We start from the raw sequence: 129,029 nt of genomic DNA, 5'->3' as shown, positions 1-129,029 counted from the left end.
CCACAGTCACCGTCCCCCACACACCCTCCCCTACACTCCTCACCCCCACACTCACCGTCCCCACACACCCCTCCCCCTACACACCTCACCCCCACACTCACCGTCCCCACACACCCCTCCCTACACTCCTCACCCCCCCCACTCACCGTCCCCACACACCCCTCCCCTACACTCCTCACCCCACACTCACGTCCCCACACACCCCTCCCCTACACTCCTCACCCCCACACTCACCGTCCCCACACACCCCTCCCCTACACTCCTCACCCCCACACTCACCGTCCCCACACACCCCTCCCCTACACTCCTCACCCCCCACTCACCGTCCCCACACACCCCTCCCCTACACTCCTCACCCCCCACACTCACCGTCCCCACACACCCCTCCCCTACACTCCTCACCCCACACTCACCGTCCCCACACACCCTCCCCTACACTCCTCACCCCCACACTCACCGTCCCCCACACCCCTCCCCTACACTCCTCACCCCCACACTCACCGTCCCCACACACCCCTCCCCTACACCTCACCCCACACTCACCGTCCCCACACACCCCTCCCCTACACTCCTCACCCCCACACTCACCGTCCCCACACACCCCTCCCCTACACTCCTCACCCCCACACTCACCGTCCCCACACACCCCTCCCCTACACTCCTCACCCCCACACTCACCGTCCCCACACACCCCTCCCCTACACACCTCACCCCCACACTCACCGTCCCCACACACCCCTCCCCTACACTCCTCACCCCCACACTCACCGTCCCCACACACCCCTCCCCTACACTCCTCACCCCCACACTCACCGTCCCCACACACCCCTCCCCTACACTCCTCACCCCCACACTCACCGTCCCCACACACCCCTCCCCTACACTCCTCACCCCCACACTCACCGTCCCCACACACCCCTCCCCTACACTCCTCACCCCACACTCACCGTCCCCACACACCCCTCCCCTACAATCCTCACCCCACACTCACCGTCCCCCACACACCCCTCCCTACACTCCTCACCCCCACACTCACCGTCCCCACACACCCCTCCCCTACACTCCTCACCCCACACTCACCGTCCCCACACACCCCCTCCCTACACTCCTCACCCCCACACTCACCGTCCCCACACACCCCTCCCCTACACTCCTCACCCCCACACTCACCGTCCCCACACACCCCTCCCCTACACTCCTCACCCCCACACTCACCGTCCCCACACACCCCTCCCCTACACTCCTCACCCCCACCTCACCGTCCCCACACACCCCTCCCCTACACTCCTCACCCCCACACTCACCGTCCCCACACACCCCTCCCCTACACTCCTCACCCCCACACTCACCGTCCCCACACACCCCTCCCCTACACTCCTCACCCCCACACTCACCGTCCCCACACACCCCTCCCCTACACTCCTCACCCCACACTCACCGTCCCCACACACCCCTCCCCTACACTCCTCACCCCACACTCACCGTCCCCACACACCCCTCCCCTACACTCCTCACCCCCACACTCACCGTCCCCACACACCCCTCCCCTACACTCCTCACCCCCACACTCACCGTCCCCACACACCCCTCCCCTACACTCCTCACCCCACACTCACCGTCCCCACACACCCCTCCCCTACACTCCTCACCCCCACACTCACCGTCCCCACACACCCCTCCCCTACACTCCTCACCCCCACACTCACCGTCCCCACACACCCTCCCCTACACTCCTCACCCCACACTCACCGTCCCCACACACCCCTCCCCTACACTCCTCACCCCCACACTCACCGTCCCCACACACCCCTCCCCTCACACTCCCTCACCCCCCACACTCACCGTCCCCACACACCCCTCCCTACACTCCTCACCCCCACACTCACCGTCCCCACACACCCCTCCCCTACACTCCTCACCCCACACTCACCGTCCCCACACACCCTCCCCTACACTCCTCACCCCCACACTCACCGTCCCCACACACCCCTCCCCTACACTCCTCACCCCCACACTCACCGTCCCCACACACCCCTCCCCTACACTCCTCACCCCACACTCACCGTCCCCACACACCCCTCCCCTACACTCCTCACCCCCACACTCACCGTCCCCACACACCCCTCCCCTACACTCCTCACCCCACACTCACCGTCCCCACACACCCCTCCCCTACACTCCTCACCCCACACTCACCGTCCCCACACACCCCTCCCCTACACTCCTCACCCCCACACTCACCGTCCCCACACACCCCTCCCCTACACTCCTCACCCCCACACTCACCGTCCCCACACACCCCTCCCCTACACTCCTCACCCCCACACTCACCGTCCCCACACACCCCTCCCCTACACTCCTCACCCCACACTCACCGTCCCCACACACCCCTCCCCTACACTCCTCACCCCCACACTCACCGTCCCCACACACCCCTCCCCTACACTCCTCACCCCACACTCACCGTCCCCACACACCCCTCCCCTACACTCCTCACCCACACTCACCGTCCCCACACACCCCTCCCCTACACTCCTCACCCCCACACTCACCGTCCCCACACACCCCTCCCCTACACTCCTCACCCCCACACTCACCGTCCCCACACACCCCTCCCCTACACTCCTCACCCCACACTCACCGTCCCCCACACCCCTCCCCTACACTCCTCACCCCCACACTCACCGTCCCCCACACACCCCTCCCCTACACTCCTCACCCCACACTCACCGTCCCCACACACCCCTCCCCTACAATCCTCACCCCCACACTCACCGTCCACACACACCCCTCCCCTACACTCCTCACCCCCACACTCACCGTCCCCACACACTCCCTACCCTACACTCCTCACCCCCACACTCACCGTCCCCACACACCCTCCCCTACACTCCTCACCCCACACTCACCGTCCCCACACACCCCTCCCCTACACTCCTCACCCCCACACTCACCGTCCCCACACACCCCTCCCCTACACTCCTCACCCCACACTCACCGTCCCCACACACCCCTCCCTACACTCCTCACCCCCACACTCACCGTCCCCACACACCCCTCCCCTACACTCCTCACCCCCACACTCACCCGTCCCCACACACCCCTCCCCTACACTCCTCACCCCCACACTCACCGTCCCCACACACCCCTCCCCTACACTCCTCACCCCACACTCACCGTCCCCCACACCCCTCCCCTACACTCCTCACCCCCACACTCACCGTCCCCACACACCCCTCCCCTACACTCCTCACCCCCACACTCACCGTCCCCACACACCCCCTCCCCTACACTCCTCACCCCCACACTCACCGTCCCCACACACCCCTCCCCTACACTCCTCACCCCCACACTCACCGTCCCCACACACCCCTCCCCTACACTCCTCACCCCCACACTCACCGTCCCCACACACCCCTCCCCTACACTCCTCACCCCCACTCACCGTCCCCACACACCCCTCCCCTACACTCCTCACCCACACTCACCGTCCCCACACACCCCTCCCCTACACTCCTCACCCCCACACTCACCGTCCCCACACACCCCTCCCCTACACTCCTCACCCCCACACTCACCGTCCCACACACCCCTCCCCTACACTCCTCACCCCCACACTCACCGTCCCACACACCCCTCCCCTACACTCCTCACCCCCACACTCACCGTCCCACACACCCCTCCCCTACACTCCTCACCCCCCACTCACCGTCCCACACACCCCTCCCCTACACTCCTCCCCCACACTCACCGTCCCCACACACCCCTCCCCTACACTCCTCACCCCCACACTCACCGTCCCCACACACCCCTCCCCTACACTCCTCACCCCCACACTCACCGTCCCCACACACCCCTCCCCTACACTCCTCACCCCCACTCACCGTCCCACACACCCCTCCCCTACAATCCTCACCCCCACACTCACCGTCCCCACACACCCCTCCCCTACACTCCTCACCCCACACTCACCGTCCCCACACACCCCTCCCCTACACTCCTCACCCCCACACTCACCGTCCCCACACACCCCTCCCCTACACTCCTCACCCCCACTCACCGTCCCCACACACCCCTCCCCTACACTCCTCACCCCCACACTCACCGTCCCCACACACCCCTCCCCTACACTCCTCACCCCCACACTCACCGTCCCCACACACCCCTCCCCTACAATCCTCACCCCCACACTCACCGTCCCACACACCCCTCCCCTACACTCCTCACCCCCACACTCACCGTCCCCACACACCCCTCCCCTACACTCCTCACACCCACACTCACCGTCCCACACACTCCTCCCCTACACTCCTCACCCCACACTCACCGTCCCCACACACCCCTCCCTACACTCCTCACCCCCACACTCACCGTCCCCACACACCCCTCCCCTACACTCCTCACCCCCACACTCACCGTCCCCACACACCCCTCCCCTACACTCCTCACCCCACACTCACCGTCCCCACACACCCCTCCCCTACAATCCTCACCCCACACTCACCGTCCCACACACCCCTCCCCTACACTCCTCACCCCCACACTCACCGTCCCCACACACCCCTCCCCTACACTCCTCACCCCCACACTCACCGTCCCCACACACCCCTCCCCTACACTCCTCACCCCCACACTCACCGTCCCCACACACCCCTCCCCTACACTCCTCACCCCACACTCACCGTCCCCACACACCCCTCCCCTACACTCCTCACCCCACACTCACCGTCCCCACACACCCCTCCCCTACACTCCTCACCCCACACTCACCGTCCCACACACCCCTCCCCTACACTCCTCACCCCCACACTCACCGTCCCCACACACCCCTCCCCTACACTCCTCACCCCACACTCACCGTCCCCACACACCCCTCCCCTACACTCCTCACCCCCACACTCACCGTCCCCACACACCCCTCCCCTACACTCCTCACCCCACACTCACCGTCCCACACACCCCTCCCCTACACTCCTCCCCCACACTCACCGTCCCCACACACCCCTCCCCTACACTCCTCACCCCCCACACTCACCGTCCCCACACACCCCTCCCCTACACTCCTCACCCCACACTCACCGTCCCCACACACCCCTCCCCTACACTCCTCACCCCCCACACTCACCGTCCCCACACACCCCTCCCCTACACTCCTCACCCCCACACTCACCGTCCCCACACACCCCCTCCCCTACACTCCTCACCCCCCCACTCACCGTCCCCACACACCCCTCCCCTACACTCCTCACCCCACACTCACCGTCCCCCACACCCCTCCCCTACACTCCTCACCCCCACACTCACCGTCCCCACACACCCCTCCCCTACACTCCTCACCCCCACACTCACCGTCCCCACACACCCCTCCCCTACACTCCTCACCCCCACACTCACCGTCCCCACACACCCCTCCCCTACACTCCTCACCCCCACACTCACCGTCCCCACACACCCCCTCCCCTACACTCCTCACCCCACACTCACCGTCCCCACACACCCCTCCCCTACACTCCTCACCCCCACACTCACCGTCCCCACACACCCCTCCCCTACACTCCTCACCCCCACACTCACCGTCCCCACACACCCCTCCCCTACACTCCTCACCCCCCACACTCACCGTCCCCACACACCCCTCCCCTACACTCCTCACCCCCACACTCACCGTCCCCACACACCCCTCCCCTACACTCCTCACCCCCACACTCACCGTCCCCACACACCCCTCCCCTACACTCCTCACCCCCACACTCACCGTCCCCACACACCCCTCCCCTACACTCCTCACCCCCCACACTCACCGTCCCCACACACCCCTCCCCTACACTCCTCACCCCCACACTCACCGTCCCCACACACCCTCCCCTACACTCCTCACCCCCACACTCACCGTCCCCCACACCCCTCCCCTTACACTCCTCACCCCACACTCACCGTCCCCACACACCCCTCCCCTACACTCCTCACCCCCACACTCACCGTCCCCACACACCCCTCCCCTACACTCCTCACCCCCACACTCACCGTCCCCACACACCCCCTCCCCTACACTCCTCACCCCCACACTCACCGTCCCCACACACCCCTCCCCTACACTCCTCACCCCCACACTCACCGTCCCCCACACACCCCTCCCCTACACTCCTCACCCCACACTCACCGTCCCCACACACCCCTCCCCTACACCTCACCCCCACACTCACCGTCCCCACACACCCCTCCCCTACACTCCTCACCCCCACACTCACCGTCCCCACACACCCCTCCCTACACTCCTCACCCCCACACTCACCGTCCCCACACACCCCTCCCCTACACTCCTCACCCCCACACTCACCGTCCCCACACACCCCTCCCCTACACTCCTCACCCCACACTCACCGTCCCCACACACCCCTCCCCTACACTCCTCACCCCCACACTCACCGTCCCCACACACCCCTCCCCTACACTCTCACCCACACTCACCGTCCCCACACACCCCTCCCCTACACTCCTCACCCCCACACACCGTCCCACACACCCTCCCTACACTCCTCACCCCCACACTCACCGTCCCCACACACACCCCTCCCCTACACTCCTCACCCCACACTCACCGTCCCCACACACCCCTCCCCTACACTCCTCACCCCCACACTCACCGTCCCCACACACCCCTCCCCTACACTCCTCACCCCACACTCACCGTCCCACACACCCCTCCCCTACACTCCTCACCCCACACTCACCGTCCCCACACACCCCTCCCCTACACTCCTCACCCCCACACTCACCGTCCCCACACACCCCTCCCCTACACTCCTCACCCCCACACTCACCGTCCCCACACACCCCTCCCCTACACTCCTCACCCCCCACACTCACCGTCCCCACACACCCCTCCCCTACACTCCTCACCCCCACACTCACCGTCCCCACACACCCCTCCCCTACACTCCTCACCCCACACTCACCGTCCCCACACACCCCTCCCCTACACTCCTCACCCCCACACTCACCTTCCCCCACACACCCCTCCCCTACACTCCTCACCCCCACACTCACCGTCCCCACACACCCCTCCCCTACACTCCTCACCCCCACACTCACCGTCCCCACACACCCCTCCCCTACACTCCTCACCCACCCCACACTCACCGTCCCACACACCCCTCCCCTACACTCCTCACCCCCACACTCACCGTCCCCACACACCCCTCCCCTACACTCCTCACCCCCACACTCACCGTCCCCACACACCCCTCCCCTACACTCCTCACCCCACACTCACCGTCCCCACACACCCCTCCCCTACACTCCTCACCCCCACACTCACCGTCCCCACACACCCCTCCCCTACACTCCTCACCCCACACTCACCGTCCCCACACACCCCTCCCCTACACTCCTCACCCCCACACTCACCGTCCCCACACACCCCTCCCCTACACTCCTCACCCCCACACTCACCGTCCCCACACACCCCTCCCCTACACTCCTCACCCCCACACTCACCGTCCCCACACACCCCTCCCCTACACTCCTCACCCCCACACTCACCGTCCCCACACACCCCTCCCCTACACTCCTCACCCCCACACTCACCGTCCCCACACACCCCTCCCCTACACTCCTCACCCCCACACTCACCGTCCCCACACACCCCTCCCCTACACTCCTCACCCCCACACTCACCGTCCCCACACACCCCTCCCCTACACTCCTCACCCCCACACTCACCGTCCCCACACACCCCTCCCCTACACTCCTCACCCCCACACTCACCGTCCCCACACACCCCTCCCCTACACTCCTCACCCCCACACTCACCGTCCCCACACACCCCTCCCCTACACTCCTCACCCCCACACTCACCGTCCCCACACACCCCTCCCCTACACTCCTCACCCCCACACTCACCGTCCCCACACACCCCTCCCTACACTCCTCACCCCCACCTCACCTCACACTCGTCCCCCCACACACCCCTCCCCTACACTCCTCACCCCCACACTCACCGTCCCCACACACCCCTCCCCTACACTCCTCACCCCCACACTCACCGTCCCCACACACCCCTCCCCTACACTCCTCACCCCCACACTCACCGTCCCCACACACCCCTCCCCTACACTCCTCACCCCCCACACTCACCGTCCCCACACACCCCTCCCCTACACTCCTCACCCCCACACTCACCGTCCCCACACACCCCTCCCCTACACTCCTCACCCCCACACTCACCGTCCCCACACACCCCTCCCCTACACTCCTCACCCCCACACTCACCGTCCCCACACACCCCTCCCCTACACTCCTCACCACCCACACTCACCGTCCCCACACACCCCTCCCCTACACTCCTCACCCCCACACTCACCGTCCCACACACCCCTCCACTACACTCCTCACCCCCCACACTCACCGTCCCCACACACCCCTCCCCTACACTCCTCACCCCCACACTCACCGTCCCCACACACCCCTCCCCTACACTCCTCACCCCCACACTCACCGTCCCCACACACCACCCCTCCCCTCACACCTCACCCCCACACTCACCGTCCCCACACACCCACCCCCCTCCCCTACACTCCTCACCCCCACACTCACCGTCCCCACACACCCCTCCCCTACACTCCTCACCCCCACACTCACCGTCCCCACACACCCCTCCCCTACACTCCTCACCCCCACACTCACCGTCCCCACACACCCCTCCCCTACACTCCTCACCCCCACACTCACCGTCCCCACACACCCCTCCCCTACACTCCTCCCACCCTCACCCCCCACACTCACCGTCCCCACACACCCCTCCCCTACACTCCTCACCCCCACACTCACCGTCCCCACACACCCCTCCCCTACACTCCTCACCCCCACACTCACCGTCCCCACACACCCCTCCCCTACACTCCTCACCCCCCACACTCACCGTCCCACACACCCCTCCCCTACACTCCTCACCCCACACTCACCGTCCCCACACACCCCTCCCCTACACTCCTCACCCCCCACACTCACCGTCCCCACACACCCCTCCCCTACACTCCTCACCCCCACACTCACCGTCCCCACACACCCCCTCCCCTACACTCCTCACCCCCCACACTCACCGTCCCCACACACCCCTCCCTACACTCCTCACCCCCACACTCACCGTCCCCACACACCCCTCCCCTACACTCCTCACCCCCACACTCACCGTCCCCACACACCCCTCCCCTACACTCCTCACCCCCCACACTCACCGTCCCACACACCCCTCCCCTACACTCCTCACCCCCACACTCACCGTCCCCACACACCACCCCTCCCCTCACACTCCTCACCCCCACACTCACCGTCCCCACACACCCCCTCCCTACACTCCTCACCCCCACACTCACCGTCCCCACACACCCCTCCCCTACACTCCTCACCCCCACACTCACCGTCCCCACACACCCCTCCCCTACACTCCTCACCCCACACTCACCGTCCCCACACACCCCTCCCCTACACTCCTCACCCCCACACTCACCGTCCCCACACACCCCTCCCCTACACTCCTCACCCCACACTCACCGTCCCCACACACCCCTCCCCTACACTCCTCACCCCCACACTCACCGTCCCCACACACCCCTCCCCTACACTCCTCACCCCCACACTCACCGTCCCCACACACCCCTCCCCTACACTCCTCACCCCACACTCACCGTCCCCACACACCCCTCCCCTACACTCCTCACCCCCACACTCACCGTCCCCACACACCCCTCCCCTACACTCCTCACCCCACACTCACCGTCCCCCACACACCCCTCCCTACACTCCTCACCCCCACACTCACCGTCCCCACACACCCCTCCCCTACACTCCTCACCCCCACACTCACCGTCCCCACACACCCCTCCCCTACACTCCTCACCCCACACTCACCGTCCCCACACACCCCTCCCTACACTCCTCACCCCCACACTCACCGTCCCCACCACCCCTCCCTACACTCCTCACCCCCACACTCACCGTCCCCACACACCCCTCCCCTACACTCCTCACCCCCACACTCACCGTCCCCACACACCCCTCCCCTACACTCCTCACCCCCACACTCACCGTCCCACACACCCCTCCCCTACACTCCTCACCCCCACACTCACCGTCCCCACACACCCCTCCCCTACACTCCTCACCCCCACACTCACCGTCCCCACACACCCCTCCCCTACACTCCTCACCCCCACACTCACCGTCCCCACACACCCCTCCCTACACTCCTCACCCCCACACTCACCGTCCCCACACACCCCTCCCCTACACTCCTCACCCCCACACTCACCGTCCCCACACACCCCTCCCCTACACTCCTCACCCCCACACTCACCGTCCCCACACACCCCTCCCCTACACTCCTCACCCCCACACTCACCGTCCCCACACACCCCTCCCCTACACTCCTCACCCCCACACTCACCGTCCCCACACACCCCTCCCCTACACTCCTCCCCCCACACTCACCGTCCCCACACACCCCTCCCCTACACTCCTCACCCCCCACACTCACCGTCCCCCACACACCCCTCCCCTACACTCCTCACCCCCACACTCACCGTCCCACACACCCCTCCCCTACACTCCTCACCCCCACACTCACCGTCCCCACACACCCCTCCCTACACTCCTCACCCCCACACTCACCGTCCCCACACACCCCTCCCTACACTCCTCACCCCACACTCACCGTCCCCACACACCCCTCCCCTACACTCCTCACCCCCACACTCACCGTCCCCACACACCCCTCCCCTACACTCCTCACCCCCACACTCACCGTCCCCACACACCCCTCCCCTACACTCCCTCACCCCCACCACTCACCGTCCCCACACAACCCCTCCCCTACACTCCTCACCCCACACTCACCGTCCCCACACACCCCTCCCCTACACTCCTCACCCCCACACTCACCGTCCCCACACACCCCTCCCCTACACTCCTCACCCCCACACTCACCGTCCCCACACACCCCTCCCCTACACTCCTCACCCCCACACTCACCGTCCCACACACCCCTCCCCTACACTCCTCACCCCACACTCACCGTCCCCACACACCCCCTCCCCTACACTCCTCACCCCCCACACTCACCGTCCCCACACACCCCTCCCCTACACTCCTCACCCCCCACACTCACCGTCCCCACACACCCCTCCCCTACACTCCTCACCCCCACACTCACCGTCCCCACACACCCCTCCCCTACACTCCTCACCCCCACACTCACCGTCCCCACACACCCCTCCCCTACACTCCTCACCCCACACTCACCGTCCCCACACACCCCTCCCCTACACTCCTCACCCCCACACTCACCGTCCCCACACACCCCTCCCCTACACTCCTCACCCCACACTCACCGTCCCCACACACCCCTCCCCTACACTCCTCACCCCACACTCACCGTCCCCACACACACCCCCTCACCCCTCACTCCTCACCCCCACACTCACCGTCCCCACACACCCCTCCCCTACACTCCTCACCTCCCACACTCACCGTCCCCACACACCCCTCCCCTACACTCCTCACCCCCACACTCACCGTCCCCACACACCCCTCCCCTACACTCCTCACCCCCACACTCACCGTCCCCACACACCCCTCCCCTACACTCCTCACCCCCACACTCACCGTCCCCACACACCCCTCCCCTACACTCCTCACCCCCACACTCACCGTCCCCACACACCCCTCCCCTACACTCCTCACCCCACACTCACCGTCCCACACACCCCCTCCCCTACCACTCACCGTCCCCACACACCCCTCCCCACCCTACCACTCCTCACCCCCACACTCACCGTCCCCACACACCCCTCCCCTACACTCCTCACCCCACACTCACCGTCCCCACACACCCCTCCCCTACACTCCTCACCCCCACACTCACCGTCCCCACACACCCCTCCCCTACACTCCTCACCCCACACTCACCGTCCCCACACACCCCTCCCCTACACTCCTCACCCCCCACACTCACCGTCCCCACACACCCCTCCCCTACACTCCTCACCCCCACACTCACCGTCCCCACACACCCCTCCCCTACACTCCTCACCCCACACTCACCGTCCCCACACACCCCTCCCCTACACTCCTCACCCCACACTCACCGTCCCCACACACCCCTCCCCTACACTCCTCACCCCCACACTCACCGTCCCCACACACCCCTCCCTACACTCCTCACCCCCACACTCACCGTCCCCACACACCCCTCCCCTACACTCCTCACCCCCACACTCACCGTCCCCACACACCCCTCCCCTACACTCCTCACCCCACACTCACCGTCCCCACACACCCCTCCCTACACTCCTCACCCCACACTCACCGTCCCCACACACCCCTCCCCTACACTCCTCACCCCCCCACTCACCGTCCCCACACACCCCTCCCCTACACTCCTCACCCCACACTCACCGTCCCCCACACACCCCTCCCCTACACTCCTCACCCCCACACTCACCGTCCCCACACACCCCTCCCCTACACTCCTCACCCCCACACTCACCGTCCCCACACACCCTCCCCTACACTCCTCACCCCACACTCACCGTCCCCACACACCCCTCCCCTACACTCCTCACCCCACACTCACCGTCCCCACACACCCCTCCCCTACACTCCTCACCCCCACACTCACCGTCCCCACACACCCCTCCCCTACACTCCTCACCCCCACACTCACCGTCCCCACACACCCCTCCCCTACACTCCTCACCCCACACTCACCGTCCCCACACACCCCTCCCTACACTCCTCACCCCACACTCACCGTCCCCACACACCCTCCCCTACACTCCTCACCCCCACACTCACCGTCCCCACACACCCCTCCCCTACACTCCTCACCCCACACTCACCGTCCCCACACACCCCTCCCTACACTCCTCACCCCACACTCACCGTCCCCACACACCCCTCCCCTACAATCCTCACCCCCACACTCACCGTCCCCACACACCCCTCCCCTACACTCCTCACCCCACACTCACCGTCCCCACACACCCCTCCCCTACACTCCTCACCCCCACACTCACCCCCCACACACCCCTCCCCTTCACTCCTCACCCCCACACTCACCGTCCCCACACACCCCTCCCCTACACTCCTGACCCCCACACTCACCGTCCCCACACACCCCTCCCCTACACTCCTCACCCCCACACTCACCGTCCCCACACACCCCTCCCCTACACTCCTCACCCCCACACTCACCGTCCCCACACACCCCTCCCCTACACTCCTCACCCCACACTCACCTTCCCCACACACACCCCTCCCCTACACTCCTCACCCCCACACTCACCGTCCCCACACACCCCTCCCCTACACTCCTCACCCCCACACTCACCATCCCCACACACCCCTCCCCTACACTCCTCACCCCCACACTCACCGTCCCCACACACCCCTCCCCTACACTCCTCACCCCCACACTCACCGTCCCCACACACACCTCCCCTACACTCCTCACCCCCAAACTCACCGTCCCCACACACCCCTCCCCTACACTCCTCACCCCCACACTCACCGTCCCCACACACCCCTCCCCTACACTCCTCACCCCACACTCACCGTCCCCACACACCCCTCCCCTACACTCCTCACCCCACACTCACCATCCCCACACACCCCTCCCCTACACTCCTCACCCCCACACTCACCGTCCCCACACACCCCTCCCCTACACTCCTCACCCCCACACTCACCGTCCCCACACACCCCTCCCCTACACTCCTCACTCCACACTCACCGTCCCCACACACCCCTCCCCTACACTCCTCACCCCCACACTCACCGTCCCCACACACCCCTCCCCTACACTCCTCACCCCCACACTCACCGTCCCCACACACCCCTCCCCTACAATCCTCACCCCCCCACTCACCGTCCCCACACACCCCTCCCCTACACTCCTCACCCCCACACTCACCGTCCCCACACACCCCTCCCCTACAATCCTCACCCCCACACTCACCGTCCCCACACACCCCTCCCCTACACTCCTCACCCCCACACTCACCGTCCCCACACACCTCCCCTACACTCCTCACCCCCCACACTCACCGTTCCCACACACCCCTCCCCTACACTCCTCACCCCCACACTCACCGTCCACACACACCCCTCCCCTACACTCCTCCCCACACTCACCGTCCCCACACACCCCTCCCCTACACTCCTCACCCCCACACTCACCGTCCCCACACACCCCTCCCCTACACTCCTCACCCCCACACTCACCGTCCCCACACACCCCTCCCCTACACTCCTCACCCCCCACACTCACCGTCCCCACACACCCCTCCCCTACACTCCTCACCCCCCCACTCACCGTCCCCACACACCCCTCCCCTACACTCCTCACCCCCACACTCACCGTCCCCACACACCCCTCCCCTACACTCCTCACCCCACACTCACCGTCCCCACACACCCCTCCCCTACACTCCTCACCCCCACACTCACCGTCCCCACACACCCCTCCCCTACACTCCTCACCCCCACACTCACCGTCCCCACACACCCCTCCCCTACACTCCTCACCCCACTCTCACCGTCCCCACACACCCCTCCCCTACACTCCTCACCCCCACACTCACCGTCCCCACACACCCCTCCCCTACAATCCTCACCCCACTCTCACCGTCCCCACACACCCCTCCCCTACACTCCTCACCCCCACACTCACCGTCCCCACACACCCCTCCCCTACACTCCTCACCCCCCCACTCACCGTCCCCACACACCCCTCCCCTACACTCCTCACCCCCCCACTCACCGTCCCCACACACCCCTCCCCTACACTCCTCACCCCCACACTCACCGTCCCCACACACCCCTCCCCTACACTCCTCACCCCCACACTCACCGTCCCCACACACCCCTCCCCTACACTCCTCACCCCCACACTCACCGTCCCCACACACCCCACCCCTACACTCCTCACCCCACACTCACCGTCCCCACACACCCCTCCGCTACACTCCTCACCCCCACAATCACCGTCCCCACACACTCCTCCCCTACACTCCTCACCCCCACACTCACCGTCCCCACACACCCCTCCCCTACACTCCTCACCCCACTCTCACCGTCCCCACACACCCCTCCCCTACACTCCTCACCCCACTCTCACCGTCCCCACACACCCCTCCCCTACACTCCTCACCCCACACTCACCGTCCCCACACACCCCTCCCCTACACTCCTCACCCCCACACTCACCGTCCCCACACACCCCTCCCCTACACTCCTCACCCCACTCTCACCGTCCCCACACACCCCTCCCCTACACTCCTCACCCCACTCTCACCGTCCCCACACACCCCTCCCCTACACTCCTCACCCCACACTCACCGTCCCCACACACCCCTCCCCTACACTCCTCACCCCCACACTCACCGTCCCCACACACCCCTCCCCTACAATCCTCACCCCCACACACTCCTCACCCCCCACTCACCTTCCCACACACCCCTCCCCTACACTCCTCCCCCAACACTCACCCTGCCCCTACTCTTCACCCCCACACTCACCTTCCCACATACCCCTCCTCTACAATCCTCACCCCCCACATTCACCGTCCCCACACACCCCTCCCCTACACTCCTCACCCCCACACACACCGTCCCCACACACCCCTCCCCTACACTCCTCACCCCCACACTCACCGTCCCCACACACCCCTCCCCTACACTCCTCACCCCCACACTCACCGTCCCCACACACCCCTCCCCTACACTCCTCACCCCCACACTCACCGTCCCCACACACCCCTCCCCTACACTCCTCACCCCACACTCACCGTCCCCACACACCCCTCCCCTACACTCCTCACCCCACACTCACCGTCCCCACACACCCCTCCCCTACACTCCTCACCCCCACACTCACCGTCCCCATACACCCCTCCCCTACACTCCTCCCCCAACACTCACCCTGCCCCACACTCCCCACACTCAATTTCCCTGCAATTCCCACCCCTAAACATCCCCTCTCCCTCACACACTCTCCCCCACTTCACCTCACCCCACACTCTCCTCACCTCAGCACTCCTACTCCCCCTCACACCCCTCCCCACACATTCCTGAACCCTTTCCCCTCTGTCTCCGATTCCTCAACTCACCCCTTACCACCCTCCCTGCTTCCCCTCTCTCCCCCTTATCTCACACTCTATGTCCCTTCCCTTCCCTCTCTCCCTCTTGCCCTCTCTTGACCATAAATCACCTCTTTCACCTCCCACTCTCACCCACTCTAGCCCCTTCTCTCCTCTCTCTATCCCCTCCCTCAACCCCTCTATCCCTCTCTCCCCCTCTCAGCTTTCTCTCACCCATCCTCTCCCCTCTCTCCTCCTCCCCCTCTCTCCACTGTCTCCTTTCTCTCTGTCCCTCCCCCTCCCTCTCCCCCTCTCTCACCTCTTTCCCCCTCCCTCTCTCTCCCCCTTCCTCCCTTTCCCTATCCCTCTCCCCTCTCTCTTCCAGTCTCCCTCCCTCCCTCCCTCCCTCCCTTTCTCTGTCCTGCTCTCTCCCCTCCCTCCGTCTCTGCCTATCAGAAGTGGCCAGTTCACTTGCCTGTTCTGGACTCTGTTCAAGGTCCAGATGTTTTAAGGGAGTCTCCGTGTCAGTGGAGCTTGGCTGCTTCTCCCTCCCTCCCTCTCTCTCTCTGACGCTCTGCCGTGCCCTTACACAGACGCTGGCTCTGGCCATGCACGCCCTGTCCAGCCCTGCCCACCGGTTTCCCTTCACCCTCCTCCTCCTCCGCTGCAGGTCGGTAGGCGCGGGGTGCCAGCAAGTGAGCAGCATGTCGGTGGACGGGACGAACGGCCTTGGCCACGGCCGGCAGAAGGTGCTGACGCTGGACTCGATGAACCAGCAGGTGAAGAAGGTGGAGTACGCTGTGCGCGGCCCCATCGTGCTACGAGCTGCCGTCATCGAGAAGGAGCTGCAACAGGTAAGTCCTCTGCCCACCTCCCTCCGCCAACTGCAGCCAGAACGCGGAATAACACAGACAGTGTCAATCCTTCAGCCTCAAAGTCTGCCAGCCCTTTAACCACGGGCACCATGGTACCACAGCAGGTAGCATGATGCTGTCACAGCTCAGGGCTCAGTCCTGGCGTTTGTGTACCCTCTCCCCCACCCTCCTGGTGCTCTGCTTCCAGACACTAACTGCTTAGTAGATTGTAAATTGCCCTGTGGAGTATATCAGGGGATCAGAGTTCAGGGTTCAGTCCTGGCGTACTCTGTAAGGAGTTTGTGTACCCTCTCCCTCTCCCCCACCCTCCTGGTGCTCTGCTTCCAGACACTAACTGCTTAGTAGATTGTAAATTGCCCTGTGGAGTATATCAGGGGATCAGAGTTCAAAGTAAATATTTCTATCAGCACAGGGGAGTCTGGGACTACGTGGCTCAGCCTCAGGATCGAGGAACATCCCTTCATAAAAAAATTGAGTAGAAATTTCTTTAGCCAGAGGGTCTGTGGAATTCGTTGCCTCCTATGGCGGTGGAGCCCAAGTCATTGGGTATATTTAAAGCAGAGGTTGATAAGTTCTGGATTAGTCAGGGTGTCAAAGCTTATGGGGAAAAGGCACGAGAAAGGGGTTGAGAGGGATAATAAGTCAGCCATGATGGAATGGTGAAGTAGACTTAATGGGCTGAATGGCCTAATTCTGCTTCTGTACCTTAGGGTCCTATATACAACCCTGAGATTCGTTTCTCTTGTGGGCATACACAATAAGGCCATTAGATACAGGAGCTGAATTAGGCCATTTGGCCCATCAAGTCTGCTCTGCCATTTCATCATGGCTGATCTATTTTTCCTCAGCCCCAATCTCCTGCCTTCTCCCCATATCCCTTCATGCCCCGATCAGTCAAGGATCTGTCAGCCTCTGCCTAAAATATACGTTAAGACTCAGACTCCACAGCTGCCTGTGGAAAAGAATTCCACAGATTCACCACGCTCTGGCTAAAGATATTCCTCTTCATCTCTGTTCTAAAAGGAAACCCCTCTATTCTGAGGCTGTGTCCACTGGTCTTAGACTCTCCCACCATGGGAAACATCCTCCCCACATCCACTCTATCAAAGCCTTTCACCATTCAACAGGCTTCAATGAGGTCACCCCTCATTCTTCTGAATTCTAGTGAATACAGGCCCAGAGCCATCAAGTACTCTTCATTTGGCAAGCTGTACATTCCAGGGATTGTTTTCGTGAACCTCCATGGAGTTCTCTTCAGTCTTAACACATGCCTTCTAAGAAAAGGCATCACAATACTCCAACCGAGGGCTCACCAGAGCTTTCTAAATCCAATATCCACAGCAGAATCAATGAAAGACAGCACCAACAGGGCGGACAACCACTGTGCAAAGGTAAACAAACTGCAGATACAAACAGAAAGAAAAATAAAATGATGATAAATAAACAAGCAGGTGACATTATCCCCTCTGGTTCAGGAGCCTGATGGTTGAAGGTAATAACTGTTCCTGAACCTGGTGGTTTGGGTCCTGAGGCTCCTGGGTGGTGGAGGCCCATGAAGATGGACGCTGCTTTCTACAGCGGAGTTTCATGTAGATGTGCTCAGTGGTGGGCAGGGATTTACCCATGATGGACTGGACCCTATCCACTACTTTTTGTAGGATTCTCTGTTCAAGGGCATTGGTGTTTCCATACTAGGCTGTGATCCAGCCAGTCAATATGCTCTCCAGCGCACATCCCACAAGTTCTCTACATCCAAAGTTATTTACTTCCACACCAATCCTGCAGGCTGTGAACAGGTTTACGGGATGAGTATAGGTATTTGGGATATGTACAGGTGTATGGGATGTGTACAGGTAAATGGGCTGTATACAGATAAACAGGCTGTATACAGGATGTATACAGGTATTCAGGATGTGTACAGGTATACGGGCTGTGTACAGGTGTTCAGGATATGTACAGATATACCGGATGTGTACAGGTATATGGGCTGTGTACAGGCATACGGGATGTGTACAGGCATACGGGATGTGTACAGGTATTTGGGATGTGTACAAGTATACGGGCTGTGTACAGGTATGCGGGATGTGTACAGGTATATGGGCTGCATACAGGCATATGGGATGTGTACAGGTATTCAGGATGTGTACAGGTATACAGGATGTATGCAGGTATATGGGCTGCGTACAGGCATATGGGATGTGTACAGGTATTCAGGATGTGTACAGGTATACAAGATGTATGCAGGTATATGGGCTATGTACAGGTATATGGGATGTGTACAGGATACATGTACAGGATACATGTATTCAGGATATTTACAGATAAACGGGCTGTATACAGGTATTCAGGATGTGTACAGGTATACCGGATGTGTACAGGTATATGGGCTGTGTACAGGCATACGGGATGTGTACAGGCATACGGGATGTGTACAGGTATTTGGGATGTGTACAAGTATACGGGCTGTGTACAGGTATGCGGGATGTGTACAGGTATATGGGCTGCATACAGGCATATGGGATGTGTACAGGTATTCAGGATGTGTACAGGTATACAGGATGTATGCAGGTATATGGGCTGCGTACAGGCATATGGGATGTGTACAGGTATTCAGGGTGTGTACAGGTATACAAGATGTATGCAGGTATATGGGCTATGTACAGGTATATGGGATGTGTACAGGATACATGTACAGGATACATGTATTCAGGATATTTACAGATAAACGGGCTGTATACAGGTATTCAGGATGTGTACAGGTATACGGGATGTATACAGGTATTTGGGCTGTGTACAGGTGCACGGGATGTGTACAGGATGTATACAGGTATTCAGGATATTTACAGATAAATGGGCTGTATACAGGTATTCAGGATGTGTACAGGTATACGGGATGTATACAGGTATTTGGGCTGTGTACAGATATTCGTGCTGTGTACAGGTATACTGGACGTGTACAGGTATTTGGGCTGTGTACAGGTATGCGGGATGTGTACAGGCATACGGGATGTGTACAGGCATTCAGGATGTGTACAGATATTCGTGCTGTGTACAGGTATACAGGATGTGTACAGATATTCGTGCTGGGTACAGGTATACGGGACATGTACATGTATAGAGGATTTGTACAGGTATTCGGGCTGTGTACAGATATTCGTGCTGTGTACAGGTATACCGGATGTGTACAGGTATACCGGATGTGTACAGGCATACGGGATGTGTACAGGTATACAGGATGTATACAAGTATATGGGTTGTGTACAGATATTCGTGCTGTGTACAGGTATACAGGACGTGTACATGTATAGAGGATTTGTACAGGTATTCGGGCTGTGTACAGATATTCGTGCTGTGTACAGGTATACAGCCTGGCATTTATACAGGGTCCTCTGGATGCATTTCACAGCCCGGCAAATGCAGAGATGATAAAGTCTCGGGAAGAAAAGGGTTAACATAGAGTATGAGGACCTTTGGTAGCTCTGAACCTGCACAATGGAGTCAGGATGTGGCTTGTGGGGATCGCAAACCTATTGAATATTGAAAGACCAAGACAGAGTGGGTGTTGGGAGGATGTTTCCTATCGTGGGGAGTCTAGGACAAAAGAGGGCAGAGCCTCGGAATAACTAGAACAATGAGGAGAAATTTCTGAGTGAGTCTGCTGCCACAGAGGCTTACGGAAGTCGTCCCTAGGCGGAGGCCGATAGGTTCTTGAGCAACGCACAAAATGCTGGAGGGACAGCAAGTCAGGCAAACCCCTTCATCATGACTGTTATCCACCCTCAGTTTTGCTAGCATTTGGTGTGTGTTGCTCAGAATTGCCAGCACCCCTCATGTGATTGATAGGTTCCTGATTAGGAAGGAGTTAAGTGTTGTGGGGCGAAGATGGGAGAATGGGGTTGAGATAAAAGCTCAGCCGTGATGGAATTGTGGATGGGCCGAATGGCCTGATTCTGCTCCTATATCTTACAGAATGCACACAGTGTGCAAGTCTTTGGCAACCGGACAAGGAAACCCAGAGTATGCACAGACAGCTCTGAAACAGGCCATTCAGCCTACTGCCTCCCTGCTGACCCTTCTCACATTTATTATCACTGACATATGTTGTGGAATTTATCCTTCAGTTCCGATTTGCTCCAGTCCCTCCAGGCTGCGCAGATTCTATTGTCTTTCTCAACACCTCTCAATTGTCTCCGATTTCAGTACGCCAATCCTGGTATCAGCTGTTCCACTGAGTAAACAGGCAACACATTCCAGACACTGAAACAGCTTCGCAAATAGCTCCAGCCTGCACTCTTGTTTCACAACAATCCCACTGAAATGACTCAGTTCAGAACACAGAGCAGCACACACAACACCCCGTCACCCACCGGGTGTACACAACACCCCGTCACCCACACCAGCTGTACACAACACCCCGTCACCCACCGGGTGTACACAACACCCCGTCACCCACACCAGCTGTACACAACACCCCGTCACCCACCGGGTGTACACAACACCCCGTCACCCACACCAGCTGTACACAACACCCCGTCACCCACCGGGTGTACACAACACCCCGTCACCCACCGGGTGTACACAACACCCTGTCACCCACACCAGCTGTACACAACACCCTGTCACCCACCGGGTGTACACAACACCCCATCACAGTAGACAGTAGGTGCAGGAGTAGGCCATTCGGCCCTTCTAGTCAGCACCGCCATTCACTGTGATCATGGCTGATCATACACATTCAGTACCCCGTTCCTGCCCTCTCCCCATATCCCTTGACCCCGCTATCTATAAGAGCTCTATATAACTCTCTCTTGAAAGCATCCAGAGACTTGGCTTCCACTGCCTTCTGGGGCAGAACATTCCACATATCCACCACTCTCTGGGTGAAAAAGTTTTTCTGCATCTCTGTTCTAAATGGCCTACCCCTTATTCTTAAACTGTGGCCTCTAGTTCTGGACTCACCCATCAGCGGGAACATGCTTCCTGCCTCCAGCGTGTCCTATCCCTTAATAATCTTATATGTTTCAATCAGATCCCCTCTCATCCTTCTAAATTCCAGTGTATACAAGCCCAGTCACTCTAATCTTTCAACATATGACAGTCCCGCCATTCCGGGAATTAACCTTGTGAACCTACGCTGCACTCCCTCAATAGCAAGAATGTCCTTCCTCAAATTTGGAGACCAAAACTGCACACAATACTCCAGGTGTGGTCTCACCAGGGCCCTGTACAGCTGCAGAAGGACCTCTTTACTCCTATACTCAATTCCTCCTGTCATAAAAGCCAGCATGCCATTAGCTTTCTTCACTGCTTGCTGTACCTGCATTGACTGATGTACAAGAACACCTAGATCTCGTTGTACTTCCCCTTTTCCTAACTTGACTCCATTTAGATAGTAATCTGCCTTCCTGTTCTTGCCACCAAAGTGGATAACCTCACATTTATCCACATTAAACTGCATCTGCCATACATTTGCCCACTCACCCAAACTGTCCAAGTCACCCTACATTCTCATAACATCCTCCTGACATTTCACACTGCCACCCAGCTTTGTGTCATCACTCACCGGGTGTACACAACACCCCTACTCACACCGGGTGTACACAACACCCCGTCACCCACCAGGTGTACACAACACCACATCACCCACCGGGTGTACACAACACCCCACTCACACAGGGTGTACACAACACCCCACCCACACAGGGTGTACACAACACCCCACATACACTTTTACAAAAGCCGTCTGCTTGACAAAGTTCAGTTTCCTTTCTCATGCACCAATCTGCACCACTAAAAAACTATTTCAGAATCCATAGCAAGCCTTGCACTTTGACATTAGGTTGATCATTAACGTGGTAATGTCACTCGTTCCCCAGTCCTCTCATGCAACCACTTCTGCACATTCACTGACGCTATCTTATCTGGTTTCATGGAATCTACTTTACAAACTATACTCAGGATACTTACTTGAAACTTGGCAAGATACCATAACACCTTAAGACATAGGAATAGAATTAGGCCATTCAGCCCATCGAGTCTGCTCCACCATTTCATCATGGCTGATCCCAGATCCCACACAACCCCATACACCTGCCTTCTCGCCATATCCTTTGATGCCCCGACTGATCAAGAAACAATCAACTTCTGCCTAATATATACCCATGGACTTGACCTCCACCGCAGTCTGTGGCAGAACATTCAACCTCCTGTGATGCCATGCTCCAGTGCCAACGTAGCATGCCCATAATCGCATACGTCTTTGGACTGTGGGATGAAGCCAGATTGCCCAAACAGAAGTCCCGTGGTCACGGGAGAACATACAAACTCTTTACAGTCAGCAGCGGGGATCACTGGCACTGTAATGGTGTTATGCATACAGCTATGCCTGGGTTAGTCCTGTGAGCTCCAGAGGGATTGATTAAGTGCTGGGTTCGCAGTAAATTTACTATCAAAGTACATATATGTCACCATTTACAACCTGAGATTCATTTTCATGTGGGCATTCACCATAAATAGGTATGTTATGAAACTGGGTTTTGACCACAGAAAATTAGATGGCTGGAATCGCTTAGCACTTTTGTGCAAGGGTGCTTATTTGGTGCACCAAAAAAAATCAAACTTACAAAACTTTCCGAAATGGTGAAACGAAAACTGCCAATATTTAGACCATAGGAGAATGTCCAACATGAACTCCTGGCGGAGCAATATCTCTCTCCCCTATTGAGAGTCCATTCTTCCAATCTGTTTAAGTCCTGCTGTAGCATCTCTACTTCCTCCAAACTACCTGCCCCTCCACCTATCTTTGTATCATCTGCAAAGCCTTCAATCCCTTCATCCAAATCATTGACGTATAACATAAAAAGAATTAGACCTAACACAGACCTCTGTGGAACATCACTGCCAGTCAGCCAGAAAAGGCTCCATTTATTCCCACTCTTTGCCTCCTGCCAATCGGCCACTGCTTTATCCAGGCTAGAATCTTTCCTGTAATACCATGGGCTTGTAGCTTGTTAAACAGACTCATGTATGGCACCTTGTCAAAGGCCTTCTGAAAATCCAAGTACACAACATCAACTGATTCTCTTTTGTCTATCCTGCTTGTTATTTCTTAAAATAATTCCAACAGATTTATCAGACAAGATTTTCCCTTGAGAAAACCATGCTGACTATGGCCCATTTTGTCATGTGCCTTCAAGTTTACCAAAACCACATCCTTAACAATCCACTCCACCATCTTCCCAACCACTGAGGTCAGACTAACTGGCCTGTAGTTTTCTTTCTCTGCCTCTCTCCCCAGTGACATTTGGAACTTTCCAGTCTTCTGGAACCACTCCAGAATCTAGTCATTCTTGAAATATTATTACTAATGCCTTCACAATCTCTTCAGCCACCTCTTTCAGAACCCTGGGGTGTACACCATCTGGTCCAAACCTTGCAGTTTCCCAAGAACCTTCTCTCCAGTTATGGTAACTTCAACCCTTTATCTCTTCCACCTACCACCTCACAGTTTCTTACTTCATTCCCCTCACCCGGTCTCACCTATCACCTGCCATCTTGTACACGTCCTCCTCCCCACCCACTACCTTCCTATTCGGGCTTCTGCCCAGTCCTGATGAAGGGCCTCGGCCTGAAATGTCAACTGTTTATTCTCTTTCATAGAGGCTGTCAGAACTCCTGAGTTTAGGTTCAAAGTTGAAAGTAAATGTATTATCGAAGTACAAGTACGTCACCTTGTACTTCGAAGATTCACTCAGCTGCAGGCTATCACAGTAAGTACAAGAAACACAATGGAGTCACACACAACAAGCTGAACACAACCACTGTGCAATGCGCTATATCCTCCTTCCCCACTCTCAGCCCAGGGGTATGTTGTAACTGCACCTTGCTCTCAGGGTCTGATTGGAGTCAGTGAGGGAGCACGTAGAGTGCCAGCTCTCTGACAATGGCCTCAGTGAACTCTCTCTGGCCCAGCAGCACTGTGATGAACTGGCTTGGTGCCAGTGTCCCCATGGCTCAGTGCCAAGGTCAAAGGTAGCTCCCGGCTCTGGGAGCGCACTCAGAGAGTTCTCCTTTCATAATCAAGGAGCACCATAGCACAGAAACACCCTTCGGCCCGTCTAGTCCATGCCACTCTACCGAGGTAGCATAACACTATTTCAGAGCCAGTGACCCAGGTTCCATTCTCACCACTGAAAGGAACTCGACTGTTCTCACCAAGACCACGTGGGTTTCCTCCGGGTGCTCCAGTTTCCTCCCACAATCCAAAGACGCAAGGGTTAGCAGGTTAATCGGTCATGTGGGTGCAATTTCGTGGCACAGGCCTGTTGGGTACTACACTGTAGCTGTAGATAGAAGGAATAGGAGTTGTACCATTGACCTGCAGCCAGACCACGGCCCCCTTTCCCCTCCCATCCTAGTATTCAAACATCTGTTCAATGTTGCATTCAAACATTTCCCCTCATGTTCCCCTTCAACATTTCATCTTTCACCTTTAACCCATGACCTCGAGCTCTAGTCTTACAAGCCTCAGTGGAGAAAGCCTGTGTGCATTTACCCTATCTATATCCCTCATAATTCTGTATAACTATCAAATCTCCCCTCATTCTCTGCTCCAGGGAACAAAATTCAAAGTACGTGTATTATCAAAGTAAGTATACATTATACGACTTGAGAACTGTCTCCTAGCAGGCAGCTGTGAAACAAAGAAACCCAGAAGAACCTATATAAAATAAGACCATCAGACACCCAACGTGTAGAGAAAAAAACCCACAAACAAGTAGTGTTTCTGAACTGAAGCCCACAAGAGAGTCCCAGAGCTCAGCGCGGAGCCGAGTCAACTTGGTGGAGGAGCGATCTGAAACAGTCCCTCGCCTCGGGCCCACCAGCACGTAAATCAATGTCCAAACATTGGGTTCAATCGCCTCGAAATGCTCTGGGGTCTGGATCCCAACCCCTTGATTCAGGCTGTACCAATCCTTTCTACTTGGCCTGATGCTTAAATCTCCGTCCAAACATTGGATTCAATCATCTCGGTACGGTCTGGGGCCTGCACTCTACCACCTCATTCGGCCTAATGGATTAAACCATTCCCTGACAAAATCCTTGGAAATTTTCTCTGTATGCTTTCAATCAATCTGCTGAAATCAGCAATGACTCACAGGGAGCTAAAGGAAAACTGCAGAATTCTGTGTTCTTCCAGCTCGATATCAAAAACTCAGTTAAATATGTAATGGAGAAAGACAGCAGAAAAAATAGTCAGGTACTGTTGATGGGTTCATTGCCCATTCAGAAATCTGATGAAGAGGGGAAGAAGCTGTCCCTGAAACATGAAGTGTGTGTCTTCAGGCTCCTGTATCTCCTTGATGGAGAAATGAGAAGAGGACATATCCTTGGTGATGGGGGGAGGGTTGTCCTGAATGATGCACGCTGCCTCTTTGTGCAAACTGACAGACGCTGGAATTTGGAATAGATACCAGACTGCTTGTGGGGCAGATGCAACCAGCCCCCCACCCTACCCACTCGCTCCAACACCCATGTCACTCTATCCTCAGTGCAGTCACCAGCTTAGGGTAATTCCACACCGTCCCATCACACACTCCCAGGGTCAGACACAGAGTGAAACTCCCTCCACACCGTCCCATCACGCACTCCCGGGGTCAGACACAGAGTGAAACTCCCTCCACACCGTCCCGTCACACACTCCCGGGGTCAGACACAGAGTGAAACTCCCTCCACATCGTCCCGTCACACACTCCCGGGGTCAGACACAGAGTGAAACTCCCTCCACACCGTCCCGTCACACACTCCCGGGGTCAGACACAGAGTGAATCTCCCTCCACACCGTCCCGTCACACGCTCCCGGGGTCAGACACAGAGTGAAACTCCCTCCACACCGTCCCGTCACACGCTCCCGGGGTCAGACACAGAGTGAAACTCCCTCCACACCGTCCCGTCACACACTCCCGGGGTCAGACACAGAGTGAAACTCCCTCCACACAGTCCCGTCACACACTTCCGGGGTCAGACACAGAGTGAAACTCCCTCCACACCATCCCATCACACACTCCCGGGGTCAGACACAGAGTGAAACTCCCTCCACACCGTCCCATCACACACTTCCGGGGTCAGACACAGAGTGAAACTCCCTCCACACCGTCCCAGCACACACTCCCGGGGTCAGACACAGAGTGAAACTCCCTCCACACCGTCCCATCACACACTTCCGGGGTCAGACACAGAGTGAAACTCCCTCCACACCATCCCATCACACACTGGAGGAGTGAAGATTCCCATACGTGGCCCCATCAGTGCATTAGCTTGTTTACAACACATGGCCAACAGCTGTGGCTTCACTTACTGGGGAGGGAACCATTGTGTCTGGAAGTTGTTTTGCTGGCCCCTCTTGAAAAAGAATCAGATCTTGTTTAAAGTCACTCACTTATCTTTGTGACAACAATGCCTTGCATTACATAATACAATTACTGAGAGTTAAAGAAGAAATATATATAAACAGATAGTGAAAAAGAGATTAAATAGTGTTGGCAGTCTATTCAGCAATCTCATGGCAGAGGGGAAGAAATGTTTCCCAAGTGTTGAGATGGGTCTTGCTCCCCAGTGGGAAGCGAGCTTGCCCCAGTGCTGCACGCTTCGCTGAGGCATTCTCGGTGCTGGGGAGGGCTGTGCCCGAGGCGGAGCCCCCCACTGCAGGTTCAGCCACAGCCCTGATTCAGCACAAGAGGTTCTGCGGATGCCGGAAATCTGAATTCTTCTGGCTTCTGCCACCACTCTTTCCAGTCCTGAAGAAGGGTCTCAGCCCAAAACTTCAACTCTTAATTAATTTCCAGAGACACTGCCTGACCATCCGAGTTCCTCCAGCATTTTAGAACAGAGAGCAGGAACAGACCCTTCGGCCCACAATGCTGTACTGTTATTAGTAATTGAATAACCAATCTCTTCTGCTGACACAGTGTCCGTATCCTTCGTGTGCCTATCTAAACGTCTCTTAGAAATCTCTCATTTATCTGCCTCTACCTCCACCCCAGGCAACTCATTCCAGACTCCCACCAAAAACACCCCTCCCATTTCTTGTGAAATTACCCCCTCTCATTTTAAATGCATACCCTCTGGTATTAGATATTTCAACCCTGGGAAAAAGATATTGTCTGCCTACTCCATCTAAGCCTCTCATAATCTTACCAATGTCAACCTCCGACACTCCAGAAAAACAACCTAAATCTATCCAGCCTCTAGGCTGCATGCACCCTGTAATTCAAGCAGCATCCTGGTAAAGCTCTTCCGCACCCTCTCCAAATCCTCAACATCCTTCCTACGCTCGGGCATCCAGAGCTGTCCGCAACATTCCACGTGCTGCCTCGCCTGAGCTTTGCAAGGCTGGAACGTAACTGAAAAACGCAAGAGATGTGGCAGATGCTGAAATCTGAGCAACACACAGAAAATGCTGGAGGAACTCAGCAGGCCAGGCAGCATCGATGGGAAAGAGTACAGTCGACGTTTTGGACAGAGAGGGAAAGGGAAGGATGCCAGAATGAAAAGGTGGGGGCAGGGAAAGGAGGTGATAGGTGAGACCCGGTGGTGGGAAAAGTTAAGGGCTGGAAAAGCAGGAATCTGATAGGAGAGGAGAGTGGATCATGGAGGATGGGGAGGAGAAGGGGCACCAGGGGGAGGTGACAGGCAGGTGGGGAGAATAGGAAAGGTGACAGGAAAGATGTTTTGACTGATAAAGGAAAGCAGGCCGTTTGTCTTATAACCACCCTAACAACTTTCAGGGAGTTACGAATATTTTATGTGATGACTCAGTGACACCTGGCTCACTGATCCAGGAAGTGGAGGGGTAGGGGCATCATCTCTGAAGGTGATTACTGCCTCTCCCAGTGCTGTGAACTCACAGTGCCTCAGTACAAGGCCAGGCTTGTGGTGCTGGTGCGAACCTGCAGTAATCAATACCCTCCGGCTGTTGCTGATGCTATCTAACTTGCACACACCCTGCTCTTCAGCTGCTGTCAGGTGCACAGCACGATCCCACAGTCTGACCACATCTGTACCGGTCAAGCAGAGAGTGTCACCCCCTGAATCTTTGCTGTGGGAACTTCTATGTATCTACCTATTCATCCATCTATCTACCTATCTATATTTAAGATCTAAATCTCTATTTAAGAGACTCCTGGACTGATACGTAGAGCTCAGAAAAATAGAGGGCTACAGGTAAAGAAATTCTAGGCAATTTCTAGAGTAGGTTACATGGTCGGCACAAGATTGTGGGCCGAAGGGACTGTCATGAGCTGTAGATTTCTATGTTCTATGTTAACCCCGAACTAACTGTAAGCCAATTATAGAACAATTTACAATGACTAATTAACCTTCCCTGTACATCTTTGAAGCGTGGGAGGAAACTGGAGCTCGTGGGGAAACCCGATGAGGACACCTGCATTGAACTCCAATGCCTCAGGTTGTGATGGCAATGCACTATCAAGCCCACAGTAGCACGTTAACACATCCTTTCGGTGTTTAACATTCGCTTTATCTGTCGCACGTACATCGAAATAGTGAAATGTATCGTTTGCATCAGCAACCCGGACAGTCTGAGGATGAAAGTTTCACAATGCTTCCAGCATCAGCAAAGTGCATCCACAGCTTATTAACCCCAGCCCACAGGATGTGGGAGGAAACCAGAGTACCTGGAGGAAATCCACGCGGTCACTGGCAGAGCGTACAAATTCCTTAGAGACGGCAGCAGGAATTGGACTGGGTCACTGGTGCTGACAATGGCTGTGCTTAGCCACTGCGCTACCATGTTGCCCTTACCAAGCATCCTAACACACAACATGATGTTTGCTGAGTTCCTTCAGAACAAGCCTCAGATGCTAGCAGTGTCAGAGACATGGAGATTGACCCTGATCCATACTGAGCACGATGTCTCCCTGAGCCAGTCCCATTTGGCCACATTTCACCCATTAACTTCTTTATCAGGGGTTCACAACCCCTTGCTTGACGGTATTGGTCCATGGCATAAAAATGGTTGGGAAACATCATTCTAAACCTTTCCTATCCATGTACAACTACCTTTTAAATGTTGTTAATGTACCTGCTTCAACCAGTTCTCCTGCAGCTCGTTCCATACACTGATCCCTCTAGGTGAAGAAATTGCCCCTCTCATTCCTAAGAACAGTACGGTAGATTAGCTGGTTAACACAATGCATCATAGAGCCCAAAATTGGTATTCAATTCTTACCAAGATTCAAGATCCAAAGTACATTTATTATCAAAGAATGTTACACCTTGAGATTTGTCTGCTTACAGGCAGCCACAAAGCAAGAAACCCAATTAAAAAAAGAACATAAAAGAGGGAAAAAGCACAGATCACACAAGCAATAGAAACAAATGACAGTATTCCAAACCAGCAGGTTACTACCACCATCTGTCAGGACGTTCTCCCCGTGATCACGTGGGTTTTCTCCCACATCCCAAAGGCACACGGGTTAGGGTTGGTAAGTTGTGGGCATGCAATGTTTGTGCCTGAACCATGGTGACACTTGCGGGCTGCCCCCAACACATTCTCAGACTGTGTTGGTCACTGACGCAATTGAAGCATTTCACTGTATGTTTCATCATCGTTCTGTGTCATGTCACATGACGTGGGCCATCATGGGCTTTCCGTCTCCATGATTGTTCTGGGCTAATCTTTCTGTAGAAGTGGTTTGCCATTGCCTTCTTCTGGCCAGTGTCTTTACAAGACGGGTGAACCAGCCATGATCAATACTCTTCAGAGATTGTCTTCCTGGTGTTGGTGGTCACATAACCGAGACTTGTGATCTTAAACCGGCTGCTCATACGACCATCCGCCTGCTCCCAGGGCCCCACATGACCCTGACCAGTGGGCTAAATGGGTGCTACACCTTGCCCGTGAGTGGCCTGCGGGTTAGGAGCGCCTCACGCCTGCTTTGATAAAGACGTATCTCCACCCTGGCACCCAATGTGTCGATATATGTGTGACAAGTGAAACGAATGACTAATCTTTCCCATCCTTGTATCTGTCCAAGTACATTTTAGATGATACAATCGTACCTACGTCAAACCCTGTCTGGCAGCTCGTTCCACATATCTACCAGCGTCTGGGTGTAAAAAGTAGCCCTCAGGTCCCATTCTCCTCTCACTCGGGGGCAGCGTTACACTCAGCACGTCACTATTACAGCTCAGGGTGTTGGAGGTCAGAGGTCAATCCCGCAGTCCTCTGTAAGAAAGTTTGTATCTTCGTCCTGTGTGCACGTGGATTTCCTCCGAGTGCTGCGGTTTCCTCCCACACTCCAAAGGTGTACCGACCGACCGGTTGGTTGGTGATGGTAAATTGGCCTGTGATTAGGCCAGGGTTAACTGGGTGTCGCTGAGCAGTGTGACTCGTTAGGCCAGAAGGGTCTGTTTCATGTATCTCCAAATCAGGAGTTCACACTGTTTTTCATGCCATGGACCCCTCCCGTTTACCATAAACCCAAGGCTGTAAATAATTAATTACTTCACTGACCCTGTGCTCATGATTCCCCAGCCCTGAGAATGTGCATTCACCCGGCCTGTGCCTCTCCTGATTCCATATGTAATGTATTTAGAGATACCACACGGTCACAGGCCTTTCCAGCCCAAAGAGCCTGCATGGCCCAGTTCTACCCATGAGACCAATCAGCCGACTCCCTATATGCTGGTGACATATGGGAGGAAACCCACGTGGTCACTGACACAGTGAACTTGGACCCAGGTCACTGGCTCTGCAGTACACTAGGCTAGCCAGCTGTGCCATCCTCAGTACTGAGATTTCCACCCTGGGTGAAAGGGCCTGACTCTCCCCTGTCCCCTCAGTACTGTGATTTCTACCCTGGGTGAAAGTGCCTGACTCTCCCCTGTCCCCTCAGTACTGTGATTTCTACCCTGGAGAAAGGGCCTGACTCTCCCCTGTCCCCTCAGTACTGTGATTTCTACCCTGGGTGAAAGGGCCTGACTCTCCCCTCTCCCCTCAGTACTGTGATTTCCACCCTGGGTGAAAGGGCCTGACTCTCCCCTGTCCCCTCAGTACTGTGATTTCTACCCTGGGTGAAAGTGCCTGACTCTCCCCTGTCCCCTCAGTACTGTGATTTCTACCCTGGAGAAAGGGCCTGACTCTCCCCTGTCCCCTCAGTACTGTGATTTCTACCCTGGGTGAAAGGGCCTGACTCTCCCCTCTCCCCTCAGTACTGTGATTTCTACCCTGGAGAAAGGGCCTGACTCTCCCCTGTCCCCTCAGTACTGTGATTTCTACCCTGGGTGAAAGTGCCTGACTCTCCCCTGTCCCCTCAGTACTGAGATTTCCACCCTGGGTGAAAGTGCCTGACTCTCCCCTGTCCCCTCAGTACTGAGATTTCCACCCTGGGGTGAAAGTGCCTGACTCTCCCCTGTCCCCTCAGTACTGAGATTTCCACCCTGGGGTGAAAGTGCCTGACTCTCCCCTGTCCCCTCAGTACTGTGATTTCTACCCTGCGGTGAAAGTGCCTGACTCTCCCCTGTCCCCTCAGTACTGAGATTTCCACCCTGGGGTGAAAGTGCCTGACTCTCCCCTGTCCCCTCAGTACTGAGATTTCCACCCTGGGTGAAAGTGCCTGTCTCTCCCCTGTCCCCTCAGTACTGTGATTTCTACCCTGGAGAAAGGGCCTGACTCTCCCCTGTCCCCTTGGTACTATGATTTCTACCATGGGTGAAAGTGCCTGACTCTCCCCTGTCCCCTCAGTACTGAGATTTCTACCCTGGGGTGAAAGTGCCTGACTCTCCCCTGTCCCCTCAGTACTGTGATTTCCACCCTGGGTGAAAGTGCCTGACTCTCCCCTGTCCCCTCAGTACTGTGATTTCCACCCTGGGTGAAAGGGCCTGACTCTCCCCTGTCCCCTCAGTACTGTGATTTCCACCCTGGAGAAAGTGCCTGACTCTCCCCTGTCCCCTCAGTACTGTGATTTCTACCCTGGAGAAAGGGCCTGACTCTCCCCTGTCCCCTCAGTACTGAGATTTCCACCCTGGGTGAAAGGGCCTGACTCTCCCCTGTCCCCTCAGTACTGGGATTTCCACCCTGGGTGGAAGGGCCTGACTCTCCCCTGTCCCCTCAGTACTGTGATTTCCACCCTGGAGAAAGTGCCTGACTCTCCCCTGTCCCCTCAGTACTGAGATTTCTACCCTGGGTGAAAGGGCCTGTCTCTCCCCTCTCCCCTCAGTACTGAGATTTCTACCCTGGGTGGAAGTGCCTGACTCTCCCCTGTCCCCTCAGTACTGAGATTTCTACCCTGGGTGGAAGGGCCTGACTCTCCCCTCTCCCCTCAGTACTGAGATTTCTACCCTGGGTGAAAGTGCCTGACTCTCCCCTCTCCCCTCAGTACTGAGATTTCTACCCTGGGTGAAAGGGCCTGTCTCTCCCCTCTCCCCTCAGTACTGAGATTTCTACCCTGGGTGGAAGTGCCTGACTCTCCCCTGTCCCCTCAGTACTGAGATTTCTACCCTGGGTGGAAGGGCCTGACTCTCCCCTCTCCCCTCAGTACTGAGATTTCCACCCTGGGTGAAAGGGCCTGACTCTCCCCTCTCCCCTCAGTACTGAGATTTCTACCCTGGGTGGAAGGGCCTGACTCTCCCCTCTCCCCTCAGTACTGAGATTTCTACCCTGGGTGAAAGTGCCTGACTCTCCCCTGTCCCCTCAGTACTGAGATTTCCACCCTGGGTGAAAGTGCCTGACTCTCCCCTGTCCCCTCAGTACTGAGATTTCCACCCTGGGGTGAAAGTGCCTGACTCTCCCCTGTCCCCTCAGTACTGAGATTTCTACCCTGGGTGGAAGGGCCTGACTCTCCCCTCTCCCCTCAGTACTGTGATTTCTACCCTGGAGAAAGGGCCTGACTCTCCCCTCTCCCCTCAGTACTGAGATTTCCACCCTGGGTGAAAGGGCCTGACTCTCCCCTCTCCCCCCAGTACTGAGATTTCTACCCTGGGTGGAAGTGCCTGACTCTCCCCTGTCCCCTCAGTACTGTGATTTCTACCCTGGGTGGAAGTGCCTGACTCTCCCCTGTCCCCTCAGTACTGTGATTTCTACCCTGGGTGAAAGGGCCTGACTCTCCCCTGTCCCCTCAGTACTGAGATTTCTACCCTGGAGAAAGGGCCTGACTCTCCCCTCTCCCCTCAGTACTGTGATTTCTACCCTGGAGAAAGGGCCTGACTCTCCCCTGTCCCCTCAGTACTGTGATTTCCACCCTGGAGAAAGTGCCTGACTCTCCCCTGTCCCCTCAGTACTGTGATTTCTACCCTGGGTGAAAGGGCCTGACTCTCCCCTGTCCCCTCAGTACTGAGATTTCTACCCTGGGTGGAAGTGCCTGACTCTCCCCTGTCCCCTCAGTACTGTGATTTCCACCCTGGAGAAAGTGCCTGACTCTCCCCTGTCCCCTCAGTACTGTGATTTCTACCCTGGGTGGAAGTGCCTGACTCTCCCCTGTCCCCTCAGTACTGAGATTTCCACCCTGGAGAAAGGGCCTGACTCTCCCCTGTCCCCTCAGTACTGTGATTTCTACCCTGGGTGGAAGTGCCTGACTCTCCCCTGTCCCCTCAGTACTGAGATTTCCACCCTGGAGAAAGTGCCTGACTCTCCCCTGTCCCCTCAGTACTGTGATTTCTACCCTGGAGAAAGGGCCTGACTCTCCCCTCTCCCCTCAGTACTGTGATTTCTACCCTGGAGAACGGGCCTGACTCTCCCCTGTCCCCTCAGTACTGTGATTTCCACCCTGGAGAAAGTGCCTGACTCTCCCCTGTCCCCTCAGTACTGTGATTTCTACCCTGGGTGAAAGGGCCTGACTCTCCCCTGTCCCCTCAGTACTGAGATTTCTACCCTGGGTGGAAGTGCCTGACTCTCCCCTGTCCCCTCAGTACTGTGATTTCCACCCTGGAGAAAGTGCCTGACTCTCCCCTGTCCCCTCAGTACTGAGATTTCTACCCTGGGTGGAAGTGCCTGACTCTCCCCTGTCCCCTCAGTACTGTGATTTCCACCCTGGAGAAAGGGCCTGACTCTCCCCTGTCCCCTCAGTACTGTGATTTCCACCCTGGAGAAAGTGCCTGACTCTCCCCTGTCCCCTCAGTACTGTGATTTCTACCCTGGGTGAAAGGGCCTGACTCTCCCCTGTCCCCTCAGTACTGAGATTTCTACCCTGGGTGGAAGTGCCTGACTCTCCCCTGTCCCCTCAGTACTGTGATTTCTACCCTGGGTGGAAGTGCCTGACTCTCCCCTGTCCCCTCAGTACTGAGATTTCCACCCTGGAGAAAGGGCCTGACTCTCCCCTGTCCCCTCAGTACTGTGATTTCTACCCTGGGTGGAAGTGCCTGACTCTCCCCTGTCCCCTCAGTACTGAGATTTCCACCCTGGAGAAAGTGCCTGACTCTCCCCTGTCCCCTCAGTACTGAGATTTCCACCCTGGAGAAAGGGCCTGACTCTCCCCTGTCCCCTCAGTACTGTGATTTCTACCCTGGGTGGAAGGGCCTGACTCTCCCCTGTCCCCTCAGTACTGTGATTTCCACCCTGGAGAAAGTGCCTGACTCTCCCCTGTCCCCTTGGTACTGTGATTTCCACCCTGGAGAAAGTGCCTGACTCTCCCCTGTCCCCTCAGTACTGTGATTTCCACCCTGGAGAAAGGGCCTGTCTCTCCCCTCTCCCCTCAGTACTGTGATTTCTACCCTGGGGTGAAAGTGCCTGACTCTCCCCTGTTCAAGATTGTTTAATGTCATTTTCAGTACACTATAGTAAAGGATACTGAGATCATTGTAACTCTGGATCAAATGCAGCACAAAAAATCATATAAAGAGCACTATCATAAAAACTGCATGAAGTATAAATATATAAGATAGCTTTGATATCGCAATCTTTACATCAGTTTGTGGGCAGGGAACTCTGCTAAGGTTGGTCTCCTGTGTCCCTCCACAGGGTGTCAAGAAACCCTTCTCAGAAGTGATCAGAGCCAACATTGGGGATGCACATGCCATGGGTCAGAAACCCATCACCTTCATCCGACAGGTAAGGGGGCAGGTGTCTGTGGGGGCTGGGGTGACCATCTGAGGGGTCAGGGCCTATGTCGCTGTGGCCACAAGCTTGGGCTGGACGTCATCCCTGAGTCCGAGCCCTACAGTGGACCAGCACGGTCAGCTGCTGAGTCACAACCTCCACTGAATTTCTGACCCTCCTCCTCCCTGTTCCCTTCCATCTCCCCACAACTAAGTCTGTTACTGCTCCCTGTGGTGCGGACCTCAGTTACCTGAGGGTGACAGGCTTGAGGGGAGCACCAACTCACAGGCCGTGTACAAGAAGGGCCAGAGTCGCCTCAACTTCCTGAGGAGACTGAGGTCCTTTGGAGTGTGCAGGCCTGTTGTCTGCAGTACAATCTTCTATGCAGTAGTGAGCTCGGGCAGTGCTATCAACACGGGTGATGCCAACAGGCTGAACAAACTGATTAGAAAGGCTGTCTCTGTACTGGACACACTGGAGACTGTGGTAGAGCAAAGGACCCAACAGAAAACCCTGGCAATTCTGGACAATGTTTCTCACCCTCTGCATGCCACCTTGGCTGAACAGAGGAGCACGTTTAGTAACAGACTGAGACAACTGCCCTGCTCCAAAGAGTGATATGTGAGGCCATTCTTACTCTCCGCCATCAGGCTCTATAATGAGTCAACCGATAGTCGGAGAAGTGATGACCCTCTCCTGTTAGACTGTTTGAGGTAACTTATTTTTTATTCTTTTGACTTCTTTTCTAATATTTATATATATGTGTACTTGTAATGCTACTGTGACACAGTAATTTCCATGGGATCAATAAAGTATCTATCTATCTATCTATTTCCTCCCCATCTCCCTGTTGTCTCCACCCTCTCCACCTCACCTCCTACCCCCTTCCTACCCATCTCTCCATCTCCTCCCCTCATACACCACATTTCCTCGTCTCCTCCACCCTCCCCTCCCCAACTAGTCCCTCATTCCTCCACATACCTCCATCTCTTCCCCTTCCTCCCTGTCTGCTTCCCCTTCCCATCCCTCCCCTCCTGATCTTCTCCCCTCCCCTTCCCCTTTCTTCCTTTCCCCCTCTTCTCCTACCAATATCCCCTCTCCCCCCACCCACTCCACTCTGTCTCCACCCTGTCTTCTCCCCCTCCCCTTCCTCTTCTCCTCCCTCTCCTTCCCATCTTCTCCCACCCTCCCCCATCTCCACCTTTCTCTCCTCCTCCTTCTCTTCTCCCAGTTTCCTCTCCCCTTTTACTCCGTCTTCTCTCCGTCTCCTTCCCATCTCTCCAAACGTACCCCACCCCACCTGGATCATTGCTCCAATGAGGGAGGGTGGGGACTGACTGCCTCTCTTGCCCCCACAGGTCCTGGCCATCTGCACCTATCCTCAGCTCCTGTGTGACCCTGGTCTACCTGAAGATGCCAAGTCAAGGGCGAGGAGAATCCTCGACAGCTGTGGGGGAAAGAGCCTGGGTGAGAGGGGCTGGGCCTCACTGGAGTGGTGGGTTGGTGCACAGGGTCCCACAAAGATGTTGAGACCAAAGGTTCCCATTCTATAGACACAAATAGACCGGGGAGGTGGGGGCTGGTGTCACAGCCAATTCCATTGCCTCCCAATCTACCCATGGTGTGAATCCCACCTCCCTTTCACCCTGTATCTACCTCCTTCCATCACATCCTCCTCAACACCACTCCCTACAATTCACCTCTCACTCCCTGGACTCAGAACCCCCTACCCAAACTCCTCACTCTCAATTGCAGGCTCCCTGTTGGTCGGGGATGACCATGGATGTTGTGTCCCAGCTATCTAGCTTGATACACAAGCTGACCAGTACAATATGGAGAGCAAGCTCTCCCTCTCCACGCAGCTGATACATCCAAAGGAACGGCAGAGACGGAAAGAGCAGCATCGCCAGAGTTGTCCGTCAGCACTGAACTCAATGCCGTGATGCTTGGCGTTTACTCCCCAAGCCTTCCCCACGCGCAGGTGCAGCTGCAAAGAAGCAGAGGTTTGAGATCAGAGCTTCCCTTCTGCTGAGTGAGCACCGAAACACAGCTGAAGATCTCTATCTGTCCAAAGCAACTGTTTAAGGCACCAATTGCCTGACTTTGCCCCTTCTCCTGTCAGTAGAAATGATTCCGTTTCTACGAAGCCGCACATGAAGGCCAGGGAGCTGAACTTGGTGGTCAGAAGCTTTTTGAGGCCCATGCTGTTGGGAGCTTGTCCCCACTACCTCCCCGGCTATGATAACCTTCAGGAACCACCGGACCCCAACAACTATGCTATCTCTTCTCTCTCTATTCCTCAACTTCAGCTTGGGAACTGTGTGTTGAAGTTGGGACATTGTGTTGAGTTACACGAGGAGTCTGTGTCTCCTTCCCTGGAAAGAAGGAGACTGAGAGGTGATCTGAAGGAGCTGTATCAGACCATAAGTGGCAGAAACAGCCAGCTCCACCATTGACAGTCCCAAGCCTGGCTACAAAAGGAGGAGGGTTGGGCATGGGGCTAGCAACCCATTCTGTAAAACCCAGCGCTACAGAAACACCAACAGAAGCTCCGAAGACCTTATCCCTGGTGGATCCTCACCTAGGATCATAAGGTGGGCTATACATGGGGCCAACTTGAAATATGGCCCTGGACCAAGAACTCTGGTGAGCTGCTGTCAGTGTCCTATGCCCCAGTAGGCGACACTTGCAGTCTGCTCCCTGCAAAACCTCAGCTGTGTTGGTTGACTATTTCACTGGATGTGTGGGAAATAAATTAATCTGAATCTACATTAACAACATTTAAACAATTCTTGGACAGGTACATGGATAGGACATAGAGCATAGATCAGTCTAGCACAGGAACAGGCCCTCTGGACCATGACGTTATACCAAACCAGTTCAATTAGTAATCAAATGGTTAACTAAACTAATCTCTTCTGCCTACACAATATCCTTCCATTTCTCTTTTATTCATGTGTCTATCTTAACAGCTCTTAAAAGTCCCTGATGTATCTGCCTGCACTCTCTGTGTTTAAAAAAACCTTAGCCCTCACATCTCCTTCCATGTGAACCCCTCACCTTAAATGCCTGCCCTCTGGCACTGGACATTTCAACCCTGGGATAAAGATACTGTCTCTATGTCTCTCGTAGTCTCATACACCTCCAGCATGTCTCCCCTCAGTTTCCACCACTCCGGAGAACACAACCCAAGTTTGTCCGACCTCTCAGGATAGCTCATGCCCTCTAATCCAGGCAACATCCTGGTGAACCTCTTCTGCTCCCTCTCCAAAGCCTCGACTTCCTTCCTATAATGAGGTGACCAGAACTGTTTGCGATACTGCAGAGAGGAAGTATTCAGAGAGCTATTGGCCAAATGCTGGTGATTGGGACAAGTTTGGGAGATGGGAGTCTCAGTTAGCGTGGGCCAGATGCCCAATCTTTCGTCTCTGAGCCTCCCGCTTCTCCTGGATTGATGCATCATCGCCTCTTCCCCTTCCAACCTTCTGAGCATCCCCCCACCCTTCTGCTTCCTGCACCCTTGTCCCCACCCTGCTTACCGACGGTGCAGGAATTGAACTGTGAACTCCAGCACCCCAAGCAGCACTAGCCTTGCACTAACCACTACACTACCATGTGATGGTGTGCTGGGCTCCTGTCCCGCTCTCTTCCATCCCTGTGGGTTCCAGGAGGGGGTGGAGTGGCACGTTCAAGAGGAGGCAGAGTTCTCAAGGTGGGGTGGAGGGGTGAAGGTCTGGGTCACCGGGTGCCGAGGTCTTTGAATGCTGAGATTCCTGGGGTCACATCTCACAGGTGCCTACTCCGCAAGCCAGGGCATCGAGATCATTCGGCAGAATGTGGCCAAGTATATCGAGAGACGGGACAGCGGAATCCCATCAAACCCAGACAACATCTTCCTCTCAACGGGGGCCAGTGATGCCATCGTGGTAAGTCCAGACCAGCTCTCATCTGTTATTACCGATGTCTGCGCACAGATCATTCCGTATGTCAGTACATCGAGGTGGCTTACACAAAAACAGAATGCAGAATAAAGTGTCACAGTTACTGAGGAAGTGCAGTAAGTGAGATTTGGCCCAACATACTGATCCAAAGGAGGCATAACTGTGGTAATGCTTCATTAGGAGTTTGAGGAGATTCGGTACGTCACGTATTTCTAGATGCACTGTGGAGAGCGTTCTAACTGGCGGCATCACCGTCTGGTATGGAGGGGCCGCTCCAGAGGATCAGAAAAAGCAGCAGAACGTTGTAAACTTAGTCATCTCCATCATGAGCACTGGCCTCCCCAGCATCCAGGACACCTTCAAAAAGCGATGCCTGAGAAAGGCAACATCCATCATTAAGTCCCCCATCACCCAGGACATGTCCTCTTCTCATTGCTACCATCAAGAGGATGTACAAGAGTGATAGAGAAATACAGCACAAAAACACACTCTCACCACCCTCTGAGTGAAGAAGCTTCCCATCATATTCCCCTTAAACTTTTCATCTTTCACCCCTAACCCATGACCTCTGGTTGTAATCCCACCCAACCTCAGTGGAAAAAACCTGCTTACATTTGTCCTATATACACCCTCATAATTTTGTATATCTCCCTCAAATCTCCTCTCAATCTTCTATGTTCCAGGGAATACAGTTGATCCAATCTTTTCCTACAGCTCAGGTCTTCCAGACCTAGCAACATCCTTGTAAAATTTCACCGTACTCTTTCAACCTTGTTTACATCTTTCCTGTACGTAGGTGACCAAAACTGCACACAACACTCCAAATTAGGGTTCATTAACATCTTATACAGCTTCAGACTAACATCCCACCTTCTGTACTCAATACATTGATTTATGAAGGCCAATGTGTCAAAAGCCTTTTTACGACCCTATCTGCCTGTGACATCACTTTCAATTGATTATGGACCTGTATTTCCAGATCACTTTGTTCCACTACATTCTTCAGTGTCCTACCGTTCACTGTAAAACCTACCCTGGCTGGTCCTATTGAAGTGCAAAACCTCACACTTGTCTGCATTACATTCCATCTGATGCAGATCCTTCATAACAGCCTTCCTCACTGTCCACTACACCCCAAACTTAGTGTCATCTGCAAATCTGTTGATCCTTTTAACCACGTCATCATCCAGATCACTGACAAACAACAATGAACCAGGCACTGATCTCTGCTGCACTCCACTAGTCACAGGCCCCCTGTCAGAGAGACAACCCTCTACGACCACTCTTTGACTTCTCCCACAACGCCAATGTCTAATCCAATTTACTACCTCATCTTGAATGCTGAGTGATTGCACCTTTTTGAACAACCTCCCCTACGGCTCCTTGTCAAATGCCTTACTAAATTCCATGGAGACAACATCCTCTGCCTTGCCTCCGTCTAATTTCCTGGTAACTTCCTCAAACTCTCAGACAGGACCTATCAAGCACAAAGACAAACACATCCTCCTCTGTAATCTGTAGATGAAGTTGATGTGGCTTTGCCTCACTCTGTACCCATCTCCTGAGTAAATACAGATGTAAAGAATGCATTTAAGGTCTCCACCACCTGTTATGGCTCCTCACATGGATTACCATTCTTGGCTTCCATAGGACCAATTTTGCCCCTTGCAGTCCTTTTGCTTTTTAACATTTCTGTAGAATCCCTTAGGATTCTCTTTCACCTTGTCTGCTAGAACAACTTCATGCCTTCTTCTAGCCCTCCTGATTTCTTTCTTAAGTGTTCTCTTGCATTTCTTGTACTCCATAAGCACCTCATTTGTTCCTACCTGCCTCTATCTGCCATACACCTCCATTTTTCTATTAACCAGGGCCTCAATATCTCTTGAAAACCAAGTTTCCCTACAATTGATATCTTTACCTTTTATTCTGACATGCACGTACACGCTTTGTAGTCTCAAAATTTCACTTTTAAAGGCCTTACACTTACCAAGTACACTTTTCTCAGAAAACAACCTGTCCCAATCTGCACTGGCCAGATCATTTCTGACACAATCAAAACTGGCCTTACACCAATTTAGAATTGCAGCCTGTGGATCAGATCTATCTTTTCTGCATGTTTACTTTGAAACTACTGGCATTATGATCACCGGATGCAAAGTGTTCCCCAACACAAGCTTCTGCCACCTGCCCCATCTCGTTCCCTGATAGCAGATCCAGTATCACACGCTCTCTCATTGGGACTTCTAAGTACTGATGAAGGAAACTTTCCTGAACACATTTGACAACCTCTATCCTACCTAAACCTTTTACAGTATGGGATTCCCAGTCAATATGTGGAAAGTTAAAATCACCTACTGTAACAACCTGCTGGAGGAACTCAGCAGGCAGACAACATCTACAGAAAAGAGTACAGTTGACGTCTCGGACCCGAAACATCGACTGTACTTTTTTCTATAGATGTTGTCTGGCCTGCTGAGATCCCCCAGCATTTTGTGTGTTTTGTTTGGATTTCCAGCATCTGCAGATTTTCTCTTGTTTGTACTATCACAACCTTATGTTTCTTGCAACAATCTGTGATCCCTTTACAGATTTGTTGCTCTAAATCCCTCGGACAGTTGGGTGGTCAGTAACATAGCCCCATTAACACTGTCTACCTTTTGTTTTACTCAGTTCTACTCATAATGCCTCACTAGAAAAATTCTCCAGTCTGTCCTGACGGAGCACTGCTGTGATTTTTCCTGACTGGTAATGCCATCCTTCCCCCTGTAATCCCACCTGTTGTCACGTCTAAAACAATGGAACCCCAGATCATTGAGCTGCCAGTCCAGCCCCTCCTGCAACCACGTCTCAGTAATGGTTACAATATCATAATTCCTGGAGCTGATCCAAGCCTGGAGCTCAGGCCCTATGATACCTCTTGGATACCTCATACCTCATCGGATGAGCTACGATGTAACTAGTAGAGTGGATAGGGGAGAGCCAGTGGATGTGGTATATTTAGATTTTCAAAAGGCTTTTGACAAGGTCCCACACAGGAGATTAGTGTGCAAACTTAAAGCACACAGTATTGGGGGTATGGTATTGATGTGGATAGAGAATTGGTTGGCAGACAGGAAGCAAAGAGTGGGAGTAAACAGGACCTTTTCAGAATGGCAGGCAGTGACTAGTGGGGTACCTCAAGGCTCAGTGCTGGGACCCCAGTTGTTTACAATATATATTAATGATTTAGACGAGGGAATTAAATGCAGCATCTCCAAGTTTGCAGATGACACGAAGCTGGGTGGCGGTGTTAGCTGTGAGGAGGATGCTAAGAGGATACAGGGTGACTTGGATAGGTTAGGTGAGTGGGCAAATTCATGGCAGATGCAATTTAATGTGAGGTTACCCACTTTGGTTGCGAGAACAGGAAAACAGATTATTATCTGAACGGTGGCCGATTAGGAAAAGGGGAGATGCAACGAGACCTGGGTGTCATTGTACACCAGTCATTGAAGGTGGGCATGCAGGTACAGCAGGCGGTGAAAAAGGCAAATGGTATGTTGGCATTCATAGCAAAAGGATTTGAGTACAGGAGCAGGGAGGTTCTACTGCAGTTGTACAAGGCCTTGGTGAGACCGCACCTAGAATATTGTGTGCAGTTTTGGTCCCCTAATCTGAGGAAAGACATTCTTGCCATAGAGGGATTACAAAGAAGGTTCACCAGATTGATTCCTGGGATGGCAAGACTTTCATATGAAGAAAAACTGGATCGATTAGGCTTATACTCACTAGAATTTAGAAGATTGAAGGGGGATCAATTCTAAAGGGATTGGACAGGCTAGATGCAGGAAGATTGTTTCTGATGTTGGGGAAGTCCAGAATGAGGGGTCACAGTTTAAGGATAAAAGGGAAGCCTTTTAGGACCGAGATGAGGAAAAACTTCTTCACACAGAGAGTGGTGAATCTGTGGAATTCTCTGCCACAGGAAACAGTTGAGGCCGGTTCATTGGCTACATTTAAGAGGAAGTTAGATATGGCCCTTGTGGATAAAGGGATCGGGGGTATGGAGAGAAAGCAGGTACAGGGTTCCAAGTTGGATGATCATACTGAATGGCAGTGCAGGCTCAAAGGGCCGAATGGCCTACTCCTGCACCTATTTTCTATGTTTCTATGTATTGAAATATACGCAGCTCAGGACACCAGTCGCACCATGCTCAGCCTTTTGATTCCTGACTTTGTCTGAGGTCTTACCAACATCTGCCTCCAAGAAGACTGAAGACACACGCTCCTTGTTTCAGGAACAGCTTCTCCCCCTCCACCAAATGATTTCTTAATGGACAACAAACATATGAATACTACCTCACAATTTATCTTTCCTGATTTCTGCATTGCTTATTTCATTATATTTTTATGTATCCAGTATATACTTACTGTAATTTATGGTTCTTTATTAGCTATTGCACTGTACTGCCACAGAACACCGTTTCATGACACACGTCAGTGAGATTAAACCTGATTCTGATTCTGCAGATGCTGGGAATCTGGAGTTATATACAGAAAATGCTGGAGGAGCTCAGCAGGTCAGGCAGCTTCTACTCTATGGCAAGCAATGAAGAGTCGACAGTTTGGGCTGAGACCCTTCATTAGTCCTGAAACGTTGTCTCTTTGTCGCTTTCCATAGAGGCTGCCTGACCTGCTGTAAACTTTCTCCACACTCTTTCATCCTCTGATATCGTTGCTGTAGGCAGGTGAGCAGAACGGCAGAAATGAATCCAGATTAAGCCTCAGTAAGCATCCCAATTCCTGTACTCAATACTTTGACTTATGAAGGCCAGGGAGAGGAGGCTGGTTTCCGTGATGTGCTGAGTTGTGTCCTCCACTCTCGGTACCCACCAACTATCTCCAAAGCTCCTTTCCGAACTCTGCAATATAGCATATCAGAACCTCAGCTCTGGTGTTGACCGAGGTCTCCAGTGGTGTCTGTCGACCAATATTCCCTCGTTCACATGCTTGATATCAGAGGATTGCTCAACCTCAGATGATGGGAAAATGGAGGGCTATGTGGGAGGGAAGGGGTTGATTGATCTCAGAATCAGTTTTAGTATCACCAGCATATGTCGTGACCTTTGTTGACTTTGGGGCAGCAGTACAATGTAATACATAATAATAGAGAAAAGACAAATGAATTACAGTAAGTGTATATCTATTAAATAGTTAAATTAAATAAGTAGTGCAAAGATTGAATTTTTAAAGAAGTATTGAGGTAGTGTTCATGGGTTTATTGTCCATTCAGAAATCTGATGGCAGAGGGGAAGAAGCCGTTCCTGAAACATTGAGTGTGTGTCTTCAGGCTCCTGAACCTCCTCCCTGATGGTAGCAATGAGAAGAGGGCATGTCCTGGGTGATAGGGGTCCTTAATGATGGACGCTGCCTTTTGAAGCATCACTCTTTGAAGATGTCCTGGATACTACAGAGGCTAGTGCCCATGGTGGAACTGATTAAGTTCACAAGTCTCTGCAGCTTATTTCAACCCTGTGAAGTTACCAGGCAGTGATGCAGCCAGTTAGAATGTGTTCCACCGTACATCTGTAGAAATTTTGACTAAATTTTTAGAACTCTTGGAATAGGTTAAAAGGTTGACACAACATTGCGGGCTGAAGGATCTGTACTGTGCTGTAGTGTTCTATGTTTACTAAATTCTTGCGAAATTAAATTAATCAAGTTCAAGTTTAATTCCCATTCAGCCATACATGAATACAGCCCAATGAAACGGCGTTCCCCCAGGCCAAGGAGCAAATCACAGTCCCAACAGCACACAGCACGCTACAGCCATACATGAATACAGCCCAATGAAACGGCGTTCCCCCAGGCCAAGGAGCAAATCACAGTCCCAACAGCACACAGCACGCTACAGCCATACATGAATACAGCCCAATGAAATGGCGTTCCCCCAGGCCAAGGAGCAAATCACAGTCCCAACAGCACACAGCACGCTACAGCCATACATGAATACAGCCCAATGAAATGGCGTTCCCCCAGGCCAAGGAGCAAATCACAGTCCCAACAGCACACAGCACGCTACAGCCATACATGAATACAGCCCAATGAAATGGCGTTCCCCCAGGCCAAGGAGCAAATCACAGTCCCAACAGCACACAGCACGCTACAGCCATACATGAATACAGCCCAATGAAATGGCGTTCCCCCAGGCCAAGGAGCAAATCACAGTCCCAACAGCACACAGCACGCTACAGCCATACATGAATACAGCCCAATGAAACGGCGTTCCCCCAGGCCAAGGAGCAAATCACAGTCCCAACAGCACACAGCACGCTACAGCCATACATGAATACAGCCCAATGAAACGGCGTTCCCCCAGGCCAAGGAGCAAATCACAGTCCCAACAGCACATAAAGCACTTATAATTACAATAGCAGAAAAATGTAGAGTTACAAAAACATGTTTAAAAATATATCGGCCAAGTCCCTGAGTTCCACGTTCTGTCGACTGATGGTGCATGAATGTTGTCTGAGAGCCATCCATATATAGTGGGTTGAGTTGTCTGTCTTTGTGAAATACCATTATGGTAAGGGCAAGGGTTTCTCCACATCTTCAGTTCACCCTGACTCCTGTAGATCCAGTATTGGAGCTGGGTACAAGAATCCCTCTGCACCATCTCCATTCTGCTTGTCCACAGCCAGCCAGTATGTAGGGTCACGGAATACCCTTGCTTTGCTGGTGTGTGGCTGGCCATCTCTCTCTCTCTCTCTCTCTCTCTCTCTCTCTCTCTCTCTCTCTCTCTCTCTCTCTCTCTCTCTCTCTCTCTCTCTCTCTCTCTCTCTCTCTCTCCTCTCTCCTCTCTCCTCTCTCCTCTCTCCTCTCTCCTCTCTCCTCTCTCCTCTCTCTCTCTCCTCTCCCTCTCCCTCTCCCTCTCCCTCTCTCTCTCTCCCCCCCCCTCTCTCTCTCTCTCTCTCTCTCTCTCTCTCTCTCTCGACCATCCAATACTGAGGGATCTCTGCACTGTGGGAGGGAAGTACTGAGGGATCTCTGCACTGTGGGAGGGGCCGTACTGAGGGATCTCCGCGCTGGGATCCTCACCCAGTGAAGCCTGACATGTTGATCTGGTCATGCCGTGCGTGAGCACAGGTCGATCCCACCGGCTGCAGGTGAGGAGGTGTAGCAGTGCTGGGCTCAGTGGTGCTGTGGGACTTTGACAGAGGGCCAGGGAGTTTCCCCACCCCCTACGTGGCGACCATGGCAACAACTGGGCTTCCTCGCCAGTGCAGGGAATACCGGGCTCAATTAGTATTCAATTACTGAACACTCTTCTATCAGACACTGACTGCCTGTGCTCACAATATGCCCTCACACCCGACATTAACCCTGTGTGGTGGGGAGCAGGGTACCCATTAGACCAGAGGACATTGGACATCTGGTTGAGATTGCTGCAGTTGTTACCGACTTCAGTAAAACCTGTGTGGATGAGTGTGTGTCTACAAAGGCCTGCTGTACATTCCCAAACCAAAAGCCGTGGATGAACCAGGAGGTGCGTTGTCTGCAGAAGGCTAGATCTGTAGCATTCAAATCTGGCGACCCAGCTCTGTACCAGAAAACAGGTATGACTTGCGGAGGGCTATTTCAAAGGCGAAGAGACAAGTTTGAATGAGATTGGAGGCGACATCGGATGTACAACAACTCTGACAGGGTTTGCAAGACATTACATCCTACAAAGCGAAACCCAATAGTATGAATGGCAGCAATGCTCACTACCAGATGAACTCAACGCCTTCTATACCCGTTTGAAAGGGAGAATATAACTACAGCTGTGAAGATCCCTGCTACACCTGGTGACCCTGTGATCTCTGTCTCAGAGGCCAATGTTAGGCTGTCTTTAAAGAGGGTGAACCGTCGAAAGGCGGAAGGTCCCGATGGAGTACCTGGTAAGGCTCTGAAAACCTGTGCCAACCAACTGGCAGGGGTGTTCAAGAACATTTTCAACCTCTCACTGCTACGTGTGGAAGTTCCCACTTGCTTCAAAAAGGCAACAATTATACCAGTGCCCGAGAAGAATAATGTGAGCTGCCTTAATGACTATCACCCGGTACAACTCACATCTACAGTGATGAAATGCTTTGAGGGGTTGGTCATGAGTAGACTGAACTCCTGCCTCAGCAAGGACCTGGACCCATTGCAATTTGCAATAGGTCAATATGTCAGAATGCTGTTCATCGACTGTAGCTCAGCATTTAATACCATCATTCTCACAGTCCTGATTGAGAAGTTGCAGAACCTGGGCCTTTATCTCCCTCTGCAATTGGATCCTTGACTTCCTAACCGGAAGACCACAATCTGTGCGGATTGGTGATAACGTATCCTCCTCACTGACGATTAACACTGGCGCACCTCAGGGGTGCGTGCTTAGCCCACTGCTCTACTCTCTCTATACCCACAACAGTGTGGCTAGGCATGCCATCTATAAATTTGTTGATGATACAGCCATTATTGGTAGAATCTCAGATGGAGACGAGAGGGCGTACAGGAGTGAGATATGCCAAACAGTGGAATGGTGTTACAGCAACAACCTTACACTCAACGTCAGCAAGATGAAAGAGCTTATCAGGAAGGGAACACACAGCAATCCTCAAAGAGGGATCAGAAGTGGGGAGAGTGAGCAGTTTCAAGTTCCTGGGTGTCAAGATCTCTGAGGATCTAACCTGGTCCCAACATATCAATGCAGTTATAAAGAAGGCAAGACAGCGACTATACTACATTTGGAGTTTGAAGTGATTTGGTTTGTCAACAAATACACTCAAAAACTTCTATAGATGTACCATGGAGAGCATTCTGACAGGCTGCTTCACTGTCTGGTATGGAGGGGCTACTGCACAGGACCGAAAGAAGCTGCAGAAGCTGTAAATCTAGTCAGCTCCATCTGGGTACTAGCCTACAAAGTACCCAGGACATCTTCAGGGAGCATTGTCTCAGAAAGGCAGCGTCCATTATTAAGGATTTCCAGCACCCAGGGCATGCCCTTTTCTCACTGTTACCATTATGTAGGAGGTACAGAAGCCTGAAGGTACAGTCAGTGATTCAGGAACAGCTTCTTCCCCTCTGCCATCTGATTCCTAAATGGGCATTGAAGCTTTGGACACTACCTTACTTTTTTAATATATATTGTTTCTGTTTTTGCACGATTTTATCTATTCAATATACATATACTGTAAATTGATTTATTAATTTATTATTATTTTTTTTTCTTCTATATTATGTACTGCGTTGAACTGCTGCTGCCAAGATACAGGTTTCATGACACATGCCGGTGATAATAAACCTGATTCTGACTGAGGCCATAAGACATTGAAGCCGCATATTCCCATTCACCGCATCGAGACCACCCCGCCAATCTATTACCCCACTCAACCCATTCTCCTGCTTTCTCCCTGTAACCTTACTGCCCCAACTAATCAAGAACCTATCAACCTCCAGTTTAAATATTCTCAATGACTTGGGCTCCACAGCCATTTGTGGCAATGAATGCCATAGATTCACCACCCTTTGGCCAAAGAAATTCCTCCTCATCTCTATTTAAATGGATATCCCTCTATTCTGAGGCTGTGTCCTCTGGTCCTCGAGTCACCCACCTTGGGAAACATCCTCTGCATCACTTCACAATCTAAACCTTTCAATATTTGATACGTTTCAATATGATTTCCCCCCCCCCCCTATTTTTCTAAACTCCAGTGAGTACGGGCCCAGGGCCAAAAACACTCCTCATGCATTAAACTTTTCTTTCCTGGATTCATTCTTGTGAACCTCCTTTGGATCCTCTCCAATGTCAACACATCTTTTCTTAGATAAGGGGCCCAAAACTGCTCACAATACTCCAGATATTCAGGTGTGGGCTCAACAAGGTGACCTCTGGGTTTCAGTGCCTGTCGCCCTAGATACTGACTGTTCCAGGCTGGCAGCTTGCCAGTCCCACTTGGGGCACAGTGCGAGGCAATCACTGGCAGCTGGCAAGGTGTTACTGCTCACCTTCTGCCCTTCCAGTGCAGGTAACCCCTCAGCCCATAACAGCCCCTGTATGGCAGAGCAGAATGCACGATCTGTAACCTTCTTCCAGGAATCTGTTAATGTATATATATATATACCCCCTGAATCCCTGGACCCCTGTAACCCATTCCCTGGCCCTGTTACTGTATATATAAACCCCCTGAATCCCAGATTAAATCCCAGCCTGTAACCCATTCCCTGGCCCAGTTACTGTATATATAAACCCCCTGAATCCCAGATTAAATCCCAGCCTGTAACCCATTCCCTGGCCCAGTTACTGTATATATAAACCCAGTGAATCCCAGATTAAATCCCAGCCTGTAACCCATTCCCTGGCCCAGTTACTGTATATATAAACCCCATGAATCCCTGGATCAGATCCCAGCCTGTAACCCATTCCCTGGCCCAGTTACTGTATATATAAACCCCATGAATCCCAGATTAAATCCCAGCCTGTAACCCATTCCCTGGCCCTGTTACTGTATATATAAACCCCATGAATCCCTGGAACAGATCCCAGCCTGTAACCCATTCCCTGGCCCTGTTACGGTATATATAAACCCCAGTGAATCCCTGGAACAGATCCCAGCCTGTAACCCATTCCCTGGCCCTGTTACTGTATATATAAACCCCAGTGAATCCCTGGAACAGATCCCAGCCTGTAACCCATTCCCTGGCCCTGTTACTGTATATATAAACCCCATGAATCCTGGATCAAATCCCAGCCTGTAACCCATTCCCAGGAATCGGTTACTCTGTATATAAACCCATCAAATCCCTGGATCAAATCCCAGCCTGTAACCCATTCCCAGGAATCGGTTACTCTGTATATAAATCCCTGGATCAAATCCCAGCCTGTAACCCATTCCCAGGAATCGGTTACTCTGTATATAATCCCATCAAATCCCAGCCTGTAACCTGCTCTCAGAGCCCTGTTGCTGTATATATAAATCCCTGAATCCCTAGATCAAATCCTCATCTGTAACCCACTCCCAGGGATTTGTTATTCTGTATATAAACCTCCCAAATCCCAGGATCAGATCCCAGCCTGTAACCCACTCCTGATATTGCATATATAAACCCAAAAATCCTGGGATTCGATCTCAGTTTTTAACGATCGAACTTCTCTGTATTTCTGTATATAAACTCTCTCCCCTCCACCACTAACTCCTTGCTAGATCTCAAGCTGTAACCAGGAATCTAGTATTCTGTATATAAACCCACCAAACCCCAGGATTAGATCATAGCCTGTAACCCACTTCCGGGGATCTATTATTCTGTACATAAACTCCAAATTGCCTGGATGAGATCCCAGCCTATAATTGACTCCCAAGGACCAGTTATTCTGTATTGAAACCCCCAAACCCCTGTATTAGATCCCCATCTGTAACCCACTCCCGGGGATCTGTTATTCTATACATAAACCCCTGAACCCCTGGATTAGATCCCAGTCAGTAATTATCCCGTTTCTCTGTGTTTGTGTATATACTGTCACTGAATCCCAGCTAGTACCCTACAGCCAGGGATACAAACCCCACTGAGCCCCCTACCCACACTCAGGATCTGTGCTTCTGTATGCACCATTGTCCAGACCTGGCCTGTGACCGTGGGGATTTAGTTTTGCTTGTGCCCAACTGGGGCTAAGGCTGGATCATGCCCACTCCCATGAGAGGTGGGGGGGTGTGCCAGAGAATACAGTTCTGACCCCCCTCTCCCAGGCAAATTCCTTCATGCTGAGCAATGCAAGGGTTAATTCCCTCATTGGCTGCTGTTCTCTCAAGCAGCTAGTTGGCATCAATACACAGAGATGATTGTTCAAATCCTGGCACTGGACACTAAATTGTCCCTCACAGGGGAGATCTGATACTCAGCCTTTCAATGTCATTCACATGTCCTCCCCTCCCTATTCTCACCAGCCTCCCATCCCAAAAGCCCATCCATGCTCCTCCCCCACACTCAAGTTCAAAGTAAATCTATTATCAAAGCACATATGTCACCAACCCTGAGATTCATTTTCTTGCGGGCTTCACAGTAAATACAAAGAAACACAATAGAATCAATGGAAGACCAAACCCTACGGGGGGGGGGGGGGGGGGGGGAACAAACAACCAGTGTGCAAAAGACAACAAACTGCAAATACAGGAAAGAAAGAAATAATTATCATAAATAAGAGTCCTTGAAACTGAGTCCTTTCGTTGTGGGAACAGTTCAGTGATAGGGCAAGCGAAGTTGTCTCTTTTGGTTCAAGAGCCTGATGGCTGAGGGGTAATAAATGTTCCTGAAACCTGGTGGTGTGGGTCCTGAGGCTCCCGTACCTCCTTCCTGATGGCAGCAGCGAGACGAGAGCCTGGCCTGGGTGGTGGGGGTCCCTGACGATGGATGCTGCTTCCCTGCAACAGCCCTCCATAAGACAGACACAGGAGTACAATTAGGCCATTCAGCCCATCAAGTCTGCTCTGCCATTCCATCATGGCTGGTTTATTATCCCTCACAACCCCTTTCTCTTTCCTTCACCCTGTAACCGTTGTTGCTCTTACTAATCAGCCATCTATTAATCTCTGCTCTAAATGGAAGTCTCTCTGGTCCTAGACTCCCAGTATTCGAAGCATCTTCTCCACATCCACTCTACCTAGCCCTTTCAATATTCGACAGGCTTCAGTGAGATTTCCTCTCATTTCTCATTGTGGGCTGAAGGCACTGGACAGTGCCCACTGCTCTATGTTCTATTTTCTCTGCTCTGTCTTCTACGTTCTGTGCTTAAGAAGTTAATATTGTTTGTGTTCATACCATGAGAGAGAGAGAGAGAGAGAGAGAGAGAGAGAGTGTGTGTGTGTGTGTGTGTGTGTGTGTGTGTGTGTGTGTCCATGACAACGAAGGTTGAGGTGGTCTGCAGTTATTATCTCTCCCTCTCCAATGCCTCGACAGACCACCCTGAAGCTGCTGGTGTCGGGCGAGGGCCGAGGGCGGACAGGGGTGATGATCCCCATTCCCCAGTACCCTCTGTACTCGGCTACCATCTCCGATCTGGCTGGCGTGCAGGTCAACTACTACCTGGACGAGGAGAACTGCTGGGCGCTGAACATCGGGGAGCTGCGCCGGGCACTGCACGAAGCCCGGCAACACTGCACGCCCAAGGTGCTATGCACCATCAACCCTGGCAACCCCACAGGTACCAGAACCCCGGCGGGCTGGGGGTGGAGACAGGCGGTCCGGAGGGCTGGGCAGGAGAGGACCAGAGCGGGGGTGTGGGGGTATGGGTGGAAGCAGAGGAGTGCCGACTCGAGCACTGGCTGGGGATTTCATGGTTGGAATTGGTCAATGGTTTATTACTGACAAGTGTACAGAGACACAGTGAAAAGGTTCAGTTGTTCAGTTTGTGTGTCATCCAGACAGATACATATTAGAAACATAGAAAACCTACAGCACAATACAGGCTCTTCGGCCCACAAAGCTGTGCCAAACATGTACTTACCTTAGAAATTACTAGGCTTACCTATAGCCCTCTATTTTACTAAGTTCCATATACCTGTCCAAAAGTCTCTTAAAAGACCCTATGGTATCCACCTCCACCACCGTTGCCAGCAGCCCATTCCACACACTCACCACTCTCTGAGTGAAAAACTTACCCCTGACATCCCCTCTGTACCTACTCCCCAGCACCTTAAACCTGGGTCCTCTTGTGGCAACCATTTCAGCCCTGGGAAAAAGCCTCTGACTATCCACACGATCAATGCCTCTCATCATCTTTTACACCTCTATCAGGTCACCTCTCATCCTCCTTCGCTCCAAGGAAAAAACACCAAGTTCACTCAACCTATCCTCATAAGGCATGCTCCCCAATCCAGGCAACATCCTTGTAAATCTCCTCTGCACCCTTTCTATGGCTTCCACATCCTTCCTGTAGTGAGGCAACCAGAACTGAGCACAGTACTCCAAGTGGGACCTATATAGCTGCAACATTACCTCTCAGCTCCTAAATTCAATTCCACAATTGATGAAGGCCAATACACCGTACGCCTTCTTAACCACAGAGTCAACCTCGCAGCTGCTTTGAGTGTCCTATGGACTCGGACCCCAAGATCCTTCTGATCCTTCACACTGTCAAGAGTCTTACCATTAATACTATATTCTGCCATCATATTTGACCTACCAAAATGAATCACTTCATACTTATCTGGGTTGAACTCTATCTGCCACTTCTCAGCCCAGTTTTGCATCCTATCAATATCCCGCTGTAACCTCTGACAGCCCTCCACACTATCCACAAACACCTCCAACCTTTGTGTCATCAGCAAACTTACTAACCCATCCCTCCACTTCCTCATCCAGGTTATTTATAAAAATCACAAAGAGTAAGTGTCCCAGAACAGATCCCTGAGGCACACCACTGGTCACTGACTTCCATGCAGAATATGACCCATCTACAACCATTCTTTGCCTTCTGTGGGCAAGCCAGTTCTGGATCTACAAAGCAATTTTCCCTTGGATCCCATACCTCCTTACTTTCTCAATAAGCCTTTTAAGAAATTTAAAAGTGGATAAATCTCCGGGTCCTGACCGGATATTCCCCAGGACCTTGAGGGAAGTTTGTGTAGAGATAGCAGGAGCTCTGACGGAGATCTTTCAGATGTCATTAGAAACGGGGATTGTGCCGGAGGATTGGCGTATTGCTCATGTGGTTCCATTGTTTAAAAAGGGTTCTAGAAGTAAGCCTGGCAATTATAGACCTGTCAGTTTGACATCAGTGGTGGGTAAATTAATGGAAAGTATTCTTAGAGATAGTATTTATAATTATCTGGATAGACAGGATCTGATTAGGAGTAGCCAGCATGGATTTGTGCGTGGAAGGTCATGTTTGACAAACCTTATTAAATTTTTTGAAGTAGTTACAAGGAATGTTGACGAGGGTAAGGCAGTGGATGTAGTCTATATGGACTTCAGCAAGGCCTTTGACAAAGTTCCACATGGAAGGTTAGTTAAGAAGGTTCAGTCGTTAGGTATTAATGCTGGAGTAATAAAATGGATTCAACAGTGGCTAGATGGGAGATGCCAGAGAGTAGTGGTGGATAATTGTTTATCGGGATGGATGCCGGTGACTAGCGGGGTGCCTCAGGGATCTGTTTTGGGCCCAATGTTGTTTGTAATATACATAAATGATCTGGATGATGGGGTGGTAAATTGGATTAGTAAGTATGCTGATGATACTAAGGTAGGAGGTGTTGTGGATAATGAGGTGGGTTTTCAAAGCTTGAAGGGAGATTTATGCCGGTTAGAAGAATGGGCTGAACGTTGGCAGATGGAGTTTAATGCTGAGAAGTGTGAGGTTCTACATTTTGGCAGGAATAATCCAAATAGAACATACAGGGTAAATGGTAGGGCATTGAGGAATGCAGTGGAACAGAGAGATCTAGGAATAACAGTGCATAGTTCCCTGAAGGTGGAGTCTCATGTAGATAAGGTGGTGAAGAAGGCTTTTGGAACGCTGGCCTTTATAAATCAGAGCATTGAGTACAGAAGTTGGGATGTAATGTTAAAATTGTACAAGGCATTGGTAAGGCCAAATTTGGAATATTGTGTACAGTTCTGGTCACCGAATTATAGGAAAGATATCAATAAATTAGAGAGAGTGCAGAGACGATTTACTAGGATGTTACCTGGGTTTCAGCACTTAAGTTACAGAGAAAGGTTGAACAAGTTAGGTCTCTATTCATTGGAGCGTAGAAGGTTGAGGGGGGATTTGATCGAGGTATTTAAAATGTTGAGAGGGATAGAGTTGACGTGAATAGGCTGTTTCTATTGAGAGTAGGGGAGATTCAAACGAGAGGACATGATTTGAGAGTTAGGGGGCAAAAGTTTAAGGGAAACACGAGGGGGTATTTCTTTACTCAGAGAGTGATAGCTGTGTGGAATGAGCTTCCTGTAGAAGTAGTAGAGGCCAGTTCAGTTGTGTCATTTAAGGTAAAATTGGATAGGTATATGGACAGGAAAGGAGTGGAGGGTTATGGGCTGAGTGCGGGTAGGTGGGACTAGGTGAGATTAAGAGTTCGGCACGGACTAGGAGGGCCGGAATGGCCTGTTTCCGTGCTGTGATTGTTATATGGTTATATGGTTATATGGGGTACCTTATCAAATGCCTTGCTGAAATCCATATACACTACATCTACTGTTCTACCTTCATCAATGTGTTTAGTCACATCCTCAAAAAATTCAATCAGGCTCGTAAGGCACAACCTGCCTTTAACAAAGACATGCTGACTACTCCTAATCATATTATACCTCTCCAAATGTTCATAAATCCCGCCTCTCAGGATCTTCTCCATCAACTTACCAACCACTGAGGTAAGACTCACTGGTGTATAATTTCCTGGGCTATCTCTACTCCCTTTCTTGAATAAGGAAACAACATTTGCAACCCTCCAATCCTCCGGAACCTCTCCCGTCCTCATTGATGATGCAAAGATCATCACCAGAGGCTCAGCAATCTCCTCCCTCACCTCCCACAGTAGCCTGGGGTACATCTCATCCGGGCCCGGCGACTGATCCAACGATGTTTTTCAAAAGCTCCAGCACATCATCTTTCTTAATATCTACACGCTCAAGCTTTTCAGTCTGCTGCAAGTCATCACTACAATCACCAAGATCCTTTTCCATAATGAATTCTGAAGTAAAGTATTCATTAAGTACCTCTGCTATTTCCTCTGGTTCCATACACACTTTCCCACTGTCACACTTGATAGGTCCTATTCTTACACGTCTTATCCCATTGCTCTTCACACACTTGTAGAATGCCTTGGGGTTTTCCTTAATTCTGCCTGCCAAGGCCTTCTCGTGGCCCCTTCTGGCTCTCCTAATTTCCTTCTTAAGCTCCTTCCTGTCAGCCTTACAGTCTTCTAGTTCTCTAACATTACCTAGCTCTCTGAACCTTTTGTAAGTTTTTCTTTTCTTTTTGACTAGATTTATTAAAGCCTTTGTACACCACGGTTCTGTATCCTACCATAACTTCCCTGTCTCGTTGGAACGTACCTATGCAGAACTCTACACAAATATCCCCTGAATATTTGCCACATTTCTTCCATACTTTTTCCTGAGAACATCTGTTTCCAATTTAAGCCTCCAATTTCCTACCTGATAGCCTCATAATTCCCCTTACTCTAATTAAATGCTTTTCTAACTTGTCTGTTCCTATCTCTCTCCAATGCTATTGTAAAGGAGATAGAATTGTGATCACTATCTCCAAAATGCTCTCCCACTGAGAGATCTGACACCTGACCAGGTTCATTTCCCAATACCAAATCAAGTACAGTCTCTCCTCTTGTAGGCTCATCTACATAGTGTGTCAAGAAACCTTCCTGAACACACATAACAAACTCCACCCCATCTAAACCCCTCACTCTAGGGAGATGCCAATCTATATTTGGGAAATTAAAATCTCCCATCACAACTCTGTTATTATTACACCTTTGCAGGATCTGTTTCCCTATCTGCTTCTTGATATCCCTGTTACTATTGGGCAGCCTATAAAAAACACCCAGTAAAGTTATTGACCCCTTCCTGTTCCTAACCTCCACCCACAGAGACTCCATAGACAATCCCTCCATGGCGTTCACCTTTTCTGCAGCCGTGACACTATCTCTGATCAACAGTACCACATCCCCACCTCTTTTGCCTACCTCCTGTCCTTTCTGAAACATCTAAAACCCGGCACTTGAAGTAACCATTCCTGTCCCTGAGCCATCCAAGTCTCTGTAATGGCCACCACATCATAGCTCCAGGTACTGATCCACGCTCTAAGCTCATCCGCTTTGTTTGTTCACAACACTCCTTGCATTAAAATAGACACCTTCTGGACTCGTCCCTTCTCTATCACCTGCCTATTCTCCCTCTCGCACTGTCTACAAGCTTTCTCTATTTGTGAGCCAATCGCCTCTTCCCCAGTCTCCTCAGTTCGGTTCCCACCCCCCAACAATTCTAGTTTAAACTCACCCCAGTAGCCTTAGCAAACATTCCCAACAAGGTTATTGGTCCCCCTGGGGTCCAAGTGCAACCCATCCTTTTTTGGGGCAAGTGTACGGGTCACACCTGCCCCAAAAGAAGTCCCAATGATCCAGAAATCTGAATCCTTGCCTCCTGCTCCAATCCCTCAGCCACACATTTCTCCTCTACCTCATTCCATTCCTACTCTCACTGTCACGTGGCACAGGCAGTAATCCCGAGATTACTACCTTTGTGGTCCTGCTTCTCAACTTCCTTCCTAACTCCCTGTAGTCTTTTTTCAGGACCTCTTCCCTTTTCCTACCTATGTCATTGGTTCCAATGTGTACCACGACCTCTGGCTGTTCTCCCTCCCACCGCAGGATATCTTGGACCGGATCTGAAACATCCCGGACCCTGGCACCTGGGAGGAAAACTACCATCCGAGTTTCTTTCCTGCATCCACAGAATCGCCTGTCTGACCCCCTGTCTATTGAGTCCCCTATCACTACTGCCTTCCTCTTCCTTTCCCTACCCTTCTGAGCCACAGGGCCAGACTCTGTGCCAGAGGCACGGCCACAGTCGCTTCCCCCAGGTAGGTTGTCCCCCCCACCAACAGTACTCAAACAAGAGTACTTGTTGTCAAGAGGTACAGCCACAGAGGTACTCTCTAGTACCTGACTCTTCCCCTTCCCCCTCCTGAATGTGACCCACTTGTCTGTCTCCCGTGGCCCCAGTGTGACCACCTGCCTGTAACTCCCCTCTATCACCTCCTCACTCTCCCTAACCAGACGAAGGTCATCGAGCTGCATCTCCAGTTCCCTAACTCGGTCCCTCAGGAGCTGCAGCTCGACACACCGGGTGCAGATATGGCTGTCTGGGAGGCTGGGAGACCCCAGGGCCCCTCACATCTGACACCGAGCACAAAAAACTGGCCTCACACACATACTTCCTACCTCGCCTCGTCCAGTTACTGCCTAATCCCGTTGAGGCAAAGCCCTACCACTGTACTGCCTCTCATTCCGCTGACCACTAGATACAGTGGTCTTCTTTTTAAACCTTTCACGCTGTACTGGCTGAGGTCACGTGCCTGCACAGTCTCGCCTCTCTTTAACCCCGAGTGGTAAAAAAAACTGCCTCGCTCCAAAAAAACAGCAGTTCACCCGCAGCCTTCTTGCTCCGAATTGAAATCCAATGTATCACTATATTGATGTTGTTCACTGGGGCCCAATGACAGCCCAGCGGTTAGCACAACACTACTACAGCTCGGGCCATCAGAGGTCGGAGTTCAATCCCGATGTCATCTGTAAGGACTCCTCGTGACCGCCTGGGTTTCCTCCGTCACTTCAGTTTCCTCCCACCGTCCAAAGACCTGGGTTACTTGGTCTTTGTACATTGTCCCGTGATTAACTGCAGAGTGGCACACCTCAAAAGGCCTGTAACTAAAGTACAATGGAAAGCAGAGTGCAGAATAGAGTGCTACAGTTACAGAGAAGGTGCAGTGCAGGCAGACAGTAAGCTACGAGGGTCACGACGAGATAAGCAGGGAAATCACAAGTCCATCTTTATCATGCAAGAGGTCTGTTTAGTCTTATTACAGTGGAGAAGAAGCCGTTCTCGAGCCTGGTGGGATGTGCTTTCAGGCTTTTTTTTAACCATAGAACATTACAGCAAAGAAACAGGCCTTTTGGCCCTTCTTGGCTGTGCTGAACCATTTTTCTGCCTAGTCCCACTGACCTGCACCTGGACCATATCCCTCCAAACCCCTCTCATCCATGTACCTGTCCAAGTTTTTCTTAAATGTCAAAAGTGAGCCCACATTTACCACTTCATCTGGCAGCTCATTCCACACTCCCACCACTTTGTGTGAAGAAACCCCCCCCAATGTTCCCTTTAAACTTTTCACCCTTCACCCTTAACCCGTGACCCCTGTTTTTTTCTCCCCTAGCCTCAGTGGAAAAAGCCTGCTTGCATTCACTCTATCTATACCCATCATAATTTTATACACCTCTATCAAATCACCCTTCATTCTCCTACGCTCCAGGGAATAAAGTCCCAACCTATTCAACCTTTCTCTGTAACTCAGTTTCTCGAGTCCTGGCAACATCCTTGTAAACCTTCTCTGCAATCTTTCAACCTTATTAATATCCTTCCTGTAATTTGGTGACCAAAACTGCACACAATACTCCAAATTCGGCCTCACCAAAGTCTTATACAACCTCACCATAACATTCCAACTCTTATACTCAATACTTTGATTTACAGACAGACAGGCAGACATACTTTATTGATCCCGAGGGAAATTGGGTAAAGGCCAATGTACCAAAAGTTCTTTTTACTACCCTATCTACCTATGACGCCACTTTTAGGGAATTTTGTATCTGTACTCATAGATCCCTCTGTTCTACTGCACTCCTCAGTGTCCTACCATTTATCTTGTATGTTCTACTTTGGTTTGTCCTTCCAAAGTGCCATACCTCACACTTGTCTGTATTAAACTCCATCTGCCATTTTTCTGCCCATTTTTCCAGCTGGTCCAGATCCCTCAGCAAGCTTTGAAAACCTTCCTCAGTGTCTACTACACCTCCAATCTTTGTATCATCAGCAAATTTGCTGATCCAATTTGCCACATTATCATCCAGATCATTGATATAGATGACAAATAACAATGGACCCAGCACTGATCCCTGTGGCACACCACTAGTCATAGGTCTCCACTCAGAGTAGCAATCCTCCACTACCACTCTCTGGCTTCTTCCATTGAGCCAATGTTTAATCCAATTTACTACCTCTCCACGTATACCTAGCGACTGAGTCTTCTTAACTAACTTCCCATGCGGGACCTTGTCAAAGGCCTTACTGAAATCCATGTAGCCAACATCCACTGCCTTCCCTTCATCTACTTTCCTGGTAACGTCCTCAAAAAACTCTAATAGATTGGTTAAACATGACCTACCTCACGCAAAGCCGTGTTGACTCTCCCTATCCAAATATTTGTAGATCCTGTCTCTTGGTACTCCTTCCAATAATTTACCCACTACCGACGTCAAACTTACCGGCCTATAATTTCCCGGATTACTTTTAGAGCCTTCTTTAAACAACGGAACAACATGAACTATCCTCCGATCCTCCGGCACCTGACCCGTGGATACCAACATTTTAAATACGTCTGCCAGGGCCCCTGCAATTTCAAAACTAGTCTCCTTCAAGGTCCGAGGGAATACCCTGTCAGGTCCTGGGGATTTATCTACTCTGATTTGCCTGAAGATAGCAAGCACCTCCTCCTCTTTAATCTGTATAAGTTCCATGACCTCACTACTTTTTTGCCTTATTTCCATTGACTCCATGCCAGTTTCCTTAGTAAATACAGATGAAAACAACCCTTTTGTATCTTCTGCCCAATGGAAGGGGGAGAAGAGAGAATGTCTGGTATGGGTGGGATGTTTAATTATGCTGGCTGCTTTACTGAATTAGAGAGGGTCCATGAGGGGGAGGTTGGTTCCTCTGATGAGCTGAGCCATGTCCACAATGTGTGGGCACACACAGAGCCGTTTCCGCACCAGGCCGTGATTCATCTGAGGGTGTATCAATTCCAAATACTGAGGGTCAACAAGGATATGCAGAATTTCATCAGCCCACTGAGAAAGTAGAATATGGAACGTAGACCAGTACAACACAGGAACAGCCCACAATATTGTTCTGAGCCAATTCAATTCATAATGAAATCGCCAATGAAACTAATCACTTTTGTCTACACAATGTCTGTATCTCTCTCTCACCTTAAATGCATGTCCTCTGGTATTACACATTTCTAAAAGATACTGTCCAGCTGCTCTGTCTATGCCTCTCATAACCATCCATCAGATCTCCTCTCAGCGTCTGCCGCTCCAGAGAAAACAAGGTTGTCCACCCTCTCATCAGAGCACATGCCCAGCAGCCCGGGCAACACCCTGGTGAAGCTCTTGTGTAACTTCTGCAAAGCCTTGGCGTCCTGTGACCACAACTGTACACTTTGCTCCAGATGTGGCCCAATTAGTGTTTTAAAAGATGCAACATAACTTTCTGACTTCTGAACTCAGTGCCTCAACTAATAAAGGCAAGCATGCTGTATACCTTTCTAACCACCCGATCAACCTGTGTAGACACTTTCAGGGAGCCATGAACTTCAACCCCAAGATCCCTCTCCTTATCAATGCTCTTAAGGATAGAAGCACTGGTGAGCTTTCTGGGGTGTGATGTCTACATGGGAGGGGTGTTGCCAAGGAAATGAGGTATCTGTGGGACAGGGTGTGCCCAGATACAATTTGGGGTCCATGGTGCATGCAGGGAGTCAGGGCTGATGATGGAATTGTGGGCCTCAGCATGGGTGACTCACCATCTGTGTCCTCTCTCCTGATAGGCCAGGTACAGAGTCGGCAGGTGATAGAAGACGTGATCCGATTCGCCGCTGAGGAGAAGCTGTTCCTAATGGCAGACGAGGTTAGGTGTGGGGATGGGCTGGTGAAGGCAATGTGGGGATAGATCTGGGCATTGGGGCAGAGGTGTTGGGTTGTGGGGCAGACTTGGGGAAGGGGAGGGAGAGGGAACGGGCTCGTGTTGGCAGCGTGGGGACGAGGTGTTGGAAGGGAGAGGGTACAGGCTGATGTTGGTGGTGTGGGGACGAGGTGTTGGAAGGGAGAGGGTACAGGCTGCTGTTGGTGGTGTGGGGACGAGGTGTCGGAAGGGAGAGGGTACAGGCTGGTGTTGGTGGCGTGGGAACGAGGTGTCAGAAGGGAGAGGGTACAGGCTGATGTTGGTGGTGTGGGGACGAGGTGTCGGAAGGGAGAGGGTACAGGCTGCTGTTGGTGGTGTGGGGACGAGGTGTCGGAAGGGAGAGGGTACAGGCTGGTGTTGGTGGCGTGGGGACGAGGTGTCGGAAGGGAGAGGGTACAGGCTGGTGTTGGTGGTGTGGGGACGAGGTGTCGGAAGGGAGAGGGTACAGGCTGGTGTTGGTGGTGTGGGGACGAGGTGTCGGAAGGGAGAGGGTACAGGCTGGTGTTGGTGGTGTGGGGACGAGGTGTTGGAAGGGAGAGGGTACAGGCTGGTGTTGGTGGTGTGGGGACGAGGTGTCGGAAGGGAGAGGGTACAGGCTGATGTTGGTGGTGTGGGGTTGAGGTGTTGGAAGAGAGAGGGTACAGGCTGGTGTTGGTGGTGTGGGGACGAGGTGTTGGAAGAGAGAGGGTACAGGCTGCTGTTGGTGGTGTGGGGACGAGGTGTTGGAAGAGAGAGGGTACAGGCTGGTGGTGGTGTGGGGACGAGGTGTCGGAAGGGAGAGGGTACAGGCTGGTGTTGGTGGTGTGGGGACGAGGTGTTGGAAGAGAGAGGGTACAGGCTGATGTTGGTGGTGTGGGGTTGAGGTGTTGGAAGAGAGAGGGTACAGGCTGGTGTTGGTGGTGTGGGGACGAGGTGTTGGAAGAGAGAGGGTACAGGCTGCTGTTGGTGGTGTGGGGACGAGGTGTTGGAAGAGAGAGGGTACAGGCTGGTGGTGGTGTGGGGACGAGGTGTCGGAAGGGAGAGGGTACAGGCTGGTGTTGGTGGTGTGGGGACGAGGTGTCGGAAGGGAGAGGGTACAGGCTGGTGTTGGTGGTGTGGGGACAAGGTGTTGGAAGGGAGAGGGTACAGGCTGGTGTTGGTGGTGTGGGGACGAGGTGTTGGAAGAGAGAGGGTACAGGCTGCTGTTGGTGGTGTGGGGACGAGGTGTCAGGGGGGTGGGGCAGGGGGTACAGGCTGCTGTTGGTGGTGTGGGGACGAGGTGTTGGAAGAGAGAGGGTACAGGCTGCTGTTGGTGGTGTGGGGATGAGGTGTTGGAATGGAGAGGGTACAGGCTGGTGTTGGTGGTGTGGGGACGAGGTGTTGGAAGAGAGAGGGTACAGGCTGCTGTTGGTGGTGTGGGGACGAGGTGTTGGAAGGGAGAGGGTATAGGCTGCTATTGGTGGTGTGGGGACGAGGTGTCGGGGGGGTGGGGCAGGGGGTACAGGCTGGTGTTGGTGGTGTGGGGACGAGGTGTCAGAAGGGAGAGGGTACAGGCTGCTGTTGGTGGTGTGGGGACGAGGTGTCGGAAGGGAGAGGGTACAGGCTGGTGTTGGTGGTGTGGGGACGAGGTGTTGGAAGGGAGAGGGTACAGGCTGGTGTTGGTGGTGTGGGGACGAGGTGTCGGAAGGGAGAGGGTACAGGCTGATGTTGGTGGTGTGGGGTTGAGGTGTTGGAAGAGAGAGGGTACAGGCTGCTGTTGGTGGTGTGGGGACGAGGTGTTGGAAGAGAGAGGGTACAGGCTGGTGTTGGTGGTGTGGGGACGAGGTGTCGGAAGGGAGAGGGTACAGGCTGGTGTTGGTGGTGTGGGGACGAGGTGTCGGAAGGGAGAGGGTACAGGCTGGTGTTGGTGGTGTGGGGACGAGGTGTTGGAAGGGAGAGGGTACAGGCTGGTGTTGGTGGTGTGGGGACGAGGTGTCGGAAGAGAGAGGGTACAGGCTGCTGTTGGTGGTGTGGGGACGAGGTGTCAGGGGGGTGGGGCAGGGGGTACAGGCTGCTGTTGGTGGTGTGGGGACGAGGTGTTGGAAGAGAGAGGGTACAGGCTGCTGTTGGTGGTGTGGGGACGAGGTGTTGGAAGGGAGAGGGTACAGGCTGGTGTTGGTGGTGTGGGGACGAGGTGTTGGAAGAGAGAGGGTACAGGCTGCTGTTGGTGGTGTGGGGACGAGGTGTTGGAAGGGAGAGGGTACAGGCTGGTGTTGGTGGTGTGGGGACGAGGTGTCGGAAGGGAGAGGGTATAGGCTGCTGTTGGTGGTGTGGGGACGAGGTGTTGGAAGGGAGAGGGTACAGGCTGCTGTTGGTGGTGTGGGGACGATGTGTTGGAAGGGAGAGGGTACAGGCTGGTGTTGGTGGTGTGGGGACGAGGTGTTGGAAGGGAGAGGGTACAGGCTGGTGTTGGTGGTGTGGGGACGAGGTGTTGGAAGGGAGAGGGTACAGGCTGGTGTTGGTGGTGTGGGGACGAGGTGTCGGAAGAGAGAGGGTACAGGCTGCTGTTGGTGGTGTGGGGACGAGGTGTCAGGGGGGTGGGGCAGGGGGTACAGGCTGGTGTTGGTGGTGTGGGGACGACGTGTCAGGGGGGTGGGGCAGGGGGTACAGGCTGGTGTTGGTGGTGTGGGGACGAGGTGTCAGAAGAGAGAGGGTACAGGCTGCTGTTGGTGGTGTGGGGACGAGGTGTCAGAAGAGAGAGGGTACAGGCTGCTGTTGGTGGTGTGGGGATGAGGTGTCAGGGGGGTGGGGCAGGGGGTACAGGCTGGTGTTGGTGGTGTTGGGACGAGGTGTCGGAAGAGAGAGGGTACAGGCTGCTGTTGGTGGTGTGGGGTTGAGGTGTTGGAAGAGAGAGGGTACAGGCTGCTGTTGGTGGTGTGGGGACGAGGTGTTGGAAGGGAGAGGGTACAGGCTGCTGTTGGTGGTGTGGGGACGAGGTGTTGGAAGAGAGAGGGTACAGGCTGCTGTTGGTGGTGTGGGGTTGAGGTGTTGGAAGAGAGAGGGTACAGGCTGCTTTTGGTGGTGTGGGGACGAGGTGTTGGAAGAGAGAGGGTACAGGCTGGTGTTGGTGGTGTGGGGACGAGGTGTTGGAAGAGAGAGGGTACAGGCTGCTGTTGGTGGTGTGGGGTGGAGGTGTTGGAAGAGAGAGGGTACAGGCTGCTGTTGGTGGTGTGGGGATGAGGTGTCAGGGGGGTGGGGCAGGGGGTACAGGCTGGTGTTGGTGGTGTGGGGACGAGGTGTCGGAAGAGAGAGGGTACAGGCTGCTGTTGGTGGTGTGGGGTTGAGGTGTTGGAAGAGAGAGGGTACAGGCTGCTGTTGGTGGTGTGGGGACGAGGTGTTGGAAGAGAGAGGGTACAGGCTGGTGTTGGTGGTGTGGGGATGAGGTGTTGGAAGAGAGAGGGTACAGGCTGGTGTTGGTGGTGTGGGGACGAGGTGTTGGAAGGGAGAGGGTACAGGCTGCTGTTGGTGGTGTGGGGCAGGTTTTAGGAAAGAGTGGGAGCAGTGGGCTGTGGGAAGTTTACACTGTTGTCCAGTTGTGATGTGTTGGTGTTCCCAGACAACTCCCTTTGACAATTGGCACCCCAGAGCTTCCCCGGTAGGCCATTTGGTCCATCTGGTCCATGCTGACCAAGATCCCATTTGCCCGTCTTTAGCACATATCCCATTTCTTTCCATGTGCCTGTCCAAACAAGTTTTAAATGCAACTGCCTCAACCACTTCCTCTGGAGTCTCATTCCGTATACTGACCACCCTCTGGGTGGAAAAGATACCCTGCATGTGATGTCAGCAGGGGATGGGGGTGTCAAGATCAGGGAGAGGAATTTCTGCACCCACAGGGTGGTGAACCTGTGGAATCTGTTGCTACAGAGGACTGAGGAGACCACGCCATTCAGGGTATTTAGCACAGAGATTGGTAGGTTCTTGGTTGGTGAGGTTTACAGGGAGAATTGGTAAATTGTTTGTACCAAGGTGCAGTGGAAAAAGTTTGTCTTGCGTGCCATCCATACAAATCATCCCAATGGAAAAGTGCATTGATGTCACACAAGATGAAACAGTAATGGAACGCAGAAGGAAGTCAGACACATGAGAGGTTGTGCAGATTCTGGAAACCCAGAACAACACACACAAAAAAACCGGAGGAACTCAGCAGGTCAGGCAGCATCTGTGGAAAAGGTACAGTCAACGTTTCAGACCGAGACCCCTCATCAGGGCTGAGAGGGGAGGGGGAAGATGCCAGAACAAGAAGGTGGGGTGGGGATAGGGGACGAGGACAAGCTGAAAGGTGACAAGGAAAGCCGGGTGGATTGTAAAGATAAATGAACAGATAAGAAGCGATCTGATTGGAGAGGAGAGCGGACCAAAGGACAATGTAAAGAAGGAGGGGCACCAGGGGGAGGTGATAGGCAGATGAGGAGAAGGCATCGGAGGCCAGTGTGAGGAACAGAAGAGGGAATGGGGAGGAAGAAGAATTACTGGAAGGAGAAACTGATGCTCATACCTTCAGGTTGGAGGCCATCCAGACGGAATATGAGATGTTGTTCCTCCACCGAGTTCGGCCTTGTCACGGCAGAAGCGGAGACCATAGACCGACATGTCAGAATGGGAATGGGGATCGGAATCAAAATGGATGGCTCGGGAAATTCCACTTTTGGCAGATGGAGCAGAGGTGCTTGATAATACAGGCAGAATAAAGTCTCACAGTTGCAGAGACTGTCGAGCAGATAGGTAGTAAGAAGCAAGGCTGCATCAAGTTATGTATGACCAGCCAAGAGTCCTCGTATTGTCCTAGAGAACCAATCAATGGTCTTATAACAGCAGCATTAAAGCTGCCCTTGAGCCTGATGGTTTTCGGGAAGATTCGTACTTTCTTGAATCAGAATCAGGTTTATTATAAATGGCATATGTCAGGAAATTTGGGTTTTTTTTGTGCCGGAGTACAGTACAAGACTTACTGTAAGAAATGACAACTACAATAAATAAATAAATAAATAAATAGATAAATAAATAGATAAATAAATAAATAAATAAATGAATGAATAAATAAATAAATAAATAGTGTGAGAGATGAAGTGATGATGGGAAGGTGGGAGAGTGGTGATTGAAAGATGGGAAAGTTATTATGGGAAGGTGGGAGAGTGATGGGAAGATGGAAGAGTTTTGAAAAGGTGGGAGTATGAGTTTGAAATAAAAAGCCATGATTAAGCAACACGCAGAAAATGCTGGAGGAATTCAGCATGTCAGGCCACATCTATATAGAGGAATAAACAGTCAACATTGCTGTCTCTTCATCAGAACTACAAAGAAATGAGGCAGAAGCCAGATTAAGAAGGTGAGGTCGTGGGAGCAATACAAGTGATTTCAATCAGGCCAACTTAGAAACAGTTTTGCCAATGCCCTACCAGTATGTCAATTTAGCAACCAGCAGAGAGAATATATTAAACCTACAAGGCTATCCCCGCCCTCACCTTGGAAACTCAGACCACATACCCACTTTGTTAAAACGAGTCAAACCAGTTGACAGGGAAATCAGGAGCTGGCCAGAAGATGCCACCTCAGTGCTGCAGGACTGCTTCGAAAGCACAAACTCCATTTAGGGAGGTGGCCATCTACAATCATCGCCGTCAGCATTGATGAATATTGGGATCAGTGAATGGCTACATCGGCAAATGTATTGATGATGTTACTGTGATTAAACACTACACTGCCAGGACAAACTGCCAGAGCTACACATACAGAATGCTGGAGGGATTCAGCAGGCCAGGCAGCATCTATGGAAAAGAGTAAACGGTCAATGTTTCTGGCCGAGACCCTTCATCAGGACTGGAAAGGGCAGAGAGAAGTCCACGGCTGACTGCTTAGGGATTGGGACACTGCCCTCATATTGAGGGGACGTGACGTCTCTGAGATGAGCAAAAGCCATACTCTCCCATGCTATCAGGAAGGCAAAGTGTGAGTCCACACAGAAGATCCACAGACTCTGCAGCACTGAATGGCTCCACCTGGTAGAGTTATAGATGGGTGAGCTTGGCAAATTAAAGGAGCATTTCAGGAAGAGTGAGGAAGTCCTGAAAGGTGAGTTTAGGGTGCTAGGCACCAAGTTAAAGAACAGGACCTGCAGGATAGCAATCTCAGGATTGCTACCAGTGCCACGTGCAGGTGGGTTTAGAAATAGTAAAGTAGTGCAGATCAACACGTGGCTGAAGACATGGTGCGGGAGGGAGGGCTTCAGATTTATAGATAATTGGGCAGTTTTCCAGGGAAGGTGGGACCTGTTCTGGCGGGACGGTTTACATCTGAACTGGAGGGGGACAAATATTCTTGCAGGTAGGTTTGCTAGAGAGGCTCCAGTGGATTGAAACTAGATATGAGGGGGGAGGGGAACCAGAGTATAGGAACAGATGTACAGGAGAAGAAAGAAAAAGGAGACAGTAAAGTTCTTTGAACTGTTAGAGAAAAACAGAGAGGAAGAGGTGGAGAATTTCTTAAATGCATTTATTTTAATGCTAGGAGCATTGTAAGAAAGGTGGATGAGCTTAGAGCATGGATTGATACCTGGAAGTGTTATGTTGTGGCTATTAGTGAAACATGGTTGCAGGAGGGGTGTAATTGGCAACTAAATATTCCTGGATTTCGTTGCTTCAGGTGTGATAGAATCAGAGGAACAAGAGGGGAAGGTGTTGCATTGCTTGTCAGAGAAAATATTACAGCGGTGCTCTGGCAGGATAGATTAGAAGGCTCGTCTAGGGAGGCTATTTGGATGGAATTGAGGAATGGGAAAGGTGTAGTAACACTTATAGGGGTGTATTATAGACCACCTAATGGGGAGCGAGAATTGGAGGAGCAAATTTGCAAGGAGATAGTAGACATTTGTATTAAGCACAGGGTTGTGATTGTGGGAGATTTTAATTTTCCACACATAGACTGGGAAGCCCATACTGTTAAAGGGCTGGATGGTTTGGAGTTTGTAAAATGTGTGCAGGATAATTTTTTTGCAGCAATACATAGAGGTACCGACTAGAGAAGGGGCAGTGTTGGATCTTCTGTTAGGGAATAAAATAAGTCAGGTGACGGAGGTATGTGTTGGGGAGCACTTCGGGTCCAGTGATCGTAATGCCATTAGTTTCAATATAATTATGGAGAAGGATAGGACTGGACACAGGGTTGAGATTTTTGATTGGAAAAAGGCTAACTTTGAGGAGATGCAAAAGGATTTAGAAGGAGTGGATTGGGACGATTTGTTTTATGGGAAGGATGTAATAGAGAAATGGAGGTCATTTAAAGGTGAAATTTTGATTGTACAGAATCTTTATGTTCCTGTTAGGTTGAAAGGAAAGGTTAAAAGTTTGAGAGAGCCATGGTTTCAAGGGACATTGGAAACTTGGTTAGGAAAAAGAGAGGTATCTACAATAAATAAAGGCAGCATGGAGTAAATGAGGTGCTCAAGGAATATAAAGAATGTAAGAAGAATCTTAAGAAAGAAATTAGAAAAGCTAAAAGAAGATACGAGGTTGCTTTGGCAAGTAAGGTGAAAATAAATCCAAAGGGTTTCTACAGTTATATTAATAGCAAAAGGACAGTGAGGGATAAAATTGGTCCCTTAGAGAATTAGAGTGGACAGCTATGTGTGGAGCCGAAAGAGATGGGGGAGATTTTGAACAATTTCTTTTCTTCGGTATTCACTAAGGAGAAGGATATTGAATTGTGTAAGGTGAGGGAAACAAGTAGGGAAGTTATGGAAACTATGACGATTAAAGAGGAGGAAGTACCAGTGCTATTAAGGAATATAAAAGTGGATAAATCTCCTGATCCTGACAGGATATTCCCTAGGACCTTGAGGGAAGTTAGTGTAGAAATAGCAAGGGCTCTGACAGAAATATTTCAAATGTCATTAGAAACGGGGATGATGCCAGAGGATTGGCGTATTGCTCATGTGGTTCCATTGTTTAAAAAGGGTTCTAAGAGTAAACCTAGCAATTATAGACCTGTCAGTTTGACATCCGTGGTGGGTGAATTAATGGAAAGTATTCTTAGAGATGGTATATATAATTATCTGGATAGACAGGGTCTGATTTGGAGCAGTCAACATGGATTTGTGCGTGGAAGGTCATGGTTGACAAATCTTATTGAATTTTTTGAAGAGGTTACGAGGAAAGTTGACGAGGGTAAAGCAGTGGATGTTGTCTATATGGACTTCAGTAAGGCCTTTGACAAGGTTCAGCACGGAAGGTTAGTTAAGAAGGTTCAATCGTTAGGTATTAATATTGGAATAGTAAAATGGATTCAACAGTGGCTGGATGGGAGATGCCAGAGAGTAGTGGTGGATAACTGTTTGTCAGGTTGGAGGCCGGTGACTAGTGGTGTGTCTCAGGGATCTGTACTGGGTCCAGTGTTGTTTGTCATATACATTAATGATCTGGATGATGGGGTGGTAAATTGGATTAGTAAGTATGTAGATGATACAAAGGTAGGTGGCGTTGTGGATAATGAAGTAGGTTTTGAAAACTTGCAGAGATATTTAGGTCAGTTAGGAGAGTGGGCTGAACGATGGCAGATGGAGTTTAATGCTGATAAGTGTGAGGTGCTACATTTTGTAGGATTAATCCAAATAGGACATACATGGTAAATGGTAGGGCATTGAAGAATGCAGTAGAACAGAGTGATCTAGGAATAATGGTGCATAGTTCCCTGAAGATGGAATCTCAAGTGGATAGGGTAGTGAAGAAAGCTTTTGGTATGTTGGCCTTTATAAATCAGAGCATTGAGTATAGGAGTTGGGATGTAATGTTAAAATTGTGCAAGGCATTGGTAAGGCTGAATTTGGAGTATTGTGTACAGTTCTGGTCACCAAATTATAGGAAAGATGTCAACAAACTAGAGAGAGTACAGAGAAGATTTACTAGAATGTTACCTGGGTTTCAGCACCTAAGTTACAGAGAAAGGTTGAACAAGTTGGGTCTTTATTCTTTGGAGCGTAGAAGGTTGAGGGGGGACTTGATAGAGGTATTTAAAATTATGAAGGGGATAGATAGAGTTGACGTGGATAGGCTTTTTCCATTGAGAGTAGGGGAGATTCAAACAAGAGAGCATGAGTTGAGAGTTGGGGGCAAAAGTTTAAGGGTAACACGAGGGGGAATTTCTTTACTCAGAAGTGGTAGCTGTATGGAACGAGCTTCCAGTAGAAGTGGTAGAGGCAGGTTCGGTATTGTCATTTAAAGTAAAATTGGGTAGGTATATGGACAGGAAAGGAATGGAGGGTTATGGGCTGAGTGCGGGTCAGTGGGACTAGGTGAGAGTAAGCGTTCGGCACGGACTAGAAGGGCCGAGATGGCCTGTTTCCATGCTGTAATTGTTATATGGTTAGATGGTTATTTCATGGCTCTGGGCCTATACTCACTGGATTTTAGAAGAATGAGGGGGAATCTCATTAAAGCATATTAAATATTGAAATTCTTAGATAAAATGGAAGTGGAGAGGATGTTTCCTATAGTAAGGTAGTCTAGAACCAGAGGACACAGCCTCAGAATAGAAGGACATCCATTTAGAACAGAGATGGGAGGAATGTCTTTAGCCAGAGAATGGTGAAGCTGTGGAATTCATTGCCACAGGCAGCTATAGGAGGTCACGTCATGGAGAATATGAAAAGCAGGGGTTGAAAAGTTCATCACCTTTTAGCTATCCTCCTTCCCCTCCCCCCAGCTTCTTATTCTCATCTTTCCCCCTTCCTTTTTCAAACATTGATAGGCCTAGGCAGAGGAAATGTGGGAAAGGATGTTTTCCATGGTGGGGGAGTCTAGGACAAGAGGGCACTGCCTCAGGATAGAGGGGTGTACATTTAAAACCGAGATGTAGAGAAATTTCTTGAGCCAGAGGGTGGTGAATTTGTGGAATTTAATACCACAGGCAGCTGTGGAGGCCAGTTTGCTGGGTGTATTTATGGCAGAGATTGATAGATTCTTGATTGGACGGCATCAAAGGTTATTGGGAGAAGGCTGGGGAGTGGGACTGAGGAGGGGAAAACAGGATCAGCCATGATTGAATGGTGGAGCAGACTCGATGGGCCAAATGGCCTCTGTCTTACAGTTTTATGGTTTTTTCTGTCCTGATGAAGGGACTTGGCCCAAAACAACAATTGTTTATTCCTCTCCATAGATGCTGCTTGACCTGCTAAGATCCTCTAGTACTTTGTGTGATTTATGGAGGTTGACAGGTTCTTGATAAATCAGGGTGTCAAAGGTTACAGGGAGAAGGCAGGAGAATGGGATTGAGAGGGATAATAAATCAGCCATGATGGAATGGCAGAGCAGACTTGTTGGGCTGAATGGCCTAATTCTTCTCCTGTGTCTTATGGTTTTATGGTGTGGCAGGATGGCTGGGAGCAGTGAGAGGCGCAGGGAAAGGTCAGGCCATCTTGTCCAGCAGCACCATTACCTCAGTGGGAAAGAGGAAATTGGACAGGGTTGGGAATGTGTGCTGACGGTATTCTCTCTACCTACCCCTTTGTTCAGGTCTATCAGGACAATGTCTATGCTGCTGGCTGCACCTTCCACTCATTTAAAAAAGTGCTCTTCGAGATGGGACCCCAGTTCTCCGACGTGGTCGAGCTGGCTTCCTTCCACTCTGTCTCCAAGGGTTTCATGGGGGAGTGAGTATTCTGGATTGGTCGGTGGGACGAGCCATTTCTCCGCAGGATATTCCCCTCATCCCCCACACAGCCAGCAGAAGGACAGCCTCCACCCTCCACAGTTGGCCACATGTTGCTGACAGCCCCTGTGGGTGAGGAGCCAACTGGAACCCCTGGAGTATTCTTTCCTGTGGGCCTGTCCTCTTGGAGGGGCATATGTCCCATCGTCCCCTCTGAAAATGCACCTCCCATCCTGACCCTTGTGAACAGCAGGTTTGTGATGAGCTGGGGATGGTTTTGTCGGGATGAGGCCCTCTAGGTTTTGGGTGGGAGGAGTTCTGTTCTAGCACAGGGAAGGGTCTCTCCTCTCTACCGCTGGGACCCCAGGGTATGGGATCGAATGGGGAAAGGTCTGCCTGGGAGGAGACCCTCGGGGACCCCAGGGTTTGGGATCGAATGGGGAAAGGTCTGCCTGGGAGGAGACCCTCGGGGACCCCAGGGTTTGGGATGGGGAAGGGTCTCTCCTCTCTGCTCCAATGCTGGGACCTTGTTTTGGGATGGGAGCTTGGGGACCCCAGGTTTGGGATGGGGTGACGGTGGTTGTTGGCCCCCACAGGTGTGGTTACCGTGGCGGTTACGTGGAGTACGTGAACCTGGACCCTGGCGTGAAGGCGGAGTTGGTGAAACTGGTGTCAGTGAGATTGTGTCCCCCCGTGAGTGGGCAGGCCGTCATGGGAGTGATTACAGACCCTCCCCAGCCTGGGGAGCCCTCGCACCAAGCCTTCCTGAAGGTGAGACACCCATGGATGGGTGAGGGGCAGAGAGTGAGAGTGGAGGGACAAGGAGGGGAGGGGAGGGGTTTGGAGAGTGGAGAGGATAGGGCTGAGATTAGAGGAAGGAGTAAGGAGAGCAGAAACTGGAGGGACTGGGGAGGGGAGTGGAGAGAGGGAAGGGGTGGAGGAAGGGGAATGAGTGGGGGGGAATGGTGGAGGAGAAGGCAGGTGTATGGGATAGAGGCCAACAGCAGAGGTGAACAGAGGAAGGAGGGGGTAGTGGTTAGGACTGTGGAGGGAGATGATGGTTGTGTAAGAGAGGGTAGGACAGGTGAATGGAGGAAGGCTGAGGAGTGGAGGGTGAGGTAGGCAAGTGGTAGGGCAGAGGAAAGTGGAGAAAAGAGGGGAGGAGTAGCGGCTCAGGAGTGTCGATGGAGATGGGAGTAGAGGGTGAGGGGAGTGGACAGAGAGGGGAGAGGAAAGGGGGAGGTTTACATAGAACATAGAATAGTACGGCACAGTACAGGCCCTTCGGTCCACAGTGTTCTGCTGACCCTTAAACCCTGCCTCCCATATAAACCCCCCTTAAATTCCTCCATATACCTGTCTAGTAGTCTCTTAAACTTCACTAGTGTATCTGCCTCCACCACTGACTCAGGCAGTGCATTCCATGCACCAACCACTCTCTGAGTAAAAAACCTTCCTCTAATATCCCCCTTGAACTTCCCTCCCCTTACCTTAAAGCCATGTCCTCTTGTACTGAGCAGTGGTGCCCTGGGGAAGAGGCGCTGGCTGTCCACTCTATCTATTCCTCTTAACATCTTGTACACCTCTATCATGTCTCCTCTCATCCTTCTCTCCAGTGAGTAAAGCCCCTAGCTCCCTTAATCTCTGATCATAATGCATACTCTCTAAACCAGGCAGCATCCTGGTAAATCTCCTCTGTACCCTTTCCAATGCTTCCACATACTTCCTATAGTGATAAACCAGAACTGGACACAAGTGTGGCCTAACCAGAGTTTTATAGAGCTGCATCATTACCTCACAACTCTTAAACTCTATCCCTCGACTTATGAAAACTAACACCCCATAAGCTTTCTTAACTATCCTATCTACCTGTGAGGCAACTTTCAGGGATCTGTGGACATGTACCTCCAGATCCCTCTGCTCCTCCACACTCCCAAGTATCCTGCCATTTACTTTGTACTCTGCCTTGGAGTTTATCCTTCCAAAGTGTACGACCTCACACTTCTCTGGGTTGAACTCCATCTGCCAGTTCTCAGCCCACTTCTGCATCCTATCAATGTCTCTCTGCAATCTTCGACAATCCTCTACACTATCCACAATACCACCAACCATTGTGTCATCTGCAAACTTGCCAACCCACCTTTCTACCCCCGCATCCAGGTCATTAATAAAAATCACAAAAAGTAGAGGTCCCAGAACCGATCTTCGTGGGACACCACTTGTCACAACTCTCCAATCTGAATGTACTCCCTCCACCACGACCCTCTGCTTTCTGCAGGTGTAACCCCTGGGTCACCTCAGGCATCGCTCAAACTCGTTCTCGTCTAGGGGGAGCAGCCTTCGGCCCCGCCAAACTGGGTAATCAGCTGGTGTGGATGCTGTGTGATGTCCCCGCCTCGCCCAAAAAAGAGACAGTACACCTTATGCGATTAAATGAGTACAATTTATAAAGATTACTATAACTAAGCGAGTACTAACGATACAGTATATATGAATAAGAGAAAAAAAAGAAAAGGCGCCAAACTTATCAAAGTCCAAACCACTTCGTGCACAACCGTTGGAGCTCAATTACTGAAGTCTTCTGGTATTCGATCCCCTCCGAATTCCTCGACCCGCCTCCTGGGACCCCCACGGTGGTCGACCAGACGCTCCACACTCCTCTGTCTCCCTCTCCTCTCATCATCGAAACCCTTGGGCCGGGGACCCCCGCTCGGGGTCCGTACCGTCGCCCAACTTCCAGCACCCCGTCCTCTCTCTCTCACTCCATCGCGCCGACTCCCCAAAAGCCCCACCAACAATCAGTTTATAGTCCCAAACAAGCTTCCAGCACTTATCATAACAAAGACGCTAGCATTCCTACTATTAACACAGGCGCCAGCATTCCTACTTTTAACAAAACAAAGACGCCATTTTGATTACATACACAGTAACAAAGAAAAAGAAAAAAACCCCCGTTACACTCTCCCCCCACCAAATAAAAGTCATGTCCTCATGACTATTAGATAACTCGTCACCTTTCCTGCCAACACACCGTAACCCAAGCACAAGCAGTGACATCTCCTCCCCACACAGTAAACCTCACGCCCTGTTCCTTAGGCGCTATATAGGCCAACTATCTGGGCATTCCCAAACCCTTCTGAGACCTCCGTACCCCCCTCACCTAAACCCTTAGGCTAGGACACAGCTGAGGATACCTTGGGTCCACTACCAACTCCTCTTTCAACCTCTCACTCATGCCCCACACTGCACACAGCTAACCCTCCCCACTACACCTGACTCAGTGGAAGAAGGGCCAAAGGTCTCTTCCTCATTCGAGGGAAAGTCAGCAAAAGGCAGCATGTACCACACATCCAGCACATCAGCCTTTGAATCCGTATTCTTCCTCATTTCTTTGATCGGTAGCTGCCGTTTGATCTTCTCCAAACGGAAACACGTGACCTGCACTGCTCCTGCAGTCTCTTCAGCTTCCTGCAATTGAGATTGTCATCTTCTCTGGCCCCTGGCTCAGCAGTTCTGACTCCTGCATCCCGGCCATCTCAATCTGGAATGCAGTTACTCCAACAGCTTCTTCCACCCCGACCTGAAAAGCAGCAGTTAAAGATTGGTCACCCTCCAGTTCAGTATTCACTGCACTTCTCTCAATGTACCCCTGGGTCACCTCAGGCATCGCTCAAACTCATTCTCGTCTAGGGGGAGCAGCCTTCGGCCCCACCAAACTGGGTAATCAGCTGGTGTGGATGCTGTGTGATGTCCCCGCCTCGCCCAAAAAAGAGACAGTACACCTTATGCGATTAAATGAGTACAATTTATAAAGATTACTATAACTAAGCGATTACTAACGATACAGTATATATGAATAAGAGAAAAAAAAGAAAAGGCGCCAAACTTATCAAAGTCCAAACCACTTCGTGCACAACCGTTGGAGCTCAATTACTGAAGTCTTCTGGTATTCGATCCCCTCCGAATTCCTCGACCCGCCTCCTGGGACCCCCACGGTGGTCGACCAGACGCTCCACACTCCTCTGTCTCCCTCTCCTCTCATCATCGAAACCCTTGGGCCGGGGACCCCCGCTCGGGGTCCGTACCGTCGCCCAACTTCCAGCACCCCGTCCTCTCTCTCTCACTCCATCGCGCCGACTCCCCAAAAGCCCCACCAACAATCAGTTTATAGTCCCAAACAAGCTTCCAGCACTTATCATAACAAAGACGCTAGCATTCCTACTATTAACACAGGCGCCAGCATTCCTACTTTTAACAAAACAAAGACGCCATTTTGATTACATACACAGTAACAAAGAAAAAGAAAAAAACCCCCGTTACACAGGCAAGCCAATTCTGAATCCACCTGGACTAACTTCCCTGGATCCCATGCCTTCTGACTTTTTACTGTGTGGAACCTTGTCAAATGCCTTACTAAAATCCATGTAGACCACATCCACTGCACTACCCTCATCTATATGCCTGGTCACCTCCTCAAAGAACACTATCAGGCTTGTTAGACACGATCTGCCCTTCACAAAGCCATGCTGACTGTCCCTGATCAGACCATGATTCTCTAAATGCCCATAGATCCTATCTCTAAGAATCTTTTCCAACAGCTTTCCCACCACAGACGTAAGGCTCACTGGTCTATAATTACCCAGACTATCCCTACTACCTTTTTTGAACAAGGGGACAACATTCGCCTCCCTCCAATCCTCCAGTACCATTCCCGTGGACAACGAGGACATAAAGATCCTAGCCAGAGGCTCAGCAATCTCTTCCCTCACCTCGTGGAGCAGCCTGGGGAATATTCCATCAGGCCCCGGGGACTTATCCATCCCAATGTATTTTAACAACTCCAACACCTCCTCTCCCATAATATCAACATGTTCCAGAACATCAACCTCACTCATATTGTCCTCACCGTCATCAAGTTCCCTCTCGTTGGTGAATACCAAAGAGAAGTATTTATTCAGGACCTCGCTCACTTCCACAGCCTCCAGGAACATCTTCCCACCTTTATCTCTAATCGATCCTACCTTCACTCCTGTCATCCTTTTGTTCTTCACATAATTGAATAATGCCTTGGGGTTTTCCTTTACCCTACTTGCCAAGGTCTTCTCATGCCCCCTTCTTAAGCTCCTTTCTTGCTACCCTATATTCCTCAATGGACCCATCTGATCCTTGCTTCCTAAACCTCATGTATGCTGCTTTCTTCCACCTGACTAGATTCTCCACCTCACTTGTCACCCATGGTTCCTTCACCCTACCATTCCTTATCTTCCTCCCGTGAGGTGCAGAGAGATATGTCTAACTGATGCCCAGGGACTGTGATGGGACAGTGCCATAAAACACAAAAAGAGGCCCTTTGGCCCAACTTGTCCATGCTGACCCATTTTGCCGATTTAACCCAATCCCATTGTCCACATTTTTTTGGATCAAAACTATAAAAGTTTATTTACAACACATAGATACAAGGCAATGAATATTTACAAGACAATAGGCACACTTAAATTACAATACAGTCACTAGCGTCTACAGAACAGTCAATACCCTGTGGGGCCCACTGCTCATGGAAATCCCCCAATGTGCCCATTGCGACTGCGTGCTCCCTCTCCAAGGTCAGCCAGGTATGGACGTATCCTCAGAAAAGGGGCAGGCAGTCGGCCCGCACTGCACCCACCACCTTCCGCCATCTTGACCCGGCCCAGGAGCAAGCCCACCAAGAGCTCCTCCTCTCACCCGCCCCCATCATCCTTGGGTGGTGCGAACACACTCTGGGAGCACAGTGTGCAGTTCTGGTGACCACACTATTCGAAGTGTACGGATGGGCTGAAGCGTGCAGGGAGACTCACCCAATGTTCCTGGGTTGGAGGACTTTATTTATGCAGAGAGATCTACAGGAGGTGCTGCCTCAAGAAGGCAGCTTCTATCATGAAAGACCCCACTATCCGGACCATGTCATCTTCTCACAGCCCCCATCGAGCCGGAGGTACAGAAGCCTGAAGTTCTGTGGAAGTTGCAGTAAGGAAAGGGTTAACATAATATCCAGGCAAGGATCAACTGCAGACAAGAAAGGTCTTTGAAGATAAACAATCACAGACACACAAACATCTAAGGGTCAATGTTTTACAACTAGTATCATCATTTCTATTGACTTTCAAGACCTGTATTGTGAATGGTGATTGATCTCACAAGTAAGGAAATCAAACATACACGGTTCACCAGTTGGCCAGTACCTATAACTGCCAGTCAATTCTGTGTAAGACCATAAGACATAGGAGCAGAATTAGGCCACTTGGCCCATCTAGTCTAGCTTCATGCATCCATCCAGGAGTCTCTTAAAAGATCCTATCATTTCAGTCTCCACCAGCGCCTCTGGCAGCCCATTCCACTCACTCACCACCTTCTGCGTAAAAAACTTACCCCTGACATCTCCTCTGTACATATTTTCAATCATGGATGATCTTTTTTACCTCTCCTCAGCCCCACACCCTGGCCTTCTCCCCATAACCTTTGATGTTGTGGTTGGTTCGATTCTCCAGCCAGGACACCTTTCTTGTCTCAGCTTTCCCCGGACGCTGCTCAGTCTGCCGTGAGTTCTCAATGGGCCTTGATATGTCTCGGGCTGTGCAGTAGCTGCAGGATTGTGCAGTGAGTTATACTGGCCTTGGGCGAGTGAAGCCCAGCATGGATTGGTTGGGCCGAAGTCCTGTTCCTAACCTGTACAGCTCTGTGAGGTGTCTGATAACAGGGCTGGAGATGTAAGCTGTCTTTTCTGACCTGTGGACCTCAGCCTCTGACCTGCCCGTGTCTTTGTGCACAGGAGAAGACCACTGTGCTGAGTTCCTTGGCAGAGAGGGCCCGTCTGACGGAGGAGCTACTCAGCGGAGTCCCTGGAATCCGCTGTAACCCCGTGCAAGGAGCAATGTACTCGTTTCCCCGTATTGACATCCCGCCCAAGGCCGTGGAGGCAGCAAAGGTAATCAGGGAGAAAGATAAAATCAGCTTTATTTGTCACATGTACACTTAATGGCCACTGTATTAGGTACACCTGTACACCTCCACACCTGTACAACACCACACCTGTACACCTCCACACTTGTACGCCTGTACACCTCCACACCTGTACACCTGTATACCACCACACCTGTGCACCACATCTGTACACTTCTCTGCACCTGTGCATCTTCACACCTGTACACCTCAACACCGGTACACCACCACACCTGCACACCTGTACACTACCACACCTCCACACCTGCACACCACCACACCTGCACACCTGTACACAACCACACCTCCACACCTGTATATAACCACACCTGTGCACCACATCTGTACACCTTCGCACCTGTGCACCTTCACACCTATACACCTCAACACCGGTACACCACCACACCTGCACACCTGTACACTACCACACCTCCACACCTGCACACCTGTATACCACCACACCTGTGCACCACATCTGTACACTTCTCTGCACTTGTGCACCTTCACACCTGTACACCTCAACACTGGTACATCACCACACCTGCACACCTGTACACTACCACACCTCCACACCTGCTCACCACCACACCTGCACACCTGTACACTACCACACCTCCACACCTGTACACCTGTATACCACCACACCTGTGCACCACATCTGTACGTATCCTGGTCCCCCTTTCCCCATCACTCAGTCCGTATCCCACTCTGTCCCCCTTTCCCCGTCACTCAGTCCGTATCCCCCTCTGTCCCCCTTTCCCCATCACTCAGTCCGTATCCCCCTCTGTCCCCCTTTCCCCATCACTCAGTCCGTATCCCCCTCTGTCCCCCTTTCCCCATCACTCAGTCCGTATCCCCCTCTGTCCCCCTTTCCCCATCACTCAGTCTGTATCCCCCTCTGTCCCCCTTTCCCCGTCACTCAGTCCGTATCCCCCTCTGTCCCCCTTTCCCCATCACTCAGTCTGTATCCCCCTCTGTCCCCCTTTCCCCATCACTCAGTCTGTATCCCCCTCTGTCCCCCTTTCCCCCATCACTCAGTCTGTATCCCCCTCTGTCCCCCTTTCCCCGTCACTCAGTCCGTATCCCCCTCTGTCCCCCTTTCCCCATCACTCAGTCTGTATCCCCCTCTGTCCCCCTTTCCCCATCACTCAGTCTGTATCCCCCTCTGTCCCCCTTTCCCCGTCACTCAGTCCGTATCCCACTCTGTCCCCCTTTTCCCGTCACTCAGTCCGTATCCTGGTCCCCCTTTCCCCATCACTCAGTCCGTATCCCCCTCTGTCCCCCTTTCCCCGTCACTCAGTCCGTATCCTGGTCCCCCTTTCCCCATCACTCAGTCCGTATCCCCCTCTGTCCCCCTTTCCCCATCACTCAGTCCATATCCCCCTCTGTCCCCCTTTCCCCATCACTCAGTCCATATCCCACTCTGTCCCCCTTTCCCCATCACTCAGTCCGTATCCCCCTCTGTCCCCCTTTCCCCATCACTCAGTCCATATCCCCCTCTGTCCCCCTTTCCGCGTCACTCAGTCCGTATCCCCCTCTGTCCCCCTTTCCCCATCACTCAGTCCGTATCCCCCTCTGTCCCCCTTTCCCATCACTCAGTCCGTATCCTGGTCCCCCTTTCCCCATCACTCAGTCCGTATCCCCCTCTGTCCCCCTTTCCCCATCACTCAGTCCGTATCCCCCTCTGTCCCCCTTTCCCATCACTCAGTCCGTATCCCCCTCTGTCCCCCTTTCCCCGTCACTCAGTCCGTATCCCCCTCTGTCCCCCTTTCCCCATCACTCAGTCCGTATCCCCCTCTGTCCCCCTTTCCCATCACAGTCCGTATCCCCCTCTGTCCCCCTTTCCCCATCACTCAGTCCGTATCCCCCTCTGTCCCCCTTTCCCCGTCACTCAGTCCGTATCCTGGTCCCCCTTTCCCCATCACTCAGTCCGTATCCCCCTCTGTCCCCCTTTCCCCATCACTCAGTCCATATCCCCCTCTGTCCCCCTTTCCCCATCACTCAGTCCATATCCCACTCTGTCCCCCTTTCCCCATCACTCAGTCCGTATCCCCCTCTGTCCCCCTTTCCCCATCACTCAGTCCATATCCCCCTCTGTCCCCCTTTCCGCGTCACTCAGTCCGTATCCCCCTCTGTCCCCCTTTCCCCATCACTCAGTCCGTATCCCCCTCTGTCCCCCTTTCCCATCACAGTCCGTATCCCCCTCTGTCCCCCTTTCCCCATCACTCAGTCCGTATCCACCCTGTCCCCCTTTCCCCATCACTCAGTCCGTATCCCCCTCTATCCCCCTTTCCCCGTCACTCAGTCCGTATCCCCCTCTGTCCCCCTTTCCCCATCACTCAGTCCATATCCCCCTCTGTCCCCCTTTCCCCATCACTCAGTCCATATCCCACTCTGTCCCCCTTTCCCCATCACTCAGTCCGTATCCCCCTCTGTCCCCCTTTCCCCATCACTCAGTCCATATCCCCCTCTGTCCCCCTTTCCCCGTCACTCAGTCCGTATCCCCCTCTGTCCCCCTTTCCCCATCACTCAGTCCGTATCCCCCTCTGTCCCCCTTTCCCATCACAGTCCGTATCCCCCTCTGTCCCCCTTTCCCCATCACTCAGTCCGTATCCACCCTGTCCCCCTTTCCCCATCACTCAGTCCGTATCCCCCTCTATCCCCCTTTCCCCGTCACTCAGTCCGTATCCCCCTCTGTCCCCCTTTCCCATCACAGTCCGTATCCCCCTCTGTCCCCCTTCTCCCCATCACTCAGTCCGTATCCCCCTCTGTCCCCCTTTCCCCATCACTCAGTCCGTATCCCCCTCTGTCCCCCTTTCCCCATCACTCAGTCCGTATCCCCCTCTGTCCCCCTTTCCATCACTCAGTCATATCCCGGTCCCCCTTTCCCCATCACTCAGTCCGTATCCTGGTCCCCCTTTCCCCATCACTCAGTCCGTATCCCCCTCTGTCCCCCTTTCCCCATCACTCAGTCCGTATCCCCCTCTGTCCCCCCTTTCCCATCACTCAGTCCGTATCCTGGTCCCCCTTTCCCCATCACTCAGTCCGTATCCCCCTCTGTCCCCCTTTCCCCATCACTCAGTCCATATCCCCCTCTGTCCCCCTTTCCCCGTCACTCAGTCCGTATCCACCCTGTCCCCCCTTTCCCCATCACTCAGTCCATATCCCGGTCCCCCTTTCCCCCATCACTCAGTCCGTATCCTGGTCCCCCTTTCCCCATCACTCAGTCCGTATCCCACTCTGTCCCCCTTTCCCCGTCACTCAGTCCGTATCCCCTCTGTCCCCCTTTCCCCATCACTCAGTCCATATCCACCTCTGTCCCCCTTTCCCCATCACTCAGTCCGTATCCCCCTCTGTCCCCCTTTCCCCGTCACTCAGTCCGTATCCACCCTGTCCCCCTTTCCCCATCACTCAGTCCGTATCCCCCTCTGTCCCCCTTTCCCCGTCACTCAGTCCGTATCCACCCTGTCCCCCTTTCCCCATCACTCAGTCCGTATCCCCCTCTATCCCCCTTTCCCCATCACTCAGTCCGTATCCCCCTCTGTCCCCCTTTCCCCGTCACTCAGTCCGTATCCCCCTCTGTCCCCCTTTCCCCATCACTCAGTCCCGTATCCACCCGGTCCCCCCTTTCCCCATCACTCAGTCCGTATCCACCCTGTCCCCCTTTCCCCGTCACTCAGTCCGTATCCTGGTCCCCCTTTCCCCATCACTCAGTCCGTATCCCCCACTGTCCCCTTTCCCCATCACTCAGTCCGTATCCCCCTCTGTCCCCCTTTCCCATCACTCAGTCCGTATCCCCCTCTGTCCCCCTTTCCCCGTCACTCAGTCCGTATCCCCCTCTGTCCCCCTTTCCCCATCACTCAGTCCGTATCCCCCTCTGTCCCCCTTTCCCATCACAGTCCGTATCCCCCTCTGTCCCCCTTTCCCCGTCACTCAATCCGTATCCCCCTCTGTCCCCCTTTCCCCATCACTCAGTCCGTATCCCCCTCTGTCCCCCTTTCCCCGTCACTCAGTCCGTATCCCCCTCTGTCCCCCTTTCCCCATCACTCAGTCCGTATCCCCCTCTGTCCCCCTTTCCCATCACAGTCCGTATCCCCCTCTGTCCCCCTTTCCCCATCACTCAGTCCGTATCCCCCTCTATCCCCCTTTCCCCATCACTCAGTCCATATCCCCCTCTGTTCCCCTTTCCCCGTCACTCAGTCCGTATCCACCCTGTCCCCCTTTCCCCATCACTCAGTCCATATCCCGGTCCCCCTTTCCCCATCACTCAGTCCATATCCCCCTCTGTCCCCCTTTCCCCATCACTCAGTCCGTATCCCCCTCTGTCCCCCTTTCCCCATCACTCAGTCCGTATCCCCCTCTGTCCCCCTTTCCCATCACTCAGTCCGTATCCTGGTCCCCCTTTCCCCATCACTCAGTCCGTATCCCCCTCTGTCCCCCTTTCCCCATCACTCAGTCCATATCCCCCTCTGTCCCCCTTTCCCCGTCACTCAGTCCGTATCCACCCTGTCCCCCTTTCCCCATCACTCAGTCCATATCCCGGTCCCCCTTTCCCCATCACTCAGTCCATATCCCCCTCTGTCCCCCTTTCCCCATCACTCAGTCCGTATCCCCCTCTGTCCCCCTTTCCCCATCACTCAGTCCGTATCCCCCTCTGTCCCCCTTTCCCATCACAGTCCGTATCCCCCTCTGTCCCCCTTTCCCCATCACTCAGTCCGTATCCTGGTTCCCCTTTCCCCCATCACTCAGTCCGTATCCCACTCTGTCCCCCTTTCCCCGTCACTCAGTCCGTATCCTGGTCCACCTTTCCCCATCACTCAGTCCATATCCCCCTCTGTCCCCCTTTCCCCATCACTCAGTCCATATCCACCTCTGTCCCCCTTTCCCCATCACTCAGTCCGTATCCTGGTCCCCCTTTCCCCATCACTCAGTCCGTATCCCACTCTGTCCCCCTTTCCCCGTCACTCAGTCCGTATCCTGGTCCCCCTTTCCCCATCACTCAGTCCATATCCCCCTCTGTCCCCCTTTCCCCATCACTCAGTCCATATCCACCTCTGTCCCCCTTTCCCCATCACTCAGTCCGTATCCCCCTCTGTCCCCCTATCCCCGTCACTCAGTCCGTATCCCCCTCTGTCCCCCTTTCCCCATCACTCAGTCCGTATCCACCCGGTCCCCCTTTCCCCATCACTCAGTCCGTATCCACCCTGTCCCCCTTTCCCCGTCACTCAGTCCGTATCCTGGTCCCCCTTTCCCCATCACTCAGTCCGTATCCCCCTCTGTCCCCCTTTCCCCATCACTCAGTCCGTATCCCCCTCTGTCCCCCTTTCCCATCACTCAGTCCGTATCCCCCCTCTGTCCCCCTTTCCCCGTCACTCAGTCCGTATCCCCCTCTGTCCCCCTTTCCCCATCACTCAGTCCGTATCCCCCTCTGTCCCCCTTTCCCATCACAGTCCGTATCCCCCTCTGTCCCCCTTTCCCCGTCACTCAATCCGTATCCCCCTCTGTCCCCCTTTCCCCATCACTCAGTCCGTATCCCCCTCTATCCCCCTTTCCCCATCACTCAGTCCATATCCCCCTCTGTCCCCCTTTCCCCGTCACTCAGTCCGTATCCCCCTCTGTCCCCCTTTCCCCCATCACTCAGTCCGTATCCCCCTCTGTCCCCCTTTCCCCATCACTCAGTCCATATCCCCCTCTATCCCCCTTTCCCCATCACTCAGTCCATATCCCCCTCTGTCCCCCTTTCCCCATCACTCAGTCCATATCCCGGTCCCCCTTTCCCCATCACTCAGTCCATATCCCCCTCTGTCCCCCTTTCCCCATCACTCAGTCCGTATCCCCCTCTGTCCCCCTTTCCCCATCACTCAGTCCGTATCCCCCTCTGTCCCCCTTTCCCATCACTCAGTCCGTATCCTGGTCCCCCTTTCCCCATCACTCAGTCCGTATCCCCCTCTGTCCCCCTTTCCCCATCACTCAGTCCATATCCCCCTCTGTCCCCCTTTCCCCGTCACTCAGTCCGTATCCACCCTGTCCCCCTTTCCCCATCACTCAGTCCATATCCCGGTCCCCCTTTCCCCATCACTCAGTCCATATCCCCCTCTGTCCCCCTTTCCCCATCACTCAGTCCGTATCCCGGTCCCCCTTTCCCCATCACTCAGTCCGTATCCTGGTTCCCCTTTCCCCATCACTCAGTCCGTATCCCCCTCTGTCCCCCTTTCCCCATCACTCAGTCCGTATCCCACTCTGTCCCCCTTTCCCCGTCACTCAGTCCGTATCCTGGTCCCCCTTTCCCCATCACTCAGTCCGTATCCCACTCTGTCCCCCTTTCCCCGTCACTCAGTCCGTATCCTGGTCCCCCTTTCCCCATCACTCAGTCCGTATCCCCCTCTGTCCCCCTTTCCCCATCACTCAGTCCATATCCACCTCTGTCCCCCTTTCCCCATCACTCAGTCCGTATCCCCCTCTGTCCCCCTTTCCCCGTCACTCAGTCCGTATCCCCCCTCTGTCCCCCTTTCCCCATCACTCAGTCCGTATCCCACTCTGTCCCCCTTTCCCCATCACTCAGTCCGTATCCACCCGGTCCCCCTTTCCCCATCACTCAGTCCGTATCCACCCTGTCCCCCTTTCCCCGTCACTCAGTCCGTATCCTGGTCCCCCTTTCCCCATCACTCAGTCCGTATCCCCCTCTGTCCCCCTTTCCCCATCACTCAGTCCATATCCCCCTCTGTCCCCCTTTCCCCGTCACTCAGTCCGTATCCCCCTCTGTCCCCCTTTCCCCATCACTCAGTCCATATCCCGGTCCCCCTTTGCCCATCACTCAGTCCGTATCCACCCTGTCCCCCTTTCCCCATCACTCAGTCCGTATCCTGGTCCCCCTTTCCCCATCACTCAGTCCGTATCCCCCTCTGTCCCCCTTTCCCCATCACTCAGTCCATATCCCCCTCTGTCCCCCTTTCCCCGTCACTCCGTCCGTATCCCCCTCTGTCCCCCTTTCCCCATCACTCAGTCCATATCCCGGTCCCCCTTTCCCCATCACTCAGTCCGTATCCCCCCTCTGTCCCCCTTTCCCCATCACTCAGTCCGTATCCCCCTCTGTCCCCCTTTCCCCATCACTCTGTCCGTATCCCCCTCAGTCCCCCTTTCCCAATACTCAATCCGTATCCCCCTCTGTCCCCCTTTCCCCATCACTCAGTCCGTATCCCCCTCTGTCCCCCTTTCCCCGTCACTCAGTCCGTATCCACCCTGTCCCCCTTTCCCCATCACTCAGTCCATATCCCGGTCCCCCCTTTCCCCATCACTCAGTCCATATCCCCCTCTGTCCCCCTTTCCCCATCACTCAGTCCGTATCCCCCTCTGTCCCCCTTTCCCCCATCACTCAGTCCGTATCCCCCTCTGTCCCCCTTTCCCATCACTCAGTCCGTATCCTGGTCCCCCTTTCCCCATCACTCAGTCCGTATCCCCCTCTGTCCCCCTTTCCCCATCACTCAGTCCATATCCCCCTCTGTCCCCCTTTCCCCATCACTCAGTCCATATCCCGGTCCCCCTTTCCCCATCACTCAGTCCATATCCCCCTCTGTCCCCCTTTCCCCATCACTCAGTCCGTATCCCGGTCCCCCTTTCCCCATCACTCAGTCCGTATCCTGGTTCCCCTTTCCCCATCACTCAGTCCGTATCCCACTCTGTCCCCCTTTCCCCGTCACTCAGTCCGTATCCTGGTCCCCCTTTCCCCATCACTCAGTCCATATCCCCCTCTGTCCCCCTTTCCCCATCACTCAGTCCATATCCACCTCTGTCCCCCTTTCCCCATCACTCAGTCCGTATCCCCCTCTGTCCCCCTTTCCCCGTCACTCAGTCCGTATCCCCCTCTGTCCCCCTTTCCCCATCACTCAGTCCGTATCCACCCCGGTCCCCCTTTCCCCATCACTCAGTCCGTATCCACCCTGTCCCCCTTTCCCCGTCACTCAGTCCGTATCCTGGTCCCCCTTTCCCCATCACTCAGTCCGTATCCCCCTCTGTCCCCCTTTCCCCATCACTCAGTCCGTATCCCCCTCAGTCCCCCTTTCCCAATACTCAGTCCGTATCCCCCTCTGTCCCCCTTTCCCCGTCACTCAGTCTGTATCCCCCTCTGTCCCCCTTTCCCCATCACTCAGTCCGTATCCCACTCTGTCCCCCTTTCCCCGTCACTCAGTCCGTATCCCCCTCTGTCCCCCTTTCCCCATCACTCAGTCCGTATCCCCCTCTGTCCCCCTTTCCCATCACTCAGTCCGTATCCCCCTCTGTCCCCCTTTCCCCGTCACTCAGTCCGTATCCCCCTCTGTCCCTCTTTCCCCGTCACTCAATCCGTATGCTCCTCTGTCCCCCTTTCCCCGTCACTCAGTCCGTATCCCCCTCTGTCCCCCTTTCCCTGTCACTCAATCCGTATGCTCCTCTGTCCCCCTTTCCCCATCACTCAGTCCGTATCCCCCTCTGTCCCCCTTTCCCCATCACTCAGTCCGTATCCCCCTCTGTCCCCCTTTCCCCATCACTCAGTCCGTATCCCCCTCTGTCCCCCTTTCCCCGTCACTCAGTCCGTATCCACCTCTGTCCCCCTTTCCCCATCACTCAGTCCGTATCCCCCTCTGTCCCCCTTTCCCCATCAGTCAGTCCGTATCCCCCTCTGTCCCCCTTTCCCCATCACTCAGTCCGTATCCCCCTCTGTCCCCCTTTCCCCATCACTCAGTCCGTATCCCCCTCTGTCCCCCTTTCCCCATCACTCAGTCCATATCCCCCTCTGTCCCCCTTTCCCCATCACTCAGTCCGTATCCCCCTCTGTCCCCCTTTCCCCGTCACTCAGTCCGTATCCCCCTCTGTCCCCCTTTCCCCATCAGTCAGTCCGTATCCCCCTCTGTCCCCCTTTCCCCATCACTCAGTCCGTATCCCCCTCTGTCCCCCTTTCCCCATCACTCAGTCCGTATCCCCCTCTGTCCCCCTTTCCCCATCAGTCAGTCCGTATCCCCCTCTGTCCCCCTTTCCCCATCACTCAGTCCATATCCCCCTCTGCCCAGTGACTCTGGTGACTGAGCAGCGTGTCCGTCTCGGACGGCATGCCCCAGAGCTGACTGACCACTGCCCCTCTCCACAGGCCGCTGGACACATGCCCGACATGTTCTTCTGCATGCAGTTGCTGGAGGAGACGGGGATCTGCGTTGTTCCGGGCTGTGGGTTTGGACAGGCGGAGGGGACGTACCACTTCAGGTAGGAGGGTCACAGGAAGGACAGCATCAGTCAGACATTCCCTCAGTACCTCCCTTTTCTTTAAAAAATACATACAAAACCAAACTTTATTCAAATCCAAGAAACATACAAATGTTGGGGTTACGGTGCATTAGTGAATTCAAATTAAAATACAGTTATTGTCATGTATAGAACGCATTCAATTCCCTGGAGCGGGGCTCCCATTCCCAGGAATCCCCCACTGTGCCCATAATGGTCACGTGTTGCCTCTCTAAGTCACCTTGTCATGAAAGTACCCCCTGAAGAAGGGGCAGATAACGGCTCAGGCAGAGCCCTCAACAGCCCACTGCCCACTGCCTGGATCTGGTTTGGCCAGGCCCACCAGCAAGTCTAGCAGAGCATCCTCTGAGCAACACTCACGCCCCCCCCCTTACTTGCTGCCTGTGAAACAGGAGCGTGGCAGCTGAAGTGCAGCCAGAATACGTCGAGCTGCCCGTTCAGGTATTCAGACAGCAGACGGGACTAAAGTGACCAGCCAGTTCAAAGCATAGAGGCTAACAGCTGGTTAATGGTCAGCGTCCTGCCCCCGTACGAGATTGCACAGTCGACCTGACCAGTGTCCCAGCTGGGCAGAGGCTTTCATCTCCAAATGCCACCAGTTTGCCAGCTAGGTCTCCACAGTGGAGGTTATGTAGACCCCCAGAACGAGGAGGTGTGTGGTGCTCCACGCAAATGGTCTTGTCTCCTCTGGCGGGGAGTCCATCTGCCACTGATGCAGTTAAAGACCAGAGCACTTCCTCCGTTTGACCCTGGCAGAGGATGTGGCTGAGAAGATCCAGTGAGAGCCTCGATCCTCTGTAGGTCAGCAGTCAGTGATCATTGGCATCAGCCGAGAGGACGAGCAGCTCGTGCATCTGACAACCGCTTCTGAAGAAGGTCTACGTAAACAAAAATACAGTTACCCTGACATCAGCCCCTCCCCCCCCCTTCTGGAGCAAAACAGTGACTGAATTAACAGTCACTTGGGTAGTCTGTACAATGTAACTCCACCGAGTGTGCAGCCGAGCCACGCCTCCGCTCCTCCATTCGAGCGACTCTTCTCCAGTTCTCCCGGGCCAACTACTCCAGGTAGGAGGGGGTTTTTAGCCGGAGAAATTCCTCCCAGCTCCCAGTAAAAGTTGCAGACGCCAACCTTGGCAAACCGCCAGGCACTGTTGCTCGCACTGCCCAAGCACAGGCTCAACAAAACCTGGTGAAGCAGACTCCCCACAAGAGGAAATCTGCCGCAGTGCTCAGCCAACGATGAGGCACCTCCTCCTGCACCTTCCTCCGTCCTCAACACCATTCCTCAGGGTTTTTCCCCAGAACTCTCACACCACAGTCCATCCCACAGCGTGGCCCTCCCTGAGCATTACCCCTCCCACAGTGTGATGCTCCCTTAATTCCGCTGTGCCACAGTTTTGGTGAGGGTTACAGTTTGGGGAGCAACATTTGAAACTGGGTGGCGGGGGGGGGGGGGGGGCTCATCCCTGAAATTAGGGACAGGGCTGAGTGGGGCAGTTTGGGAAGAGGGGTGAGGGTTTGAATGGAATGGTATATAGGGACAATGTCCTCTGACCTCCCACCCTTCACCTCCCTGCCTACAGGATGACCATCCTGCCCCAGACGGACAAACTGAAGGCCCTCCTCAGCAAACTTAAGTGCTTCTACCAGAAGTTCTGCCAACAATACGCATAGACATGGCGGCTCTCTCACTGGCTGCAAGGCTCTGGACCCAGCACCGACACCGAGTATAACAAACCAACCCAGCCTCAGACTCAGACGGGACGGAAGTGCACATCACCATGGAGATCGGGGATCATGGCTGAGATGGGGGGGCAAGAGTTGCTTTTTACAGGGGGCACATTGAATTGCACTGAGGGGCTGGAGTAGATTTTTTGCACAAATGGGGTAGAAATTTTACAAACAACCTCAACGCTGTGTATCGGTGCAGTGGCTACCCCTGTCACAGGATCACCCTCCCTGAGGGGGCAGATGCTGCTAGATGGACCACAGACAGTGGTTACACTGTCTGGTTCTCTCTGGTCCAAGTACACCTTAAGGTTCCCTCACCCTGGACTCCAGGAACCAGCCACAGTACCGATCCACCCAGTTCACCCCATCTTCCGAAGCTCCGAAACCATGGGAATGCTAATAAATTAACTATCGTGTCCAACAAGGCCTGTTGACTTTGATTGAAACTAGTTTTCACATGGAAAGTAGAAAAGCTACTTTTACAATGCAAAAACAGTCCCTTCAGTCCATCTAGTCCATACTGGCCTGGTCTGCCAAGTCCCACTCGCCTGCACCCAGACCATGATCGTCCATGCCCCTCTCATTCATGAATGTACCTATCCAAACTTCTCGTCAGTGTTGAAATCCCGGCAGCTTGCTCCACACTCTCACCACCTTCTGAGTGAAGGAGATCCCCATCAGGTTCTCTGTAAACATTTCACCTTTGACCCTTAACCCATTACTTCTCTTTCTAGAGTCACCTAACTGAAGTGGAAAAAGCCTGCTTGCATTTACCCCATCTATACCCCTCATAATTTTGATTACCTCTATCAAATCTTCCCTCACTTTCCTGCACTCCAGGGAGTAAAGTTTTAACCTATTCAACCTTTAACTCAAGTCCTCAACTACTGGAAACATTCACGTAAATTTTCTCTGCACTTTTTCAAGTTTATTAATATCTTTCCTGTAGGTAGATGACCAGACTATGCACAATACTCCAAATTCGACCTCAGCATTGTCTTACAAAGCTTCACCATTGCATCTTAACTCAAAATCAGAATCAGGTTTATTATCACGGACACGTTGTGAAAGTTGTTCTTTTGCAGCTGCAGTACAGAGCAATACGTCAAAAGCACTATGTTACAATAAGAAATGTAGAAATAAATAAATATGCAGCAAACAAGTCCTGCTGAAGATCTCAGCACCAAACGTCGACTGTACTCCTCTGCATCGACGCTGCCTGGCCTGCTGAGCTCCTTCACCATTTTGTGTGTGTTGCTCAGATGTTCTCTTGTTAGTGAAACAAACAAGTAGATAGTTTGAGAACAGCATGTGTTCATTGTCTGTCTGGAAATGTCTTGGTGAAGGGGAAGAAGCTGCTTCTGAAACATTGAGTGTGTGTCTTCAGGTCCTGAACATCTTCCCCGATGAGAGGAGGGAATGTCCTGGATAGTGGGGTCATTTCATAATGGATACCACATTCTTGAAGCATCACCTTTTCAAGGTGCCCATGATGGAGCTGCCTGAGATTACAACCCTCTCCAGTCCTGATGCAGGCAACTGTACTCTGTTCCATAGATCTGCTCGGCCCGCTGGGTTCTTCCCAGGACAGGTCTTCAGAGATGTTGACACCCAGTAACTTGAAAATGCTCACCCTTTCCACTGCTGATCCCTCAGTGCAGATGTTCTCCTGACTTCCCCTGCCTGAAATATACAATCAGTTAATTGACATTGAGTGCAAGGTTGTTGTTGTGACACCACTGAACCAGCTGATCCATCTCAGCACCATCTGAAATTCTGCTGTCATCAGTGAATATAGATGGCATTGGAGCTGTGCCAAGCCACACAGTCACGGGTGTAGAGAGAGCAGAGCCCTGAGCTAGGCATCCTTGAAATGTGCTAGTGTTGATTGTCAGTGAGAAAACGTTACCAACCTTCGCTGACCACGGTCTAACGATGACTAAGAAAGATCCAGTTGCAGAGGGAAGTACAGAGCCACAAGTTTTGAAGGTTAGTACTCCTGAATCTTTGACCAGCAGCCGATCTGGACATCAGAAGTCTGGAGAGGAGGGGGCTTCCACAGGGTCCACTGCCTGAGTATCAAAGGCAGCAGTGGTTGCCACAGCAAAAGAGCTTTGAATCATAATATCATAGAAATCTCCAGCACATTACAGGCTCTGCGGCCCACAATGTTATGCCAACCATGTAACCTACTTTAGAAACTGCCTAGAATTTCCCGAAAGCATAGCCCTCTATTTTTCTAAGCTCCATGTACCTATCTAAGAGTCTCTTAAAAGACGCTATTGTGTCCACTCTACCACTGTCACTGGCAGTGCGTTCCACGCACCCACCATTCTCTGTGTGAAAAGCTTACCTCTGACATTTGCCTTGTACCTACTTCCAAGCACATTAAAACTATGCCTCTGACTATCCACACGATCAATGCTTCGAACCACCTTATACACCTCTGTCAGGTCACCTCTCATCCTCTGTCACATCAAGAAGAAAAGGCCAAGTTCACTCAACCTATTCCCATAAGACACACCCTCCAATACAGGCAACATCCTCTGCACCCTTTCTATGGTTTCCACATACTTCCTGTAGTGAGGTGACCAGAACTGAGCACAGTACTCCAAGTGGGGTCTGCCCAAGTCTTATATAGCTGTAGCATTACCTCACGGCTCTTGAACCCAGTCCCATAGTTGACGAAGGCCATCACACCATACGCCTTCTTAACAACATTGTCAACTTGTGCAGCAGCTTTGAGTGTCCTATGGTCATGCTCTTTGGGAAAAAAGGGTTGGCTATTTTCTAAATGGAGAGAAAATATAAAAAACCAAGGTGCAAAGGAACTTCGGAGTCCTTGTGCAGGATTCCATCAAGGTTTAGTCTGTGGTGAGAAAGACAAATGCAATGTTATCATTCATTTCAAGAGGACTAGAATATAAAAGTAAGTTTATTACACAGAGAGTGGTAAGTGCTGCCGGCGACGGTGGTGGAGGCGGATACGATAGGGTCTTTTTAGAGACTCCTGGATAGGTACATGGAGCTTAGAAAAATACAGGGCTGTGGGTAAACCGAGGTAATTTTTAAGGTACGGACATGTTCGGCACAGCATTGTGGGCCGAATGGCCTGTATTGTGCTGTAGGTTTTCTATGTTTTTCTATATTTTCTATAAAAGCCAGGATGTAATGTTGAGACTTTATGAAGCACTGGTGAGGCTTCACTTGGAGTATTGTGAGCAGTTTTGGGCCTCTTATCTCAGAAAAGACGTGTGGAAACCAGAGAGGGTTCAAAGGAGGTTCATGAAAATGATTCCAGGATTGAATGGCTTTGTCACGTGCAGAGTGTTTGGTGGCTCTGGGACTGGATTCACTGGAATCCAGAGGAATGAGGGGTGACTGGTTTGTCACATGCAGAGTGTTTGGTGGCTCTGGGACTGGATTCACTGGAATCCAGAGGAATGAGGGGTGACTGGTTTGTCACGTGCAGAGTGTTTGGTGGCTCTGGGACTGGGTTCACTGGAATCCAGAGGAATGAGGGGTGACTGGTTTGTCACGTGCAGAGTGTTTGGTGGCTCTGGGACTGGGTCCACTGGAATCCCGAGGAATGAGGGGTGACTGGTTTGTCACGTGCAGAGTGTTTGGTGGCTCTGGGACTGGATTCACTGGAATCCAGGAGAATGAGGGGTGACTGGTTTGTCACGTGCAGAGTGTTTGGTGGCTCTGGGACTGCGTTCGCTGGAATCCAGAGGAATGAGGGGTGACTGGTTTGTCACGTGCAGAGTGTTTGGTGGCTCTGGGACTGGATTCACTGGAATCCAGAGGAATGAGGGGTGACTGGTTTGTCACGTGCAGAGTGTTTGGTGGCTCTGGGACTGGATTCACTGGAATCCCGAGGAATGAGGGGTGACTGGTTTGTCACGTGCAGAGTGTTTGGTGGCTCTGGGACTGGATTCACTGGAATCCCGAGGAATGAGGGGTGACTGGTTTGTCACGTGCAGAGTGTTTGGTGGCTCTGGGACTGCGTTCGCTGGAATCCAGGGGAATGAGGGGTGACTGGTTTGTCACGTGCAGAGTGTTTGGTGGCTCTGGGACTGGATTCACTGGAATCCCGAGGAATGAGGGGTGACTGGTTTGTCACGTGCAGAGTGTTTGGTGGCTCTGGGACTGGATTCACTGGAATCCCGAGGAATGAGGGGTGACTGGTTTGTCACGTGCAGAGTGTTTGGTGGCTCTGGGACTGGATTCACTGGAATCCCGAGGAATGAGGGGTGACTGGTTTGTCACGTGCAGAGTGTTTGGTGGCTCTGGGACTGGATTCACTGGAATCCCGAGGAATGAGGGGTGACTGGTTTGTCACGTGCAGAGTGTTTGGTGGCTCTGGGACTGGATTCACTGGAATCCAGAGGAATGAGGGGTGACTGGTTTGTCACGTGCAGAGTGTTTGGTGGCTCTGGGACTGGATTCACTGGAATCCCGAGGAATGAGGGGTGACTGGTTTGTCACGTGCAGAGTGTTTGGTGGCTCTGGGACTGGGTTCACTGGAATCCAGAGGAATGAGGGGTGACTGGTTTGTCACGTGCAGAGTGTTTGGTGGCTCTGGGACTGGGTTCACTGGAATCCAGAGGAATGAGGGGTGACTGGTTTGTCACGTGCAGAGTGTTTGGTGGCTCTGGGACTGGATTCACTGGAATCCAGAGGAATGAGGGGTGACTGGTTTGTCACGTGCAGAGTGTTTGGTGGCTCTGGGACTGGATTCACTGGAATCCCGAGGAATGAGGGGTGACTGGTTTGTCACGTGCAGAGTGTTTGGTGGCTCTGGGACTGGATTCACTGGAATCCCGAGGAATGAGGGGTGACTGGTTTGTCACGTGCAGAGTGTTTGGTGGCTCTGGGACTGGATTCACTGGAATCCCGAGGAATGAGGGGTGACTGGTTTGTCACGTGCAGAGTGTTTGGTGGCTCTGGGACTGGATTCTCTGGAATCCCGAGGAATGAGGGGTGACTGGTTTGTCACGTGCAGAGTGTTTGGTGGCTCTGGGACTGGATTCACTGGAATCCCGAGGAATGAGGGGTGACTGGTTTGTCACGTGCAGAGTGTTTGGTGGCTCTGGGACTGGATTCACTGGAATCCAGGAGAATGAGGGGTGACTTCATGGTGGTGAAAGGCCTCGATGGAGAGGATGTTCTCTAAGGTGGGGGAGTCTACAACCAGAGGACACAGCCTCAGAATAGAGGGTGTCCATTTAGAATGAAGATGACGAAGAATTTCTTTGGCCAGAGAGTCGCGAATCTGTAGAATTATTTGCCACGGGCAGCTGTGGAGGCCAAGTCATTATATATAGTTAAGAGAAAGGTTGACAGATGATTGATTGGTCAGGCTATGAAGAGATACAGGGAGAAGACAGGAAGTTGGGGCTGAGAGGAAAATTGGATCAGCCAGGATGAAATGGCTGAGCAGACTCGATGGGCCAAATAACCGAATTCTACTCCAGTGTCTCTGGTCTTGTGGTCTGATGAACCCAATGCCTTAATTTATGAAATCCAATATGCAGACAGACAGACATACTTTATTGATCCCGAAGGAAATTGGGTTTTGTTACAGTTGCACCAACCAAGAATAGTGTAGAAATATAGAAAAATAAAACCAAAAATAATTAAATGATAATAAGTTAATCATGCCAAGTGGAAATAAGTCCAGGACCAGCCTATTGGCTCAGGGTGTCTGACACTCTGAGGGAGGAGTTGTAAAGTTTGATGGCCACAGGCAGGAATGACTTCCTATGACGCTCAGTGTTACATCTTGGTGGAATGAGTCTCTGGCTGAACGTACTCCTGTGCCTAACCAGTACATTATGGAGTGGATGGGAGTCATTGTCCAAGATGGCATGCAACTTGGACAGCATCCTCTTTTCAGACACCACCATCAGAGAGTGCCAATTCTATCTACCTGTGATGCTACTTTCAAGAATTATAAATGTGTTGACAATGATTCCAATTTGACCAATCCCCTGTGTCAGCACACAATCTGTATCCCTCCAATTCCTGCATGTCCCTGTGCCTTTCTAAAGAGCTTCTCTGATGCCTTTGTTGTAACTCCTTCCACCATAACCTCTGACCCCTACCCTCGCAGCCCATTCCAGGCACCTGCTATTGTCTGTGCAAAAAGCACTTGCCCCACACGCAGATGGAGTTCAACCCAGATAAGTGTGAGGTGGTTCATTTTGGTAGGTCAAGTATGATGGTAGAATATAGTATTAATGGTAAGACTCTCGGCAGTGTGGAGGATCAGAGGGATCTTGTGGTCTGAGTCCATAGGACACTCAAGGCTGCTGCGTAGGTTGACTCTGTGGTTAAGCAGGCAAACAGTGCCTTAGCCTTCATCAATCGTGGGATTGAGTTTAGGAGCCGAGAGGTAATGTTGCAGCTATATCGGACCCTGGTCAGACCCCACTTAGAGCACCATGTGACCCCACTTCACCTACTAACCGGTACGTCTTTGGATTGTGAGAGTAAACCGGAGCACCTGGAGGAAACCCTGGGGTTCACTGTGAGAATGTACAAACTCTTTACAGACAACAGCAGCAATTGATGCTGGCAACGGCCTGGTAATACTATTATGCTAATCGCTACACCAGTAGTACCATTATGCTCATCGCTACACTGCCGCACATCTGCAATTTGGTTCTATGACATTGCTTCAGGTCGATCAGCCCCAGGACGGTGTAAAGGTAACCCCGGTCAATCAGCCCCAGGACGGTGTGAAGGTAACCCCGGTCAATCAGCTCTGGGGTGCTGACCCAGAGTGAAGATTCATTGCTGTTTGAATCAGATAGACTAGGAGAAAGGACGGGCCATGGCTCAGACAGGTGCTAATACGCTGTCCCGTGGGGCAGATCGGCCGCGTTTCCACACAAAGTCCCGTCCCGGGGGTTTGGGGGAGAGGCTGGAGAGTCCGTGGCTGACTGCATTCTCCTTGTTCGTCCTGGGTGTGTGCCTGGGGCAACGTCTGCCCCGAATGAGTCTCGGAGTTGAGGTCATTGCTGGCATCTGGTTCGATGGCCGATGGGGGATGTCCCACCAGACTACATTCAGCCCCTCCACCTCTCCATTGCCCTCTGCCCATCTCACACCCATTAACTGGGTCTAGCTTTCACTTCCTCTCCCCCCTCCCAGTCACCTCCTCACCTTAGCCCCCTCGCTCCCTCAGCAAACAGGATCACGGAAGAGTTTGATGAGTTAAGCAAGGAAGTGGAATGAGCAGGGCAATGTTTTGGATCGGGACAGGGGGGAGGAAATGAGGCTGCTACGTGGGTGCGGGGGGAAGGTGTGATGGGATGGAGGTCGGTTGATGACCTGAAGCCAGATGGTTCGCTGGGATACGGACTACCCAGACTGTGGTGGGCCTCACTCCAGGACTGGAGATGAATGGGGATGGACAATCAATCAGTGTGGGAATGGGGAGCAGAGAGACATACAACCGGGAGTTTGGAATGGCTACTTTGGAAAGACTGCAAGTGGACTGCTTAACAATCATCCAGTCTACGCCTGGTCTCACTGATGCACAGGAGGACAATTGGGTGTCGTGACATGGACTGATCAGCAGGGGGCAGCAGAATCCTCCCGGCTCCGACTTCCTCCCTGATTATGAGTTGATTGTTTTCCGCCGTGCTTCAATTTAGTTAGCAGTGCAATCACGGGCTTAGTCTAATCACGGGACTATTTACATTGATCGGTTAACCTATTAACCAGTACGTCTTTGGGTTGTGGGAAGAAAACAGAGGAGCCGGAGAAAACCATACGATCCATGGGCAGGACGTGCAGACTCCCTGCAGATGACGTTGGACTTGAACTCTGAACTCCAAGGACCCAGGCTGTAATAGGGTTACGCTATCCACTACACCACCGTGATGCCCAACTTTGCCATAACTACCCCTTGTTACACTGGGAGATTGGGTGCAGGAGCCGAGGTTGCAGAAGACAGACATACTTTATTGATCCCGAGGGAAATTGGGTTTCGTTTCCCAGGGAGGGTAGGATCTTTGGTTATGCTTGATGCTTTACTGAGGCAGGAAGAAGGCAAAGTTCATTGGGGAGGATGGTTCCCGTAATGGACTGATTGAAACCAGAGCTTCTCCAGTGATGGGATGCACTTTGTATCTTTGACCCGGTACCGGGGAGGAGGGGGACGAGACAAGGCTGGGGTTTGTGGGGTACGGTGAACCCCCAGTCTCAGCCCTGCTCTGCCAGGGTTTATGGGTTGGTCCAGATGCAGACTTGATGTAAGCAAGGATGTAATGTTGAGACTTTATAATCACGGGTTTGGCCTCACTTGGAGTACTGTGAGCAGTTTTGGGCCCCTTATCTTAGAAAGGATGTGCTGAAACTGGAGAGAGTTCAAAGGAAGTTCACAAAAATGATTCCAGATTGAATGAGGAGCCTTTGATGCCTCTGGGAATGTATTCACTAGAATTCAGAATGAGGGGAGACTTAATTGAAACCTATCGAATGATGAAGGGCCCTGATGAAATGGACGTGGAGAGGATGTTTCCTATGCTGGGAGAGTCTTGGTCTAGAACAGGGGGCGTCCTTTTAGAACGGAGGTAAGGAGGAATTTCTTTAACCAGAGAGCAGTGAATCTGTGGAATTCAGTCACAGGCAGCTTTGGAGTCAACTGTTAAGAATAGTTAAGGCACAGGTTGACAGATTCTTGACTGCTCAGGGCATGAAGGAGAAAGCAAGAGAGATTGGGGCTTGTAGAGTGAAGGAATATAGTAAGGGGTCAGTTCAGCACAGGTAATTAGGAACTAGAGAGGTATGAAGATATCAACACAGAGTGCCCATCTACCTACATAAGCTGTTAATAGGCATTCAATCTAAAATACATTGACCTCAGTCTTAATAAATATCAAATCAATGAACGTAGACACAGTTCAAGCGACCAGCCTAACTCTCTCAGGACAAAGTGCAAAGTTCAGGTAAACTTATTGTAACAGCATATACTGTGATCTGACTGAGGCTTCGACCTATTCTGGGCTTCATGTTTGTGCAATCACTTTCGTTGTAAATGCTATTTGCTTACTTTTATTGTTTGCACGATTTTCCTTCCTTCTCTCTAGACAATAAGTGTTGATGGTCATCTTTTTATGGGTTATATTGGGTTTCTTTGTTTGGTGGCTGCCTGTGAGGAGATGACTCTCAAGGTTGTATATAGTATAGACCATAAGACAGAGGAGCAGAATTAGGCCATTTGGCCCATCGAGCCTGCTTTGCCATTCAATCATGGCTGAACCTTACTTTCCCTTTTTCACCCTGAGTCCCCGGCCTTTACACGCAAACTTTGATGCCGTGGCCAATCAATAACCTCTGAGCCTCTGCCTAAAATACACTCAATGACTTGGCCTCCACAGCTGCCAATGGTAACAAATTCCACAAATTCACCACCATCTGGCTAAAGACATTCATAAGACCATAAGATATAGGAGCAGAAGTAGGCCATTTAGCCCATCGAGTCTACTCCGCAATACAATCATGGGCTGATCCAATTCTTCCAGTCATCCCCACTCCCCTGCCTTCACCCCATACCATTTCATGCCCTGGCTAATCAAGAACCTATCTATCTCTGCCTTAAATACACCCAATGACTTGGCCTCCACAGCTGCTTGTGGCAACAAGTTCCATAGATATAACATCCTCTGACGAAAGTAATATCTCTACATCTCAGTTCTAAATGGACATCCTACAATCCTGAAGTCATGCCCTCTTGTCCTAGAATCCCCTACATGGGAAATCACTTTGCCATATCTAATCTGTTCAGGCCTTTTAACATTCAGAATGGTTCTATGAGATCTCCCCTCATTCTCCTAAACTCCAGGGAACACAACCCAAGAGCTGCCAGATGTTCCTCATATGGTAACCCTTTCATTTCAGGAATAATTCTTGTGCATTTTCTTTGAACCCTCTCCATATCAGTATATCCTGTCTAAAATAAGGAGCCCAAAACTGTACACAATACTCCAAGTGTGGTCTCACGCGTACCCTATAGAGGCTTAACATCACCTCCCTGCTCTTATATTCTATACCTCTAGAAATGAATGCCAAAATTGCATTCGCCTTCTTCACAACTGACTCAACCTAAAGGTTAACCTTTAGGGTATCTTGCAGAAGGATTCCCAAGTCCCTTTACATCTCTGCATTTTGAATTCTCTCCCCATCTAAAGAATAGTATGCCCGTTTATTTCTTCCACTAAAGTGCATGACCATACATTTTCCAACATTGTATTTCATTTGCCACTTCTTTGCCCATTCCCTTAAATTATCCAAGTCTCTCTGCAGGCTCTCAGTTTCCTCAACATTACCCGCTCCTCCACCTATCTTTTAGCCACAAATTCATTAATACCGTAGTCCTAATCATTGGCATGCTGTACAGCGTAAAAAGCAGTGGTCCCAACACCCACCCCTGTGGAACTACACTGGTAACTGGCAGCCAGCCAGAATAGGATCCCTTTATTCCCACTCCCTGTAACTTCCCTGTAATTCCATGGGCTCATATCTTGCTAAGCAACCTCATGTGTGGTACCTTGTCAAAGGCCTTCTGAAAATCCAAGTACACCATGTCTACTGCATTTCCTTTGTTTACTCTGTTTGTAAATACCTCAAAGAATTCCAATAGGTTTGTCAGGCAGGATTTCCCTTTCAGGAAACCATGCTGGCTTTGGCCTATCTTGTCATGTGTCTCCAGGTTCTCCGTAATGTTACAAATGAAGGGAGCAAAGTCGCCCCCCCTTTTTGAGAATCGCAAAATCGCTATTATTTCGGGTGTGATACCCAGGAAATGAGAGAGATACACAGCATGTCAGTAATGAGCGAGACACAGGACAGCAGCAAAGGCAGTTGTTATAGACAACGCAGAATACACAAGGTGGAATGTCTCCTATTGACAAAGAGAGAGATTACTGCTATTGTCTCTTGAAGGAGGAATTGTGTATTGAGTACTGTACTATTCATTGAAACCCCTCAGGGGGCAACCAGAGTGGTCTGGTTGAGGGATTGCATCATCCCAACCTGATTGACATCTGAGAACCCGTGAGTGAGGATAAAAGTTGGGTCGGGGGAACACCCCTCAGACGCACCAGGAGAAACGCTACGAGATCGGTGGGGGGGGCTTGTGTGTGTGTCCATCCTTGCCTGGGTGATGAGTCCTCCATGGAACGGTCTAGCTAAAGGACGGATACGGATCAAGATCATAACAAGGAAAGTCGGCAAGTCTCTCTCTCTCTCTCTCTCTCTCTCTCTCTCTCTCTCTCTCTCTCTCTCTCTCTCTCTCTCTCTCTCTCTCTCTCTCTCTCTCTCTCTCTCTCTCCCTCTCTCTCCCTCTCTCTCCCTCTCTCTCCCTCTCTCTCCCTCTCTCTCCCTCTCTCTCTCTCTCTCTCTCTCTCTCTCGCCACACGGTGATCAGCAATGACTGCAGCCTGTATCACCTGAACTGAACTTTATATTTCCATCGGACAATTCATTATCCCCTAGACAACGATAGAGCTTATTTCTTATTGATTATTATTATACCCGCACTTTTAAGATTAGTATTGATGATGTATATTATCTGTATGTTTGCATTGATATTATTTTTGTGTATTTTTATTAATAAATACTGTTAAAAATAGTATCATCAGACTTCAACGGCTACTCCTATCGTTGCTGGTAAGACACCCAGTTACGGGGTTCGTAACAGTAATCTCATCCCTAACAATCGATTTTAACAACTTCCCAACCACTGATGTCAGACTAACAGGTCTATAGTTTCCTTTCTGCTGCCTCTCACCTTTCTTAAATAGCGGAGTAACATTTGCAATTTTCCAGTCATTTGGTAGAACGCCAGAATCTATAGATTCTTGAAAGATCATTGTCAATGCCTCTGCAATCTCTCCAGCTACTTCCTTCAGAACCAGAGGGTGCATTCAATCAGGTCCAAGAGATTTATCCACCCTCAGAGCATTATGTTCCCTGAGCAGCTTCTGAGTCATAAATTTCTCTGCACAATCTTCACTACACTAAAACTCTTGCATCTCCAGTGTACTGCAGATGTCTTCTACTGTGAAGACTGATGCAAAATACGCATTCAGTTCCTCTGCCATCTCTGCATCTGTATGCATTACAATATGCCCAGCATCATTTTCTATTTGTCCTATATCTACTCTTGACTCTATTTGACCCTTCACATCCTTAAAAAAGCTTTTAGTATCTACTTTGATATTAGTCACCAGCTTTGTTTCAAGATTCATCATTTCCTTCCTAATGACCTTCTCAGTTTCGTTCTGCAAGTTTTTAAAAGCTTCCTAATATTCTATCTTCCCACTAGCTCTGGTTTCCTTGTATGCCCTCTCTTTCCATTTTCTTGGCTTTGACTTCATTTGTCAGCCACCATAGTGTTCTTCTTCCCTTTGAAAAGTTCTTCTTATTTGGAATATATCTGTCTTGCACTTCCCTCATTTTTCGTAGAAACTCCAGTCATTGCTGCTCTACTGTCCTTCTTGCAAATGTCCTTTTCCAGTCAACTTCGGCCAGTTCCCCTCTCATGCCATTATAAATTCCTTGATTCCACTGAAATACCGACAGACTAGATTTTATTTTTTCCCTCTCAAGTTTCAATGTGAACTCGATCGTATTGCAATCGCTGTTCCCCGACGGTTCCTTAACCTTAAGCTCCTTTATCACCTCCGTATCATTGCACAACACCCAATCCGGCACAGCCGCTCCCCTCGTAGGCTCAACAAGGTGTTCTAAAATGTCATCCCTTAAACATTCTACAAATACTCCCTTTTGAGGTCCAGTACTGACCTGGCTTTCCCAATCCACTTTCATGTTAAAATCCCCAATGATTATCATGACATTGCCTTTTTGACACGCCTTTTCTATCTCCTGCCGTCATTTCCCGGCTGCTGTTTGGAGACTTGTATACAACTGCCATTAGGGTCCTTTTACCCTTGCCATTTCTTAACTCAAGCAATTTAGACTCTACACCTTCCAGTCCTATGTCATCTCTTTCTAATAATTTAACATTATTTCTTTTTTTTGTGATTTATATTTTATTGAAGTTCATCATCAAAGATTTCCATAAGAAGTATTTATCAGAGGTATACACTTATAGAAAAGAGCAAAAAGAAAAAAACAAGCAAAATGAAAAAACTATGTGCAAATAGGGAGTGATCTTTTTTTTTTGCAACATATTCATTGATTTGTGAGAATAAAATCAGGCCTATGAGGTATTATGTAGTTAAACCATTTTTCCCAGTATGAATCAAATTGTTCCAGCTTATGATTAACAGATGCTGTTATCTTCTCCATTTTGTAAATGTCTATTGTAATCTCCTTGTTTGGCAACAGAGATCTCCCTTGTTTGGCAACAGGGATCTCCCTTGTTTGGCAACAGTGATCTCCTTTGTTTGGCAACAGAGATCTCCCTTGTTTGGCAACAGAAATCTCCTTGTTTGGCAACAGAAATCTCCTTGTTTGGCAACAGAGATCTCCCTTGTTTGCCAACAGGGATATCCCTTGTTTGGCAACAAGATCTCCTTTGTTTGGCAACAGAGATCTCCCTTGCTTGGCAAAAGAGATCTGCCTTGTTTGGCAACAGGGATCTCTTTGTTTGGCAACAGAGATCTCCTTGTTTGGCAACAGAGATCTCCCTTGTTTGGCTACAGAGATCTCCCTTGTTTGGCTACAGAGATCTCCTTGTTTGGCAACAGAGATCTCCCTTGTTTGGCAACAGAGATCTGCCTTGTTTGGCAACAGGGATCTCCTTGTTTGGCAACAGGGATCTCCATTGTTTGGCAACAGAGATCTCCCCCGTTTGACAACAGAGATCTCCCTTGTTTGGCAACAGAGATCTGTCTTGTTTGGCAACAGGGATCTCTTTGTTTGGCAACAGAGATCTCCTTGTTTGGCAACAGAGATCTCCCTTGTTTGGCAACAGAGAGCTCCCTGGTTTGGCAACAGAGATCTCCCTTGTTTGGCAACAGTAATCTCCTTGTTTGGCAACAGAGATCTCCCTTGTTTGCCAACAGGGATCTCCCTTGTTTGGCAACAGGGATCTCCTTTGTTTGGCAACAGAGACCTGCCTTGTTTGGCAACAGAGATCTCCTTTGTTTGGCAACAGAGATCTCCTTGTTTGGCAACAGGGATCTCCTTGTTTGGCAACAGGGATCTCCTTGTTTGGCAACAGGGTCTCCTTGTTTGGCAACAGAGATCTCCCTTGTTTCGCAACAGTAATCTCCTTGTTTGGCTACAGAGATCTCCTTGTTTAGCAACAGAGATCTCCCTTGTTTGGCAACAGAGATCTCCTTGTTTGGCACCAGGGATCTCCCTTGTTTGGCACCAGAGATCTCCCTTGTTTGGCAACAGGGATCTGCTTGTTTGGCAACAGGGATCTCCCTTGTATGGCAACAGGGATCTCCTTGTTTGGCAACAGGGATCTCCTTGTTTGGCAACAGAGATCTCCTTGTTTGGCAACAGAGATCTGCCTTGTTTGGCAACAGGGATCTCCTTGTTTGGCAACCGAGATCTCCCTTGTTTGGCAACTGAGATCTCCCTTGTTTGGCAAAAGGGATCTCCTTGTTTGGCAACAGAGATCTCCCTTATTTGGCTACAGAGATCTCCCTTGTTTGGCTACAGAGATCTCCTTGTTTGGCAACTGAGATCTCCCTTGTTTGGCAACAGGGATCTCCTTGTTTAGCAACGGAGATCACCCTTGTTTGGCAACAGAGATCTGACTTGTTTGGCAACAGAGATCTCCTTGTTTGGCAACAGAGATCTCCCTTGTTTGGCAACAGGGATCTCCTTGTTTAGCAACAGAGATCTCCCTTGTTTGGCAACAGGGATCTCCTAGTTTGGCAACAGACATCTCCTTGTTTGGCAACAGAGATCTCCCTTGTTTGGCTACAGAGATCTCCTTGTTTGGCAACAGAGATCTCCCTTGTTTGGCAACAGAGATCTCCTTGTTTGGCAACAGGGATCTCCTTGTTTGGCAACAGGGTCTCCTAGTTTGGCAACAGAGATCTCCCTTGTTTGGCAACAGGGATCTCCTTGTTTGGCAACAGAGATCAACCCTGTTTGGCAACAGGGTTCTCATTCTTTGGCAGCAGGGATCTTCTTGTTTGGCAACAGAGATCTCCTTTGTTTGGCAACAGGGATCTCCTTGTTTGGCAACAGGGATCTCCTTGTTTGGCAACAGAGATCTCCTTGTTTGGCTACAGGGATCTCCTTGTTTGGCAACAGGGAACTCCTTGTTTGGCAACAGGGATCTCTTTGTTTGGCAACAGAGATCTCCCTTGTTTGGCAACAGGGATCTCCTTGTTTGGCAACAGAGATCTCCTTTGTTTGGCAACAGAGATCTCCCCTGTTTGGCAACAGAGATCTCCCTTGTTTTGCAACAGGGATCTCCTTGTTTGGCAACACGGATCTCCTTGTTTGGCAACACGGATCTACCTGTTTGGCAACAGAGATCTCCCTTGTTTGGCAACAGGGATCTCCTTGTTTGGCAACAGAGATCTCCCTTGTTTGGCAACAGAGATCTCCTTGTTTGGCAACAGGGAGCTCCCTTGTTTGGCAACAGAGATCTCCCTTGTTTGGCAACAGGGATCTCCTTGTTTGGCAACAGAGATCTCCTTTGTTTGGCAACAGGGATCTCCTTGTTTGGCAACAGGGATCTCCTTGTTTGGCTACAGGGATCTCCTTGTTTGGCAACAGAGATCTCCCTTGTTTGGCAACAGGGATCTCCTTGTTTGGCAACAGGGATCTCCTTGTTTGGCAACAGGGAACTCTTTGTTTGGCAAAAGAGATCTCCCTTGTTTGGCAACAGGGATCTCCTTGTTTGGCAACAGAGATCTCCTTTGTTTGGCAACAGAGATCTCCCATGTTTGGCAACAGAGATCTCCCTTGTTTTGCAACAGGGATCTCCTTGTTTGGCAACAGGGATCTCCTTGTTTGGCAACAGAGATCTCCCTTGTTTGGCAACAGGGATCTCCTTGTTTGGCAACAGGCATCTCCTTGTTTGGCAACAGAGATCTCCCTTGTTTGGCAACAGAGAGCTCCCTTGTTTGGCAACAGATATCTCCCTTGTTTGTCTACAGAGATCTCCTTGTTTGGCAACAGAGATCTCCCTTGTTTGGCAACAGGGATCTCCTTGTTTGGCAACAGGGATCTCCTTGTTTGGCAACAGGGATCTCTTTGTTTGGCAACAGAGATCTCCCTTGTTTGGCAACAGGGATCTCCTTGTTTGGCAACAGAGATCTCCCCTGTTTGGCAACAGAGATCTCCCTTGTTTTGCAACAGGGATCTCCTTGTTTGGCAACAGGGATCTCCTTGTTTGGCAACACGGATCTCCCTGTTTGGCAACAGAGATCTGCCTTGTTTGGCAACAGGGATCTCCTTGTTTGGCAACAGAGATCTCCCTTGTTTGGCAACAGAGATCTCCTTGTTTGGCAACAGAGAGCTCCCTTGTTTGGCAACAGAGATCTCCCTTGTTTGGCAACAGGGATCTCCTTGTTTGGCAACAGAGATCTCCTTTGTTTGGCAACAGGGATCTCCTTGTTTGGCAACAGGGATCTCCTTGTTTGGCTACAGGGATCTCCTTGTTTGGCAACAGAGATCTCCCTTGTTTGGCAACAGGGATCTCCTTGTTTGGCAACAGGGATCTCCTTGTTTGGCAACAGGGAACTCTTTGTTTGGCAAAAGAGATCTCCCTTGTTTGGCAACAGGGATCTCCTTGTTTGGCAACAGAGATCTCCTTTGTTTGGCAACAGAGATCTCCCCTGTTTGGCAACAGAGATCTCCCTTGTTTTGCAACAGGGATCTCCTTGTTTGGCAACAGGGATCTCCTTGTTTGGCAACAGAGATCTCCCTTGTTTGGCAACAGGGATCTCCTTGTTTGGCAACAGGCATCTCCTTGTTTGGCAGCAGAGATCTCCCTTGTTTGGCAACAGAGAGCTCCCTTGTTTGGCAACAGATATCTCCCTTGTTTGTCTACAGAGATCTCCTTGTTTGGCAACAGAGATCTCCCTTGTTTGGCAACAGGGATCCCCTTGTTTGGCAACAGGGATCTCCTTGTTTGGCAACAGGGATCTCTTTGTTTGGCAACAGAGATCTCCCTTGTTTGGCAACAAGGATCTCCTTGTTTGGCAACAGAGATCTCCTTTGTTTGGCAACAGAGATCTCCCCTGTTTGGCAACAGAGATCTCCCTTGTTTTGCAACAGGGATCTCCTTGTTTGGCAACAGGGATCTCCTTGTTTGGCAACACAGATCTCCCTGTTTGGCAACAGAGATCTCCTTGTTTGGCAACAGAGATCTAACTTGTTTGGCAACAGAGATCTGTCTTGTTTGGCAACAGGGATCTCTTTGTTTGGCAACAGAGATCTCCTTGTTTGGCAACAGAGATCTCCCTTGTTTGGCAACAGAGAGCTCCCTTGTTTGGCAACAGAGATCTCGCTTGTTTGGCTACAGAGATCTCCTTGTTTGGCAACAGAGATCTCCCTTGTTTGGCAACAGGAATCTCCTTGTTTAGCAACAGAGATCTCCCTTGTTTGGCAACAGGGATCTCGTTGTTTGGCAACAGAGATCTCCCTTGTTTGGCAACAGGGATCTCCCTTGTTTGGCAGCAGTCATCTCCTTGTTTGGCAGCAGACATCTCCTTGTTTGGCAACAGAGATCTCCTTGTTTGGCAACAGAGATCTCCCTTGTTTGGCAACAGGGATCTCCTTGTTTGGCAACAGAGATCTCCCTTGTTTGGCAACAGGGATCTCCTTGTTTGGCAACAGACATCTTCTTCTTTGGCAACAGAGATCTCCTTGTTTGGCAACAGGGATCTCTTTGTTTGGCAACAGGGATCTCCCTTGTTTGGCAACAGGGATCTCCTTGTTTGGCAACAGAGATCTCCTTTGTTTGGCAACAGGGATCTCCTTGTTTGGCAACAGAGATCTCCCTTGTTTGGCAACAGACATCTCCTTTTTTGACAACAGGGATCTCCTTGTTTGGCAACAGGGATCTCCTTGTTTGACATCAGGGATCTCCTTGTTTGGCAACAGGTATCTCCCTTGTTTGGCACTGGGGATCTCCTTGTTTGGCAACAGGGATCTCCTTGTTTGGCAACAGAGATCTCCCTTGTTTGGCAACAGGGATCTCCTTGTTTGGCAACAGGGATCTCCTTGTTTGGCAACAGAGATCTCCCTTGTTTGTCAACAGACATCTCCTTGTTTGACAACAGGGATCTCCTTGATTGGCAACAGAGATCTCCCTTGTTTGGCAACAGGGATCTCCTTGTTTGGCAACAGAGATCTCCCTTGTTTGGCAACAGGGATCTCCTTGTTTGGCAACAGGCATCTCCTTGTTTGGCAACAGAGATCTCCCTTGTTTGGCAACAGAGAGCTCCCTTGTTTGGCAACAGATATCTCCCTTGTTTGGCTACAGAGATCTCCTTGTTTGGCAACAGAGATCTCCCTTGTTTGGCAACAGAGATCTCCTTGTTTGGCAACAGGGATCTCCTTGTTTGGCAACAGGGATCTCTTTGTTTGGCAACAGAGATCTCCCTTGTTTGGCAACAGGGATCTCCTTGTTTGGCAACAGAGATCTCCTTTGTTTGGCAACAGATATCTCCCCTGTTTGGCAACAGAGATCTCCCTTGTTTTGCAACAGGGATCTCCTTGTTTGGCAACAGGGATCTCCTTGTTTGGCAACACAGATCTCCCTGTTTGGCAACAGAGATCTGCCTTGTTTGGCAACAGGGATCTCCTTGTTTGGCAACAGAGATCTCCTTGTTTGGCAACAGAGATCTGCCTTGTTTGGCAACAGGGATCTCCTTGTTTGGCAACAGAGATCTGTCTTGTTTGGCAACAGGGATCTCTTTGTTTGGCAACAGAGATCTCTTTGTTTGGCAACAGAGATCTCCCTTGTTTGGCAACAGGGATCTCCTTGTTTGGCAACAGAGATCTCCTTTGTTTGGCAACAGAGATCTCCGCTGTTTGGCAACAGAGATCTCCCTTGTTTTGCAACAGGGATCTCCTTGTTTGGCAACAGGGATCTCCTTGTTTGGCAACACAGTTCTCCCTGTTTGGCAACAGAGATCTGCCTTGTTTGGCAACAGGGATCTCCTTGTTTGGCAACAGAGATCTCCTTGTTTGGCAACAGAGATCTGCCTTGTTTGGCAACAGGGATCTCCTTGTTTGGCAACAGAGATCTCCCTTGTTTGGCAACAGAGATCTGTCTTGTTTGGCAACAGGGATCTCTTTGTTTGGCAACAGAGATCTCCTTGTTTGGCAACAGAGATCTCCCTTGTTTGGCAACAGAGAGCTCCCTTGTTTGGCAACAGATATCTCCCTTGTTTGGCTACAGAGATCTCCTTGTTTGGCAACAGAGATCTCCCTTGTCTGGCAACAGGGATCTCCTTGTTTGGCAACAGGGATCTCCTTGTTTGGCAACAGGGTTCTCTTTGTTTGGCAACAGAGATCTCCCTTGTTTGGCAACAGGGATCTCCTTGTTTGGCAACAGAGATCTCCTTGTTTGGCAACACAGATCTCCCTGTTTGGCAACAGAGATCTGCCTTGTTTGGCAACAGGGATCTCCTTGTTTAGCAACAGAGATCTAACTTGTTTGGCAACAGAGATCTGTCTTGTTTGGCAACAGGGATCTCTTTGTTTGGCAACAGAGATCTCCTTGTTTGGCAACAGAGATCTCCCTTGTTTGGCAACAGAGAGCTCCCTTGTTTGGCAGCAGAGATCTCCCTTGTTTGGCTACAGAGATCTCCTTGTTTGGCAACAGAGATCTCCCTTGTTTGGCAACAGGAATCTCCTTGTTTAGCAACAGAGATCTCCCTTGTTTGGCAACAGAGATCTGCCTTGTTTGGCAACAGGGATCTCCTTGTTTGGCAACAGAGATCTCCCTTGTTTGGCAACAGGGATCTCCCTTGTTTGGCAACAGGGATCTCCTTGTTTGGCAACAGACATCTCCTTGTTTGGCAACAGAGATCTCCTTGTTTGGCAACAGGGATCTCCTTGTTTGGCAACAGGGATCTCCCTTGTTTGGCAACAGGGATCTCCTTGTTTGGCAACAGGGATCTCCTTGTTTGGCAACAGAGATCTCCCTTGTTTGGCAACAGACATCTCCTTTTTTGACAACAGGGATCTCCTTGTTTGGCAACAGGGATCTCCTTGTTTGACATCAGGGATCTCCTTGTTTGGCAACAGGTATCTCCCTTGTTTGGCACTAGGGATCTCCTTCTTTGGCAACAGGGATCTCCTTGTTTGGCAACAGAGATCTCCCTTGTTTGGCAACAGGGATCTCCTTGTTTGGCAACAGGGATCTCCTTGTTTGGCAACAGAGATCTCCTTGATTGGCAACAGAGATCTCCCTTGTTTGGCCACAGGGATCTCCTTGTTTGACAACAGGGATCTCCTTGATTGGCAACAGAGATCTCCCTTGTTTGGCCACAGGGATCTCCTTGTTTGGCAACAGAGATCTCCCTTGTTTGGCAACAGGGATCTCCTTGTTTGGCAACAGGCATCTCCTTGTTTGGCAACAGAGATCTCCCTTGTTTGGCAACAGAGAGCTCCCTTGTTTGGCAACAGATATCTCCCTTGTTTGGCTACAGAGATCTCCTTGTTTGGCAACAGAGATCTCCCTTGTTTGGCAACAGGGATCTCCCTTGTTTGGCAACAGGGATCTCCTTGTTTGGCAACAGGGATCTCCTTGTTTGGCAACAGGGATCTCTTTGTTTGGCAACAGAGATCTCCCTTGTTTGGCAACAGGGATCTCCTTGTTTGGCAACAGAGATCTCCTTTGTTTGGCAACAGAGATCTCCCCTGTTTGGCAACAGAGATCTCCCTTGTTTTGCAACAGGGATCTCCTTGTTTGGCAACAGGGATCTCCTTGTTTGGCAACACAGATCTCCCTGTTTGGCAACAGAGATCTGCCTTGTTTGGCAACAGGGATCTCCTTGTTTGGCAACAGAGATCTAACTTGTTTGGCAACAGAGATCTGTCTTGTTTGGCAACAGGGATCTCTTTGTTTGGCAACAGAGATCTCCTTGTTTGGCAACAGAGATCTCCCTTGTTTGGCAACAGAGAGCTCCCTTGTTTGGCAACAGAGATCTCCCTTGTTTGGCTACAGAGATCTCCTTGTTTGGCAACAGAGATCTCCCTTGTTTGGCAACAGGAATCTCCTTGTTTAGCAACAGAGATCTCCCTTGTTTGGCAACAGAGATCTGCCTTGTTTGGCAACAGGGATCTCCTTGTTTGGCAACAGAGATCTCCCTTGTTTGGCAACAGGGATCTCCCTTGTTTGGCAACAGGGATCTCCTTGTTTGGCAGCAGAAATCTCCTTGTTTGGCAACAGAGATCTCCTTGTTTGGCAACAGAGATCTCCCTTGTTTGGCAACAGGGATCTCCTTGTTTGGCAACAGAGATCTCCCTTGTTTGGCAACAGACATCTCCTGGTTTGACAACAGGGATCTCCTTGTTTGGCAACAGAGATCTCCCTTGTTTGACATCAGGGATCTCCTTGTTTGGCAACAGGGATCTCCTTGATTGACATCAGGGATCTCCTTGTTTGGCAACAGGGATCTCCCTTGTTTGTCAACAGGGATCTCCTTGTTTGGCAACAGGGATCTCCTTGTTTGGCAACAGAGATCTCCCTTGTTTGGCAACAGGGATCTCCTTGTTTGGCAACAGGGATCTCCTTGTTTGGCAACAGAGATCTCCTTGTTTGTCAACAGACATCTCCTTGTTTGACAACAGGGATCTCCTTGATTGGCAACAGAGATCTCCCTTGTTTGGCAACAGGGATCTCCTTGTTTGGCAACAGAGATCTCCCTTGTTTGGCAACAGGGATCTCCTTGTTTGGCAACAGAGATCTCCTTGTTTGGCAACAGAGATCTCCCTTGTTTGGCAACAGAGAGCTCCCTTGTTTGGCAACAGATATCTCCCTTGTTTGGCTACAGAGATCTCCTTGTTTGGCAACAGAGATCTCCCTTGTTTGGCAACAGGGATCTCCTTGTTTGGCAACAGGGATCTCCTTGTTTGGCAACAGGGATCTCTTTGTTTGGCAACAGAGATCTCCCTTGTTTGGCAACAGGGATCTCCTTGTTTGACAACAGGGATCTCCTTGATTGGCAACAGAGATCTCCCTTGTTTGGCAACAGAGATCTCCCTTGTTTGGCAACAGAGAGCTCCCTTGTTTGGCAACAGATATCTCCCTTGTTTGGCTACAGAGATCTCCTTGTTTGGCAACAGAGATCTCCCTTGTTTGGCAACAGGGATCTCCTTGTTTGGCAACAGGGATCTCCTTGTTTGGCAACAGGGATCTCTTTGTTTGGCAACAGAGATCTCCCTTGTTTGGCAACAGGGATCTCCTTGTTTGGCAACAGAGATCTCCTTTGTTTGGCAACAGAGATCTCCCCTGTTTGGCAACAGCGATCTCCCTTGTTTTGCAACAGGGATCTCCTTTTTTGGCAACAGGGATCTCCTTGTTTGGCAACACAGATCTCCCTGTTTGGCAACAGAGATCTGCCTTGTTTGGCAACAGGGATCTCCTTGTTTGGCAACAGAGATCTCCTTGTTTGGCAACAGAGATCTCCCTTGTTTGGCAACAGAGAGCTCCCTTGTTTGGCAACAGAGATCTCCCTTGTTTGGCTACAGAGATCTCCTTGTTTGGCAACAGAGATCTCCCTTGTTTGGCAACAGGAATCTCCTTGTTTAGCAACAGAGATCTCCCTTGTTTGGCAACAGAGATCTGCCTTGTTTGGCAACAGGGATCTCCTTGTTTGGCAACAGAGATCTCCCTTGTTTGGCAACAGGGATCTCCCTTGTTTGGCAACAGGGATCTCCTTGTTTGGCAGCAGAAATCTCCTTGTTTGGCAACAGAGATCTCCTTGTTTGGCAACAGAGATCTCCCTTGTTTGGCAACAGGGATCTCCTTGTTTGGCAACAGAGATCTCCCTTGTTTGGCAACAGACATCTCCTGGTTTGACAACAGGGATCTCCTTGTTTGGCAACAGGGATCTCCTTGTTTGGCAACAGGGATCTCCTTGTTTGACATCAGGGATCTCCTTGTTTGGCAACAGGGATCTCCCTTGTTTGTCAACAGGGATCTCCTTGTTTGGCAACAGGGATCTCCTTGTTTGGCAACAGAGATCTCCCTTGTTTGGCAACAGGGATCTCCTTGTTTGGCAACAGGGATCTCCTTGTTTGGCAACAGAGATCTCCTTGTTTGTCAACAGACATCTCCTTGTTTGACAACAGGGATCTCCTTGATTGGCAACAGAGATCTCCCTTGTTTGGCAACAGGGATCTCCTTGTTTGGCAACAGGGATCTCCTTGTTTGACATCAGGGATCTCCTTGTTTGGCAACAGGGATCTCCCTTGTTTGTCAACAGGGATCTCCTTGTTTGGCAACAGGGATCTCCTTGTTTGGCAACAGAGATCTCCCTTGTTTGGCAACAGGGATCTCCTTGTTTGGCAACAGGGATCTCCTTGTTTGGCAACAGAGATCTCCTTGTTTGTCAACAGACATCTCCTTGTTTGACAACAGGGATCTCCTTGATTGGCAACAGAGATCTCCCTTGTTTGGCAACAGGGATCTCCTTGTTTGGCAACAGAGATCTCCCTTGTTTGGCAACAGGGATCTCCTTGTTTGGCAACAGGGATCTCCTTGTTTGGCAACAGAGATCTCCTTGTTTGTCAACAGACATCTCCTTGTTTGACAACAGGGATCTCCTTGATTGGCAACAGAGATCTCCCTTGTTTGGCAACAGAGATCTCCCTTGTTTGGCAACAGGGATCTCCTTGATTGGCAACAGAGATCTCCCTTGTTTGGCAACAGGGATCTCCTTGATTGGCAACAGAGATCTCCCTTGTTTGGCAACAGGGATCTCCTTGTTTGGCAACAGGGATCTCCTTGATTGGCAACAGAGATCTCCCTTGTTTGGCAACAGGGATCTCCTTGATTGGCAACAGAGATCTCCCTTGTTTGGCAACAGGGATCTCCTTGATTGGCAACAGAGATCTCCCTTGTTTGGCAACAGGGATCTCCTTGTTTGGCAACAGAGATCTCCCTTGTTTGGCAACAGGGATCTCCTTGATTGGCAACAGAGATCTCCCTTGTTTGGCAACAGGGATCTCCTTGATTGGCAACAGAGATCTCCCTTGTTTGGCAACAGGGATCTCCTTGATTGGCAACAGAGATCTCCCTTGTTTGGCAACAGGGATCTCCTTGTTTGGCAACAGAGATCTCCCTTGTTTGGCAACAGGGATCTCCTTGTTTGGCAACAGAGATCTCCCTTGATTGGCAACAGAGATCTCCCTTGTTTGGCAACAGAGAGCTCCCTTGTTTGGCAACAGATATCTCCCTTGTTTGGCTACAGAGATCTCCTTGTTTGGCAACAGAGATCTCCCTTGTTTGGCAACAGAGAGCTCCCTTGTTTGGCAACAGATATCTCCCTTGTTTGGCTACAGAGATCTCCTTGTTTGGCAACAGAGATCTCCCTTGTTTGGCAACAGGGATCTCCTTGTTTGGCAACAGGGATCTCCTTGTTTGGCAACAGGGATCTCTTTGTTTGGCAACAGAGATCTCCCTTGTTTGGCAACAGGGATCTCCTTGTTTGGCAACAGAGATCTCCTTTGTTTGGCAACAGAGATCTCCCCTGTTTGGCAACAGCGATCTCCCTTGTTTTGCAACAGGGATCTCCTTTTTTGGCAACAGGGATCTCCTTGTTTGGCAACACAGATCTCCCTGTTTGGCAACAGAGATCTGCCTTGTTTGGCAACAGGGATCTCCTTGTTTGGCAACAGAGATCTCCTTGTTTGGCAACAGAGATCTCCCTTGTTTGGCAACAGACATCTCCTTGTTTGACAACAGGGATCTCCTTGTTTGGCAACAGGGATCTCCTTGTTTGACATCAGGGATCTCCTTGTTTGGCAACAGGGATCTCCCTTGTTTGGCACCAGGGATCTCCTTGTTTGGCAACAGGGATCTCCTTGTTTGGCAACAGAGATCTCCCTTGTTTGGCAACAGGGATCTCCTTGTTTGGCAACAGGGATCTCCTTGTTTGGCAACAGAGATCTCCCTTGTTTGTCAACAGACATCTCCTTGTTTGACAACAGGGATCTCCTTGATTGGCAACAGAGATCTCCCTTGTTTGGCAACAGAGATCTGCTTGTTTGGCACAGAGATCTCCTTGTTTGGCATCAGGGCTACAATTGCTTAACGTCAAGAGGGGGCGTCACAACCGAAGCCAGGATTTTCTCCAATAACCTGGTATAATCGGCCCCCGGGATATCCCAGAAGGCCCGGAGAATTTCAACTGCCAGCCAGCCCAGTCCCGGGTACTTGCCTCTCTGCAGCTGGTTGAGGGTATTGGCCAGCTCTCCAACGAAGGTCGGCGGAGAACCTAGCCACTCGGCACCCCCAGGACTGAGTGTATTCTCTCTACAGACGTCCTGCGAGAAGAGAGCCTCAGAAACGGAATGGACTTGCGCCATCTGGACCCACAACCTCACGTAGGAGCCTCGGGACCTCTCTAGCTGCAGATGCCTCAGTGCCTCCTCCCTCCGCTGGTACTCATCCCAGAGGGGCTGGTCACCATTGGTCAGGCCCAGCCGATCGATCCCAGACATCTGCCCCCTGATCGATCCATGGGCATATTCAGGCAGAACAGTCGAATGTGAGCTTTGCCCACATGCCCCGAGCCTCAGGGAAGGGAAGCTCCCCTGCTCTGTTCTTTCTGCTGAGTCCTCCAAAACTGACGGAGTGAATCCCGGAATCGGCCATCGTTCAGCAGCCGGCTATTGAAATGCCACCATGCGGGCAACACGCTGAGCTCCGGTGGTGGTCCAGCACGCATCCGGAGCATGAAGGCGGCCGACAGCCGGGAGACGGGCGCCGCAGAGATGTACAGTTAACGAGCCTCCACTCTGGAGACAGGGTGAAGGACGTGACCCTTGACTGACAAATCTGTTCGAGGTCTTCGAGGAAGTAACAAGCAAGGTTCACAAAGGAGAGGCAGCGGGTGTCATTTACTTGAGTTTCCAGAAGGCATTTGAAAAGGTGCCTCACGAGAGGCTGCTTAAGATGAAGTCCAAAGGTGTTACAGAAAAGATACTGGCATGGATAGAGGAATGGCTGACAGGCAGGAGGCAGCGAGTGGGAATAAAAGGGGCCTTTTCTGTGACTAGTGCTGTTCCTCAGGGGTCAGTATTGGGACCACTGCTTTTCACATTGTTTGGCGATGAATTAGATAATGGAATTGATGGCTTTATGGCAAAGTTTGCAGATCATACGAAAATAGGTGGAGTGGTTGATAGTGCTGAGGAAGCAATGCGATTGCAGGAGGACTTAAACTAATTGGAAGATTAGTTTAAAAAATTTGACAGATGGAATGCAGTGTTGGAAATGTATGATAATGCATTTTGGTCAAAGGACCAATAGTATAGACTAACATAGGACATAGAACAATACAGCTCAGTACTAGCCCTTCGGCCCACAATGTTGTGCTGACCCTTAAATCCTGCCTCCCATATAACCCCCCATCTTAAATTCCTCTATATACCTGTCTAGTTGTCTCTTAAACTTCACTAGTGTATCTGCCTCCACCACTGACTCAGGCAGTGCATTCCACACACCAACCACTCTCTGAGTGAAAAACCTTCCCCTAATATCCCCCTTGAACTTTCCACCCCTTACCTTAAAGACACTACTATCTAAATGGAAGAAGATTCAAACATCATTGGTGCAGAGGGACTTAGGAGTCCTCGTGCAAGACTCCGAGAAGGTTAATTCTGTGGTAAAGAAGGCAAATGCAATATTGCCATTTATTTCAATGGGAATAGAATATAAAAGCAAGGAGATAAAGCTTCTGTGCCTTTAGAACAGAGTTATGGAGGATTTTCTTTAAAGAGAGAGGACTGAGTCTGTGGATATGGCGAGAAGGCAGGTGTATGGGGTTGAATGGGATCCAGGATCCAGCATGATGAAATGGTGGACCAGTCTCGATGGGCTGAATAGCCTAATTCTGCTCCTATGTCTTAAGGTCTTATAAATCAGGCTGCTTAACAAGTTATGAGACCATGATATTAGAGGAAAGTTTCTAGCATGGATAAGGCAGTGGCTGATTGGCAGGAGACAAAGAGTGGGAATAAAGGGAGCTTTTTCTGCCTGGCTGCTGGAGATGTGGTGTTCCACAGGGGTCTGTATTGGGACCGATTCTTTTTACATTCTCTGTCAATGATTTGGATGGTGGAATTGACGGCTTGGTTGCAAAGTTTGCAGATGATATAAAGATAGGTGGAGGAGCAGGTAGTTTTAAGAAAGTAGAGAGGCTGCGGAAGGACTTGGACAGATTAAGAGAATGGGCAAAGAAATGGCAGATGGAATACTGTGTTGGGAAGCTATGCTCATGTTCTTTGGAAGAAGAAATAAAATAGTTGATGATTTTCTAAATGGAGAGAAAATAGAAAAAATGAAGTGCAAATAGACATGGAAGTCCTTGTGCAGGATTCCCTAAAGGTTAGTTTGCAGGCTGAGTCTTTGGCAAGAAAGGCAATGGGATGTTTGCATTTATTTCAAGAGGTCTAGCTTAGTTGAGACTGGTGAGGCCTTACTTGGATTATTGCCAACAGGTTTGGGCATGTCATAGAAACATAGAAAACCTACAGCACAATACAGGCCCTTCAAACGTGTCCTTACCTTAGAAATTACTCATAGCCTTCTATTTTTCTAAGCTCCATGTACCTATCCAGGAGTCTCTTTAAAGACCCTATTGTATCTGCCTCCACCACTGTTGTTGGCAGCCCATTCCACGCACTTACCACTCTCTGAGTAAAAAAACTTACCCCTGACATCTCCTCTGTACCTACTTCCAAGCACCTTAAACCTGTGTTCTCTCATGTTAGCCATTTCAGCCCTGGGAAAAAGCCTCTGACTATCCACATGATCAATGCCTCTATCATCTTATACACATCCCATCTTATCTTAGACAGAATGTGCTGAAACTGGAAAGGGTTCAAAGGAAATGTTTCCAGGATTAAACAGTTTGTCATATGAAGTGTGTCTGATGGCCCAAGGCCTGTATTCGCTGGAATTCAGAAGAATGAGGGGTGACCTCACTGAAGGGTGAAAGGCTTTGATGGGGTGGATGTTCCTGAGATGGGAGAGTCTAAGACCAGAGGATACAGACTCAGAACAAAGGGGCGTCCTTTAGAATGGAAATGAGGAGGAATTTCTTTAGGCCAAGAGTGGTGAATCTGTGGAATTCTTTGCCACTGGCAGCTGTGAGGGCCAAGTTTTCCTGTATATTTAAGCAGAGATAGATAGATTCTTGAGTGGTCCGGGCATGAAGGGATACAGGGAGAAGGCAAGAGATTGGGGCTGACAGGAAAATTGGATCAGCCATGTTGCAATGTCATAAAAACAAAGGAGCTGGTTGTGGACTACAGGAGGAATGGAGACAGGAATGATCCCTATTGACATCAATGGATCTGGGGCTGAGAGGGTGAACAGCTTTAAGTTCCTCAGCAAAAACATCACGTGGTCTGTACAACCAGCTGTATGATGAAAAAGGCATAACAGTGCCTCTTTCACCTAAGACGGTTGAAGAAGTTTGGTATGGGCCCCCAAATTCTAAGAACTTTCTATAGGGGCATGATTGAGAGCTTCCTGATTGGCTGCATCACTGCCTGGTATGGGAACTGTAACTCCCTCAATCACAGGACTCTGCAGAGAGTGATGCGGACAGCCCAGCGCATCTGTAGATGTGAACTTCCTACTATTCAGTACATTTACAAAGATAGGTGTGCAAAAAGGGCTGAAGGATCATTGGGACTTTACAGGAAGGATATTAATAAGGTTGAAAGAGTGCAGAGAAGGTTTACAAGGATGTTGCCGGGACTTGAGAAACTGAGTTACAGAGGAAGGTTGAATAGGTTAGGACTTTATTCCCTGGAGTGTAGGAGAATGAGGGGAGATTTGATAGAGGTATGTAAAATTATGATGGGTATAGATAGAGTGAATGCAAGCAGGCTTTTTCCTCTGAGGCTAGGGGAGAAACAAAACCAGGGGATGTGGGCTAAGGGTGAAGGGGGAAAAGTTTAAAGGGAACATGGGGAGGGGGGCTTCTTCACATAGAGAGTGGTGGGAGTGTGGAAAGAGCTGCCAGATGAAGTGGTAAATGCGGGCTCACTTTCAACATTTAAGAAAAATTTGGACAGGTATATGGATGAGAAGTGTATGGAGGGATATGGGCCGGGTGCAGGTCAGTGGGACTAGGCAGAAAAATGGTTCGGCACAGCCAAGAAGGGCCGAAGGGCCTGTTTCTGTGAGTGTAATGTTCTATGGTTCTATGGTACAATGGGACCTGAGTCACCCCAACCACAAACTGTTCCAGCTGCTACCATCCAGGAAACGGTACCACAGCATAATGTCAGGACCAACAGGCTCCGGGACAGCTTCTTCCACCAGGCCATCGGACTGATTAATTCATGCTGATACAACTGTATTTCTATGTTATATTGACTGTCCTGTTGTACATACTATTTATTACAAATGCCTATAAATTGCACATTTGGACGGAGACGGAATGTAAAGATTTTTACTTCTCGTGTGTGTGAAGGATGTGAGTAATCAAGTCAATTCAATTCAATTCATTTCAACCATCTCGTTATACGACTCCCCCTCCTCATTGGCGCTATCAAATTCATCAACTGTCCCGACTAAGGTCACGGTCACGTTGTTTTCCCTTTAACTTTGCTCACTAAGCGTCTCTGTGCAGTTACTCAGGCGCCCTTCTCTGTACTGATTAGCTCTGCTCTGGCTGCCTGTCTCCGGTCTTTCATCCCGTTACTGTCGGTGCTCTGGGTGACATTCAGGTTCATACTCGTCGCCAATTTGTTGTGTCTGTGTAAACTACATATCAATGAAATACCTAACGGTGCGATGCGGCAGGTGTGTAACTCGTGTATTCGTGTCGGAGACAGGAGGGAGGGGAGGAGGGAGGGGAGACGGGAGGGGAAGGGGAGATGGGAGGGGGAGGGGGAAGGGGATGGGGTAGAGGAGGGGGAGGAGAGAGGGGGTTTTATTGTCGACACGGATGAATTGAGCAGAAGGGCCATTTTCTGTGTTCTGGGACTTTGTCACATTTGTAAAGCCTGACTTGGCCATCTTGAGCCATGAAGAGACAGGCCACCTCCCGCGGAACTGACCAATGTCCGCCACCCTGCCTGGGAATAATGGTGACTGCTGCCCACATCCAGCCCCTCAGCCCCTTCAAGCTGGGAATACGAGGTGGGAGAGATGAACTGACTCCGGACCCATGCCTTAGACCATAAAACATAGGAACAGAATTAGACCATTCAGCCCATTGAGTCTGCCCCACCATTCCATCATGGCTGATCCCGGATCCCACTCAACCCCATACACCTGCCTTCTCTCCATATCCTTTGATGCCCCGACTGATCAGGAAACCATCAACTTCCACGTTAAATATACTCAGGGACTTGGCCTCCACCACAGTCTGTGACAGAGCATTCCACAGATTCACTATTCTCCAATGAAAAAAATCCCTCATTACCTCTGTTCGAAAGGGTCACTCCTCAGTTCTGAGGCTGTGCCCTCCAGTTCTGGATACCCCACCAGAGGAAACATCCTCTCCACATCCACCCTGTCTAGTCCTTTCAACATTTGGTGGGTTTCAATGCGATTTCCCCTGCATTCTTCTAAATTCCAGTGAGTACAGGCCCAAAACTGCCAAACACTCCTCATATGTTAACCCCTTCATTCCCAGAATCTTCCTCGTGAACCTCCTCTGGACTCTCTCCAATGACAATGCATCCTTTCTGAGATATCGGACCCAAAACTGTTGACAATATTCCAAGTGCAACCTGACTAGAGTCTTATAAAGCCTCAGCATTATCTCCTTGCTTTTATATTCAATTCCCCTTGAAATAAATGGCAACGTTACATTTGTCTTCTTTACCACAGACTCAACCTGTAAATTAACCTTCTGGGGGTCTTGAATGAGGACTCCTAAGTCCCTCTGCACCTCTGATGTTTGAACCTTCTCCCCATTTAAATAATAGTCCGCACTATTGTTCCTTTTACCAAAATACATTGTCATCTCTTTCCCAACTCTGTATTCCATCTGCCACTTTATTTACCCATTCTTCCAATTTGTCTTAAGTCCTGCTGGAATCGCATTGCTTCCTTAGCGCTACCTATCCCTCCACCTATCTGTGTATCATCCTCAACCTTTGCCACAAAGCCATCAATTCCAGTATCTAAATATTGACAAACAATGTGAAAAGCTGTGGTCCCAATACCGACCCCTGAGGAACACCATTAGCCATTGACAGCCAACCAGAAAAGCCCCCTTTTATTCCCACTCGCTGCCTCCTGCCTCTATCCATGCCAGTCTTTCCTATAATGCCATGGGATTTTATCTTGTTAGCCAACCTGCCTGTCGCTAAGCGCCTGTCCACGACAGCATTGGTAGAAGTGACCACTGCACAGTATTTGTGGAGACTAAATCCCATCTCCACATTGAAGAAACCCCTCCACTGCGTTGTGTGGCACTACCACCATGCTAAATGGGATAGACTTCAAACAGATCTGGCAGCCCAAGACTGGACATCTGTGAGGTACTGTGGGCCATCAGCAGCAGAATTGTACTCAACTACAATCTGTAACCTCATGGCCTGGCATATCCCCCACTCTAACATTACCACCAGGCCAGGGGATCAACCCTGGTTCAATGAAGAGTGCAAGAGGGCATGCCGAGAACACCAGGCGTACCTCAATGTGAGACGTCACCCTGGTGAAGCCACAATACAGGACGACTTGCATGCCAAACACCATAAACAGCAAGTAATCGACAGAACTAAGTGGTCCCACAACCAACGGATCAGATCTAAGCTCTGTAGTCCTGCCAATCCAGCTGTGAATGGTGGTGGACAATCAAACAGCTCACTGGAGGTGGAGGCTCCACAAATACCCCCATCCTCAGTGACAGAGGAGCCCAGCACACCTGTGCAGAAGTTAAGGCCGAAGCATTTGCAACAACCTTCAGTCAGAAATTCCAAGTAGATGATCCAGCTCGGCCTCCAGCATCCCAGATGTCAGTATGCATCTAATCACCGGCATCTACCCGGCAATGTGGGAAATTGCCCAGGTACATCCTGTACACAAGAAACAGGACAAGTCCAACAGCCAACTACCGCGCTTTCAGCCTACTCTCAATCGTCAGCAAAGTAATGGAAGGGGTCATCCACAGTACTATCATTGCAGCACCTACTCAACCTGCTTGTGAATGCCCAATTTGAGTTCCACCAAGGACACTCAGCTCCTGGCCTCATCAGCTCCTTGGTCTAAACATGGACCAAAGAGCTAAGCACCAGAGGTGAGGTCAGAGTGACAGCCCTCGACACCAAGGCAGCATTTGACCAAGTATGACATCAAGGTGCCCCAGCTAAAATGGAGTCAATGGGAATTGGGGGGGAAACACTCCGCTGATTGGAATCATACCTGACACAAAGGAAGATGGTTGTGGTGGTTGGAGGTCAATCGTCTCATCCTCAGGACATCACTGCAGGAGTTCCTCAGGGAAGTGTCCTAGGACCAACCATCTTCAGCTGCTTCATCAATGACCTTCCTTCCATCATAAGTTCAGAGGAGGGGATGTTTGCGGATGACTGCACAATGTTCTGCACCATTCGTGACTCCTCAGATAGTGAAACAGTTCATATCCAAATGTAGCAGGACCTGGACAATATCCAGGCTTGGGCTGACAACTGGTAAGTAACAGTCGAGCCTCGTAATTGCCAGGCAATGACCATCTCCAATGAGAGAGGCTCTAACCATCATCCCTTGACGTTCACTGAATCCCCTACTATCAACATCCTGGGAGGTTGCCATTGACAGGAAACTGAACCGGTTTAGCCATACAAACACCAGAGCAGGTGAAAGGCTGGGAACCCTGTAATGTGTAACTCACCTCCTGACTCCCCAAACCCTGTCCACCAACTACAAGTCTTGGGTCAGGAGTGTAATGGAATACTGGCCACTCACCTGGATGAGTGCAGCTCCATCAACACTCAGGAAGCTCGACACCATCCAGTACAAGGCAGCCCCTTCCACAAGCATCCAACCCCTCCACCATTGACAAACAGTTGCAGCAGTGTGTACTATCTACAAGATGCACTGCAACAACTCAAAGTTCTCAAGGCAGCACCTTCCAGACCCACAACCATGACCATCTAGAAAGACAAGAACAGCAGAAACCTGGGAACACCACCACTTGGAAATCCCCCTCCAAGTCACTCACCATCCTGTCTTGGAAACATATCACCATCCTTCATTGTCACTGGGTCAAAATCATGGAATTCCCTCCCTAACAGCACTGTGGGTGTACCCACACCTCAGGGACTGCAGCCGTTCAAGAAGGCAGCTCATCACCACCTTCTCAAAGGCAACTAGGGATGGGCAATAAATGTTGGCTTAGCTGGTAACACCCACATCCCATAGATGAATTTTTTAAAAATGTGTGGCACTTTATCAAATGCCTTCTGAAATTCTAAGTAAAAGACATCCACTGCCTCTCCTTTGTCCACCCTGGTTGCCTCCAAGTACCCCAAAACCTCATTGTTAATAATAGACACCAACACTTTCTAGCCACTGAGGTTAAGCTAACTGGCCTATCATTTCCTTCCTTTTGAGCTCAACCCTTCTTAAAGAGCGGAGTGACATTTGCAATTTTCCATTCCTCCTGGACCATGCCAGAATCAAGAGATTCTTGGAAGATCATGACCAATGCACCCATTATCTCTTCAGCAACCTCTCTCAGGACTCTGGGATGTCGTCCATCTGGCCCAGGTAACTTATCCACCTTAAGACCTTTCAGTTTGCCTGGGACATTTTCCTTTGTAATCGCAATGGCATTCACTCCTGCTCCCTGACAGTCACAGATCTCCGGCATACTGCTCGTGTCTTCCACAGTGAAGACCGATGCAAAGTACCCATTAAGTTCATCTGCCATTTCTTTGTCCCCCATTACTACCTCACCAGCATCATTTTCCAATGCTCAATGTCAACTCTCACCTTCCTTTTACTCTTTATATAACTGGAAAAATTTTGGTATCCTGCCTCATATTTTGGCTAGTTTGTTCTCACATTTTATCTTTTCCTTTCCTATAGTTTTTTTTAGTTGCCCTTTGTTGGATTTTAAAAGCTTCCCAATCATCCAACTTCCCACTCACTTTTGCTAATGCCCTTCCCTTGGCTTTTATGCAGTCCTTACCTCTCCTTGTCAGCCATGGTTGCCTACCCCTGCCATTGGAGAACTTCTTCCTCTCTGGGACATAATCATTCTGCAACTCTGAACTATTCCCTGAAACTTCAACCATCCCTGGTCTGCCATCATCCCCACCAGTATCCTCCTCCAGTCCACCTGGGCAAGCTGTACTCTCATGCCTCTGTAATTCCCTTTATTCCATTACAATACCATTACATATGACTTAAGCTTCTCCCTCTCAAATTACAGTATGAATTCAATCACTGCCTCCGAAGGGTTCCTTCACACAAGATCTGAGTGATTGCACAACACCTAGTCAAAGATAACCTTTTTCCCAAGAAGGCTCAAGCACAAGCTGCTCTAAAAAGACATCTCGTAGGCATTCAACAAATTCCCTCTCTTGGGATCTGACACCACCCTGATTTTCCCAATCCCTTGTATATTGAAGTCCCCCCATTATAATTGTGACATTATCCTTATTACATGCTTTTTCCAGCTCCTTGTGTAATCTCAACCCCACATCTTGGCTACTATTTGGAGGCCTATATATGATCCCCATAATGGTATTTTTTACCCTTGCAGTTTCTTAACTCCACCCACAAAGATTGAACATTCTCTGACCCTATGTCACTTCTTTCTAAAGATGTAATTCCATCTCTTACCAACAGAGCCACACTACCACCAATGCCTTCCTGCCTGTCCTTTCCATACAAAGTATATCCTTTGATGTGAAGCTCCAAACTGTGGCCTTCTTTCAGCCACGACTCAGTGATACAAAAAAGGTCCTACCAACTAATCTCTAATTACGCCATCAGTTTGTCCACCTTATTCTGAATGCTCATGCATTTAAATACAACACCTTTAGTCCTGAATTCTTCATCCTTTCGAATGTTGCCTCTGTGATACAATTTAACTCTCTGCCCTGTCTGCATTTGTACTCAATCATTGGCTTCTCCCCCTGGGATTCAAGTGCAACCCATCCTTAGATGGGCATCATTATCAGTATGGAACAGATGAACCGAAAGGTTATTTCTGTGCTGTCTGACTCGATGGTTTTACTCAATGTCATGTCCGATGTAGGACCGCATGGTTTCACTCAATGTCATGTCCGATGTAGGACCTGATGGTTTTTCTCAATGCCATGTCTGATGTTGGACCAGATGGTTTTACTCAATACCGTATCTGATGAAGGACCTGATGGTTTTACTCAATGTCAAGTCCGATGTAGGACCCGATGGTTTTTCTCAATGCCATGTCTGATATAGGACTGGATGGTTTTACTCAATGCAATGTCTGATGTAGGACCGGATGATTTGACTCAATGCAATGTCTGATGTAGGACTGGATGGTTTCACTCAATGCCATGTCCGACAGATGATCTGATGGCTTTACTCAATGCCATGTCCAATGTAGGAATGGATGGTTTCACTCAATGCAATGTCCGCAGAGGATCTGATGGTTTTACTCAATGCCATGTCCGATGTAGGACTGGATGGTTTGACTCAATGCAATGTCCGATGTAGGACTGGATGGTTTTACTCAATGCCATGTCCGATGTAGGACTGGATGGTTTTACTCAATGCAATGTCTGATGTAGGACCGGATGATTTGACTCAATGCCATGTCCAATGTAGGAATGGATGGTTTCACTCAATGCAATGTCCGATGTAGGACTGGATGGTTTTACTCAATGCAATGTCCGATGTAGGACTGGATGGTTTTACTCAATGCAATTTCTGATGTAGGACTGGATGGTTTCACTCAATGCCATGTCCGACAGAGGATCTGATGGCTTTACTCAATGCCATGTCCAATGTAGGACTGGATGGTTTCACTCAATGCCATGTCCGATGGAGGACCGGATGATTTGACTCAATGCCATGTCCGATGTAGGACTGGATGGTTTCACTCAATGCCATGTCCGACAGAGGATCTGATGGCTTTACTCAATGCCATGTCCAATGTAGGAATGGATGGTTTCACTCAATGCAATGTCTGATGTAGGACCGGATGATTTGACTCAATGTCATGTCCTATGTAGGACTGGATGGTTTTACTCAATGCAATTTCCGATGTAGGACTGGATGGTTTTACTCAATGCCATGTCCGATGTAGGACTGGATGGTTTTACTCAATGCAATGTCTGATGTAGGACCGGATGATTTGACTCAATGCCATGTCCGATGTAGGACTGGATGGTTTTATTCAATGCAATGTCTGATGTAGGACTGGATGATTTGACTCAATGCCATGTCCGATGTAGGACTGGATGGTTTTACTCAATGCAATGTCTGATGTGGGACCGGATGATTTGACTCAATGCCATGACCGATGTAGGACTGGATGGTTTTACTCAATGCCATGTCCGATGGAGGATCTGATGGCTTTACTCAATGTCATGTCCGATGTAGGACTGGATGGTTTTACTCAATGCAATGTCTGATGTAGGACTGGATGGTTTCACTCAATGCCATGTCCGATGGAGGATCTGATGGCTTTACTCAATGTCATGTCCGATGTAGGACTGGATGGTTTTACTCAATGCAATGTCTGATGTAGGACTGGATGGTTTCACTCAATGCCATGTCCGATGGAGGACCTGATGGCTTTACTCAATGCCATGTCCAATGTAGGACTGGATGGTTTCACTCAATGCAATGTCTGATGTAGGACCGGATGATTTGACTCAATGCCATGTCCGATGTAGGACTGGATGGTTTCACTCAATGCCATGTCCGATGTAGGACTGGATGGTTTCACTCAATGCCATGTCCGATGGAAGATCTGATGGCTTTACTCAATGCCATGTCCAATGTAGGACTGGATGGTTTCACTCAATGCCATGTCCGATGTAGGACTGGATGGTTTCACGCAATGCCATGTCCGATGTAGGACTGAATGGTTTCACTCAATGCCATGTCCGATGGAGGATCTGATGGCTTTACTCAATGCCATGTCCGATGTAGGACTGGATGGTTTCACTCAATGCCATGTCCGATGTAGGACTGGATGGTTTCACTCAATGCCATGTCCGATGTAGGACTGGATGGTTTTACTCAATGCCATGTCCGATGGAGGATCTGATGGCTTTACTCAATGCCATGTCCAATGTAGGACTGGATGGTTTTACTCAATACCATGTCCGATGGAGGACCGGATGATTTGACTCAATGCCATGTCCGATGGAGGACCGGATGATTTGACTCAATGCCATGTCCGATGGAGGATCTGATGGCTTTACTCAATACCATGTCCGATGGAGGATCTGATGGTTTCACTCAATACCATGTCCGATGGAGGACAGTGTGCCAAGCACCTTCACCACCGACTATCTGTGTTTGTTTTCGGGTTACTGTGTGCCTGCTGCTTGTCGCCTCTCGGTTGTAAAACATTCTATCATTGGAGACAGGGCAGGGAGGGTTTGATATGCTTTCTGCTTTCCCTGCACGGCTGCTGGCTGGCACAAACCACAGCGACATACTGGACCACGAGGAATCGCCCGCAGGGGCTGACTGAGCAACAATATCAAAGGGAATCGATGAATGCTGC

At 51.3% G+C, this 129,029-nt stretch overlaps 1 protein-coding gene across 2 annotated transcripts; it reads left to right on the top strand.

The window, feature by feature from the left end:
- The first annotated feature begins 16,637 nt into the window (after positions 1–16,637).
- LOC140732499 (alanine aminotransferase 2-like) lies at positions 16,638–91,606 on the top strand. Of its 2 annotated transcripts, XM_073055270.1 has the most exons (11): positions 16,640–16,989; positions 35,987–36,076; positions 37,423–37,531; positions 39,857–39,990; positions 52,963–53,206; positions 62,408–62,487; positions 73,065–73,201; positions 73,797–73,971; positions 80,009–80,164; positions 89,297–89,409; positions 91,035–91,606. In XM_073055270.1, exons 1-11 carry the CDS (start codon positions 16,744–16,746, stop codon positions 91,123–91,125), a joined length of 1,575 nt encoding a protein of 524 aa, XP_072911371.1. In that variant the 5' UTR covers positions 16,640–16,743; the 3' UTR covers positions 91,126–91,606. The 2 variants fall into 2 exon arrangements, with proteins under 2 accessions (XP_072911372.1, XP_072911371.1); XM_073055271.1 differs by lacking the exons at positions 73,065–73,201; positions 73,797–73,971 and having other exon boundaries at positions 16,638–16,989.
- The last annotated feature ends 37,423 nt before the right edge of the window (positions 91,607–129,029 follow it).

Source organism: Hemitrygon akajei, chromosome 8, assembly GCF_048418815.1.
Source record: "Hemitrygon akajei chromosome 8, sHemAka1.3, whole genome shotgun sequence".
Classification (NCBI taxonomy): domain Eukaryota; kingdom Metazoa; phylum Chordata; class Chondrichthyes; order Myliobatiformes; family Dasyatidae; genus Hemitrygon; species Hemitrygon akajei.
Note: the sequence above shows the minus strand (reverse complement) of the source record. Positions and strands in the feature narration are given on the sequence as shown.

Excerpts from the sequence above, each read along its gene's own strand:
- LOC140732499 (XM_073055270.1), top strand. The coding sequence starts at position 16,744 with ATGCACGCCCTGTCCAGCCCTGCCCACCGGTTTCCCTTCACCCTCCTC. Across the intron at positions 37,532-39,856 it reads CTGTGGGGGAAAGAGCCTGG|GTGCCTACTCCGCAAGCCAG; the intron begins GTGAGAGGGGCT and ends CACATCTCACAG. Across the intron at positions 89,410-91,034 it reads GAGGGGACGTACCACTTCAG|GATGACCATCCTGCCCCAGA; the intron begins GTAGGAGGGTCA and ends CCCTGCCTACAG.